The following is a 126,306-nucleotide window of genomic DNA, read 5'->3' as shown; positions in this document are numbered from 1 at the left end:
TGGTGCACGTAATCCCTGAAACTAGTCACTAAATCACGCAGGTGCTCAGTGATGAAATGTTTTACTTTTTGGTATCAATTCTTTGTCAGTTGCCTCCAGAAATGTATCTCGTGTTGGGATGTTAGTGAGGCTACCACCTTCTACTCAGCTTGCCCATAACCATAATTTTTAAAATCACTGCCTCAATCTTATCTTCCACATAAAAAATATTGTTCCAAGTATGTGAAAATGTCTGCTAAGTAGGCTAGCATACAATACCCCCAATGATGAGCATGTGAACCTGCCCTGTGGAGCAATCCATTTGCATTTGCACTCTCCCTCTCTGCCCCCTTCAATCACAAGAGCCCTAAGAAACTGTGTCAAAGATTTTTGCCCAATCCCAGCTCACTTGCCATCCAGTAACTCTTTCACAAGTTTCCCCTCTGGCAGCAAACACATAAACAGGTAAACCATATAATACAACCACCAGACTTAACATGGACACTGGTACCAGAGCCTGCAATAAACCCAGATGCCAACTTTGCTGCTACATACACCCGGGCAACATCATTACTGGCCCCAACAACATCCAACATACCATCTCAGGACTATTTAATTGCTCATCTTCTAACATTGTGTATGCCATCAAATGCCAACGGTGCCCTTCAGCTCTCTATATTGGACAAACAGGCCAAACCCTACGCCAAAGGATAAATGGACATAAATCTGACATCAGGAACCATAAGACTGAAAAACCAGTAGGAGAACACTTCAATCTCCCAGGACATTCTATACAAGATCTCAAAGCAGCTGTTTTATTACAGAGAAATTTCAGGAACAGACTGGAAAGGAAGTTGCTGAATTGGAAATCATTACCAAGCTTAAAACCATGGAAGCACCTGGGATGAATAGAGATATCGGATTCTTATCTCATTATGCATGATCAAGCTTTCTTTAGCACCTCAGCCCAGGACTAATTGCAGCCATCAGCAGCCATTAACACCCATCTACAGGTTTACCACTCCCATCAGCCCATCTCCCATTCCCACCCACCCCCCACCACCCTCTGTATATATATAGGGTCTGACACTTCTGTTTCTAGTGTATCTGAAGAAGTGTGCATGCACACGGAAGCTCATACCAAAATATAAACTTAGTTGGTCTTTAAGGTGCTACTGAAGGAATTTTTTTATTTTGCTTCGACTCAGACCAACACGGCTACCTACCTGTAAGGTAAACCATTGTTCAGAGTTGCTTGGCTGCTTAATACTCCAGCTTCTAGGTACTGTACAGGGAAGCCTTCAGAGGCAAATATACTTATGCCTGTAAACTGAACTCAGTATCTATCTAGATGTTGAAAATATCAAACCAATTTTACAAAATCAAAGCTCTTCGTGTGAAAAAGGGAGTCTTTATACAGCTCACATTAAAGAGAAATAAACAGAACTGTTCTGCAAGTTTTAGCTAAAGTGTCTACAACAGCAATTACCTACAGTTTTACCCAGCTGTATTTTTAGAATGGCCTCAAGTATTATGCAAGGCATTCTTATATGAAGGATTTGGCCAAAAAGAATCTGAGATGCCATAAGGCCGTCTGAAATGAGTCATATGTCTCTTTTCTTCAACATCCTGTTAATTAGGGAATGTGGAAACTATATTTGCCATTGCATAACAGAAAAGGGAGAATAGTGTTGTTTACAACTTTGTAACTTGAAGTGAGTTTGCAATGCTTGTTCGTTATTTACACAATGGGCACAGCCATTCGTCGCAAAGAATGAACTGCTCTATTTTTAAAGAGCGAAATATTTCACCCTGTAAACAACATTTACGGTAGTCTGCCCCTCAGTTGGCTCTCTCCTTTCTAAGCTTTAGGTGAGCTGTTGAGATCTTTTTATTCTGCTTAGCTTTCCATTTGCTCTTAAGTTTTTGACTATTTTATTCTGCTTCTTGAATGCATTGGTTTTATTGTGTCTCAGCTGTTTTTGTTGCAAGCTACTTTGGGGGCATATAAACAAATTTCTAAAAGCAAAATGTTCAAACCATTTCACATGTTATCCCAGTAACCATTACAGAAACCCTGTAGAGTAGACACTATTATGTGTATGTTGCAATGGGGCTGAAGCAATGACACAGTGGCTTGCCAAAGATCACCTATCATTTTTAAGTCAGCTGCAATGATTTTTGAACCAAGAACTTCTCAGTTTTTGTCTGCTATGTACTGGATAAAGGTAAAGGGACCCCTGACCGTTAGGTCCAGTTGTGGACGACTCTGGGGTTGCGGTGCTCATATCACTCTATAGGCCGAGGGAGTGGCCAGCATGACAAAGCCGCTTCTGGTGAACCAGAGCAGCACATGGGAACACCGTTTTTATCTACTTGCACTTTGACGTGCTTTCGAACTGCTAGGTGGGCAGGAGCTGAGACCGAGCAACGGGAACTCACCCTGTCGTGGGGATTCGAACCACCGACCTTCTGATCAGCAAACCCTAGGCTCTGTGGTTTAGACCAGTGGTCCTCAACCTTGGGCCTCCAGATGTTTTGAGACTACAATTCCCATCATCCCTGACCACTGGTCCTGCTAGCTAGGGATCATGGGAGTTGTAGGCCAAAAACATCTGGAGGCCCAAGGTTGAGGACCACTGGTTTAGACCACAGTGCCACCTGTGTCCCTTATGTACTGTGGTACCACCTCTCAAATATCATATTCAAACCCAGGCTGGTACAAAGAGGGTTGAAGGTGAGTAAGAAGTTATCTGTAGCCTCCATACTCACAAATGAGAAAAGAGAAAAGTCAAGTTAGGATGAAACAGTAGACAAACAGGAAATGGGCTTTAGAGAACAGCTGAGCCAAGAGCCTAAAGATAATGCCCAAGGTACGGTAGCTTTAAACAAAACACTTCTAAAGGCAAGTCACCACTCTCCAAGAACTTTAGTCATTTTCTTAAACAACTAAAAGACCTGCACCAAAGTGGCAACTGGCTAGTTTAAATGATTGAATTTTGCTTGTCCCCCAACTCTGACCACTGACCTCACTGCACTCTTGGCTTCTTGGCTTCCAACTTCACAAGTCCCTTCCTGTAATCCAACTCCTTGCCCCTGAGCAAGATACTTTCTTCCTCTGGCACTTCTCTCTTAGTGGTTGCTTTTCCCCTTTACTCTGTGCCTTCAAGATTACAGGTACTTATCCCTTCAGGAAAAATTCCACGTTCTACTGCTGACACAGTCACCATAAGCAGCGAGCCACAGCAACTTGTCTAAGCCAATACCTGAGAAACAACTACGCAGACAGGCGGATGGCAGCCAAGTTTCGAGTCTATTACATATAAACATTACTAATTCATGTATATGATATAGTTCCCTTTTCATCAAACCTAGCCTTGTCTACTAAGAGCAAACAAGACTATCTTCTGTAGCCATAGAGACTAACAAGATCTGTTGACACAGGGAACCAAACATGCCTGCATTTCCAGGTAACCAGCAATTCTGAAGTGATCGTGAAAATGTACATAACAGAACCAATGAGATACAGAAAAATAAAGATACCTTATTAATCTATTCTTTATAATTCTGTTTTAAGTGCTTCCTTAAAAGAATTATCAAGTTGTTTATCCTCTACTCCACCCTAGCATGAAACCCAATGTCATACCCCTTTAAGTTATGCAAATACCCAAATGAGGCCTGGTTTCCATTCAGTAATCAACATGATATCAGCACTGGCTGAGCGAGAACACAGAAAGTTGTTTTTGCACTTATGGGCAAGGAGGAGGAAATTGCACACTTGGACTGTGGCCACAAACTCCTCCCTAATCTACCTTGAAGCATGATTGCCACATGGAAGACGGATTTAAAATTTACTGCATGTTGCACACTGAAGGAAAATTATATGAAAATGATTTATAGATGATACCTAACTCAAAGTAAATTAGCAAAGATGTATAAAAGCGAAACAGGTATATGTTGGAAATGTCAAGAAGCAGAAATAACATTTTATCATATATGGTGGTCATGTGAATAACCATTCCAAAGGATGCTTTGGAAATTATTTATAATGAAATGGGAAAAAAAATGTTTACAAGGATATTCGGAAAAAACCAAACAAACCAGAAGCATTTATTTTGGGTATGGTACAGACAGAGGTACCCAGAGGGCAGAAAAAGCTATTTATGGATGCAAGAACAGCAGCTCAGATTTTGTTAGCTCAGAAATGGAAGGTGAGAGAGGTTCCAAAAGAGGAGGAATGGCAACTAAAAATGATGGACTATGCAGAGCTAGCAGGCCTAGCCAGCAAGGTAAGAGAACAAGAAGAACACGTGTATAAAGGGGAAGGGAAATTATTTGTGGAGTATTTGGAAAACAATTGTAAGCAAGTGAAAATGCTAGCAGGATTAATGTAGAGTAAGGGGGAAACTAGATGAAGGAAATATAACATGCAGTTACTTTTGGAAGTACAAGTAAAAACAAAGAGAAAAGGGGAAGTCATTGGATGTACTGTGGTATATTTAAAGGTGGAAAATGTATATTTGAAATTTTAATAAATTGTTTTAAAAAGCAGCATGAAAGCCAGATCAAAACACAAAGAGGTGATGAAGCAGCATTTCACTGATGCCAACAATCCTTACATGCACACACCTATGGCTGGATGCTCATTTTCCAGTATCTCTGAATTACTTTAAGGGTATCATTTTTCAAAACAATTACTTACAACATTTAAAATAAACAATACATGCCAAGCATCATAATAAAAAAAAATACTGTACTTGCTAATAAAATTGAGCCAGCTATGAGGGAAGCAGAGGTACAGGTCTGACATTAAGCTGTGGCTTGTCCTGCCTTTTCGTACTGCACTCTCGTTACAGGGAAGCTTCAACTGCAATTTTATGCTGATGACCACACTGCATGAAAGAATAACCTCACATTCAACTTCAAACTACTTTCTAGTTCTTGTTTGGAGGCAAGCTGCCATTTATAGAAACCCTAGTTTTCCTAATTCAGCTATCGCAGCAAACTGAAATCAGAGGAAATCTGAGCATGTGAGAGGAGCACCCAAGTCCATATACCAAACCATGGTTTGGCTTTAACATGATAAACTATGCCTAAACTGTATCAGAGCTTTCCACAGTATCATTGAGCTACTTCTCTGTGTAGCCAAGATGAAATAAGTAAGGTATTAAAATATTCTTACATGACATGTAGAAATTAACACGTGTTTTAAATCTGCTTTTAGTTTAACAGTTGGTTTTAATTATGTTTTGATTTTTTGGGGGGAAAAACCTTTAAATTTGCCTTTCATTGTTTGTTTTAGTTTATGTAAATGACTTGGAGGTTCTATTTATAATCAGTATAGAAATTTTGTTAAACAGATAAAAATAAGGATGATTTATTTCATATGACAGTTGCTGTGACAGAGGAATTATGACCACTTGCACAGACAAGTTCTGTACATCCTCTGGTACGGTATCATTTATAACCAAGACTGGGTACATGTGCAAAGATTTTCACAAGCTGACAGAATAGTTTTCTAAGGCTAAGCACTGCAATAGAACCAAATTTCAATCGCTATGGCAACCTGGCATCTAACATATATTTCCAGCCCTATGATCTATACACTGAGTCGATACAAACAAGGCATACAAAGAACCCCTCTTCAGCAGCTGCCCCAGAATGAATCACTCTTACTCTAGTCTAGATGAGAGTAAGTCTCCCAGGCAACTTCCAGTTATGCCAAAAACCTTCAGCAATGTGGATCAAGCTGGCAACACAATAAATATTCCCATTTTAAAAATGTAATTGAAAAAGCATGATAAATATTCAGTATAATAATTGAAGACATTGTTATTAGTCAAGAGATTAGAGCTGAGTTGGCCTGCTTGAAATGCCTATCTAACCTTGGTCAAATATTCCAAAAATGCCACTATCATTTTATTTCGTTATAGTTACCATATGTTAGAATGACTACTCATGAAAGATGCTTGCTGCTAAGCCCTGCAGCAGTCAGTGTTAGAAACTGAGATATAAAAGCTAGGAGCTAAATAGCACCTTAAACCTAGGTTATGGGCGCAACAACGGAATGTCTAGGCACACTTTTTAAATAACAAGAATACAAAGCTGAAAATGACTAAACTGCAACTAAAATATTATGTTCATTTTTCAAATGGTCTATTCCTTCCCCTGCCCACCACCCTAATATTCTTAAAAGGGTCTCTTCTCCAGTCTTCAGAGAGTAGCAGGAAGTAGGGAGGCGAAAAAGGGTCCTCCTTTCCTTCCACTCTGTAGTTTTAATCTGAAATTTTAGGCGCAGGACTGTGCCCAGAGCTCAGAAACTGCTCACGCTAATGAAATTCCCTGTCACAAAATGCACCTAGAACAATGGGAGTTTCAAACACTGGCAGCAGTCCTAGTCAAATCAAGCAGCGTTACACAGCTTCCCGCATTGACTACCTGCTATAACTGCAAGCCTCTCCAAAAAGGAACACAAGCAAGTCCTAAGTGGGAAAAGTGAGTGCTTAGTGGAGAGTTTCAGACCAGAATGGGTGTGTGTGGAAATTTTCACTCAAACCATGAGGTGGGCCAATAGCACAATCACCCAACTTGCCTCACACTGGGTGCAATGTTCAAAACTCTCATTTTTCTAGACACATTTTACAACAGGGAATTTCATAAATGCAAGCAGTTTCTGAACTCTGGGAGCAGTACTGCACCTAATATTTCAGATTAAAACTGCCACTGCTGAGGCTTTGAGAGGAGAAATTCCTTCCCGCTAGACTTCCAAGAGATTGCTGATAGGTTCCACCTCTCAGCTGGCCTTACAGAAAGGCAGTGTTTCTCTCTCAGCAGCCTTGGATTGGCTGCCTTTTTCCTCCCTCCATCCATCTCATTCCCATCTTGTCTTATCCACTGAAAATGGGAGGGAGCAAAGCTCTCACTGCCTTGTCTGGCTCTTTCCTCAAGAGCAGGCATCCCCAAACTGTGGCCCTCCAGATGTTTTGGCCTACAACTCCCATGATCCCTAGCTAACAGGACCAGTGGTTGGGGAAGATGGGAATTGTAGTCCAAAACATCTGGAGGGCCGAAGTTTGGGGATGCCTGCTCAAGAGAGTTGCGAAACTCTCCCCACACCCATCAGCCTTCATTGAAACTGTTGGAGGAATGGGCTTGTCTACAGAATTAACAGGAGAAATTAAACCTTGGTGGAATTTCACACATGTGGGAGATGGAAGGAGAATCTAGACAGGAGCAGTGGTTTTCTAACTTCCCATCCACAGTGCACTTGAAAACTGCTGAGCATCTTAGTGGACCACTTAATTATTTTCCTCTGTGTTTAGCAACTCTAATGCACTGTACTTTACAATGTTAAGGAATTCAAATTGTAATACAATAAAATGCAATGTATAAGAAACAAAAGAAGCAATTTGGGCACCATTTAGGGGTGAAAAGGATTTTCAATCCTGATCTGGATCTGCCAGTTGTTGTTGTTTAGTCGTGTCCGACTCTTCATGACCCCATGGACCAGAGCACATCAGGCACTCCTGTCTTCCACTGCCTCCCGCAGTTTGGTCAGACTCATGTTCGTAGCTTCCCGTTACTCAGAAGTAAATCCCAACTGAGTTCAATGGGGCTTCCTCTCAAGTAAAATGTGCATGGATCAGGGACCTGAACTTTTTTTCTTTTGAACTCTATGTTTTGTTTAGGTTTTAGCTGTCTTGTTTAATGTACTTTTAATGTATGATGTGCTTTTAATTTGAAATACTGTATACAGTAGTACCTTGGGTTACGAACACGATCCGTTCCGGATCGCGGTTCGTAACCCAAAAAGGTCGCAAACCGAACGCCATTTCTGCGCATGCGCAAAGCGCGTTTTTCATGATTTTCGCGCGCATGCCGCTTCTGCGCATGCGCGGGACACGCACGCCGGAAACACTTCCGGGTTTGCAGAGTTCGTAACCCGAACGGGTCGTAAACCAAGGTACGACTGTACTAGCCAGTTAGTTATGATGGTTTAAGTAGCACATGTTAAATTGTTATCATTGAAGGACACTTAAGTTTTAGGTTTGCGACTGGACATTCAATGTGGGTTTCTCTACCATCAGATGTATAGGCCTTTAATATGTGTTAACTGTAGTGCCAAAAAGATTTATTTTTATACTAAGAAAAATAACTCCCGTCCTGAACTCTGTTCAACAGTACTAGTTACACAGGGTATTCCCAAAGGAGTGTAACAGCCACACACATATGCATACACACACAGAGGAGTCTATTGGAAACCCACATTGCAATACAGTACATCATAAACTCCTGGCCTTTCTAGAGCGTTACAAGCATGATTGATGTTTTATGGACTGGAAGAACCATGGGAGGGCTGAGACTGCAGGGAGGGGGAGGTGGTAAGGAGGGGGGAGCTTTATCAAAGTGTATGGAAAAATTCTGGCATTCTGCAAAACACTCCTGCATTTGTGTAAGTGCACTTATGTTAATTTACATATACAATAGACAAAGATGTATCTGGCCCTGTCTCAGCAAAACAGCAACTTCAACTGTTCTCTTTATTTTGCTTCGACTCAGACCAACACGGCTACCTACCTGTAACTGTTCTCTTTAGGAGTGCAACTGTAACATCTTCCAAACTAATTCAATTTTGCAGCAAATTCCCCCAAATTATAGTCAGGATATTTATACGTCAGACTTACAGGAAGCCATTCGCAAGGGGCAAGTAACACTTCCATGCGGACAACTAGCTTGTCAGGCCTAAGGACAGCTCACAGTACAGTGGTACCTTGGTTTATGAACTTAATCCATTCCGGAAGTAGGTTCTTAAACCAAGGTGTGCTTTCCCATAGCAGCGGGGGGGGGGGGGGGGGACGGCGACGACTCAATTTACAAATGGACCACACTCAACAGGAAGCAAAACGTGTTATTCCAAGGCAAAGTTCACAATCCAAAACACCTACTACCAGGTTTGCAGCATTCTTAACCCAAGTTGTTCATAAACTAAGCTGTTCTTAAACCAAGGTACCACTGTATACTTTTATAATCTGCAAGATACTGACACTGATACTTTTTATTACCTTCACCTTTGGTAATGTTATCTTCCTGACCTTCCTTGAGGAAGAGGAACTTCATGCCAATGATATTGCCTAACAGATTTGCTTGCCTGAGCTAACAGATCCGCCCCTTATGGCTAAGTTTGTAAACATATTTCTCAAAGTTGTTTTCTTTTTCAGTGCTTTCATTTACACCTTAGTTCTCCTACAATATCACATAGTATAATAAATTCTGCTTTAACACTGCATGTTTTACAGAGTAATATAACTGGTTTATCCAAAGGCAGCAGTAGTACCTACCACACCTTAGCTCCAGGATGGAGTTGCACTGCAAGCTAACAGCCTCTCTCAAACACAAACACCACACTTAAGAGCAGCCATGTAGCTTTCATCCATAGAAGGAAACATCAGAAAACAACACTAGCAAGGTTTCCTCACTTTAGTGACAAGATGCAATCTACAACCCACTGAACTGCAAAACTCCAAATGAGTTTTGCAAATTCAAAAGAGGCTTTTCAAGTACAACTCAGACAGAGAAAAAGAGAAGTTACAAGAGCACAGCTGAAACACTGTAAAATACCCTACTATTGATTTACTTCCTACTGGAACGGTGAAAACAACTCAAAGTGAAACTGAACACAACATACAGTACTCTGTTTCCATGAGCGTACTGAAAATGTAAAGCTAGTGTCTCGGTGTTTATTACCACCATGAAATGAACAAAAGGCCAAACATGGAAAGTCTTACATTTGCACCACAACACATGTCTCAATTATGTAAATATTGACTGAGGTCATGTGTACACACAGAGGAATCATGTTACCCAGCATTTCCTGTTGAAACTTTCCCTCCCCATATGTTTTATTGCACTACACCCACCCTCCAGCATACTCTGGTCCAGTTCACTGACATGGCCTAAATTAAAAAATACAAGAGGCACCTTCCAGCACATTAAACACAAACAGTCTCTTCAGCAACCACCAACCAACCAACCAACCTTTACTGCGGTCGAAGACCAGACAGCAAAGTTAGCAACAGCAACACAGCTTCTTCAGTCTCCTCTTTGGTGGGTTTTGTTTTTCTCGCTACTGCTCTCTCACTGGAACAAAGAAGCTAGAAAGAAATTCCTGCATTCTTTCCCATTTGAAGGCAAGGAACCCCTTGGCCACCTCTTCTCTCCAGGACAATGCCTTGCCTGCCAGCACATGTTCAGGATCACATCTGCCAGACTTCCCTCTCTAAGAAAGTAAGACAAGCTAGGCAGAACTGTAGAGACCAAGCATTCCTGAGCCCACAGAATGCGAAGGAGAAAAATGAGGCCTGCAAAAACCACATGTCCTGAGCTTTGGGAGGTAGGAGTGCTGCAAGGGTCTGAAATCCAAGACTTCCTGCTTCTCTTGCAGGCATCCTTTCCTTGCCCCCCCCCCCCGCCCTAGCATCAGTGGACCATAGAGAGAGAAAGGCCACAAAGGAAATGAGAAGCAAGCTCAGGATTTGGGGTGGGAAGTTATATAAGGAGGCAGCCTAGCACATGCATAACGAAAAGGAGATGCACGGTTGTTTGCACACAACAGACAGTGGGAGAATATCGAGAGATCAGAGGAAATGATTTAATGGGATCAGGAGTGCAGAAACTGAATGCGGCGTCACACCAGGAGGCGATAAGAAGAGAAACAGGAAATCTTACACAGAACTGGGAAAGTGAGGCAACGGCCACGAGGCAGAGCAAATCTAGCCTGCCAAGGGTTACCACAACTTTAAGGCAGGAAAAAACCCCATTCCCAAGCAAGACCAAGAGGGACGCGTTGCCTCTTCGGGGTGCTGCACCCTCTTTGTTGCTCTGGCGTGCAAGGTGCAGGGAAGGGCGGAGCGAGGGGCAAGTGCTGTAAAGGGAGAGGAGGTAAAGCTAGTAGAGAAAGGGAAGGCCCCTCAACCCTGTTATGAAAAATGTACCCCAAAATGCGTTGCCTTTTAAGAAGGACAGACGCGGGTCGGAAGCTCCAAAATTTGCACTAGGTTCAGCTCCGCCGGGAAAATGACAGAGACCACACGATGCTGTCAGGAAAAACAAACTGATCCCTTTATTGCAGAATGCAAAGCTACAGCTGTAGGGTCCCTGCCTCTGGAAAGAAGGAAGGAACCCCGGGAAATGGTGAAGTCCCCCTATATACCCTCCTGTTCATGCATGGAAATCTCTGGACTAGGAGGGAGGGGGAGACAAGGGCGACGGGTGGGAGATCGGATTAGCTGGGTGCGGAGATGACTTCTCCTTTCAGATGGAGAGATGTCAATCTCTCTTCTCCTGTCGTTGATGGTGCTCCCTGTTGTTTGGCAGGAAGGGCAATCAGTCGAGATGGGTGCAGAGGTGGGGCAGTTCCTGGCGATTTCCATGGGGTGGAAGTCCGCCCGGCAGTGTTTTCCTCCAGGCCATGGAAGGGTGGGCTACGTTGAGGATGGCAATTTATTTGAATAAAGTTGTTCCAGCTAATCCCTCTATTGTCCGTGTGTCCTTGAATGGGTATAGGGTGGTAGTAGGGCAAGGTTCAGGTGGGTTGGGATCATACAGGGTTCATACAGAAAATATACCTGGAAAACATACCTAATGCAGGGATTTCTAATTAAAAGGTAGCAGTCCTGACATATACAGTTCTAAGATATAAAACAGCAATTCTAATACAGAGGCAGCGGATAGAGATTTCATGGTAAGAGAACATATAATAGGCTGTATTATTAACTTGAGTAGAAAAGTTTAACTTTGGATTTGGGCGGTTCCCCCCCCCCCTTCTTCTGGAAACATTGTTTTGTTCTGGGCGGAGGGGAGGTGGAGAGGGGAAATGTGTGAGTTTATGCTAACTGTTGTGCATATGCAGATCCTTAAGCCTTCCTTCAGGCAGGGTCGAGTCCTAGCTGGAGGGGTGGGGAGACAGGGAAGATGGCATTGAACAGGATTCTGGGTATTGCAGCTGTCAAATTCTGTCACCCCTCTCTGTTCATTAATAATGGTGTCCTGCAAACCCCCCCCCCAATATGATTTTATAACAATTTTATAACAGCCCCCTCTCTGAGGCAATATTGTTGTGTAACAACCAATCATTGCCTCACATAATCGACAGTGACGTATTCTCCATTTCCCGGGTGGTACATTGGCACAACCTAGGGGTATGTGGTGGCGGCTCAAAGGGGGGCTTGGGAGAAGCATTTTATAAGAAATGGTATATGCCTTACATTTACCGGAAGGTCCACCAATGACTGAAAAATGCAGTTTCCTTGGAGTTTGCCTTTTGTGTGTTCTCAGGTGTAAAAGTTAGCTTTCTGGTCCCACACCTCCATCATGGCACAGCAGCAACAATCCCTGGTGAATCCCCTTAGGGCTTTCATATCGACCATGTCACCTGGCACTCACCATAGCTGCCACAGGTTTGGGCATGTCATGAGAGAGATGCCTTTGCCTTGGGCTTTCTATGGGATTTTTTTATTATAGGCTCTGGTCTTGCACTGTAGTAGGGAGTTGCTCAGTTACTCTTAAAGGGAGAAAGCTACTTGCACCTTGGATACACTTGCCCAATTAGAACTGACCCAATTATAATTTATACAGCCCCATAAAAACCATTCTGAAAAGGGCACATGTCCAAATTGGTCAATTTAATTCTATAAGGAATCATTCCAGGTAAATCAAGGCATATACACCTTCTTGTATCTGCTGGTTTCATGAATCCTGAAACTGCTTCTTGGTAAAAAGAAGGCTGGCACACTACAAAGTGCCAGGTGAGATAAGGAAATGTGGTCATAAATTGATCTAAATCTCAATAATGGACTATGCAATAGCCTGATCTTTTAGAAAACATGAGTCCTCCATTGGGCGAGTCCTCCATTGGGCGTATAAGGAATAATACCACCATTGGGTGCATAAGGAATGTTACACTATACAATAACTTACTATACATAAAACATGAAAACAATTACACACAAAAATGCCCCCCCCTTTGTGGAAATAACATATACTTGTCAGACATAGGTCAAGGTTTCTGCAGAATATCACGTAACATAAAACATAATTATATATCAGTTGCACAGTCTTGAGGGCACAGTCTAAAATAAAAAAGAAATCCTTGTAACTCATTCCCCCCCCTTGTCCGTCCCATTTGACACATTTCAGCATTCCTACATAATAACACATAATGCATAAAACCTTCACATTGTTAAGTCTACACCATTTGTATATCTTGAGGCAATTGGGTGAACTTGAGATAATTCTTGCTGCTTTTGCATGTATTTCCAACCTTGGGCACAAGGGCTTTTCTTGTCTGCCTTTGAGTCACTGGGAGGAAGTTAACAGCACTTCTAAACCTTGCTGAAACATTATAGCTAAGAGATAAAATGTCCTTCATAATTCAATTACTTAGTTTCTCAAGTCTTTTATGGGAATAAATTGTTGTGGCCACTGTGATGCATTGGCAGGTTGGTAAGGTGGTGAGGGGATGGTATTAGCATTTGATTTCCTGTAAAACATCCTTTTGAAAATAGGCCTGTAGGGGGTTGGGGCCTGAAGATATAATTAGTTAAATAATAATAATAATAAAGGGGAAAATATTCTATAAAGTTCTTCTTGGGAAGCTGCAAATAATATGTGATCATAGTTAAGCATTTTATTCATTTAAATATTATTATTATCATTCATATTTAATTACTGCTGTTATTGTCTACTCAGTCTGTTTAATTTACTTCACCTAGTTTGGCTGTGGAGGACAACAATTTTGTTAATTAGGACACAATTGATAAGTTATTAACATTTTCCATGTGTGGTTCTGAATTCTCTTTGAGGTTCGCGTATCCTGTTTGAAAGGGATTATTATTACTATTATTATTTACAGGAAAGAATGACTTAGATGCTACATTCGTATGTACAGGAAGAAAAAGTAGAAATAGAAAAAAATGCATAAATGAAAACAAAATGATATTTAGATTACCACTCAAACAACAAATTTTTTTTTTTAGAAGGACTTGACACAGAAATCTCAGATTAAAAAAAAATTATTATCAAATAATATGAAGACATTATAAAGACCATACAGGTTAATATTGGACTGTAACCTAAAGATTTGAAGGTGAATGGTAAAATAATGGGAAAAAACCTTAAAAGTCATCATGTGCTATCTGATAAAAGAGAACTCTATGGGGAAAAACACAGATGGTACCTGAATAAACATCAGTAATAAGTTTTGGAGACGCAGTGAATGAAAGACCTCATTATGGTTAGATTAATTTCATAGACATAATGGAAAAACTGATTTAATAAATGAAAGCAGATTATTTGCAACCTAAAGAGAAGCATCAAAGTAAAGGAAATATATAAAACTATAGCGGGAAGTAAACTAATACAGCAGGGATTTAAGCTCGTTTTTGCAGACTGTAAGGAAAGAAATTACTGTCTTTATCTCTTCACTCCCCCCCCCCTTTTTTTTTTTTGCTGTGGGAGAAAGGAAAAAACAAACACTTGTTACTGGGGTTTAGTCTTCTTAAAGGTTCACATATCCTTTAGAAATGTTCTTCCTGGGAAAGCTGTGAGAATAATTTTTGCATGTTAGGTTGGAACTTTGCAAGGGGGGAGGTTATGCAGGAGTTAATGCTTGGGGTGAAATGCAAATGCGAGATAAGTATCTGAAGGTGCTTCCTGAATACCCATTGGAAAGGGGGAGCAGACCCTTGGTTTGCATAGTCTGGAGTTTTTTCTAAGCCCTTGACTAAAATCACAATCAGTATCCTGTTGAAAGGGGAAACAAACAACAACAAAAAGTACTCAAGCGATGAAAGTACTCAAGCGATGAACTCAAAGTGGGAGTGCTGAGATATTTACCTCTGGAAAGAATTTTGCATATTAGATTTGGAATGATGGTCCAACACTTGACCCTTTTGTTTTCTCAAGTGACCCCCTGGAGTCAAAGACACATAAGGAAATTTAAACAAATTTTCCCCTGCATGGCACAGGCCCTTCAGCATTTGGTTGCTGTTTTTGTTTTGTTTTGTTTTTAACCTCCTTTTTCTCTCTATTTTTCTCTTCAAGCTGGCATAGCCTCTGTGCATGTACAAAGTTCATGATTCAGAAATCCATTGTACCATTTGAAAGTGTTGCTGGTGTTGGCTAAATTACCATTTGAATAGAGGAAGGGAAGGGTGAATAGGTTAGATTTTACACAGAAACCCAGCAATTTACACTCCCACCAAACCAGCAACAAAAAGTGGTCAAATTAAATTATTTTTGGTCAGTTTAAATCCATTTCTATAGCTTTTGTGTCCTGAGATATTTCTGACACCTCTTACTTCCTGTTCCTTGCTGCTTAGGAAGCAGGCTTATAAATCTTAAACTTTAAATATATAAAACTTCAACATCCAGACAACCCAATATTTTCACAGACAACCCAACCCAATATTTTCACAAGAAAGCTGCAATAAAAGTTTGGTCAAATTAAACTCCTTAATGAAGTCATGGCACTAATTAGCCATGTTTACTGTACTATATAAACATCTCATACCCCAGGCAAAAGAAATCTAGATTTGCCCCCTTTATCTACAGGGATTTTGGGGTGCAGACTTTTATTCAAAATATTTCACAAATGTGGATTATTATTATTAGTGTGCTTTCCCTCTAGTCATTAGCGGAACAATGACCCGCCCCCTTATGTACGGGTAAATGACCAGTCAGAATTCATAAATTGCAAATGTTTGGTTTTTTTTTAAATAACTTCAGCCATGGGCAGACTAAAATTCCCTGCCCCCTCATATATGGGAAAATGGCTACAGGGTCACAATTCATAAGATATTTTCTGCCATTTATTTACAAGGGAAAATGGTCAAGACTTTCATATGTGCTTAAACTTTAAACCTTAATAGACAAAATGGTAAAAACTTATATAATCACTCCTTAAAAACCAACGACACTCTTGTTCTAACTCTGAAAACCAATAATCTTTCCTTGCCAGAAAGCAGAGCTGGGCTGAATTTCAACCCATCACCACATCAGACACATTGCCTTTCACATAGCTCTAAAATGGAAGTTAGAAGGGACCCTGAGGTCATTTAGTCTAACCCTCTAAGATGCAGGATTCAGAAGATTTGACTGAGAATACCAACCCTATACAGAACCCTTTAGCAGATGAGTTTTTTCCTTAAGAGACTGATATCAGGAGCCCAACAAGAACCCTTCTGTCCAACACAATCAAAGTTAAAACTAGACTCAGATAGACAATTCCTGGCTATGGAAGCTCTACTTTTGACAAACAAATCGCCTTTATAGGAATAGCTGTTCAATTTTCCTTTAGTCAATATTCCTCTAGTCACTTGGAGAAAGACTCCCCTTTGTAGCCTCTCTCAATAACAACATTTGCACACCTCATTCTCATATTTATCATGTTTAAGATTGATTGGTTCAACATTGTTTCTTTATACTAGAAATTTAAAACAAGTTGGCAGTTTTAACTATGCACACTTAAGAAGGCAGTCTATGGATGTTGTGGCCAATTTATACACAACCCCATAACATTTCTAAACATTGAGTACATCTCTTATCCACTTATAGCTGGAGTTTATGAAGTGAACATTTTCAAGTTTCGAAATATTTTCAAAGCATTGAGCAAGCATTTTCAAAGTTACAACTCTTTATTTTCCTTCATCCTGCCCTTCTTTTTACTTTTGGAGAGGAAAAAATGGCCTTCTACAGCCTCTTTAAAATAAACCTTTACACACTACGTCCACTCTTTTTAATATTTGCCATGTTTTTTTGGGTTGATCAAGCCCTTACATTAAAATTATTTAAGCAAGCTTGCATTTTGTTTTGGTTTTTTTCTTTTGTTTTTTTAGACCCTGAAACATTTCTTAAATACAATTGGAGGCGTCTATCAGAGTTCAGACGGGAAGTAAGCTCTCCTTGGGCTTATTTCTCCCCTGAAGCCTGCAGAGTTGTCTCTTTGGACAGGGGTGCACCCATTTTTGCCCTGGTCAGTCTCCGAAGGGGCACTTGCGCAAGTTCTAGCCCTGGGCAGTCTCCGACGGGGCTGTGGGGTCAGTCGGGGTTCTGGGGACTCCTTGGGAACCTGGGGCACGTCTAAGGAAAGTGGACAGACTCCGATAGGAAAGTGGACCGACTCCGATAGGAAAGTGGGCTTGGGAAGGTTTGCTAAAGGGCTCTCTAAGGGAAAATGGGGTTTGGAAAGTCTCCTTAGGAAAACGTTCTAGGAAAGTGGACACACTCCGAGGAGGACTCCTATTCCCACCCACAATTTAATAGTGCCACAGCAATCTCCCTGCCTCTTGCTCTCTAGACTCAGGTCCTACTGAACGCTTGCCTACGCAATGCCAGATCGGACCTGAGGAATGCAAAGTAGGAAAAGGGAACGGGCGCACTTGCAATCTCTGGTCATGGGTCATACCTAACAAAAGGTCGCCATGGCAGAGGGGCGTCTTCACCCGGGATAGCTAAGCGAGAGAAGGAAGAGTTGCCAAGGCTCGCTATCTGGGCAAAACTCCGACGGACAACAAGCCTTGGGGAGGAAAAGGGCAGCCGCAAAACCTCCAGCCTGGGCAGACTCCGACGGGCTTTGGGCTTTTTGGCTATGAAAAATAGGAAAGAGTTTGATTGCTGTGACAATTCCCACCCCGAAAAGCCAATTTCCCTATTGATACTCACGTCGCAGCGCGCTGCCTTCTTTTCCTGAAGCTTGATCACCTCGCGACAACAGGAGAAGAAAATCTTGGAAAACAACCCCCACGGCCGTCTGGATCCTGTTTGTTTTCCCTGTGTGGTCCCGCTAAGGATCCCAGTTAGGCCAGAACTCCAGGGACAGTCGGGGAAGGGGATCCCCCCTGCAAATGGCTGGGTGCGCTTGGGCTCCCCAACCACGGCGCCCCAAGAGTACGGCTAAACGGAGTCTCCTGCCCTGGCTCGCCATATTGTTATGAAAAATGTACCCCAAAATGCGTTGCCTTTTAAGAAGGACAGACGCGGGTCGGAAGCTCCAAAATTTGCACTAGGTTCAGCTCCGCCGGGAAAATGACAGAGACCACACGATGCTGTCAGGAAAAACAAACTGATCCCTTTATTGCAGAATGCAAAGCTACAGCTGTAGGGTCCCTGCCTCTGGAAAGAAGGAAGGAACCCCGGGAAATGGTGAAGTCCCCCTATATACCCTCCTGTTCATGCATGGAAATCTCTGGACTAGGAGGGAGGGGGAGACAAGGGCGACGGGTGGGAGATCGGATTAGCTGGGTGCGGAGATGACTTCTCCTTTCAGATGGAGAGATGTCAATCTCTCTTCTCCTGTCGTTGATGGTGCTCCCTGTTGTTTGGCAGGAAGGGCAATCAGTCGAGATGGGTGCAGAGGTGGGGCAGTTCCTGGCGATTTCCATGGGGTGGAAGTCCGCCCGGCAGTGTTTTCCTCCAGGCCATGGAAGGGTGGGCTACGTTGAGGATGGCAATTTATTTGAATAAAGTTGTTCCAGCTAATCCCTCTATTGTCCGTGTGTCCTTGAATGGGTATAGGGTGGTAGTAGGGCAAGGTTCAGGTGGGTTGGGATCATACAGGGTTCATACAGAAAATATACCTGGAAAACATACCTAATGCAGGGATTTCTAATTAAAAGGTAGCAGTCCTGACATATACAGTTCTAAGATATAAAACAGCAATTCTAATACAGAGGCAGCGGATAGAGATTTCATGGTAAGAGAACATATAATAGGCTGTATTATTAACTTGAGTAGAAAAGTTTAACTTTGGATTTGGGCGGTTCCCCCCCCCCTTCTTCTGGAAACATTGTTTTGTTCTGGGCGGAGGGGAGGTGGAGAGGGGAAATGTGTGAGTTTATGCTAACTGTTGTGCATATGCAGATCCTTAAGCCTTCCTTCAGGCAGGGTCGAGTCCTAGCTGGAGGGGTGGGGAGACAGGGAAGATGGCATTGAACAGGATTCTGGGTATTGCAGCTGTCAAATTCTGTCACCCCTCTCTGTTCATTAATAATGGTGTCCTGCAAACCCCCCCCCCAATATGATTTTATAACAATTTTATAACAACCCCTAAAGCAACAGTGAAGTTGAATAAGGTGGGGAGGAAGAGGACGGACTCAAGAGAGGAGAGAGGGAGGGGGTCGTGGGAAGAGCAAAATCCCAGAGATCTTTTTTTTTTTGCCGGGTGGGGGGAGAGCTCGAGAGACGGGTGTTTAAAGAAAGAAGGGCGAGCTTGAGCCGTGGAAGAGCGGGGGTGTGTGTGTGGAAGGGCCTGGACGTGTCCCTGGAACAAAGCAGCGCGGTTGGGAGGGAAGGGGAGCGAGGAAGATGAAGGTGTCTGTCAGCAGCCCCCCCCCCCAACTCACCGCTGCAGCACCACGAGGAGGGCGATCCCTGAGGGAACTTGGCCGAGTCGGGCGCGAGGCAGACGCTGGCGCCGAGGTGAGGGCACTCCATGGCGGCGGCGGCGGCGGCGACGAAGAAGGGCCGGGGCGCGACGTGAGGCAGGCGAGACGAAGCTCAGGCCGGACTGAGGGAGGGAGGGAGGGAAGGAAGCGCGCGACGACGGGGGCAACAGGCCGGAGCCCGTCAGAGGAGCACTCGCTCCGCCTTCTCTCTCTCTCTCTCCCTCCCTCTCCCTCGCGGGGGAGTGCCGCTACTGCGCCTGCGCCGCCCGGCACGTCAACGCCCGGGAGCCCTCGAGCCGCCCGGCCACCATTGTGGTCTTCCTCGCAAGCGGCGGCGGCGGCCCTTTCCTTCTGCCGCTTCTCACGGCGAAGTCCCAGTCTCGGAGGACCACTAGAACGCCCCAACTTTGAGAACGCCCGCCGCCACCTCACAGAGCTTTCCAGAACCGTAGTTACGGCGGGAGCGCTATGCGAAAGGAGCCCTCAGCCAAAAAAGACAAGAGTTGGGGGCGGGCGGGTAGAGCAGCTCCCCACTCTGCTTGTTGATGTTGTTTATGTGGCGCGAATGGAAACCGGAAATGAGCGGCTCTTGCCTTTGTCTCTCGGGGAGTTTGACCGCGCTCAGGCCCCGCCCCTTCCTTCCCCACCACTTGCTTCACTCAAGAATCCAGTCTCCGGGTTTTTGTTCCCAGCGCCTATTTCAGCTTCTTCTTCTTCTTTGTTTCTTCTTTGGCGATCTCTCGTAGTCGAGTAAGATTGTCTTCCCTAAACACGATTTTAACAATGGGTCCGTAAGTGACTGTGGAGGCCAATTCTGGATCCAAACGTCCAGCTCCTACTGTTCCCTCTTTCGCCGCTAGGGGGACGGAGCAGAAAACGCGCGTTGTCTTTGCTGCCAACCCTGCCGCTTTGCGCTAATCGAGATTAAGGCATCACAATCAGACCTCTCCCTTTTAAAATTATTACTAATTTCCACAATTGCTGCTAGTGGTCGCCTTATAATGATAGCTGAAAATGATTATCAACACATTTCCCACATGCAAACACATGCACAACAAAGCAACTTTTTTTAAAAATCACAATTTAAAATTAATTAAAGTTTCCAAAAGTAGAAAACAGCAGCAGAATAACTTAGCAGCTAAAACAAATCAATGAAAGGGGTTGAGCAGAAGGCACAAAAACAATTTTGTTGTTGATGATCTCCCCAGTGAGGTTGCCTGGTACCCACTTCCCCTTTACAACACACATTATTTGAACCTTGACAAATAAGACACTGATTTTATTTATTACTGCATTTGTATCCCGCCCTGTCTCTAAAGAAGTCAACCTAGTATACACACTTCTCCCTCTCAACAACACTGTGAGATAGGTTAAGCTGAGAGTGAGTGACTGGCCCAATTTGTGCTCTGGCCTCCCAGGTCCTAGTCCAGCACTCTAACCACTATGCCACACTGATTGTGCATAGTGGGGGTCAAGTACCATCTAAAAATTATAAAAGTTTTCTTTTGAAGTGATTCTGCACAAACTGCAGCTTACAGATCAAGCCCAAGGGAAGCCCCACATAGAGCTCATTGCATTCGTCAAGTCTTGAAGTAATCAATTGCAAGGGAAACCTATGTCAGGAAAATTTTGTATTTAGAGGAGATAGGTCAATTGGTTTATACAATTCTTCCTCATTGCCTAGGGAGAAATGGGACTCATCAACCTGGGAAAGTTGCCAATCTAGGAGAAGGGAAATCTGATCTGAAACCTCTGCTGCCTTTTGGGATATTTTCAGGAGAGGAAAGAAGGCTAGGGAGTAAACACTACATCAGGGATCAGCAACCTTTTTCAGCAGTGGGCTGGTCCACCGTCCCTCAGACCATGTGGGGGGGGCCAGACTATATTTGGGGGGGGGTGAACGAATTCCTATGCCCCATAAATAACGCAGAGATACATTTTAAATAAAAGCACACATTCTACTCGTGTAAAAACATGGTGATTCTTGAACCGTCCGCAGGCCGGATTTAGAAGGTGATTGGGCCAGATCCGGGCCCCGAGCCTTAGGTTGCCTCCCCCTGCACTACATGTTGGATGGCCTCTTGTCATAGCTGTCAAGTCTCCCATTTTTCGCGGGAAACCCCCAGATTTAAATCCATTTCCCGCTGGTCTCCCGAATTGAAAAATACCCTGTAAATCCCCTGGATTTGCAGCTCCTTCCGGCGCTGGCGGCCATGTCCCGGCTCCCGGCTGGCTGCTCACTCACTTGGCTTCGGAAATCCCCTCTGCGCATGCCCAGGCATGCGCAGAAGCGATTTCTGGTGCCCAGACATGCGGACACGGGCAGCCCGGCACCGGAAGTCGCTTCTGCGCATGTCTGGACGTGCGCAGAATCGATTTCCGGTGCCGCTCTGCCCATGTCCAGACATGCGTAGAAGCGACTTCCGGTGCTGCGCCGCCGCTGATCCCTTATCTTCCCTTATTTTCCTATCCGGAAGTTGACGCCTATGCCTCTTATATGCCTCCTTCCAGCAACTATTGCAACCAGGCTGCTGCCAAATGTATTGTTCTGCTTTCCTTTGGACCACATCAGTGAGACTGATGTCCGGACAGCCCAGGACCTTCATACACACTGCCCAGGCTTGAGCCCCAGGGAGGTCACTTCAATGTTGCTAACACAGTGGTTTGACTTTACCCCTGGAGGCACGCTTCATTGTCTCTTGAGAGAAATGAATGCCAACAACCTCATTGCTTATTGGTACAATCTCTTTGGGACTGTCAACGGTTTTTGGTTTGCTTTATTATTTTGATGTATTGTTTGTGCTCTAATAATACCGGTAAGTAGCAGCAGGGTTTGGGAAGATCCACGTGGCCTGGCTAGATGCTGAGTGCCTGCCAGTAGTAATGCAATTGCAGAGTTAAGTATGCTGGCCCCTGTATTTTGGACTAGCTTAACACGTGGGAGGAATTTAGATATTAGGCCAGCCAGCTAAGGGTTCAAATTACAGTCATACCTCAGGTTGCGTCCGCTTCAGGTTGCGTCTTTTCAGCTTGCAAATGCGGCAAACCCAGAAGTGTTTACTTCCAGGTTTTGCTACGCGCGGACATGCAAAAGCGCTCCGTCGCACTTTGCGTGTGCACAGAAGTGCTGCTCTGGTTGCAGAGGAACGGATCATGTCCACAACCAGAGGTACCACTGTATATAAATCTCTCAGGTAGGGTCAGACTTTGGAGCTTCAATGTAGACGCTGACCAGGAGGGTGTCATCTTCCTTTCTTCTTCATTCTTAATAAACTACATAAAGTTTGGCTTTGGGATCATGCATATATTGTTGCAGACTTGCAGGATTAGTGTAAAATCTCCCATGAACATAAGTCACTTGGTTCATGCTACATAAGGGGATGCCAGAGAAATGCAGGTTGCTCAGATCCAGAGCGCTGGTTGTTTATAAGCGGAGAGCAATGTTGATGAAGTTTGTTTTGCCCTGGAGAAAGTTAAGTATACTAGATGCTATCTCAGGTTCCCTGGTTAAATATTTGCTTAGAGTCCTAAAATCCATCTTTGTCCGAGGGCGCTGTAGGGGTCCAGCATTACTGGACAGTCTTTTTAGTGTAACTGGCCTACTGTGCAAGGCACTTTGTGTAAAAAAAAAAGAGGGGGCTTAAGAGGCCTTCCATTACAGGGATTTCCCTCCCACCCAGTTATGCTGACCTACCTGGAGAAGCTGTGACCTTTTGCATGCAAAGCAAGTGTTTTCTTTGCTACAATCCCCCCTACCTTGGGTAGCTTTTTGTGGGAAAGTGATGTATATTTAGAACCAATACAATCACAGGAGAGGAAGTGACCTTTTGAAATAACACCAAGGAGAGGACCTTCAGTTCCAGCAGCTTAATTTCGAAGCCTTTCAAGCATGGTAGCTGTGGGCATTGGTCTCCCCCCAAAAATTACATTTTCTCCCATAGTATTTCCATTGCTGAGCACCAGAGGGCGCGAGGCACATGCTCCAGAACTCATACTTTTTTTTTTTAGACAGTGGAGTGCCTTCACTTAACAACACCCGAATTCATGTGCTGTTATTTCTGCATCTTTCAGTGGTATTTCACGAAAAACGAGATGGTCTAGAAAGTCATTGAAAGCTGTTTGGTAAGTTGAAATTTCTGGCTTTGGAATACACTTTCAGATATTCTGTTCTGATAATCAGCTTTTACACAGTATTCTAAGTAGCTGGGAAGGTAAATGAAAAAGATATCATATTAATAAAGGAAGAGAGAAGACAGCCTGGGACTAAACAACTGAGGAAATCAAATCTAAGCATAAGTCAAAAGAGCCAGGTTTCACAGTTAGGGAACCAGAACACTGGTATAGCCAGGAGGCAGCTGTCCTCCCCCCCCCCAAAAAAAACAAATAAATAAAAATACTTAACTAAAAGTAGAAATAATCGGAACGTTTGAAATTGAAATGCTCACTGAGGTCACTTGGGTGATGATATGGCACATCTTAGTGACGCTTCTGGCAACCCAACTGAGCGATAGGCATGGCTTCTGTGAACTCACAAATTGCATCATCTTCTGGAAACTTCTCATGGTTTCCAGCATTTTCTCCTGAGAGTGCGCACTTGCAGGGACTGCCTAGAAACTGTTGTTGATACATTTCATTCCGAATCCGATGATGACAAGTGGGTGTCCTGCCAACATAAATCCAGGAGCCAGAGGTCTTACCTTTCCAGCAACCAGGTGGCTCAAAGGAGGGACCGCCTATCCCCAACCCTAGTGGCAGGGAACCTTTCCTCCTGAGAAGAACCCTTACTCATGAGCAGTCCTTTATTCAGGAGCAACATAGCAATTAGGCTTTCAGGCATGGATTTTGTCATTGACTTGCAGCTTGAGCTTGGACCTTTCTCCATCTGCATTCTTTTGGGCTGGGAGGGGGGCGCGTGTGGCTCAGCCTCCATCTAAATGCGCTGGGAATCTGCTGGCAATTATATTGAATCATCTGGAGGTGGCCCTAAGGAGCCCCCCCCCAATTCATAGGGTCTTCAAGGCTAGCAACAGGGGGCCCTGCCTGCTCTCACAGGTCTTGGGCCAAGAGGCATCATCCAAGCAGTCAGTTTCTGAGCATGGCATTTTTAAGAGCACCCAAAATATTTTTTTTAAAAAAAATGGTTTTTTTTACAAGAACAAATTCAAAATAATAAAAAGAAAAAACTTTTACCATATATGAGATTCTCTGAATTCCATGACTTTCCCCCATCCCCTGCATGGGTCCTTAAGATATTTTTTTCTAAAACTGCATATCATTACATTCTCCACAGTTTTTATCGCTCTAAATTATCCATATTTTTCGTTTCTTTACAAGTTGTTTTAAAGTCCAGCTAACTTTTTTTTGTTTACAATGTTCTCCTAAATAAGTTATGAATTTTTCCCATTCTTTTTTAAAGTCATTATCTTCTTGATTACTGAGTCTCCCAGTCAGTTTTGCCATTTCAGCATATTCCAGCAATTTAGCTTGCCATTCTTCCTTGGTCGGAACTGTCGGTTCTTTCCATCTTTGGGCTAGTAGCATCATTGCAGCTGTTGTCACATATTTAGTCTTTTCTGCTCTTTTGGGATATCGGAACCTATAATTCCTAATAGAAATGCTTCTGGTTTCTAAACAAATGTTATTTTAAACATTTTCTTTTCAATTCATTGTATATCGATTCCCAAAAAGACTTTGTTATCTTACATGACCACCACATATGATAAAAGGTACCCTCCCTTTCTTTGCACTTCCAACAAATATTGGTGCTTGTTCTATACATTTTTTGATACCTTAGTAGGAGTCAGATACCACCGGTACATCATTTCCATATAATTTTCTTTCAGCATACAACATGCTGTAAAGAGCACCCAAAATATTCAAGACAGAAGAATGTTGCATTCCCTTTAAAAACCACACACCAGCCATTTAGTTGGCTGAGTTCACCTATATACAAACTCGGTCACTTTCCCTCTCTCCTAAACAAAACTGTTGCCAAAATACTCTTACAGACAGTGCTATTTTTGTAGCCATGTGTCTACAGGGGCTGCCAGCATGGACCGTGTTGGTTCAATTTTTTGTTTAGCCAACTCATCAGTCAGCTCTTTCCTGTATTGTGTTTGAAACATTTGACACTGCCAGTTACAACCCCATCCTCAAATCCTCAGTCAGGTCCTGGCTGAGGCACCCAGGGGTTTGGAAAGGCCTCACTGGTCCAACCCAGCCATACCACCATTAACAGCACAGCCTTCCCCACCAAGTCCCCAGTGTTTCCAGTAATGGTGCCTCTTTTGAACATGAGCCAGCTCAGCTTGCATTCATCCTACCATGTCTGGGTTTTGTTGGGGGGAGGGTTGGCACCATTCTGAGGACCCCTTGAATCTGCAGTCCTTTCTCACATATTTGTGGGAACATGATCTAGGGCTGCTTAAGCCCACCTAATGTGGGAGTAGGGTGGGAGAATGCCTGTATGCCTGTGTCTGCATTGCTGCTCCTCTCTCTGGATCCAGGGGTGGCTGATCAAGTTGGCAGCACTTTCCAGATGGAAACACAGAATCATACAGAGTTGGAAGGGACGCTTAGTCCAAGCCCCTTCCTCAGTGAAGGGTCTGCAATGCAGAAAGGCAACTACAGTATCTCTGGTCTAGCTTCCCTTTAATTACCTCAAGTGAAGTAATTACCTCCACCTCCCAAGGCAGTCAGGCAACTTAGTGTTGGACAACTCTTGCCATTAGGACCTTTCTCCTAAAGCTCAGCCATGCAGAGACTTGTGAGATTGGGGGGGGGGAGAGAAAAATGAAGAGAGGCTGCAAAGAGAAGAGAGTGTTAGTTGTCACTAGCATGATGGGCTGCAGAAAGATCTGTGGGGTGAGGAAAGGGAGCTAGCTGGAGATCAGAATAAAAAAAACACAAATGGAGGTGCTTCCCTGTGGTTAACCTTGCAATGCTGAGTCTTCAGCTTTGCTGTAGTCATCAATAAACACTTGCTGGGCCACAATACAACTCCTTTGCCAGCAGACCAGGGGCTATTCCATGACAGCACAACAGATAAGAAACCATATTGTGCATTGGAGATCCATATGACAACAGCCCAATTGATTATGGGAGCAGCTGGATCATTATGGGAGCATTACATGAATCAAATGCTACTGAGACATTCCTCCCATGGAGTTGAAACCACTCAGTTCTCCAACATATGTTCTAAACAAGAACCTGTCTTAGCTCAATTTCCACAGAACAGCTGTACCAAAACCAATACAGTATATCCTAAACCTGCACCTCTCCTCCAGCACTTCATGGATGCAAATAGGGATGCCCTTATATACACCCCATTGCCGTGTCAAGATTTGCAGCCGGGCTCTTCCCTTCTACTCCACTGTCTGCTGCATGCTGTGTGTTCCTCCTTTACTGATTTCAAAGGGAAGTGATTGCTTGTTTTCTGCATTAAAGAAAAAGTGAAATGTCTAATTGGTTGCTGAATCTTCAATGCTGGCAACAGGATGGCAACCCCCACAGTACCTGAGGGAGAATGGCACACACAGCTCTGTCTCCCAACACCTCATTGCTGCTCCTTGCACTCCAGCAGCCATCTTACTCTGTATAATGTTAGAGCTGGCTCTTATAAAATGCTGTCACACTTCCTTACGTTATACTTGTGCAGCTGTACTGAGTGAAATAAGCAAGTGCCCATTCACCTTACACTGACGTGCTAAACACCAGGGTTCAACCCAGGGCATGGAACTGAACCCTAAATAATTCCAATGCTAGCCCCTGATGATGATGTTGCATTGTGAAATGTAAAAATATGGAGAAACAGGGATGGTGATATACCAGGATCAGAGGCAGCTAGAGACTTTTAAAGAACAGTAAAAGTGGGCTCAGTAAAACAATATCAGATAAACAGAATGGCCACAATCCAATACTTTTGAGTACATATAAGCTTATTCAAATGAATAGGTTTGAAGATTTAAGGACACTCAAACCCATTCATTTGAATAAGCTGGACTGTGGTCAGTTAGAGCAATTTATTTTACTTGCAGTGACTATGAAGAATGTGTCTTTCCTGTTCACAGAGCTCTATGTTTCTTGAACGAATGTCCATTTGTGCTCATGAGCAAGCCAGCCATATTAGGAGTCTTCCTGGCCACCTCCCATGCCTCAGCACAGTCAGGTGCCAAAATCCCTTCCTTTGAGAGTTCCAGCCGACCCACACAGCAAGCCTTTCATCGAAGCCCATTTTTAACCAAGCAACACTTCAGTAATGACAGTTGCCAGAAGCCCCAAACTTTAAATGAATAACTTGGTCTACCTTTCAGCATCCACCCATATTTTGCTCCCTGCTATAAAAAGGCAAAGGTGCCTTGGTTGTGGGGTTAGGTTTCCCTTGCTGTTTGTTTTTGAAAAGCCGTGGAAATGTCAAATGAAAGCCACATTAAGTTCTGGGTCACCATTTGTAAAGCGCCTGGTCATTCATGCAGCCCCTTTGCTCAGAATCAAAAGCTTTTTGCTTTGGCCATTTCAGTCCAAAGGCTTGGTAAGCAGGAAGACATACTGAATATAGATTTTAGCACCCAGAAGTTCACCTCACTGCCTTGACCTTATTGTTATTAAAAATAAAATTTAAAAAGTAGTAACAGATTCACCAGTTGTTGCAGGAACCCCGAGCAAGGGGATGTTGTGGTCCCACCAAGTCTCAATGTTGTAGCCACATGCTCAGTTTTGTTGTGGGAGAAACATACTGAATGGCACTGAGTGGACGCACCACTGTCCACCTTCTAAATCTATTCACCTCCCAGTCTCTAGAAGTCATATCTCCCTCCACCAAGTCTAAGGAAAGGCTGATGACCAGGAGAGAAGCTGGACACCCAACTTCCCAAATGTGTTACGTTCACTCCCCAAAACTACCTGCCTTTCCTGTGCTTGGCTGTGTCCAGTAACCTGCTGCTCAAAGCCACCTGGCCTGAATTATTAGCACCAGACTGCCATGCAACAGAATTGGGAGAGGGTTCTATTGTGGTCCTCCTGTCTGAAATGGGGCCCTACATGGCTCACATAGTCATTTGTGCAAGTCTTAGCACTGAGTATAGAAACATACTGTATTATACTAGAACTCTCTTAAATCCACAATCCACTCCATTTATCCCATCCTTTCGGACAGGGACAGACCTTTTGGTCCCAAACTAGAAACCATGTTGACCACACACCCCACCTCTGGAGAATTCGCACACACCCAAGACCCAACATTTGGCAAAATCATTACAGCACTTCCTAGCGACCCTAACTTGATACACAGAAACCCTGTGATTGGAGAGGGGTGCTAACTTTCCACTCTGCACACAGATGAGCTGCCTGGGTGTACATACCGTAGATGCACTATGTCCTAGTTGGCGAATCACCAGCTGAATCCTCAAAGAGCCTTTGAGAGAAAGGAACCATTTCAGGTCTAAGAAAGAAGACCCTCAGTCTATGTTTAAGCCAATTGGGAAGAGTTGGCACTACAGAATACCGGTAATGCAACCTCTCTCTTGGTTCTTCCTAAAACACAGAGCCAAAATGTACAAACCCAGTTTTCTTCCCACCTAATTCACTACAGTCCAGGCCAACCTGCCAACACTACCGGTACCTGCATTCAAGTGGCTGATTAGAAATGAGCCTGGCCCCGGCACGATGTTAACAGGAAGGTCAACCAAATCCAAACTCCTCCTCACCCACCACCTGCCTTTTGTCTTATCCCAAGAACAAAAAACTCAGCAGACACCAACAATAAGGAGTCCTGCATGCAGACACAGAGGGTTTTTCTGCACTGAGCAGCCCCTCCCTCCCTCCCTCCCTGCTAAAACAGGACTCTAGCTCTTGTGATTGAACAGGAACTTCCCAATGTGGTGGGTTTTCAAGGCTAAAATGTCCTCAACAAGAGCAGCAATCAACCTAGAGATGTAGCCTATGGTCGCCTAGCGAAAAAACAGACCTTGGGGGCTCATCAACACTACCCTTGTGATTTCTCAGCAGGGGTCTGAGAGGCCTTTGTTTTGTCTTACCACTTTCCCTGGGAGAACCCATAGTTTACAACGGAATCAGAACAAAACATTAATCTGCAGAAAACCTGATTGACATTTGTTCTGAGTCAGCAGGTTTTCCCAGCGAAAGTGGTGGGACAAGTCTACTTACCTTAAACGGGGAGGGCCGCAGGCTTCCTGCAGATTGGCCTATGGCAGACAGGGGTGGGTCCAGGGATTCCCCAGGGGGCAAGCTCAACCAGCCAATGGGACTTGCTTGGATCCGTCCACTGGGGAACAAATTGAGGCGAGCTCAGCATTCCTCCTCAGTTTTTCTGTTGGATCTCCCACCGCCCCTCCCCTTTTTCATATGCTTTTCTTTCATGCTAAGACCTTGCTATAGACATTGTTGGGTGCTGTATTTGGAGCAGAAATTTTTCTTTTGGCAAATTGGCACTGGCCATTTGCTTTTCACCTACCCCATAGCAACCATCACAACTCTTTGTGAGGTTAGGAACTGGGTAAGCCTTCGTTTTGGCTGGAGCCTGGAGAGGAGGTTGTAGCCTCTGCCTGCCCCTCCTTGGTTAAGGGTATCCTGTTAAAGGGATCCGCGAGGAGTTGCTTCTGTTCGATGCCCAGATGAGGGTTAGGGCCATAGAACTCTAGCAGGGACCCCTTAGGGAGAGCCCCTATTTGATGTAAGTCTTAGGGGCCGCCATGTTGTGGTTTACCCTTAGATACACTCCCTGCAGACAGACTAGAGTTGATTAAATGACTTCACCCAATGCCTATGCCAAACTGTTCACATCTGTCTCTAATAAAGTTGTGACCTATTTGAACCCAAAACCTATATTCTGCTGTCTTGTATGGTTCTTCCATCATACAGGGTCTTGGCACGCAAAAAGAAAAACTTTGGGGACTCATCCCTAGAAATCTTGGGACAAACAAGTGTGGATGAGCCCTCTTCCTCTCAGCATCCCCTGTGACATTGGTAAGAGATAACATGTCACAACAACAGCAAAAAAAAGAGCTGAAGCAATAGAAGCAGCTTTGTTATTACAGAGGAGGCTATTTATGGAGGGGCCCAGCTTCAGGGCGAGGGATAGCCAGGCACAGTGTGCGAGAAATCCAAGCAGGATCTCTCCTTTCTCTCTTACCTCACTTGCTCCCTTTTTAACCAGACGGCCAGCCTTTCCAGCACACGCAGACAGAGCAAATATAGTGATTTCACCAGCGCATCCCTATGATTTGTGTTCCATATAAAGCCCACCTTGAGCATCAGATATTCAGCTGCAAGCAACTGCCATGTCTAGGAGTGCCTGCATGACAGTGGATCTCAGGGTGGATGGAGGGGGCAGGGTGGCTGGTTGCAGTTGTCATAAGCAATGACAGCTCAAAGTACTGGTGCTGAAAGTCTCCAAGTGCGGGGAATAGAATACCTGAAAGAACACCACCTGCCTCTGTGCTGAGGTTATCATCGGAGGGGCAACTTGGGTGAGGGCCCTCTTGTTGGTAGCCCCATTTATGGAATGCTTTTCCCAAGCAGATCTGCCTGGTGCTTGCTTTGCTTTCCAGTGCCAGGCTTCCCCACTGTCCACCCCACTCGGGCTTTTTAACTGAGATTACTTTATTGCTTCCAGTTTTGTGCTTTTTATTTTATGATCCAACCTGCTGAATGGCAACTTCCATCATCCCTGGCAATGCTGGCTGGGGCTGCTGGTAAGTGGAGTCCAGTAATACAAGGCCACAGGTGTTGACCAACTTCCTACCACGGGCAGGATTGCTTATCTTCTTACTTGTTAGGCAGAAGGCTGGCCACAGCGAGAACCTTATCCAGGTCAGGGCTATCTCATGTAGCAGGTGGCGAAGGGCATCATTGGCCTCCCTGCTCCTTGGATTCCTTTGAGGTTGTACATACAGTATGTAGATTTATATACCACCCTTCACCACAAGATTTCAGGGCAGTTCACAATATTTTAGATGCTTAATTCTGCCCAGCTCTCTTGTCTGCTATAAAAGTTACTCAGTGTTTCATTATCCATTCATAGGCACATAGCCACAACATTCCCTGGGAAGGGGCAGCGGGGCACCCACAATTTTTTGCGCCGGGGCCACACATGCCACGGGTGTGTGTGTGTGCACCCAACATCAGCACCCATAGTGGCGGAGCATGCGCCCCGCGACGCTCCTCCTCTCCGCTTTCTGGGCCAGACCTGACCCAGGAGCATACCTGCCAAGTTGCTGTAGGAGAAATAAGGGACCGGGCCGGAAGTAGCAGACCGGAAGTAGCGCTGCCGCCATTTTGGAACTGGGCGGAGCATGCTCAGAAGTGACTTTTGATGCTGCTTTGCCCAGTTCCAAAATGGCCGCCGCGCCAGAAGTCGCACTGCAGCCATTTTGGAACTGGGCAGAGCAGCATCAAAAGTCGCTTCTGAGCATGCTCCACCCAGTTCCAAAATGGCCGCCACACCAGAATAAACCAGGAAAAAACAAAAAAATCCGTTTTTTCAGCTAGGAACAGCTGGAAAAACGGGAATTTCCCGGGGAATACGGGAGACTTGGCAGTTATGCCCAGGAGCGGAGCCACGGCTGCGCAAAAGGGAGAGCATGAGAGAGGCGGCGGTGGCGCTGCAACACAGCACCTGCGACTCTGCTCCTCTCCGCTCGAGGAGAGCTGAGGCCGGGCGTGAAGCATCCTTCCACCCCCTATCCTATCCTCTCCTCCACTCCACCCCGGGCCGAACCTGACCCGAGAGCAGAGCTGTGGCTGTGCGTTGGGGCCAGGCTCAAATGAGGGAGACTTTCCTCTCCCAAATGCACCTGGGCCATGCCAGGCAGGAACCATGCACACGGCCTTGGGCACCCACAGTCCCCGGACTAAGCTGTGTGGCCTTTGTCCAGGGCCGGATTTAGGTTTGATGAGGCCCGAAGCTACTGAAGGTAATGGGGCCCTTTATATGTCCAGCTGTCCTTTGTCAACAATAAATTGTTGCTGTTTTTTGTGTTGAATATATGCTATATGGTAATATATGCTATATGGTAATTTATGGACATAATGGGTATCGCATTCATCCAGTTCTTTACCAGCTGGTGGAGTACAGGGTCAGGTTTAAGGTGCTGCTTTTGACCTTTAAAGCCCTATGCGGCCTAGGACCCTTGTACCTACGGGACTGACTCTCCTGGTATGCCCCAAGGAGGACCTTACGGTCCATAAATAATAACACTTCAGAGGTCCCGGGCCTCAAGGAGATTAGATTGGCCTCAGCCAGGGCCAAGGCCTTTTCAGCACTGGCTCCGACCTGGTGGAACACTGTCGCGGGAGACCAGGGCCCTGCGGGATTTGACATCTTTCCGCAGGGCCTGCAAGACAGAGCTGTTCCGCCAGGCCTTTGGTCTGGACTCAGTCTGACCCCCGTCCCTCTTTCTTCTTTTTGGATGGAATCCCTTATATGGGATCCTGCATATACATTTTCCCTTGGCCCTTTTGCTGGCCCATGGATAGCTGGCACTGGTGAATATTTGATGTTTCCTCCCCTTATGGTCTTGATGTATGGGCCTCCAGTAAAATGAGGCTGCATTTTAAGGTGCATTTTAAGCTGTATTTTAATCAACTGGGGTTTTTGTTTTGTTTTTTTAAAACTGAATTTTGTATTTGGTGTTAGCTGCCTCCCTTGGCCAAGGAGGGCGGGTATAAATAAATATATATTATTATTATTATTATTATTATTATTATTATTATTACCATTTGCAGATGTTGCCATGCAACCAGTCCATGCAGAATGTAGGCACCCTATATATGGAAATAAGCAAACCAGTGATATTTTAGGGAGCAGTCAGAGCCCATTACTTACATCATAGACCCATTACTTACATCATTACTTACACAACACACAAACACTTTTGCTGTATGTAGGTTTTATTTTATTTGTTTCTTATCTTATATTTTGGAAATGTACATCCAGGTTTTTTTCACTTTAAATTTTTTGGGGGCCCCCAAGAGTGTGGGGCCCAAAGCTATAGCTTGTTTAGCTTATACGTAAATCCGGCACTGCCTATGCCCATGGATTGTTTTGTTTTCAGCCAATGCAAGGAGACAAGGGACAGTGCAGACTTTACAATAAACAGCCATGCAACCAAAGGGTCGTCAAGTGGGAGTCTGACCAATCTGAGCAATGGGGAACAAGCCACATGAAGGTCCCCTCAGCAAGCCCAGCTGCCTCTGGGAGCTTCAGGAGAGCAGGGTGTGATATATGGCTCTTGAGATGGCCTGCTAGGAGTGGCAGCTTTCTGCTGATAGCGTCTAGGACAAGTATCTTTGTGTCCAGAAGAAATGTTGTAAAATGATATATAGGGAAGCCTTACATACCAGAGTTGTGGAGAGAAAAGGGCTTTCATTGCAATGTGGGAGCTTGTGACCCTTGCAATATTCTGAATATACAAACAAACCTTTGTCCCAATAAGTTGACAGAGAAACCAGTTCAGTAAACATCCCCTCTCTAAAGACATGGTGCAGGGAGCTGATTGTTGTGGGAATCTGGATGTGTTCCTCAGATGGAAGCCTGAATACATGGATTGGATCTTCATATTGTTTTCCCCACAGACAGCTTTGGAGACTTGAAAAAGCCTTTTGGTCCTCTGTGGTCAGGTTGGAAAACGAAGGGCATTCCAGAGTCAAGTCAAATGGCACAGATCATGGTTTGACAAAAGAATAATTTGCAAATGAATGGTGTCAATGTTGGATTTTTTGAATAGTCAAGTTACTTTAGAGCCGGTCTAATGTAAATACTGTCTGTTTAAGAGAAACAGGTGCCGGTGTTTCTGTTAATTGCTCACAGGCGTGGGCTCTGCTTCTTGTATATAAGGCTCTGCCAGAAAGACTTTTGTATCTCTTAGTTAGATCTTTCAGTTTGATTCATCTCTAAGTAGATCACTGTCTCAGTTGTTCTCAGTTTAAGAGATTCCTCAGTTGAATCTTAGTATGAGAGTTGCTTAGTTATAAAGCTAGTTTACTGTTAATTCTTGGGTAGTTTAATGGGAGTTATGTGGGAGTTTTGTGGGAGGTTTGGAAAGTGAGTAGATAACATTGCTAAGAGAGAAAGCATTTATCTTTAGTTTAAAGTCTCTTTAGAGTCAGTTTGTTTTTCAGTTAAAGAAACCCAACCATTTGTATTTTCATCTGCATACTTTTGCAAGTGTGCAGCTAGTAAGGGGTTTAATATAAGGGAAATAATACCCTACACTCTTGGTGGTGTTTTCTTAGCCAGGTCGACTTCTGAGTGCGTATACTCTGTGTGAAGCTTACTTTAAAGGGCCACTGGAAACTGGGATATACCATTTAGGTTAAGCAAGTTTCAATACCCAGTTTTCTCCAATATTATTCTTATCATATATATTATTCTCCAATAGTCAAGCTTAAAGAAATGCAAAATGTGGCTCCCAAGTGGTTGTGGTATTCAACTAAGTTTTCCTCAGCATTAATTACGCACTTAAGTTACTGAACATGACTATTTTATTGATTTATTGATTGATTGATTGTATTTCTATACCACTCTTCATCTGAGGACCACATGGTGGTTTTAAAAAGTAAAGGGTGGTTTTCAAAAAAGTAAGAAGCAAAATAGTAAGAAGCAAAAACAACAACAACACCCCTTTAAAAGGCGATAAGTTAATAGGTCTACTCTGAATCAAACTTTGTTGCACCCCCATTAAAAGGTGTTTCTGGCATGTAGTTCTGCATACATGGCTGTAAATTTTAATTGATTGATCAGACAGATTGAGAAGCCAAACTTGGATCAATTAAAAAGGTGTGATGATTAATCAACCAGGCAGTAGATTAGAAAAAAAATGTTTTAATACAATAAATAACATGGTATAAAACTGATATCAGTGTATAGTGTGGATGAGGGTGTCTGCAAAGGGTGGAGCTCTTAATGAAAACCAAAATTCCACCGGTGGCAAGCAAAAACATGGAACCTGAGGAGAGTCCATGATGCTGTGCTTTCCTCCCCCAGACGAACGAAGTGTTTTAGGAGAGGCTAAACATCTTCTGTCCTGACCTAGCTGAACTGTGTGGCTTTGGGAATGTCACTTTGTTCCAAGGATCTGGAACCAACTTGCTAATCCTCAGGACTGTCACACCTTGACCTACCTGAGCCTCTTACGCGTGACATTTGCAAAAGGGGATGTCCTTCTCCATGCCAAAATGCAAACCTTTAAAAAGAGTTGTTTTTTCTTTGTTCAGGGTCCTTCACTTTCTGACAGGGGAGGGGGGAGAACTAAAGATCAGCTTTGCTTTCGCCGGATTTCTGCCTCAGCGCGTTTATCTATGACCGGTAACAAATTTGGGGAGTTGTTGGGCCATCAGAAGTCACCACCCTGTTTTCTGGTAACACTAATAACTGAACACGCCCAAAGTTCACATGGCTTTGTTTAGCTTTGAAACCTAAAATGTTGTGAGATTACAAACTGATGCAATTCAAGGGGCTGGTCCCCATTCTGTTGCCAGTTTTGCTGGAATCTTGTCTGTCTGATACCTACCCAGTCCCCTACTACCCGGGAACTTTCCCAAGCTGGTCCGTGTTTTTTTCTTTAGTCTGAGGCTATTTGGATTGAAGTGTCAGGAAGAAGGAAGGATTGAGTTGTGGCAGAAGGGACAAAAGGTCCTCAGGAAGTTTTTCTGAAAGTGGTCATAGAAAGGTTTCCTGCAAGTGGTTGTAGAAAGTTTCCAGAAAGTGATTGTAAGTAGAAAGACAATGGTTAAAATATGTAGCTTAGGACTCTCCCGTTGTAAATACTGTAGGCTGGTTCATTTGGGGCTAAAGTAGCCCTGTTTTCAGACATTTACTGCCTAACTGATTTATTGCTCGCTTGCTATGATGTTTGCTCAAACTTCACCCCTGTGGAAACCTCCTTTGGTGTCATCTTTAGGACTTCAGGAAGGGAGGATTGCTGCTTGCCTACAGTGTGCTTAGCCAGTTTGGTGGATTAGCTTGGCAGAAAGCTTCCTGAAAGTGAATAAACTGTAATTTGTTTGATGTTAGTCCTGAGCAAAATATGAGTTAATATGACTATGGTGCCGTGCAGTGGTTTTCAACCATTGAGCCATGGCACCCTTGGGTGCCTTGATCAGGGCCGGTGCTAGGGCTTTTTGCACCCTAGGCAAAATCACCTCCTGGTGCCCCTGCGTCCCCTCCATAGGCGGGAGGAGCGCAAGCCAAAAGGAGAGCTCAGCGCCCTCCCGCCTATGGAGGGCATGCTGTGAGCTCTTCAGTGGTGGCAGCAGCAGCAGCGCCCATAGCTGAAGGTTTCAGCTACAGGTGCTGCCACCGCCGCCGCCGCCGCCACCGCCGCTCGCTTGTTGCAGCCGCTGAGGAGCTCACAGTGTCCCCTCCATAGGCAGGAGGGCACTGAGCTCTCATTTTGGCTCGCGCTCCTCCCGCCTATGGAGGGCATGCTGTGAGCTCCTCAGTGGCGGCTGCCTCAGAAGGCTTCAGCTATGGGCGCCACCCGCTCGTTGCAGCCACTGAGGAGCTCACAGCGTCCCCTCCATAGGTGGGAGAGCGCTGAGCTCTCCTTTTGGCTCGCGCTCCATAGGACCTCCATAGGCAGGAGGAGCGTGAGCGCGCGACGTGGGAGGGCGGCGGTGGCGCGGGGTTTTTGCGCCCCCTCCATTTATGCGCTCTAGGCAACTGCCTAGTTTGCCCAAATGGACCCACTGGCCCTGGCCTTGATTGTTGGTCAGGGGTGCCGTGGGCAACATCTTCCCTTCCCTCCCTGCTCTGATGCCCTCTTGTGTCTCTGCCTCCCAAAGGCTTGCACAGCTGTTTGTGCCGCAACCCTGGCTATCAGCTCCCCAGGTGAACGATGCCTCTGGGGCTGGCCAGGGGGTGCTTCCCAGGCCCCTGTGGGGTAGTATGAAGAGGCACCTCTCTTTGGGGGCAGATCAGAGACCAGGGGCGTTAGCAGCAGCTGCCCAGGGGACTCCTGAGGAGGGAGGAGAGGAGGCTGAGGGAACACTCCACAAGGGAGGGTGTTTGAAAAGGGCTGAGAGGCTGCCAGCTCTGCAGGCAAGGGGTGACATAACTGGGCTCCTGAGCCCCACAGGGGTGCCCCAGAAAGAATGTAGTTGGTCAAGGGAGTCATGGACTCAAAAAGGTTGAATGCCTCTGGTGTAGTGGATATTATGGAACGGCTGTTCATATTGTAATTTGTATTGTAAACCTGATACATGGTTTCAGGGACAAGTTTTGTTTCTTCCTGTGAGGGAATGTTTCAGCTCTCTAATGGAGAGAGAGCTGCCTACCAGCAACTTTAACCTAAACCAGGGGTTCCCAAACTAAGGCCCAGGGGCCAGATGCGGCCCAATCACCTTCTAAATCCGGCCCGCGGACGGTCCAGGAATCAGCATGTTTTTACATGAGTAGAATGTATCCTTTTATTTAAAACGCATCTCTGGGTTATTTGTGGGGCATAGGAATTCGTTCATAATTTTTTTCAAAAATATAGTCCGGCTCCCCCATAAGGTCTGAGGGACAGTGGACCGGCCCCCTGCTGAAAAAGTTTGCTGACCCCTGACCTAAACTGTAAAATTGTAAAAATCATCTTTCTCAGTATAGGATCTTGCTTAAAATTCCCTAGGGTAACTGGGGGCTCTGGCTCCTGCTTTAAGACTATGTACATTTTTAATCGTCTGTTATGCGTTGTCTCAAGTGGGGGGGGGAGAGGAATGTTCCCGGTCCTTAATTGTAAATTGGTGGGTTGTTTTGGGGGGGGATCTGGGCTAGCCTTGCTCCCAGGCTCTCTGTGCTTCCTGAGTATAAAAGCTTTAGGACTGCCAGGGGAAACAGTGCACTTATAATGTGTATATTGTGCGATGCATTTGTTTATAATGCATTTATCTGGCTGAAGGTCAGTGTTTTGATTCCACCCTCCTTTGTAGGGTAACAGCCTCCCAAATAAATGCATTACAGAGTTCTGAAATAAATTAATTATATAGAGTTCAGGGGCTACCACAGCTCCTGCTCCCCATAAATGTTAAACAACTCTTGATTTGGGACTACTTTAAACCTGTAGCCCTACACATTTGATTTGGAGGAAGTTCCATTTAGAACAATTGGACCTAATTCTGAGTAGGAATTATATAGGACTGCAGTTTAAGAGAGAGAGAAACAGACACTGTTATGAACCCACTTTTGAGGATTGTGATAAAAAAAAGCCAGTTGTAAACATTTCAAAAAACAAAAGAACAAATAAAAACACCCCTCCTCCTGCTGCAAAATGATTTCTGTCTGAAAACTAGGCTGGAGAGGAAAGATTAGAAGAGAGGCTGGGGTGAAAAAGTCAGAGAGCAAGACATGGGTTAGATCAAACATAATCAGATGAAAATCTTCATCATTAACAGGCTTAGCCTATGATCAACTCCAATTATGGCCAACTACAATGAGAGATGGGGAGGGACTTGGGTGGCCCAGCACCAGGAGTGCATCAGTTTAGTAGAAGAAAACTGTCCTAGCACACAGGCTGTGCCACATGCAAGAGTATACAACCCAGCCAGATGGACGGGGTATAAATATTATTGGTATTAGTATTATTAGTATTCTTAAAAACAGATGATCTTGCACCTGTGGTTTGTGGGGCTTCTTTGAAATACAGTAAAGAGTTATACCTACCTTCCTCCAGATCCTTACAAGGCCTTCTTTGTCCACTCTCTCTTCTATCTTGTTTTCTGCTCATTCTGTGAGTAGCCATTGCCACCCTACTGAGTATTGTGTAACAGTGTGATCCAAACCACAGCCTGTAGCTTACATGCAGCCGCCAGGCCTTTTGGACAGACTTCTGAAACATTCAAGAAAAAAACACCTTAAGGCCTTACAAAATATTGTTGCCATGTATTGTTAACAAAAGAACATAATCTTTTTCTGCATTAAATTTGTTTAATAATTAAATCTATTAAATGTGTGTTTAATTACAAACACTTTAATTTACAGTATGGAAATTTTATTTACTGTTTTGCCCTCGGGTTCTGTGTCGAAGTACTCCTGTGGCCCACTTTGGATGAAAAGTTGGACCGCCTTGCTGTATAATGTGGTCTCCCAAGTTCTCTCTCTTCTCTCCTCAAACCCTTATAAGGAGCAGAACCCTTGGATTGTTCATTTGGTGGGGAGGACACATAAGGCAGTGGCAGGATGTATGCTTGGCATGTAGAAGGTGCCAAGTTCAACCCTCTCCCCAGTAATCTTCAGTTAGGCTCAGGCCTCATTCCAGATTTGAGGGGGGTGGTTCTTGCGCCAAGTGCCCTCAGTGAGCCTTTTCCAGAACTGACCACCTTTTTGCTTCCCACCACCAGGTAAGCACATTTGTGAGAGGGACACATGGGCACATTAACTGCATCCATAGCATGGGAACTGTGCCTAGTTTGGCCTCAGAGGTGCTGGTTTGGGGACCCGAAAAGTGAGTTTAGTGTAGGGGAAGCGGAGCCTGAAAATAAAAGACAGATCGCTGTACTTAGAATCATAGAGTTGGAAGAGACCACAAGGGCCATCCAGTCCAACCCCCAGGAAACACCATCAAAGCATTCTTGACATATGCCTGTCAAGCCTCTGCTTAAAGACCTCCAAAGAATGAGACTCCACCACACTCCTTGGCAGCAAATTCCACTGCCGAACAGCTCTTACTGTCAGGAAGTTCTTCCTAATGTTTAGGTGGAATCTTCTTTCTTGAAGTTTGAATCCATTGCTCCGTGTCCGCTTCTCTGGAGCAGAGGGTTACTTAATGAGCAAGGGCTGAGATTCTCCCCAAGAGTTGTGCCCTGCAATGTTTCATTTTCAAATAAGAACGGAATGCTTCCCAAACAGCACACTAAGTATGCTCTGCAGCTCTGAGATGTGACCAGGGAGGCAGGTCCATCACTGACATCATTTGTTTGGGGGCTGAGCTGCTGAGAAGCAAAGGCTGGCAGGGTGGAGAGCCCGTAAGTCATTAGCAGGAGTGTCTGGTGGTGGACGTGTGTGTGTCTCTCGGAAGCCAGCTTGCTTGCTCCACGGAAGGAAGGGCAGGCAGCCCTGTGTGAATTGCATAGGAATCAAAAGGCTTCCCTGGATATGTCAGCGACAACTGCAGCTGTCCTTCTCTCTCTCTTCCTAGAGGCTCACCTTTCTGCACAAGCACCTGTCAACGGTAATGCATTTCCAGCCTTCTTTCCTGTTGTCCCTGTTCTTAAAGTACTGTAGCAGTAATGCATGTGGGAGTTGGAAAGCTAAGCACTAACTGAATTGCATGTTTTGCATTTTATTACCATTTCAATCTACCTTTTGCATTCTCCGCCAGCCTGCTGAGAACAACTTTCTAGGCAGCTGATTAAGTGGACTCTAGTCTAGTCCACGAAAGCAAGTTGTGCTCTCATAAACAGTTTAGTCTTTAAGGTGCTGCGGGACTCGGTTGGTTTTTCTTCAAGAAACCAATACAGTTGCTCCTTTGGAAGTTATCAGATGTCTCAGTGGCCACACTTGATGTTCTTAAGTGCATGCAAAAGACGAATGTTTCCATTTGGTCACTGGCAGTACCCAAATACTTACAATGCATCCTTAAGAAATATTGATAATAGAGAATATATTCCTGGAGGGACTGCAGAAACCGACAGGAATGACCAACAACTCAGACCACACAAGCTGTGCTAATAATATTACACACCAGTGTTTTAAATTATTTCACAGGTATTATCATCTTTACTGCAGCCCAGTCAGGTTGGCTAGTAATAATATGCCCATTTTGCAGATGCGCTGTGAGGCTGATGCTGTGGGGAAGGGGAGCTTGCTTAAGGCCACCTCTTTATTGATTCATTCTTTATTCACTACATTTCTATGCTGCCCAAATAAATGAAGTTCTTTGGACTGTTTGCAAGATCAATGTTAAAACCATAAAATTCAAAATAGAATGGGAAATCTAAACCAGTTTAGAACAGTCACAGATAGAAACAACAAAAAACCAAAAGCAGGAGACAACAGTGGTGGCAAGGTTCCTAGAAAGCACTTGCACTAGGGTTGCCATATTTCAAAAAGTGAAAATCCATTTAGAAAAGTTGTTGAGCTTTTTCTTGTAAAAAAAATAAAATACCATATTGGCCCAAATATAAGCCGCACCTTTAAAATTGGAGGGGGTGGAGGGATAAAAAGAAGAAAATACCTGAATATAAGCCACTCCAATCCTTACTGCTCCTGGCTGCATGCGGGGGGGGGGGCACTGCATTGCTGGTACCCTTTCCCCTTCCTCACTCTCTCCCTTCCCTGCCTTGGGGGAGAGGACGGGGGGGCACTACTCATGGGGCAGACGCCGCTTTGCCGCGCTCCTGGCACGGTTTGCCCTGCGCTCCTGGATGCATAACATAAGTTTGCAAATATAAGCTACACTTTAACTTTATACAGTTGGAATTTGGGGGGAAAGTGAGGCTCATATACAGGCCCGGACGGTAGTAAAGTTTTTGGGCAAAATCTACACTTCTGACATGGGTTGCCATACATTTGTAGGGTGTATTGATTCCCTCAATGTTGCCATTATGGATTTTCCTGGACATTTCAGCAGTTTCCACCCAGACACTTTCCAACAGCCGAATCCTGGCTATGTCTGGGATATTCTGGATGTACGGTAACCCTAACTTGCACAGTGAAAAGGAACAGGTAGTGAGAGAAAGAAAGGCCCTCTGGCTGGCACCCTGGAGACAGCAGGTAAACCTGGGCTTGGTTGGTTGGTTGGTTGTGAGATTTGGATAATGGCTATCCTGTCTCACAGCTCATACCTGTTGCTCCTACAATAAATATTCCCTGTTCCTGTGATTTGTTTCAACTGGTTTTCATTCTGTATTTCTGAATGTTAATTGTTGTAACCTGCCCTGGGATCTCCTGGTGAAGGGCAGGTAATAAAGTTCACCACCACCACAACACTGTGGCTTAGAATTTAGGGCAGGGGTCAGCAAACTTTTTCAGCAGGGGGCCGGTCCACTGTCCCTTGTGGGGGGCCGGACTATATTTTGGCAAAAAATATGAACAAATTCCTATGCCCCACAAATAACCCAGAGATGCATTTTAAACAAAAGCACACATTCTAATCATGTAAAAACACCAGGCAGGCCCCACAAATAACCCAGAGATGCATTTTAAATAAAAGGACACATTCTATTCATGTAAAAACATGCTGATTCCTGGACCGTCCGGGGGCCAGATTGAGAAGGTGATTGGGCCACATCCGGCCCCCAGGCCTTAGTTTGGGGACCCCTGATTTAGGGTGATTGTACTGGAAGCTGAAAATACTGGCATAAGTAATGTGTGCAATGACAGACACTGCGGCATGTTGCCTTAGTGCCGTGTGTGTGTGCTTGTAGGCATAAGTGCTGGGGGGGGATGCATCCAACAGATATTTAACTGCTATGGGTCTGGGGAAAGTAGATAGGACAGGCATCATGACAAATCTGGAAACTGTGAGTAAGGAAATGTCATACAAAGAGCCTGTGTGGTCTAATGGTAGAGCAGAGGGGGGTCAATGTGGAGACTGGCTGTTGCTGCTGAATTACGGCTCCCATCAGCTCCAGCCAGCATGGCAAATGATTAGATGGTTGGATACAAGATCTTGAGGGCACCATGTTGTCTGCCCCTGGGAATTCAGATTCAAATTCCCACTCAGCTATGAATTCAGATTCAAATTCCCACTCAGCTACACTTGAATCAGTCTCCATCTCTCAGCTCTGGGAGGAAGACCTTTCATTGCCTACAGACAGCCACCCAATCTTAAACAACTCCTCACCCACAATAATACCACCACCAGACTTAACATGGACACTGGTACCAGAGCCTGCAATAAACCCAGATGCCAACTTTGCTGCCACATACACTCGGACAACAGCATTACTGGCCCCAACAGCATACCATCTCAGGACTATTTAATTGCTCATCTTCTAACATTGTGTATGCCATCAAATGCCAACAGTGCCCTTCAGCTCTCTATATCGGCAAACAGGCCAAACCCTATGCCAAAGGATAAATGGACATAAATCTGACATCAGGAATCACAAGACAGAGAAACCGGTAGGAGAACACTTCGATCTCCCAGGACATTCTATACAAGATCTCAAAGTAGTTGTCTTATTACAGAAAAAATTCAGAAACAGACTGGAAAGAAAGGTTGCTGAATTGCAACTTATTACCAAGCTTAAAACCACGGAGAGACCTGGTCTGAATAAGGACATTGGATTCTTATCTCATTATACCGGTACATGATAAAGCTTTCTTTAGCCATCTCACTACTTGCTTTTTCCTGCAAGACCAATTGCAGTTGTTAACAGTTTACCTCTCCTATCAGCCAATCACTCATTCCCACCACCCTTCTGAGTAATACCCCTCCCCACCCTCTGACTATACATAAGGGTCTGGTGACTTCTGTTTCAGTGTATCTGAAGAAGTGTGCATGCACACAAAAGCTCATACCTATGCCAAACTTAGTTGGTCTCTAAGGTGCTACTGGAAGGATTTTTTTTTAATTTTTTTGTTTCGACTACCTCACAAGGTTGTTGTGAGCTCAAAATGCGGGGACCACAGACGCAGTGGAGGACCTTGGGGTCTCAAATCTCAGCAGCGCCCTGTGCAGCCACCTCCTCTCGCGTTCCATTCTACATCATAGTTGCGGCACCCCCTATGGCATTCCCAAGACTCCACACCCAGGGCAACCAAACAGGTCACATTCCCGGCCTCAATCAACCTCTGCACGTACACTACCTTGAGCTGCATGGCGCATGGACAGAAACAAAATGATGAAGGCAATGGTTCAAGACCTCCCCCCTCCCCAAAGGCAGAATAGGGATGGTGATGCGTAAAACAGGGTTGCTCAGGCTACAGTCCTCCAGATGTTGTTGGACTCCCAGCTCCCACCAGCCAAAGCAGACATGGCCTGTTTTCGAGGTGGTTGGTTGGGAGATGCAGGCCAAGAGCATTTGGAGGGCAACAGGTTCCCCATGCCTGATTTACAAACCCTAGCAAGTAAGGGCCACTGCAATTCCTAATTTTTTTTTGCTGCTAGTTACACTAATTGAAGATATTTTAGTCTACGAAAAGACAGCACACACACGACCCAAAGACACACACCTACAGAAACTGAGCTGTGCTCATTTTAAACTCAAAGGCTGCTGAATAATGCTGCTGTTCAGAAAAAGAGTAAACTCTTCACAGCTTCTGTTGCTCTTACTCCTCCACACTTTGCTTAAAGAAAGAAGTTGCAGCAGCCCAAAGCACCCTCGGCTCAATGTCTGGAGCAGTTTTCACTGGAGAGAGGGATTAGAAATTTTTAAATAACAAATCAAAGAAATAAAGAAGGGCAGTAAGAGTTGTGTTAAAGCCCTTGGTGTTTAATACAAAAACCTTCTGGTTGCTCCGGCATTCCCACACATCAGTGCTGCTGTTGAAACAAGAGACAGAAGTTCTGTTGTGAAAGGAGGGGGGAGGTGGAGACACCTGTGTGTTCTTAGGAGGTTTCTGTGGGAAGCGAGAGAGGGAGGGGCACTGGCTGCTCCTTCTTCTCACGTACGCCATGCATGGCACCCACACAAGATGTTTGCTGCAAACAACCTTTAAAAGCCCAAAATATGAGAGGTTTTCAACACACACACACACACACACACACTGCAAACATACCTCAACCTTCATTCTGTTCTTGCATGAAGATGACTGCAGTGGATTTATTCATCATCATCATCATTATCATCACCACACCTTTGCTCCAAGCAGCTCACAGTGGCATACATGGTTCTCCTCCATCTTCATTTTATCCTCACAATGGATGAGGCTAGGCTGGGCTGGGCTGGGTGACAGTGACTGGCCCAAAATCACTCAGCTACATAGCTGAGTGGGGATTTGAACCCAGGACTCCAACATTCAGTTCAAAGTGTTGGTCATGATCTTTAGACATCACACTGGGTCGACATCTCCATTGAGCTATCCAACTTTCCACCAGTTTTCCCAGGACAGTCATTAAACTAACTGGGCTATAAGTTCCAGGGTCCCCCCCCCCCGATCCCTCTTTAAACATAGGTGGTACATTGGCTACATTTCCAGTCCTCAGTAATGGAGGCTGATCGAAGTACTCAATCCTACTGAAAACAGACCCACTGAAATTAATGAATCTAAGTTAATCTTGTCCATTAACTTCAATAGGACTGCTCTGTAGGGTGAGCACTGAATACTGCTAGGTAGGTGTGTGTGTGTGTGTGTGTGTGTGTGTGTGTGTGTGTGAGAGAGAGAGAGAGAGAGAGAGAGAGAGAGCGTAAGTAGCACTATATGCATTGGGATTTATTTCTGAGGAAATATTCATTTATTCATTCATTCATTCATTTAAGGTCCCCACTCTTTAGCAAAAAAAGGTTCCCAGAGCAGCTTTCAAATTAGTAAGCATAGTCCCTGCTCTCAGGTTTACAATCTTAAAAAGACATAATTCAATGGGAAAACAGATTGAGAGAGAGAAAGAATTAACCAAATTCTGGTTGAATTTCTTAGTTACTAGTTAATTACATATATATACTGATGATAGATAGATAGATAGATAGATAGATAGATAGATAGATAGATGTTATTTTATGTTGATATACTTTTATAAACGTTTAGCTATAGTACTTTATTTTGTATGTGTTCTAAGTTATATCTGTTTTATTTTCCTTCTAGGGTCCAAGTGGTCTTATATGGGTAAGTAGTGACTTTAGGTCAATACATTAAATTTTAATTCTTTATCCTATTTGTTTAATGTCAGGTTAGATCAGGCACCCCCAAACTGCGGCCCTCCAGATGTTTTGGCCTACAACTCCCATGATCCCTAGCTATAAGGAACAGTGGTCAGGGATGATGGGAATTGTAGTACAAAACATCTGGAGGGCCGAAGTTTGGGGATGCCTGGGTTAGATCTAGGGAGGTCTCATTTAGTTAATAGAAGGATCTGTTTTGTTGATCTAATGCCTACATATCTTCCATTCATCCACACAACAGGGCACATCAGGTGATAACAACATGTGATGCCATGATGTGGCACAGATATCATAGGAACATGTTGTGTCACATGAAATCAATTCTTGCTCAAAGAGGTGGGCTGAGCACTTGGCTAACTTACCAGGTCAACTGGTTGACCAAAAAAGTAAGTGAATGTAGAACTGACTGCTAGGTGACCGGCCACACAAGTATCTGAAAATGAGCTGGGATAGAAGGCAGCGGCTGGCTGGCAGCAAAGGTGTATTGTGTGGCGACAACGTTGTGCTGTTTAAATGGAACATCTTTGTGTTTACATTGGTACCTTGAGTTACAAACGCTTCAGGTTACAAACTCCCCTAACCCAGAAATAGCACATCGGGTTAAGAACTTTTCTTCAGGATGAGAACCGAAATTGTGCTCTGGTGGTGCGGCGGCAGCAGGAGGCCCCATTAGCTAAAGTGGTGCTTCAGGTTAAGAACAGTTTCAGGTTAAGAACGGACCTCCAGAATGAATTAAGTTCTTAACCAGAGGTACCACTGTAGTTCCTTGATGTTGAGTCTCAAGGACCAGGGCTTATTTTTCACCCAGAACTTTCAGGAACTCATTTCTGGCACCATTGCCATTGTAAGAAAACAAGGGTGAGTTCCAGTACCTCTTTTTCTAGAAATACAGCACCTTCAAGCACCATGCGTTAAAGCCCAGTAATGGAAATCCCAATGTGTTGTCTCAAGTGAAGAGCTGGAAAAGGTTCTCTACTGACTTTGGATGGCTGGTGTTTACTAGCTACTGGACATCCCTTGCCTGCTTTGCTGGGTAGAAACACTCTGAGACCTGGAATGTGGCTGCAAAGGAGACAGTGAAGTCTGAATTCTGCAGCTGGCTAAGGGGCTTCAAGGATATGCCATTTGCATGTGGGGTGAACTGATGCAGGTTTATACACAGGCATGATATGGCATCTATGGTCACTTCCAGACTGCCAGTATTTTGTGGGAGGGGTAGAAGGGCTTTCTGGAAATTTAGGTTTATCCGATCCTGCTGTTTGTTTGTTTGTTTGTTTTTAAACCCTCAGTGTAAGTTTTTGTGCAAGGCAAATTAGGATGAATATTCAATAACAGGAGAAGCCCTATCTGAGTGCATGGCTGTTCCTCTGTGTTATATTCGTAAATATGCAGATATTAAAAGCACACACGAACACATATGCCCGTATCATACTCTCTCTCCACAGGGAAATTGACCTTGTAAGACACACTCAGGGAAGTGGATTGTAGAAAGGTAGCCTCCAAAGTGAAATACCATGGAACCTCGGTTTATGAACACCTCGGTTTATGAATTTTCAGTTTACGAACGCCGCGGACCCATCTGGAACGGATTAATTCACTTTCCATTACAGTGGTACCTTGGTTTATGAACACAATTGGTTCCGGAAGTCTGTTCATAAACTGAAGCGTTCATAAACTGAAGTGAACTTTCCCATTGAAAGTAATGGAAAGTGGATTAATCCGTTCCAGACGGGTCCGCGGAGTACTCAACCTGAAGCGTACTTAACCCGAAGCATGGGTGTAATTGGTTCCGGAAGTCTGTTCATAAACTGAAGCGTTCATAAACTGAAGCGAACTTTCCCATTGAAAGTAATGGAAAGTGAATTAATCTGTTCCAGATGGGTCCGTGGCGTTCATAAACCGAAAATTCATAAACCGAGGTGTTCATAAACCGAAATTCCACTGTACTTTCAATGGGAAAGTTCGCTTCAGTTTATGAACGCTTCAGTTTATGAACAGACTTCCGGAACCAATTGTGTTCATAAACCGAGGTACCACTGTAGCTACATGGCACAGTTTCTCCTTAGGGGAAAACTGTCTTGGAATGATTCCCCCCCCCCAAAGGACCTTTGTGTCACATGGGAAATGAAATGTTGCAGAGTGTTTGCTGTCTCCACTACCCAGCCCCACACAGTTCATCTTTGTGTAGAGTTACTGTCTGACTTGCTGAAGCTGCTTGTTTCTCTCCTTTAAGAGTTTCCCAGTCCGACTTAAAGCATCAGCTCTCAATTCCTTTCCTTATTGCTGTAGGGCATTTCCACTTATCTGAGTCTGATAAGGGAACCTCCCCCCCCAGGTCTTGCCCTCCATGAAGGAAGTTTGCAGGAGACCTTTGCACATTTAAAACCACCCCACTGTTTCTCAAGAAGTAGACATTGTGTGTGCGTGCACACACACACAGGCACCTTAGGTATATAACATTGCTGTCGAAAGGTGTTTTGTCTGCAGGATGTGATTCCAACAGGTCAGGGCAAGGTTGTGGAGGTCCTTGGAGCAGAGGGGGCAGCAGGAGACAATTCTGTTCTGCTGGCAAGGCAAGGAGAGGAGAGGGAGTTGTTGCCATTAAGTGTTTATCTCTCCTTTTCTTTCAGGGAGCTTTTATTCTCACGACTCCACTTTTATCCTCACAACTCCACTAGTTGGCTAGGCTTAGAGAGAGAGAGGCATAAGTCACAAAGTGAGTTTTATGACTGAACAGTGATTTGAACCTAGGTTCTCCCTGCTCCTAATCCAAATAAGGACTCATCCACATCTCTGTTTGGCCTGCTACTTCCCCCTTGGAAAACCCACTCTTTACTGCTAAATTGGAACAAATGGCAATTAGGTTTTCTGCAGATTGCTGGTTGTTCTGATTCAGCAGTAAAGAGTGGGTTTTTCAAGGGAAAGCTGCAAGGCAAAACTGCTCAGACCTGTTCTTAGAAAGTGGGGGAGAAGTGGGAAACAAACCCTTTCAAGGCATGGAACGAGTGTAACTGTGGACAGGCCATAAGGCTTGTCTCAAGAAGCAATTGTCTGTGTAGTTCCCAGGGCAACATATCCCTGCCTATTCACATGCCCAAGGTTCTTTTATAACTAAATAAATAAATAAATAAATTTTCAGGTACAAATTTTCCGCTAATAAATATAAAACAATACATCCAACGACTTCCCTTCTCTTCCTCTGATGCTTCATTGTTCATTCAAAATTAACTGCATATTCTATTTCTTCCATCTAGTTTCCCCCTTTCCATCATATCTTAATCTAAATTACAGTATACTGTTATATTTTCACTTGCTTACGATAGTTTTCCAAATGGATGTTTGAGTTCAAGGTATTTCTCAAGTCTGAAGAGGCTGAAGGCTACTGGGCAAGACAGGCCAATGGTCTGACCCTGTACCATACATCTTCCTGTGTTTCGAATCTGGATTCCTTTATTGTCTCCCTGAGGTTCTTCTGATGGGGAGAGAGTGTGGCCCAAGATGTTCCCCTTTTGTGGAGGAGTATTCCAGTCTCCAATTGATTTTCACAATGACATTCTCCAGTATGATTCAACTCTTCTGCCTATCGAACTGGAAGGCTACAATGTCTCCTCCACCGAGGAGTTTATTTTGACCAATAACGGACATTCAGGTAAGGGAGGCTAACATGGACAGAGAAAACTGAACTATTACTATAATTACATAATAACAAAGAATACTATTTAGCACTTGTACAGGACTTTAGAGTGTTCTGATTGTTCCACATGTATTATCTCAATAATAATAATTTCTAATAATTTATTATCTCTCTTTTTTTTTTTTAAAGATAATATAGGCCAGCCTTATTCCCATTTTGTAGATGGGGAACTGAGGTTCAGGGATCAGCATAGATAAGATTTGGTTGGATTTACAGCCTTCACCACACTGCCTATTTATTTTGGCACATAATTTTTGGATCTACAGTAGTTTTCCCTCCTGTGTGGAGGTCAGTTCTTCTTCATGGCATCTGCGTTGGTTCTGTGCCCATAGCTCTAAAACCACAAGGTGTACAACTCTCACCAACGCACATTGAATAATAACCTCCTAGCATGTTAAATTGGGCTTGGCAACCAAGGTATAATGTTCTTCTTCCAAGTTTAGAGGGATGAGCTGCATTTAGTATTTTGTTTTATAGTCTGGATATTGGCAGCAGCCAGAATATGGAAAAATACAACTAGCAGAGACACAGGATGCTTCAAAATGTTGCTAGTTTGTTATCCCTTTAGTTTCCTCACCCCAACAATAATGCACATGATATTCAGAATTTCCTTCCTTAGTCATCTCCATCCATATGCACAAAGTAAGTTGTATCTGAACTTCCTTAATGTCTTTATAGTATTGTGAATTATTCCCTTTTGTAGCAGGTTTGATGACAAAATAACTCTCTTCCTTCAATGCACTAACATACTGTTGTAAGAATTTTGAGGTCATATATAAAAATTAAATGTTCATAACTGTATATATAAACCACATGTCTGAAACAATATAGGAAGACAGTCCTGGTACCATTTTGACTCTCCCAAACTGACCAAATGTTTCTCTGCAAAAAACCTCCTCATTGTCTCCCTCTCTCTGTGTGTTCACAAATCCTGCCTTAAGGGCACATTTAAGGTGTGAATGGGGGACGTGGGTGGCGCTGTGGGTTAAACCACTGAGCCTAGGGCTTGCCGATCAGAAAGTCGACGGTTTGGATCCCTGCGACGGGGTGAGCTCCCATTGCTCGGTCCCTGCTCCTGCCAACCTAGCAGTTCGAAAGCACCTCAAAGTGCAAGTAGATAACTAGGTACCACTCCGGCAGGAAGGTAAACGGTGTTTCCGTGAGCTGCTCTGGTTCGCCAGAAGCGGCTTTGTCATGCTGGCCACATGACCTGGAAGCTTGGAAGAGTTGGTCACGACTGGACCTAATGGTCAGGGGTCCCTTTACCTTTAAGGTATGAATAGGGCGAGCCTGTGAGTCTGTCCTGGCTCAGGAGCTAAGTATTTATCAGTTACAAAAGGACTGGCCAGATTCCCCAGTGATCCAATTCACAGGTAACTGACAGACATGGGGAAAACAAGGGACTCAGATTTATGCCTTAGATCGCCCCTTTTCTGTGATGTATGATGTACGGGGAGGGGTGGTGGTCCTGGGTTACATCCCTTCTATGATGTATTATGACACTTCTGGGGGTGGCTCTGATTGGAGGGGGGAATTTTAAAATGTCTATATAGGGGCAGGTGGGCTTTTGTTCTGGGTCTTTCTTTCCTCCTATGTGTGAGAGAAAACACCCTGTTGTAACAGTCAATAAAGACCAAGCTTACTAGCTGCTTTGCTTCTCAATATTCTCTGGTTGGTCTGTTATTTCCTCCTTCCGATGGAGAACCTACAAAGGACTATGCAAGGGCCCTTATGTACCCCATAAGGGAATAAGGTCAGATTTTGCTTATAACAATCCCAACATTAATCTTTTGAGGACTGTGATATTAGCCAGTATTAGTACTGTTGTTGTTTAGTCGTGTCCGACTCTTCGCGACCCCATGGACCAGAGCACGCCAGGCGCTAGGAGCCCTAAAAGTAGATCTCAGCTTAAGGTCTTGCCCCAAAAGGTGAGAGCAATCTGAGGTGCATCCTATCTTGGGAAGCTACATCTAAGATCAGAACTGGCAGAATTCATTTGCCTCTGTGCATATAAATTAGCATATGCAATTTTATGTAAATGTGTGTCCTGGGCCTGCACCGAGTTTTGCCCCTGCATTTAATACTGTCATGTCATGTTGTCTCCCTCTCCCATCTTCTCCTTTCATAGTAAGAATGAGTCTTTCTCAAAGCATGCACATCCGGAGCCTCCCTTCCCACTATTCTGCCGCTCAGCTCCATTTACACTGGGGAAACCGGAACAAGCAGGAAGGATCTGAACACACAATTGGCGGGAGGCATTTTGCTGCTGAAGTAAGACTTTTAGGCATTCAATTTATTGCTCCTTTCAGATATCTATTTATTAATTTATTAAACCATTTTATGCCACGTTTTGGTCCTCACAGAGGGCACCTAAGACAATTTACAATTAAAATCCAAAAACAATTGCAATTGAAAGGCAAGATTAAAATACACTAAATTTCCTGCTTTATTTTCCCTTTTCCTTATGAGGCTGGCAGAAGCAGTTTGCTAGTTGCTCCCTTTCCTTAGGTGGAAAAGCAGCTACCGGTAATATTTTTAATATACATACAATATTTTAATCACACTTATTAAGTAAAGAAAAATATATTTTGAGTTTCACAACTGTAATAATTAAAAAAAGTTTATTAGCTCGTCAAGAAGTTGCATTCTATTTCATTACCTGATATAGTTTTCCTCAGGAAAAACAACTCTCTACAAGCCCCACCTTCTCTAAGCAACACATTTACAAATCTTGTAGCACCAAATCATAACACAAACAAGCTCCAAATGAAACCAGAAAAATCTTTTCCCCCTTAAAGATTCAATACATGGTGAACTATCATATCTGTTAGCAGGGAGAAAGGCCAAGTGTAACTATTTTATTTTATTTTTTGGACTACAGCTCCCATCAGTCCCAGCCAGCATGACCAAAGATCAGGAATGATGGGAGTTGTAATCACCAATATCTGGCAAGCACCACACTGGCTACCCTGGGATGAGGGTGCTCTTAAGAACTGCTGATTGATCCAGATATCCTATTAAGTTTCACAATCCTAGTTCATATATTTATTCTACAGAACTGCCTGGGGGGACCTATCTGAATTCACAGCACCACAATCCATTCCATGCAAGGGTCAAACTAGGCTTTATTTCACGTGGGTCAAAGACTCAGTTTGGCATGCACACCCATTCATTTGTGCACACACAGAGAGGGGGGGGCTGGGAACCTCAATGGCACCCTTCTGGAGGCTTCACCTGGGGCAAAAAGCTTAGCTAGCCCCCCTCCCCCCAAGCTATGGCAATGTTCTGTGGATGCCACAAGGAATTGCTATTATGTTCAGTTCCTTCAGTTCACAACCATAAAGCTGTTTCAGGTCTTGCACTAATTATAAGTCTAGCAGGACATGTGGATGCCTGCCATGAAGTATAATTCAAGGTCAATTACAAGGGACGGAGAGCGCAAGGCTGCAGCAATACATTTTGGTTCCTGTGGCAGAAAACCCTAATGGCGTGACGTTGGCACTCTACCCCATCCTATATTTCTTGCTGTTTACAGGGGGCATCCAAGTTGCCCAAGAAGCTGTCCCACATAAGCGACCTCATCAAAATACCATATTCTTGGTGGACTGTACTCATCAGACGGATTTCCCCCGTCTTCCATTCTGCCACTTCTGTAGTTAATGCTGTAATTCTGATGGTCTGTTACAGAGATAGGGGACCTTTTCTGACTGGTGGGCCAGATCTTACTCTCCCCACCCCAGCGGGTCAGATTTGACAAGCAGGCAAGGCTGTCCACATGTCAATCACCAGGCATCACAGTGATGTCACGAGATGCTGTGCTAGTCCTTTGCAAGCAGCTCCACGCTGCTCGGTAAACCTTTGAAAATCAGTTTTTGGAGGTTCAAAGAGCGACTCTGGCAGGGAGAAGTGGTTTACATTGAATAGCAGCCACTTTCCCCTCCTTGAGCAAGGCACACTCCTACCACGCCATCAGCTGAAGGGGAAGGGAGCACATCTGGTTTCTGCAAAGGAATAATCTGTTGTTCGTTGTTCTTTAGAAGCCCCATGTCTACCTGCCCCACTACCTGCTAAATGGGGAAGCCTGGTGGGCCAAGTGAAGCCCCCAGGCCCCAAACTCTGCACCTGTGTTCTATTATAACTAGGCCAGGCTTGGGGTGTGTAAAATCCAGCATGCTGGTGCAATCAGGCACATAAATATATAGTCATTTTTCCTAATCTGGCAATTTATACTGCAGTGAGGCATCCAGTAAATCAGATGATCTTTTGCAAGCTTTGTAAATTTGTTAAACCCAGGGGCGGAGCTACCTGCCCCAGCCCCTGGAGCGGTGCGGGGGCGGGGCTTGCCGCCTGCAGCATGGGAAGGTGCCGTTTGCTGCCTGTGCGGCAAGCGTCCCTAGCTGCCTGCCACCTGTGCGGAGAGCATTGGGGGGGCCCGATGCTAGCCGCCCATGGCAGCATTGTCCCTAGCGACCCGCACGGCGAGCGTGGGGTGGAGTTGGGGGGCACAGCGATGTCGCCCACCCTCACAGCTGACACCCGGTGCGCACCACCTCCCTCGCACTGGCCTTCCTAAGACTTCAAATGCTGTTTGTCATTTTATTCGATGTAGCTCCACATCGTACATTACAACTCTGACAAATATCTGGACGTGAAATCAGCAATGGACAAATCAGATGGACTGGCAGTCTTGGCAATCCTGATTGAGGTAAGGGGCTCTTTCCCTCAAAAGTGTCCAAAAATTGAAGTCCACCCAGAGGTTTAATATTGTTGTTGTTGTTTAGTCGTTTAGTCATGTCCGACTCTTCGTGGCCCCATGGACCAGAGCACGCCAGGCACTCCTGTCTTGCACTGCCTCCCGCAGTTTGGTCATATAATTAGGGTCTTATCTGGCTCTGGGCAGTTGATGACTCTCTCCAGGTTCCAGGCTTGTCCCTCTAGACCAGAGCTGGAGAAGCTTTGGCCCTCCAACTGTTGTTGGACTCCAGCTCCCATCAGCCCCTGCCACACTTGCCAATGCTCAGTGATAGCAGAAGTTGTAGCCCATCAACATCTGGAGGACCACATGTTCCCCACCCTTGCTCTAAGGTAAAAGGTAAAGGGACCCCTGACCATTAGGTCCAGTCGTGACCGACTGGGGTTGCGCGCTCATCTCGCATTATTGGCCAAGGGAGCCGGCGTATAGCTTCCAGGTCATGTGGCCAGCATGACAAAGCCGCTTCTGGCAAACCAGAGCAGCACACGGAAACGCCGTTTACCTTCCCGCTGTAGCGGTTCCTATTTATCTACTTGCATTTTGATGTGCTTTCGAACTGCTAGGTTGGCAGGAGCTGGGACCAAGCAACGGGAGCTCACCCCGTCACAGGGATTCGAACCGCCAACCTTCTGATCAGCAAGCCCTAGGCTCAGTGGTTTAACCACAGCGCCACCTAGGTCCCTTGCTCTAGACACAGGGAAAAGGAGTGAGACAAGGCTCTTTTGATTGCCTGCCCTTGTGGGTGAAGGATTGCTGCCCCGTTAAAAGCTTTTTCATACATGTTACATTGCAAACAACATTATCTCCCTCCCCCCAGTATGCTTTGGTCACCAAATATGTTTGGGCTTGCTTTTCCAGTGCTATTTTGCTAATGGTTTAGTGAACTATAATCATGGCTATTAAGTATTTTAGAATGTGGTTAAAGAAATCGCTCATCTCATCACCAGATGCCATTATTCTAATGAGAGCAGCTCTGGGGTTATTGAAACACAAATGTATTTGTGCCCTGAAAAGAAATGACCTCAGCCCACTAAATCTGTGGCTAGGCTTATATCGCCAACAAATGATGGCGTAAACTGAAACAACAAGGTCAGACCAAAACATCCACATGGTCTTCCCTACTGAGTAAACATGGGGAAACAATCCACCCAAAGCTCTCCTGTGCAAGTTCCATTGAAGTGGATGGGAGCTCTGCTACTGTGCTCTTGTGCAGGAGAGCTTCCTGCTGGATTTTGCCCCATGGTGGGCTCTCCTATTCCATTACCATTAAGGGTGCCTAATAAAGACCTGCAGGTGCTTGCTGAACCTAAAACTACGCAGAATTACAATTACTTAGAAAAAAAAATCTTCTCCGTTTTTGTTACAGACAGGCCCATTCAATCCATCGTTCGAAAAGATCTTCAGCCATTTTCAGAATGTGAAATACAAAGGTAGGAAAGAGGATTTCAACTGGAATTTCACAGTCCTAAGCAGTCAAATCAGAAGACTTTGTCAATTTAGGATGTGGAGGTTAATTCTTTAGAGGTCAGTGTGAGGTTGGTTTGCTGTTTGTGGTACTAAATTGTTTATAAGCAAGTGATAACCCAAAGCAGCAGAAACAAAATACATTCTGCTTGTTTTAGGCATCAAGACCATTGTCTTGCACCCACCCTGGTGTCTGCCTCCCTGTCATCTCCCCACCCCTGACCAAGACGAGTTAGCTAACCTGTGGTTGAGCATGTGTCATGATGACAATACTGGATTACTTTTGTTGCTCAGCAAAGTATATGTTTTGCAGCAGCCAGCCACACTGATTGGCTGTCACAGCTGTGACCTTTAGAGCAGAGCACTTTGCTTCCCTAGCTAGATGCACAGCATCAGGGGGACTGATAGGTGAAAGTGCTCATTGCATGCACAAATGAAACCTCCCAATCTGGAATAATGGAAAAGAGGGCAAAGTAAAAAAATTAAGAAAACATTGCATCCAACAATATGCTGAGAGTTGGGCTGGCAAGAATATATAGCTAATAAAAAAGGGTGATCTCTTTCAGATCAGGAAACCTTCATCCCGGGTTTCAACATCCAAGATTTGCTCCCAGACAGACTGGATGAATATTACCGCTATGAAGGATCCCTGACCACACCTCCTTGCTACCCAAGTGTTCTTTGGACGGTTTTTCGAAAGCCAGTACAAATTTCAGAGGAACAGGCAAGGGTCTATAAAACATATGTTCTCAGTTAAAGTTAGTAATCTTGCCAGTAATTGTGCATGAAGTGTATACCTGGATTATGAGTTTCCCACCTACTTACACCTTTATGGATGCTGCTGTTGTACACAGGCTAGACTCCCATCTACTGTCTTAGCTTTACCGTGTTGGATTCAAACTGAAGATTAAGACTGAACTTCCGCAAACAAACTAGTGTTTGAGACGTGGGAAACACAGACAGGGCCAATTCATTTGACCCAGAGTGAAAAATGGAAATGAAATTGTTCTGTCATCAGTGTGTCCAGGGCTGTGCAAGCCACCAGTGGACAATATGTGAGTTGCAACCCAAGAGATCCTGGAGCACATTTCAGAAACTTGGCCAAGACCTGAATGTGTGCTGAATGTAGCCGTAGTGAAATGGTTGCCCACACATTCCATCACAGGCCTGGTATCCTCTGCAAAACCAGACCAAACCACCTGAAGGATAAGCAATAATGTACTAAATTGCAACCCAGGCAATGCACTCAGCAGTGGCGCAGCATAAGGGGGGGCCATTGCCCCAAGCACGAGGTGCCCCTTCTCCTTAGGGCTGCCCTTGGGCTAGCCAAGAGGTGGGGAAGGGCACAGCTGCGAGCAGGCTACTGCTCCACTACTGGGTCAGGCCTGACTCGGAGCGGAAGCAGCCGCCGCTTTCCCCCACTTAGCTGGCATCTGGCAGGTGAGTGCAGCCCCCACCTGGCTAACTGGAAGGGTGCACACCTCTCCTATTGCCTCCCCTTCATGGTGCCCTCCAAACCTTGCCCCCCTCCCGGGCATGCGCACACCGGGCTCTGCCGCTGGCACTCAACCACAATAGAACATCTACCTTTTATCTGGGTTGACATTTTTTTTAAAAAAAACCTCTCAAGACTGAATATAAGCGCCATATGTGGCTGTTTGAAACAGCCCTAATCAAACATACTAAGAGAGCAAATTCTCCTTAATTGTGGGGGTATCCAGGTCTCTTAAAGGGGGGGGGCAAGTGCCTCTGGCTTAGTCAAGTCTGCTGTTGCAGCTGCTTTACAGAACATAAGAAGAGCCTGCTGGATCAGGCCAATGGGCCATTTAGTTCAGCATCCTGTTCTCATTGTGGCCACCCAGATGCCTGTGGGAAACCCTCCAGCAGGATCCGAGCACAAGAGCGCTCTCCCTTCCTGAGGTTTCCGGCTTTCCACAGTGGCATATTTTCCATCTGGAAATCATACCGCCATTTCCACATTTTCCTTCTGTTACACAGTTTGCATGTTAAGAGAACAGGTGGAGTCCCTGCAGACTGGAGGCGGGCAATTATTGTCCCCATCTTCAAAAGGGGGGGGAAGTAGACCCAGGAAACTACCAACTGGTGAACTTGGCATCGATACCAGAGAAGGTCCTAGAACAGATAATTCAACAGTTCATCTGTGAGCACTTAGAAAAGGATGCTGTGATTACCAAGACCCAGGATAGGTTTCTCAAAAGTAAGTCATGTCAGACAAACCATTTCTTTTCTGATGGAATTACAAACTTGATGAATCAGGGGAATGCTGTGGACATAGTGTATCTTGATTTCAGTAAGGCTTTTGACAAACTTCCCCATGATATTCTTGCAAGGAAGCTGCTAAAATGCGGGTTGAACGAGTTAACTGTTTGGTGGATTTGTAGCTGGTTGGTGGACTGAACCCAAAGAGTACTCATTAATGGTTCCTCATCATCCTGGAAAAAAGTGACAAGTGGGATGCTGCAGGGTTCTGCCCTGAACCCGTTGTTGTTCAACGTCTTTATAAATTACTTAGATGAAGGAACTGAGGGGATGCTCATCCAATTTGCAGATGACACTAAACCAGGAGGGGTAGCTAATGCCACAGAAGACAGAATCAGCATTCAAAGTGACCTTAACAGATTGGAGAACAGTCACTTGAATTTTGACTAGTACTGTAAGAGTCAATACATTTCAGCTACAGAAACATTAAAGCTAGATACTGGGAGAAATGTCTCAACTGTAATAAGGACTGGTGATGGACGGAAAACATGCTTTTCCATTCCTGCCGCTCTGATATCATTAAAACGGTTGTGCTTTGCTCATAGCTGCTGGCCCTGGAAAGCACTCTGTACTGCACACAGCCAAGTGACCCTGCCCCTCTTGAAATGGTGGACAACTATAGGAGAGTCCAGGAGTTTGATGAAAGGCTGGTTTCTGTGTCCTTCCGGCAAGGTAAGCAACAGCAGATTCAAATTTCAAATTTATGCAGAGTTTAGAGTTTTATAAATTGCACCAGAGGCACTTGCAAGCCAAGAACAGTTCACTGGGTGTGCAGCATTCCCCCTCAGCATGATATGAAACCAGGTGTCATTAAATACAGTTTTGTTTGTTTATCTTGTCTTCTGTTGGGGCAGCCCGACTTTATTTCCTAAAAGCCTAAAGTTGCAACAAGTACCAGCAAGTGGATGTGCTGAACCAAAGGTGAGGTGGTTCAGGAGCTTTGCTGGCACCAGCTGAATCCTCAAGATAACCTTGGGCGTGTGGTGGAGATCATGGCCACCTGTGGGCTGCTCTGCTGTATAAAAAGCATTTGTGTCACTGGCTGGGTGCGGACAAGCCATCTCCTTGTTGTGGAGTTTGTCCCACAGAGTCCTGGAAACAGGGGGTGTGAGTTTGCTTTTCCTTGTGGTGTGGACAGCTTTTTTGGGGGGGAACCTGAGTATCTGGGCCCCTGTGAGCCCTCCTCTGGCTCTCAGGATATAACAGTGGACAAGGGTATTTTGCTGTCTCACAATCTGCATCTAAAAGGTACCACAACTTTGCATTGCAGGAAGACACATTCTGGGGAGTTTCAAAGGATCTGATGAAGCCATTCAGGAGATTGAGTTTGACACGTAATAAAAAGACTCATAACGCTGGATTGATTTTAAAAAAACCCACCGTCATGAGTGGAAAAATTAGCCATCTGACCGAAGTGAAATGTGAGACAAAAATAATTGGCTGAAGATTATTATATGGTTCTAAAATATTGGCAAATCAATGCAACAATGACCTCTGTCAAAAAGAAAAAAAGGGGGGAGCCTTGTATTTTACTGTGGATCAGTAATGTGGTTTTTTTTTTTACTATCACAGGGCTTTTCTGCAAACTGAACTGCAAACTTTGTTGCTTTACAGCAAAGAAATGCAGCCTTATGCATGTTTACTCTCATAAAAGCCACTGTTTTGAAAGGAGCTTATTCAGTTAATTCTGCATAGAATTGCAGCTGTAGTTGGTTATTTTTTCCTGCAACTCTATAAATAACTCAGGAGGGATTCTCCACTAGATTTCTAAAGAGGTCTGAAATTGTAGTGCTCTAAAATCATATGGGGAAACCCCAAACTTTATTTATTATTTATATAGCACTGACAGGGTAAGCAGCAGTTAAATGCTCCAATAAAGCATTTGCATGGAGCATGAACCAAGCTGCTGGCGGAAGACTTCACGGGGAAGGTGGACCAGAGAGCACCTTCAGAGACACACGGCTGCCTTTAAGCCTATGCTGTGCTGGGCATGCTGGACCTCTTTGTCTGCCCATTTGCTATTCAACTAGGGCATGTAACATATGAACTAAGCTGTAGAAATACTGTAAAAATAACCTCTGTAGCACTACCCACCCCTGACCCTCCCAAAGACAGGAAAGAAGAAGAAAGAGATAAGGGGAGATTTCCTTTTGCAACCCATGAAATTTCACGGGCCTTCAAACTTGTATATCATGAAAGCTACATTTCATTTATCCTTTGCATTTAAGTAGACCAACCAAGCACTATGGTATCCATAAAAGGTTGTGGGTGTTTTTTTAAGTGCTTTGCTCAAAATTGTTAATTTATTTGAAAGTTCATATCTGGGATGCAGAATAAATCAAGTGCATAATATGGCAACTTTGGTGGGGACATATTCAAAATCTAGGGTATCAAAATTGTGGCAAGATGTCAAGGGCCCAGGAGTGCCAGTCTCCCAACTCAAAAGAAGCAAGTCCAAATCAAGTTCTCTGCTTTATCACAAACATTTACCAACAGCTGTTTCCTCTGGGTGGACATCTGTAATAGCCTCCCCTTCATGGTGAGGAGGACGATGGCCCTGTGTGTACTCGTCAATGTCGGACATGTTTGCATCAGAAAAGGAGTGTGCTGTTCTTAGATTCTTGGCTGATACAGAGCCCATTCCCAAGCCCACAAAACACTCAGAGATGTGCTCTGATCTGTGTATACAGACTGGGAAAGCTGAGCTTAAATTTATTTGAAAAGGAAATTTAAATTTATTTGAAAAGGAAAGGCAAAAAGATGGCTAATTTTTCTGTAAACAAGGTTCTTTATTCTCTCCCTAAAGAAAGAAGCAGTGAGTGGTTCTTGAAATGATGAGCACTGAGGTGGCAAATAGATTGTCTAATTTTATTATATATTGTATTTTTCAATTGGTCACATAACAGATTTGTAATAAAGACTGCTCGAGTCTAAGCTCTGCCTTGTACAGAATCCTTCATTCAAAGGAGCAAAAAGAAAACTGAACTTAGAAAATTAGTATTCTTAGCATCTTAGTAGGCCATGTTACGAGTAAAATCTAAATTCCAGGTACTATGTGTCAAAAAGGATGTTGACAAGCTCATGCCCTCCATCATTTCTCAGAAGAATAGGGCCATGCTATTATACATGGACACTGCTGATGAAATACAGGGGAAAGGGCAGGGCTAGCTGAGCTGCCCCAGTGGACTTCGAATCAAACACGCATGGTTCAAAGTTTGAACTTCAAATTGTGCATGGTTCAAACTATAAGTTCCACCAAGTTCAAATCCAAGCATGCTCAAGTCTGAAATCTTATACACATCTTGTCGCATTCAAGTCAGTGAGAGCACACAAAGGGATCCGCAACCCTTTCAAACAGTTAAAAGTGGGAATTAAAAACCCACAGCTTTCCAAGGAATAACACTCACAATGCTGGTTCTGAGCTGCTGAATTCCTGTCTGTCATACATCAGTTAAAGGGACAATAACTCTGCTGATGGGTGGGGGGAAGAGGTGCCAGTCTATATCTCAAGGATACTTTTGCATATATATACATACACGATGATGGCACACATACATATATGCCAGAAGGGAATTAACATGGGCAATGCGCCTACAACTTAGGTACAGTGCCTGCCTCCTAAACTCAGCTGAACCCCCCCCCCACACACACGGGGTCCTGTGTCTGTTGCAGTGCCCTCACACTCAAAGCCTTGTAGCACTTTAGAAGCCTAGCACAAACCTTTTTTGCTACCTCAAAAGGGGTCTTGTGTGAGGAAGTACTTTTGTCGTGAATCTTCCAACATTCAGCTCCATTGGATGTCTCTGTGTTGCAGTATTAGCAAAGCCACACCATGCATAATCTTATACACTTCTATCATGTCCCTTTTCACTCCCATTTTCTCTAAAGTCTAAACAATTTTTTAAGCCACAAATGTTGTAACCTTTCCTCACAGTGGAGTTGCTCCAACCCTTTGATCATCCTGGCTGCCCTTTTCTGAACCTTTTGCCAGCAGTACAACATCCTTTTTTTCAGGTGAGGTGACCTGAACTCTACACAGCATTCCAAGTGAGGTTGCATCATAGATTTGTAAAACAACATAAAGGCTGAAATAATGCCTTTCCAGAGGCCACCCAGTGAGCTTCCTGGCTGTGGGATGTGAACCCAGTCTGACTCTGTATTCTATGCCATATCCTTAAATCTTTACAATTGGCCTTCCTCACTGCATTCTATACCCCATTCTCCATTTTTAAAGCATATTCAAGAAACATTCTAGAAAAGACAGGTGTCACTAATTCCACCATCACTGCATAGGCTATATCTCTAAGACATCTATTCTGAATTAATAACAATATAGCAGATCTTAATGATCATCGAAGTCTTTATCCCTATTTATTAAACTAAGAACAGTGGAACACCTCCCCACACTTGTTAGATTAATAAGTTGTATCTCTCTCTCCACAAGAGAAATTACTTTTAAAAAGCAGAGTACTGTGGTACATGGCCAAGAAAAGCATTTTCTAAAATAGATGTGCATGTCTTGAAGGTGCTACAAAAATTTTTGGGTTGGTTTTGCTGCAACCAATTACATTTTCTAGAATGTATTGTGGGAGTGAAGGAATGTTTTGTGAATCCACACATTTAGCAGTGGGCGTTTGAACAGGTACACCACCTAAAAGTATTTTAGATTAGCATTCAATAAATGCATTTGTTTTAAAGTATGTATCAATTTAGCTCTGTCGAAGGTTCTTCTGAGCTTCCTTGTGGTGAAACCCTCAAAAGACTGCAGGTGGCTCTCAGGGCAGTCAAGAGCTTTTGAGAGACATTCATTTTACACTTGTTGGATTTCTCTTTGATTTTTAACCTCTGGGGGATGCTGAAGATGCCTGCTGCAATTAACTTTCAGCCTAACAGATGGAAGATAACGGAAACTCTGAGTCTCTGGATCCAGACTCCATCTGGACAGGTAGAAATGAAAGTCCAACAAGCTGTATGTCTAAATCCACTGCCCAGAAACAAGAGGCCAACACAGTATATGCTTGCAGTGGTTTGGCTGGCAGTATTTGAACACACAGTTCAGACTTCCATTTCTCTAGTACTGGTGCTTGCTGCATGAGTATTTGTGTTTGTTGTACTGATGTGACATTGTGAAGCTTGTATTTGTCAGCACTGTCTCATTACTGCTTAGGCTCTGCATGCAGCTAGCTATTTGCCTGTTCCAATATAACTCCTTTCTGTTGATGACAGGAAATGATTTGGCATATTTATATTTTTCAGCATTTGGATTCATAGCAGGTGACCCTAGGGCAGGCATCCCCAAACTGCGGCCCTCCAGATGTTTTGGCCCACCACTCCCATGATCCCTAGCTAACAGGACCAGTGGTCGGGGAAGATGGGAATTGTAGTCCAAAACATCTGGAGGGCCGAAGTTTGGGGATGCCTGCCCTAGGGGTACCTATTTCCATTTAAATTTGTGCTGATAACATGCTTCAGCACAAGAATATATTTCTTCCAGTCACTCCTCTTGATAGTTATTGCCTGTAGTAGAGCACTCAGGATTGATCATGTATGGAGTACCTGCAAAGTATTATCAAGTCTTGACAAACAATTTCATACATGTTCATCAACTGGCTTAGAGTTTCAATTTCCTTTGTACAATTTAGAAATCTGAATATCCTGTTGTCCAAACATGAGTAACATCTGCCATTCCTAATTCTTGATCCTGGATATAAAAGTGACTTATTGGGTCATGTGCATGACTTGCAAACTGCAGTACAGTATACAGACCTGTTGAGAAGTGTGCATTGCATATTTGCAGGAAAATCACTTGCTGCCGTCACCCTGTGCTTAGATTGGAAAGTGGAATACAGTCATACCTCGGTTTAAGTACGCTTCGGTTTGAGTACTTTCAGTTTAAGTACTCTGCGGACCCGTCTGGAACGGATTAATCCACTTTCCATTACTTTCACTGGGAAAGTTCGCTTCAGGTTAAGTACGCTTCAGTTTAAGTACAGACTTCCGGAACCAATTGTGTACTTAAACTGAGGTACCACTGTATGCAACTGAGACTGCGTACACACAATATATTTAAAGCACATTCCCCACTTCTAGGACCTGTAGATTGTTAAGTGTGCTGGGAATTGTAGCTCTGGGCGATGTTAGCTACAGTTCCCAGGATTTTGAGTGTGGGTGTTTGAAGGGATGTGCTTAAAATGTATAGTATGTATGAAGCATCAGTTAGGAGGTAGGGAGAAGCACAAGGAACAGTGGAAATGTAATGTCTTTTGTAATGCTGCCTCTCTCTGCATGGAAGTAAAGTTTCAATCTCAGTTAATTAATTGCATTTGCTTGACTGCCTGCTTTGTCAATAGTGCCCTCTTCTAAGGTACCGGCTGTCAAACCCAACAATCTAACTTCTAATTAGCAACCTTTGTATTATTTAATGCTTTGTGGGCAGTCACCAGTTTAGTTTATTATCCATGGCCTTTATCAAATAATTGCTGATCATTATTATTCCTATTTTTCAAATGGGAAACTGAGGTGGGAGGCTGCCTTTGGCAGTAGAGATGGAACATACCGTCATGACCAATAGCCTTACCCTCAATGAATATGTCTAATCCTTTTTTTTTAAGCCATCCAGGTTGGCAGCTATCACTATATATTGTATGGGTGAAGTCCATAGTTTAACACTGCACTGTATGAAGTACTTACAAAAGTACTTAATTCAATATTCTCCTTTGAGGGCCTCAGTACAGGCTGCTAAGAGTGAAGGCAATTATAACATCACAACAGGTTAGGAACAAGTTATTCAATTACAATGTTTGACTCATAGCTGCCTGCTTCTCTCTCCTTCCTTTTCCCACCCTAGGTTTTGTCTCATTTGTTGTATTAGCCAGTACCTTCGGCAGTGTCTTCATTCTCGTGGTAGCCTTTTGGCTGATTCGAAGGAAGAAGAGGTAAGACGGTTACTGTCATTCCATGGGATGTTAGTTTAGAGTCATGGTTCTCTGCAGCTAGATTGTCCTGTACAATTAGCAGATGAAACCAATTTCAGTAGTCTTACTACAGACTTACTCTTGTACTGTGCCACACAAATTTTTCCCAGTGTCCCACCCCTGCCCACCCCCACTGGAGCCCACCCTGCTTTTTCTTGTGACTGATGGTCAGTGGCAGGACTTTTGTTGCAGCAGTGGTGAGTGGGCTTCTAAAATCACTGTCTGGGAGGCAACAAGGAAGCAACCTCTCCACAGCACTTCTGCTGGGGAACAGACAAAATCCCAGGCATTTAATATTAAATATTAAAAATTCCCCGGGCAGCCATGTTAGCCCCCCCCCCCAGACATCCCCCCCCCGACATCAACGACTGTGTCTCTTAAAAGTCTGGTGGTGGTGGTGTTAATTCAATTTTTATGCTGCCCTTTATCCAAAGATCCCAGGGAGATGTACAACATAGACAACATAATTTATACATCTTAATAAAAAAAAAAACCATCAGGCCCATCTTAACTACATCCAGCGCCGTGGTGCAAAGGTCCCTCTGGCGCCCCCTCCCTTCCCAAAATTTAGCCTGGAGCGGAGGGCACCATTGGGGCCGCTGCCAGCGCTCTCGCTGCTGCCCAGCGGCCGCGAGGAGCTGGGTTGGCCAGAGAGTCGCTTAGGAGAGGCATGTGACGATGGGTGAGCGAAGTGGCTCCGCGGGGCAAGCGCGGCCCCCTTTGGCCCCGGCCGAGCGAGAGCGACAGCGCCTGCCACGACAGGTCATCGCTGCCTGCTGGCTTTGTGCAGCTGCCGCCGCCTGCAGCAGGAAGGGAGGCCTGCCTGCCGGGCTCCCCTAGCGGGTGTCGGCTGGCGGTGCGGCTGGGAGAGCTCTGTCCGCGCAATAGCGTCAGCAAGGGGCCGGTAGGAGGTGGAGTCCCGCTCGCCTTCCCCGGAGCAAAGGCGCACCATGCTGCGGTTCCTGCGCAGGACCTTCGGCCAACAGTCGATGCAGCGCTACAGGCGAGCAGCCGGCAAAGGAGACAAGCGTGGCGGGGCGCCCCAGTGGCCTCGGTGGGAGTTTTGCTGGCCGTGGCCGGCACCCCGGCACCTCCACACATCCCCTACTGAGCCGTGGCCCCCGGACCTCTTCCCTGGCGCCCTCCAGCGCCCTCCAGTCCCCGGCGCCGTGGTTCCCCGCGCCACTAGCCTCTATGGCTAAGATGGGCCTGAAAACCATAATATATGGCATAGTAAGAAAATAACCATAACAGTCACCCCCACCCCACATTTAACAAGCCGTAGAGTATTTAATGGCCGGAGGCCTGGGTAAAGATGAATATTTTCACCTGGCACCTAAAGATATGTAATGGTGATGCCCTGTGAGCCTTCAGGGGACAGTATTCTACAGGTGGAGGGCCACTGCAAAAAATGCCTGTTCTTGTGTTGTCACCCTCCAAACCTCTTGGGGAGGGAGGATATAGAGAAGGGCCTCAGATGACAAATTAAAAAAATTCATTCCAGCAGCACCTTAGAGACCAAGTGTTGTCATTGGGACAAACTTAGTTGGTCTCTAAGTTTGTCATTGGGACAAACTTAGTTGGTCTCTAAGGTGCTGCTGGAAGGAATTTTTAAAATTTGTTTCAACTACATCAGACCAACACGGCTACCTACCTGTAACTAGAATCAGATGACAAATGTTAGGGACATTCCTATTCAGATACTTTAAAAAAAAAATGCTATCTTGTCCAGCATTTGCTTCATGAGATGCCTGTGAATTCTCAAAGTGTATCCAGAATTTCATGAGATGCCCATGAATTCTCAAAATGTATCCATGGGCTCTTTTTGATTTGCTAATAAACACAGTTCTAAAAGATTCTTTTGTACATTGCTGAAGCCAACCAGTCTGCTTGTTTTTTCAACGCATCTTCAGACTGCAACTCACATCTTACAATAAATAGGTTCCTAAAACAGGTTGGATGGAAGATTTGGACCTCCCATTAAGAACCTGTTCACAGGAAGGTAATCTCATGTCAGCTTTATTGTCACTTCAAATTTGGGCCATGAGTCCAAACCACCCCCTGCTCCACTATTCATAGCATCTACAATAGATTAGAACTTCTGCATTAACCATTGTATGTGTAGGAAAACTTCGCCCTTTCATTACTTCAATTCAGAGAACAATATAACAGGGCTTTAAAATAATTGCTGATATTCTTCAATTGCAGTTTCAGCTTTGACTAACCCAGTTGTTCTGCTTTTCAGCATCAAACAAACAAGGGAAGAGAACGGGGTCATCTACAAGCCAGCGATCAGCAAAGAGGAGAATATTTCCAAAGCATAAGCTTCTGTTGAGTTACCTAAGTAGCCACTCAATCACTGCTTTCCCAAACATTTGCACATCCTTAACAGCTCAGACATTACTGTTATCTCTTGCTTTATCACTCAAACCTGCTGGATTGTTTTTGCCTGAGCTCAAAAAGAGACATGTTCAGCTGTTCTCCTTTGTGCAATAGAATATGAAAGGACAGAGTTTGCTCTCAGGTAAACGTGCAACAGATATGTGCCTTAATATTCCCTCCCTCCACAAAAAATTTTTTCCCTAAAGTGTAAAGTGTATCAAACAACATATTAGAAGCTGTGCTGAACTTTGTTTATGTTATGACCTCAAATATGAGCTTTACGAGCAAGGCTAACAAAAAGTACTATAGTTTGAAGAAAGCTTTTCATGTGTATGAAAATGTGACTCCCCTCCCCCTATCAGAAAACCTGTGCTGCTAATGTTAAGGAATCACCTGTATTAGGGAGCAGATGACACGATTTGTGCCAGGTTGAAAGATCATGTCAATAATAGATTTGGAACAGTGGGAAATATTGAGAGGAAAATGAGCAAATTTGGATAGAAAACCTGCTTTGGATACAGGTTTCCCAGTGCCCGTTTTAAGCAGTTTATAGGTCAGATGTCAGGTACTTTCAAATAAAACAGGTCAAATAAAACTCAAATGCCAGCACTGAGACTATAATGAGCTCCATTAGGTTCAGGCTAAAGAAATCTTGTTTCCTCTTAGTTGTTATTGCTAGTGGCAACAGGTAGAAGCCACAAATTTGTACATAAACAAAAATACTATATATACATAATCAGTAATTTCAACTTTATATAGCAGCATCATAGCTGTCAACTTTTGGATTTGAAAATAAGGGATCAGCAGCAGCCTCACCTGTCCTGGGGAATCTATGGTATATCTAACAGTCCAGGATAGCAGCGGGAAACGGCGCTGGAATAATGGGAATTTCCAGCAAAAAAAGGGAAGGCTGACAGCTGTGGCTTGGAATAAGGGAGTTTCACGCAAAAAAAAGGGAGGGTTGACAGATATGAGCAGCATGTAATAAAAAATATTATTAAGAATTTTTGTGGCAACTCCCATTTGTCTTCAATCATTTACCGTTTTATAAATATATCAGACAAACCTATTTTCCTGAATAGAAGCCAGGCAATGTTTCCCTGTATTTCCTGAGCTCTCAGCTGACCAGGTGATGCGCATGTGATCCACAGCAAGGAATTCCGCTTTTCACCCAGAAAGGAATGCCTGGCAGCCCTTATAGTGCTTATATTACTGTGATTGCTCCCAAGGCATACTGGGGCTTGTTCTCAAACTGCGTTCTGTGGAACTCCATTGGTTCACCAGCAAAGAAAATCAGTCGTATTAATGGACAACCTTCTCAAAAACAGGTGGCCTGCCACCATCAACGCCCCCCCCATGCCAGCTGCAAGTGAGTGCTGAGTTTGTTCTACCGTGTTTCTCATATTTTAAGACACCGTCTTATATTTATTTTACTCAAGAAAATAAGCCTATGGCTTATTTTCGGGGGGGGGGATGTCTTATTTTATTTTATTTTTAATTACCTGTAAGTTGCTGCTGCTGCTGAAGCGCCGACAAAGAGCCCAGCAGCGCGCGCCGTGTGAAGCCCCGAGCCAGCGGGACCCGCTGAAGCGCCGACAAAGCGCCCAGCAGCGCCGCGCAGAGCGGCCCGAGCCGCAGCAGCAGGAGGGGGATTCAAAGTGCTACAGAGCACTGCTGGGTCCCGCTGGCTCGGGGCGCTCCACATGGCGCTGCTGGGCGCTTTGACGGCGCTTCAGCGGGGCCTGCAGCACGCATCGCATGGAGCCCCGAGCCAGTGGGACCCAGCAGCGCGCCCCGCTAAAGCGCCGACAAAGCGCCCAGCAGCGCCACGCAGAGCGCCCCGAGCCGCAGCAGGAGGAGCGGGATTCAAAGCGGTGCATGCTGTGGCACTTTGAATCCCCCCTCCTGCTGCTGCGGCTCGGGGCGCTCTGCGCGGCACTGCTGGGCACTTTGTCAGCGCTTCAGCTGAGTCCCACTGGCTCGGGGCTCCACACGGCGCGCACTGCGGGCGTTGCTGGATCCCGCTGGCTCGGGGCTCCACGCGGCGCGCGCTGCTGGGTGTTTTGGCGGGGCTGCAGCAGTTCCAGGCCCCAACACAACAGGCCTCTTCCTCTTCCTTGGCACCCTCCGGAACTGCACTACGGCTTATTTTCGGGGGATGTCTTATATTTTTTCAAGGCATGAAAACCCTGCCATGGCTTATTTTATAGGTGTGTCTTATTTTATAAGAAACACGGTAGCTGTCCGCTCTGTTCTTGCTTGAACTTCTTCTTATTTCAATGGTGGTAACCCATGAGCAAGTGTGCACATAAGATTACAGTAAGGGGGCAACTGGAATCTTTCAGTGACGACCACCATTGGCATCCTGTGTCTTCCATGAAACACGAGTGTCTTCTCAGAAACACGAGCAAAAAAGTCAGTGTGACTGCTTGGCCTCAATTCTTAATTAAATGGGGACTCGCACCTGAGGTGTTGCACCCGCACTCAGGGGCGTACCCAGGATCAAAACTGGGGGAAGGGGTGGGGCCAAGGCACAGGAGGGGAGGGGCCACAAAGTGGGAACGTGGGCGTTGCATGTATATTTCATCCGATGGAAATCCCATCTACTTTGGGCCTGTCCATAAAAATCAAATCTAGAGAGAGAGACTAAAGGTCATCAACCTTTTCCAGCCATGGGCTGGTCCACCGTCCCCCAGACCATGTGGTGGGCCAGACTATATTTTTTGGGGGGGAAATGAGCGAATTCCTATGCCCCACACATAACCCAGAGATGCATTTTAAATAAAAGCACACATTCTACTCATGTAAAAACACCAGGCAAATAACCCAGAGATGCATTTTAAACGAAAGCACACATTCTACTCATATAAAAATACGCTGATTCCCGGACTGTCCGCGGGCCGGATTGAGAGGGCAACTGGGCTGCATCCGGCCCCCAGGCCTTGGGTTGCCCACCCCTGGACTAGAGTGATGTCCACTCTTTCGAAGAACTCTTTCTTGTTGCAAGACTTTTTGTGGGTGAGCTCAGAGTTTGTTTGGACACTGGGGGAGAACCTGGAGGCCAAGAGGGAGGGTATGTCAGAAGGAAAATGGATTGATATTGATTAGCAACTTTCTATTATTTTGTAAATTGCCTGTTGCTGTTTCAGTTTTCAGTGCACTTCTTAAACCTATTTTTTAAAACATTAAGTAATGTACAGAAACAATATATTCAAATCTCCTCTAAGAAAGCAGATCCAAATTTCAGTGCACAAGAAGAACATACGCTTGTATGGAATATTAAACAAAGGTCTCGTTCATAAGCAACCGCTGCAAGACTTTTTGTACCTCATCAAGAGGGCAGCGGAACAACCTGCGTAGGAAAAAAACAAAAACCGTCGGCGTGGCAATTAATATTGACCAATATTTACCAATGAATTTTGCTCCAAACTGTCCTTGCAGCTTCGATGGGATCAAGGGGTTCAGGAATGCTTTCTAACCCAAAGCCTAAGGGAGGGGGGGGAGCAACAGGGACCGCTCAGTGCAAATGCACCGCTCTTCTTCCCGGAAGGCGTAAGGATGCCAGACCAGGCAGAGCAGCAGCGGAGAGGCGCTGCAAATGCACCCTTGGGCGCAGCTGGGCTGGGACTGGACCTCCATCAGCCGTGTGTGTGTGTGTGTGTGTGTGCACGCGCGTTTCAAGGAAAAGTCCCGCCCCTCCCCACCTTCCTCGCACAGCCGATAGCTCGATTGCTCTAGTCTAGCCTCTACCATTGCTCGGATTTCCGCCCTGCTGCCACCCAAACTCGGGCCGGGCGAGGAAGGGCTGCTCCTCTCCCCGCGCTGCCATGCTGGACTTTGCTATCTTCGCTGTCACTTTCCTGCTGGATGGGCGCAGCGCAGCTGTCTGGTGGGCGCCTTAGGGCTGGCCCTGCGACAGGAACAGCCGCGCCATGTGGAGCCGCCGCGGCTGGCAGACAAGCAGTGTGCGCCCCGCGCCTGCCCGCCAAAAGTTTGACACCAAGAGGTGCGGCGGCCTGAAGGAAAAGCTGGCCAGGGAAGGGCGGGAAAGTCCCAGTGAAGCGGGACGCCTGAAGGGACGCCGTCTTCCCATGCCGCCCTTCCCGCCACCTCTGTCCGAACCAGGTCCCTCCCTCTGCCTCAGGATTTCCCGCCCTGTTGTTAGCCAATCTAGGCTGCTGCTGCTGCTCCAAAGCGGCCGCGCCAGAGGAGTGGCTAATCCCCGCCGGGCGCTGCGCACGGGGAGCACCCAGCCTCAGCCCGTGGCTCACTTTTTTTTTGCTTTTTTTTTTTGCTTCGGGGGGCAGCGGCTCCCCTGCCCCGCGCTGGATACGCCCATGCGCCGCACTCCTGGCAGTGGTACAGTCCACCCACTAGTAAGTCAGGGGCAGCTTATACTGGTGCTTTGCTGTCTGCAGCTATGTCCTGTTATTTTCCATACACAATTCAAAGTGCTGTTTATAAAGCCCTAAGTCCCAGCATCATATTTCCCCTGTTAATATCTCCAATATTAACATAGACAGGCCAGGGTTGAAGTCAGGGGGCCTTTCAGAAATATTTTAAGACTCAGTGGTGAAGGAAGAGGAGTGTGGGGGGAGCGTACTGTTCCCAGCAGCATGATCCCGGTGGGGTCCCATTGCAGCTGCCCCACCCACGCTGGGCGCCCACACCCCCACAGGCGGCGTACCACACCCCCAGGACACCTGCCACACACCCCAGGACACCTGCCACACACCACACAGGCGGCGTACCACACCCCCAGGACGCGTGCCAGCCCCACCCCCGCCTGCTCTCTGCCCCCCCCCCCCGGTGCCGGAGCATGAAGCTCCGCCACTGTTAAGATCTACTTGTTTGTCAACAGAGGGGAAATTTTATTTCAATTAGATTTTATTTATTAAAGCAACCTGCCATGCTTGTGATGAGCCACTTCGCAAATACATTCTAAATTAAGACTCTTGGGGGTTTCAAGGCTAAAAGTTTTTAAAAGTCTCTAAAACTGGGCAAAATTGTGTGTGTGTATCTCTACAGCAGCTGAGTGTAAGACCATAATAATGTATTTGTTCAGCATTCAGCTTCCAACATCAGCCAACCAATGTACTAATAAGAATTTAAAATTAGGGAATATTTCTAGAGTTGAATAGATATCAAAAATTAAATTATTTTTAGAATGCATTTTTGCCACACACAGAAAAAGAAGCAGTAGACTAATTCACACACAACTAAGACAGAAACAACAGAAACATTACAAGCTAACATGAAGTCAGTATAGTTGTAGCCAGCTAAAGGGATTCATGTTTTGGAAAGGGAGAATAGGTAAAGGTAAAGGGCCCCTGACCATCAGGTCCAGTCGTGTCCGACTCTGGGGTTGCGGCGCTCATCTCGCTCTATAGGCCGAGGGAGCCGGCGTTTGTCCGGGTCATGTGGCCAGCATGACAAAGCTGCTTCTGGCGAACCAGAGCAGCGCACGGAAACGCCGTTTACCTTCCCGCCAGAGCGGTCCCTATTTATCTACTTGCACTTTAATGTGCTTTTGAACTGCTAGGTGGGCAGGAGCTGGGATCGAGCAACGGGAGCTCACCCCGTCACAGGGATTCGAACCGCCGACCTTCTGATCAGCAAGCCCTAGGCTCAGTGGTTTAACCCACAGCGCTACCTGGGTCCCTATGGAAAGGGAGAATAGACCAAAGTAATGTCAAAAGGAACAAAAAGAATTGCCTGAGTGAAGAAAATTAAACATCTCACTTATACACACTGCAAAATGAAATAACAGAGATCAACCGTTATGCATATACCTGCAGATAATTTTTTAACTGTAGCTACTTGCTCAACAGTAGCAAGATGTGTATTTCAAGACACATGGTCTATTTCACGGGTGTCAAACACAAGGCCCGGGGGCCAAATCCGGCCCGCCAGACCTTGTCATGTGGCCCGCCGAGCGCCCCAGCCAGCGGGACCCAGCAGTGGGACCTTGCTGCTGAAGCACCGCGCCGACAAACAGCTGGGGCCGGGGAAATGCTTTTTGCCCCTGGGTCCCTTCGCGCTCTTTTCTGGCGCTGAATCAAGGCGGCGACCCCCCCTTCCCTTTCTTTCTTCCTCTCTCTCGTTCTTATTCTTTCTTTCCCTCTCCTTCCTTCCTTCTTTATCTCTGTCTTCTCTCCCCCTTTTTTCCTTTCTTTCTTTATTCCTTCTTTCCTACTCTTCTTTCTCTCACCTCTTTCCTTCCTCTCTCCCTCCTGCTCCCTCTTTTCTTCCTTCCTTCCTTCCTTCCCAACTTTCTTCCTCTCCCTCATTCTTATTCTTTCTTTCCCTCTACTTCCTTCCTTCTTTCTCCCTTTCCGTCTTCTCTCCCTCTTTCTTTTTCTTTCCTTCTTTATTCTCTTCCTTATTTCCTACTCTTCTTTCTCTCCCCTCTTTCCTTCCTTCCTTCCTTCCTTCCTTCCTTCCTTCCTTCCTTCCTTCCTTCCTTCCTTCCTTCCTTCCTTCCTTCCTTCCTCTCTCCCTCCCTCCCTCCCTCCCTCCCTCCCACTCCCTCCCTCCTTCCTTCCTTCCTTCCTTCCTTCCTTCCTTCCTTCCTTCCTTCCTTCCTTCCTTCCTTCCTTCCTTCCTCACTCCCTCCCCTCCCTCTCCCTCTCCCTCTCCCTCTCCTCAGAAACATAGGATTCTGCTTTATACTTCTGGCCCTTAAACCCTGGAACCAGGAGAGCAGCTCCAGTGAGTCAACCTCAGCCACTCCCTTTGGTGAAGGGTGGTGGCTCACTGGCAGAACATCTGTCCTGCATGCAGAAGGACCCCAGCATCTCCAGGTACTAGTAGCTCTGCAATGGTCCTGCATGAAACCCTAGCGAGCCTCCACCACCCAGTGCAGTTACCAAAAATCATTTTTCAATAAATTGTACATTTATTGTACATTTGAATATCTACTTGCTATTATTCTGACTATGTTTCTGCTTTCAGAGCTAGTTATTACTTACATTATTACAAAAAAAAGTAATAATTGAATGCAGTGACAATAATTTATGATAATAAAGAGTGGACACATAGTCCTACAGATACAACCGGCCCTTTGAGGGTGACCAAACTGCTGATGCGGCCCCCGATGAATTTGAGTTTGACACCCCTGGTCTATTTAGTTTTTCTTTTGAAGCACTAAGGGGATGTGGCAGTCTCAAGGAGAAGCAATTTGATACCATCTAGTGGCAGACTCCTATATGGAGCAAAAAGGAAATATATTCTTATCTAAACTTTGACAAATTAGGACTAAGAATTTTGCTGAAATATCTGTTTTGTTTAGTGCATAGTGGAAGAACAAAAACTATTATGATATTTTTTTAAATGTGGCAACGCTTTGCACTTATATCTGGAAGTAAGCCCCATGTTATTGCATGTACACGCCATCTTTCCTCCACAGACATCACCCCCAAAGAACACAGTGGGGCACATTTACCTGGGATTAAGTCCCATTTAACTCAGTGAGGTTTGTCTCTGAAAACATGGAAAACCACGAGTGCCACCTTGAGCTACTTGGAGAAAAGTGGCGTATGCGAAAGATATCCCCAGCCAGGTCTGGAGCAATATAAAAACAAATAATAATAATAGTAATAATAATAATTTATTATTTATACCCTGCTCATCTGGCCGGGTTCCCCCAGCCACTCTGGGCGGCTTCCTACAAAACATTAAAATACAGAAATCCATCAAACATTAAAGGCTTCCCTAAACAGGGCTGCCTTAAGATGCCTTCTAAAGGTCTGGTAATTGTTATTCTCTTTGACCTCTGTTGGGAGGGCATTCCACAGGGTGGGTGCCACTACCGAGAAGGCCCTCTGCCTGGTTCCCTGTAACTTGGCTTCTCGTAGTGAGGGAACCGCCAAAGACCCTCGGCACTGGACCTCAGTGTCCAGGCAGAACGACGGGGGTGGAGATGCTCCTTCAGGTATACTGGACCGAGGCCGTTTAGGGCTTTAAAGGTCAGCACCAACACTTTGAATTGTGCTCGGAAACGTACTGGGAGCCAATGTAGGTCTTTCAGGACCGGTGTTATGTGGTCTCGGCGGCCGCTCCCAATCACCAGTCTAGCTGCCGCATTCTGGATTAGTTGTAGTTTCCGGGTCACCTTCAAAGGTAGCCCCACGTAGAGCGCATTACAGTAGTCCAAGCGAGAGATAACTAGAGCATGCACCACTCTGGCGAGACAGTCCGCGGGCAGGTAGGGTCTCAGCCTGCGTACCAGATGGAGCTGATAAACAGCTGCCCTGGACACAGAATTGACCTGCGCCTCCATGGACAGCTGCGAGTCCAAAATGACTCCCAGGCTGCGCACCTGGTCCTTCAAGGGCACAGTTGCCCCATTCAGGTAGATCCCGTGACACATCTAGGATAGCCTGGCGTGGGCTCCTTAGACTTTCCACACAGGCCCTTGGCAATCCCAGTGTGTGGAGGGTATGCCATGCCCCTCTACTATCCATGGGCTCCACACAATGGGGTCTCATTGGAACCATCCCTTGCAGTTTCCTACTAGCGTTTTAAATTTTCCAAAATGTTTTTTCTGTTGTTGCTCAACCACCTTGCAAACCATTTAACAGAATGGCAGAAATGTACAAATCAGCAGATTTAGTTCAGAGGAGGAATGTAAAATTTCACATTGACAACTCTGTAGGAAAATGGGCCTGTTTGACCCATTTATTATTTGAATGTAACCTATGGAGATGTATGGCTTAAAAGGCATTTATGGTGCAGTGTTGGACTAGAACCTGAGAGGCTAGGGTTCAAATCCCTGTTCAGCCATGAAACCCACTGGGTGAACTTGGGCCAGTCACGGTTCCTCAGCCTAATCCACCTTGCAGGGTTGTTGAGAGGATAAAATAGGGAGTAGCCTAACCAGGTCCACCACCTTGGGCTCCCTTGGAGAAAAGGAGGGACAGAAGTGCAGCCAATCAACTTCTGCAAACAATGTTTTATATTGTTTTATTGTTATACATGGCCCCACTTTGATATGTGGTGGTACAGAAGTTTGCTTTTCTGAATATTATTTATTCTTTTAACAAAATCTGGTTCTAACAAAGGCTGGCTAAAGAAAACTCTGCAACGAGTAGGGCAAAACTTGCCGCTTATGGGTTTAGGCCTCGCCTCACCTCGGCCAACTGACAAAGGATAGAGGGGGGGATTCGATCCAGTACATTTTAAAAGCAGAATCTCTCCAATTCACACTTTCCAAAACGTGAAACATGTCTCTCCTTCAACATTTGCACTTATCCTAATTTTCAATGCAGTTCTCCAGCCAACCACAATGCATCTTGTTAGGGGAAAGTATGCATAGAAATGGAGATATTAGTGAAAACAACATGCAAAAATGCATTCTATTAGGGGAAATGGCTTGCAGAAATGTGTATTTTAGTCCTAACTGCATATTTAAAAAATCTAATTTTAATCCAACATAACAGAGACCACTTACAATAAAAGTGTCATGTAAGCATAGCCATTTCAAGTATTTAATAGAATTGTAAAGCGTCATCTAGTTCAACCCCTGCAATGCAGAATCTTTTCCCCAATGTGGGGCTCGAACCCACAACCCTGAGATTAAGTCTCATACGCTACTGAGTGAGTTATCCCAGCTACAGTATATAGTTGTTGTTGTTGTTGTTGTTGATCTGAAGATCCTGGGGCCATTTGCAACACAAAACACAAAATACATAACAAAACAAAAACAAGCCAATAACCTCCCTCCATAAAAAGAATAAACAAAAGACGAAAATGATGACAAAAAACCTGGATAAGAAAGAGAAAGAAGAGTTGCAGCAAAGACACGGTATTGCAATTGTAAAAAAGGTACAGTACCTTGGAATATGGATGACAACAAAAAATATAAATCTGTTTAATGACAATTATGAACTGGTATGGAAAGAAATAAAGAAGGATTTAGAAATATGGAATAGGAAGAAGTTGTCGTTCCTTGGTAGAATAGCAGCAATAAAGATGAACGTATTACCCAAAATGTTATTCTTGTTTCAAACAATACCTATTATAAAGGGGACGAGACAATTCAAAGAGTGGCAAAAAGATTTACAAAGATTTGTCTGGCAGGGGAAGAAACCAAGAATAAAATATAAAATATTGGTAGATAAGACAGAAAGAGGTGGATTCTCCATGCCAGACTTGAAATTATACTTTGAAGCGTCATGTCTCTGTTGGATAAAAGATTGGATAACATTGGAGAATACGGACTTGTTGGATTTAGAAGGATTCGACAACAGAGCGGGCTGGCATTCATATCTATGGTACGATAAGAAAAAAACCCATAAAGGATTTACAAATCATGTGATAAGAAGGTCGTTATTTGAAGTATGGGAAAGAAACAAAGCCTTGTTAGAGACTAAGACTCCATGGTGGATTTCACCAATGGATGTAATCATAGTGAAGAAAGTGAATATGGAAGGGGAGAGACCAACATATGAAGAATTTTTAAGACAATCAGAACAAGGCTGGAAAGTAAAACCGTATGAAGAGGTTAAAGTATACCTGACGAGCTGGCTGCAATATCATCAAATCAATGATATATTTGTAAAAGACAAAAAAACTGGTTTTGAGGAGAGAAGGTCCAAATTCCAAATAGAGTTGCTAGGGGGCAGAATAAAACTGTTGTCCAAAATGTACAATTTGCTGTTAGAATGGTATACTAAAGATGAATTGACGAAAGAGGTAATGATAAAATGGGCTAAGGATTTTGGGCATAATATTGAATACGATGCGTGGTTGAAACTATGGAACCAAACAATAAAATTCACAGCATGTACTGCTTTGAAAGAGAATGTTTGGAAGATGATGTATAGATGGCATTTAACCCCGGTGAAATTAGCAAAAATGTATAGAATGAGTAATAGAATGTGCTGGAAATGCAATGAAAAGGAAGGGGACTTTTATCATATGTGGTGGAAATGTGAAAAGGTTAAAGGCTATTGGGAAATGATATATAATGAACTGAAAAAGATTTTTAAGTATACCTTTCCCAAGAGACCGGAAGCCTTTTTGTTAGGAATGATAGGTCAAGAGATAACCAAGGAGGATAATACCTTATTTTTGTATGCGACAACCGCGGCAAGGACATTATTGGCCCAAAAATGGAAGACCCAGGACTTACCGACAATCGGAGACTGGCAGACAAAGATGATTGAATATGCAGAATTAGCGAGACTGACTAGCAGGATTCGAAACCAGAGGGAGACAAGGTTTCTAAGGGATTGGAGTAAATTTGTGGATTATATGGAAAAGAATTGTAGAGGTTTAAAGACACTTGCAGGCTTGAAATAAATCCTACGAATTGACTTTAAAGACTAGATATAAAGGAACTGCGAGATAAGAGCGGATTAGAAAACCTATTGAGGGGAGGGAGGGAAGTCAAACTCGGCGGAGTATTTTGTAATGAGTAATGAGAATTGTTAAAAGAGTGATGTATGTATTTTGAATGTTTGTTTGTTTGTTTTGTATATTGTTTTAAATGTGTTTAATTGGAAAATTTAATAGTTATATATAAAAAATAATAACCTCCCTCCCAGAAACACATTTAAAATCCATAGAATGTTAATCAGCCGACTGCCTGGCTGAAGAGAAATATTTTTGCTGGGCGCCTAAAGATTTTGCGAGCCACTGCAGAAAAGGCCATGTTCTCAGGTTGCCATCTTCTGGACCTCTCACAGAGGCACATGAAGGGCCTCAGATGACGATCACGGGGTCCAGGTCGGTTCATATTATTGCCATGAATAAAAATAATAAATATGCCTTTCAAATATATGCTTGGACCGATATAATTTTATAAATTTTATTATGGGATCATACTTGCAGTAATGTCTGACTCCTTCCCTCTGGACACCCCCCCCCAGGTCTAGCTAATTAAATGCTGCTGGAATTGCTGTAAATACATAATTATGGGATGGGGTGCTGTGGCCATTGTCTACCTGCAAGGTTACCAATGCATGACTGAAGTAGCCAAATTCTTCCGATCCAGGAACAGGGCATAGCTGTCAAACCAACTGAAGTCCAGAACCTTTAAACACCCCTGCTCTACAAAAGGGTTTCAGCCATATACTGATGAAACCTCAGCCCCAAACTCCTAATGACCACTCCCCACAGCTTCATATAGATGTTCTGGCAGGGTTAAAAAAAAACCTGAGCATGATACTTTTAGAAAAGGGGATGAGTCTTCAAGCCTACCAGCGTGGGGATATTCCTACTGTATGCAAGCATGCCCTTTGCTGCTCCTTTGTAACACTACTCATTAAGCCCAAACTAGGTTAGCAATACATTAATAGCAGATAAGCTACTGTTGTGGAATAGAGGGTTTTCAAACCACTGACTTCTGGCAGGCAGCCTTCACCAGCTGGAAGGGGATACTTTGGTGCTGTGTTACAGAAGGGAACCAAACACATGGGATTAAGTAGTAAAGATCGCAGCTTCTCTCACACTTCGAAGTCAGTGTAAATGCTTCTCTCTAGTTCTAAGCTCAACACACAATTCTCCCTGCTCAGCCATGAAGCTGTTTAGGTCACTCTCACACTCAACCTAAACAAGATTATTGCCAAGATAAAAAATGGGAATGCCTCCAAATAATTTTAACAGAAAGAGCAGGGAAGTGGAAGCAAGACAAAATATATTGATAGGCTGCAATCAAGTACTAGCTATCCTAGTACAGAAGTCTTGCAGCAAGCATGGAAACGGCTGCCAGTTTTCCTTTCCAACTTTAGCCACTTGTCTGAAGATTCAGCGGGGCTGCATGCTCCCTAAGCAGCTTTGTATATCAGTTACCCTGAAAGGAATTTGCAAAAGGTTATCCTTTTGTTCGCCAAAAGTAACAATATTCTGCTGTATTTCAAACCAGCAGTGACTGTACTAGCAGAATCCTTATATTAATGCAATGTATCTGGAGACCATGTTTGTATCAGTCACCTTTTACAGATTTTCACATTGGAATAAATTGAAGCAGGAAGTAGTTCATTCACAGAAGACTGAAGAGAGAAGTCTGTAGCTGAGAGGCAGAGTAGACAATTTGCACATAGACAGTCACAGACTCAGTATCTTGGCATCTCCAGACAGGGATAGGGGGAAAAAGCTCTTGGGAGACGCAGTAGTAGACAAAGGATAGGGAACCTCTGACTCTCCAAATGCTGCAAGAAAACTCCCATCAGCTCCAGCAAAGAGTAAGGGTTGATGGGCATTGTAATTCAACATTTGGACAGGGATGTAGATCTAATATGTGTTACTTTTTCTGAGTGCAGTTCTGAAAATGGTGTGCGATCAGGGTTAAGCAAAGGTATGCCCTGAATTATTTGACAAAGGTTGTTCAATCAATCCATTCAGTTTCAGGAGAGTTCTTTCTTCTTTTTACTCCCATCAGCATGCATCAGGCAGAATGATAATGCACTACAGAACTTGTTTGATCACACTGTGTATTTCATAAAAAACTTAACATTTAATTATGTAATTTTATTTGAGACGCAGTTATAAAAGAGTTCACTTGAAATATTATCCCTCCCCCTTTGTCTTTTTTATTTTTTACACAGTATCAATACACAGTTAATGATTAAGTTCACAAGTTAACCACATGACAAGTTCACATTATCTGCCGGAGCTTTTCCATCTTATGCTTTTGGAGTATTGATAATATGTGCTTCACACGTGGCAGAATAATTATGTAAAAATTAGGCTCTTCTGGATCATGCTTTATTTCTCAGAATTTAGTATGTCTCATTAAAATTGTAAGTTCAAGGGAGAAACATGATATTTGGGCAGAAAAATAAACTTGTAAGGCCATAGGAACACACTACAAATTCCCCTTAAGGTAGGGAAACTTATACAAGAAGCCCTGTATTGACATGTACTGTATTTTAAAATGAAAGGCATAAGACTAGAATATGGTGACACCAGACTTACTGTTAGCCCCTTCAGTCTTTAGCCTTACAAATATTGCACTCACTCTAAATCAAGCCTTTCCATAATTACCAAACACGTTTGCACATTTATCTACTGTCTCAAGCCTCTCAAGTTGTTACAGACCAGTTGATGACAGAATTTAAAAAAGTCTAACACAACATCCATTTTGGCTAGCAGAATTAATGGACTTTATTCATTGAATTTGCAAGTAAGTGAGAAGTGGGAATGCACTTGGGACAGGTAAATACCCCATTTATTTTAAAAAAACAACACTTCTCAAAAAAGGCTAGCAAGTATTTTACAAGTATGGTACAGAGAGAACACCAAGTTCAAAAAGAGATTATATTTCATATGCCACACAGGAATCAAAGTCTAACCAGATGTATGAAACTTAAAACCAAGCATGTAAGCTATAAAATGTCAACTGGAGGAGAGACAATGCTTTGATGGATCAACAAATTTAGCTAAGCACAGATGCATGTTTTAAAATTGCACTCTCTTTTTAGAAAGTCAGTAGTAAACGACAAAAAAATTAAGAATGGAAAGAGTGTGTATGCTTTCTGCTCTGGAAAGCGTATCAAGGATTACCCTTCATGGGTGAGTTCTGTAGAGCAAGGCCAAATGTATTGTATCACGAAGAAAAGACACAGTTGGGGAATCTTAACCAACTATTAGCTAAATGGAAGAATGTTGTCTTTTGCAGGGTTAACACCCAACACAAGACTTGTTCTGGGGTAAGAAATGTTTGCATCAAGCAATGAAGGCAAAGGCAGTCCCATACCATCATAGTTTGCCTGTTTGCCTAGAGCACTCAAGGAAATAAGTTGATGTGGACAACCAGCTGATTTACAATTTAAAATGCCGTTTGACAAGGCATATTATTTGTAGAAAAATGGGCTAAATCAACCATTATGAAAAGTTTGAAGTGCAGCCATAGCACTTAATACTGCTGCAAAGGCTATAACAACATTTCCTTAAGACTAAAGTTGTTTCCATATGAAACATATTTTCAGAACTTCAGCAGGGAACAGACTATTCTGTCACTAATATTTTGACAGGTTAAAACTAAATATTAACAATATTAACAATGAGGGAAAGTGAACTGTGTGTGGCATCCTTACACCAATCTTAAAGTGAATTTCCTATGGTCTTACTCAAATTATGTACATTTTAGCACAGCTAGAAGTAAGAAAATAGCAAGATTTTTTCAAAATAAAACAGAGTAGATACCCCAATTTGCTGCTGCTTCAAGAAGCACTTTATATAAATTCAACTAGTTACAGGCTCTCTCAAAGGGAAGTTCATAGAGACTAAATGTTCGTACATAGAACCAAGATATGAAGTATGATGCCAACAAAGAGGAAACATAAGCAAAGAAAATCTGCCAAAAGGAACCACAGAACTTGTCAGTTTTGGCTTTCAGACAAACCCCCTGAGATACAGATTACAATACAAAGAAGTCAGACGTGAAAAAAGATGGACATTCATCGTGGGTGGAGTCACACTTGCCCCCCAAAAAGCACTTTGTGTTATAAAGCAAGAACCACAACACTTTAGTCCAAGCATGGGACCCACAGCAACCAGACATATTTGTGTTTTGCTGCTTAATATTCCTGCTGGATACACTCCTCTTTCCATGCATCAACCCAGATGCTGCAATCCAAGAGGTAATTAGAGCAATATTGTTAGGATTATAAACAGAGGGGCAGGAAGAGTGTGCAAAAATTCACAACTCCACAGGAATGTTTTTTTCCTAACCTGTTCAACATAAAAACCAATGTTATGTTACAGAGTGCCAGTGGCCAACCTATTCACCTTGAATGACGTAAGATATGCTTAGAATCATATTGACATTTGACCCTCTAAAACAAAGCAACGTTGTGTGCCTGTTTGGCTAGCTAATGGGACAAGTTTCACAACAGCGGCTCATGGAGCTGTGGTGTCATCAAGGTTGTGTTGAGATAGGTTTTAACTTACAAAGGTCCATGTTTGGCACATCAATAGAACTAAAGCACCTGTATTTGAAGTAACTCAACGTTTTATAAATAATTTAAATAGTGGTGAAATAGGCTGGTATGGGAGTCTCAGTTAAGTGAGAAAGGCAGCTAAGTTTATATCTGTTCTAAATGTTTGAACCAACACCAGTTGCCTCAAGATTCATGGAAGGTCATTATCAGGAGGACAGTGACTATGCTTTTTGAAAAAGGGACTAAAAGCTAGATGGGATAGTTACACGTGCTGTGTGTGCTTTTTCTATTAATATTCAACAGGCTGAAACAGGAACCTTTAGATACAGGAATAGTTGCATTTAACAGAGAACTGAGCGCCTTGCAGTTCAACTGAATACAGCAGGAAATAGAAGTGAAATTGGATTGATGTAAGAGATAACTGTAAGTGGTTCCAGTACACCTTCTGTACATAGAAATGCAACACCGTACATTCAGAAAAAAAAGTTCATTTCCATACAAACAGATCTGTGTATTTGTCAAACAAAAGTGGCAAGCCCAAATAGAAATTTAAAGTGCCTGGGGTGTTAAGCTTTCCAGCACCAGGCTACAAAACCACATTTATGTTGCAGACATATTTCTATGCCTGAGAAAAATACTAGGGCCATATTCTAGGCCACCAAGTGCAGGGCTTTCAGCCCTCCTGCCCCTTCTTATTAAGTACACAAGGCAGATTGAGAAGCCACAGTGTTGGTGGGAAGTCTATGCCTACATGCCATCTAGCCCTCCCTTTTGCCTTGACAGAGCACAAGTAAATTACACTGAGTTGAGGAGGGCAACTGGTTGAGGATATAGGAAGCACACAGAGTTCTAAGGGCCTCTTATGATGCCCATGAATAATTGTAGGCAGAATTCTATTGGCTCTATGGCGACGCTCTGAGCATGGGTGCTGTATCTATGACCATGCCCTCTGTATTCAGTGTGGGATCCAATCTTATCCCTTTATACTACAGCTGGGGGGAGGAATGCTGGGGAATGCTTACCAGAACGAAAAGAAAGAAAGCTGTGCAAAGACAAGTGCTAAGACTGTGCTCTAGCAGGCAACAGAGGGCAAATATGAGTGTGCAAAGAAAAACTTAGCAGCTTTTGAAGCAGGCAGTGAAACAAAGTAATAAAGAAGATTTAGCTCCTGCACATGTGTCTCTCAACTTCACAGCTTCCGTGTTTGAGAAGAGGGAGCCCGACTTGCTGAGAAGCAGAGCGAACCAAAATCCTTTTCTCTCTTGGTTTAGCACACTCTACATTCAAACAGAGCTCTCAGCAGCAGCCTGGTGGTAACAGCTCTGAGGCCAGATGAGCCTGTGCTTTCAGAGAAGCAGGAAAAGGGTTTTCTCTCTCTCTAGGTATGCTGCAGTCTATTATTAGGAGTTCATCAAAGCAGTGTGCATCGAAAGAAGCTGCTCTTCTTTGATCTGTTTTCCATTATTTTCACTGGCCCACCTGCACCTGCTGAACTGTTGTCATTCTAAGGAGAGACATAAGAAAAAGAAGAAGAAGATATAAGGTGTATTATTGTCGTAGAATGAACAAATCCTTTGGATTTTTTTGCCTCCCCTCCAAACAAAACTCAAATCCAATGAAAAACTAGTACATAAATCGTACACTGTATGATTGTGTACTCAAAACAAGAGGTCAAGCAGTTGCCCACACAGGGCACAGAAGAGTGCTTTGGAAAATTAGATGCTCCCCTCCCAGCTCTCACGCTGCCTTCCCAAAGCCAGCCAAGCGAGGTGCCAGGCTCTGTCAGGGTTCTAGAGTCCACATGCCTCCTTCCCAAAGCCCAGCTTCTCTCTTACCCAACTTTGGGGAGGCAGCACAAGGGCAGCGGGGGGTGTATTGGGGGGGGGAGGATGAGAGAGAGGCATCAAATGTTGGTGAGGGTCGCCAAAAAGGTATTGAGGGCCATGCATTGGACTACCCTGCTCTATACACCTCATTGCTCTACTAAGGCCTCCTCCTTTGCTTAGGCTGTGTAATTCTGCCCCATCTGGAGCATTTATTCACAACTTACAGAGTTGCAGTAGTTACCTGCCCTCAGAGGTGGAAGCCCTTTGCAGCCCTGCATGAGTCACTGTTCCATGCTTGCTGAAGTTATGCCAGGAACAGAAACTCATGCAGACACCAGGGTGGGTGGGTGTGCTCAGAACCTCTTCAGGTGTAAGACTCCACAATTTTGATTCAGCTACTCGGCATTTGGGAAATCATGGAATAATGAATACATCTGCCTCACTGTAGTGAAAAGGAGCTTTGCCAAAGAGCAGCAGCAGATTCATGTGCAAATTCTATTCCTAAAGTTCATGAAAGAGAAGGTTCAGCTTGATTATGCCTCCTGTACATGGACACTACACAGGAGACAGCCTTGCTTTCTTTATGTCACTACATTTAAATCCTGGCCTTCCTCCCTTAGCAGATTAGGGTGGAAGACAGACAAGCCAAAAAAATACACACAAAAAAGGCCTTAAAACATCATACAAATTGATTCAGAATTCACAGTGCAGCAAACTAGGAATGACTCATCAGACACATTCAAGTTTCCCCAAAGGATAGATAAGCAAGTGGGTCTTTAGCTGTCAGTACAATCAAGGTAGCACAGGAGGCAAAGGCAGTTCTATGCCAAGTGAGAAAACCTTATCCCAAATGGGACAATGCCTGAGCAGAACAAATGGGGCCTCTTTTCCCTGTAGGAGGGAATCTAGCTTATTGGGTGGTTTTTGAAAACAAACAGGAACACAATTGCATCCCTTTGCAGCACAAGACAAGTGAAACAGTTGGGGGAAATCTCTAATGGAAAATTCAAAGAGCACCACATCTGATTTTAACAGAGCACAATGCGGCAGGAAACTCTCCTGAGCAGACCTCTTTCAAAGAAATGAGAATTACTTCTGTTTTCTTGCACATGTCCCATGAGTTTCAGCAAGGCTTGTGCAGGAGCATTCCTGGAGGATGGCACAAGGGTTCAGACCTGCATGCTCTATTTTGCCACTTCTAATGCACCTAAGATCTAATGTCTTAATGGCAAGGCCTCATGAAGATGTGTGCACAAGTTCCCATTAAAAAGGCAAATGTTGTAGCACATCATTTATATTACACTGTGAGGGTGGAGACAGGAATCAGATTGTGGTGCCTGACTTGCATCTTAAAGACACAAATGCAAACTCACTGGCACTTAAGAGAGTCCTCTAAGGAAGACAAGCTGCAGCCATTTAGATGTGGAAAGCCAAAAGCTTAAACAAAATACCTGTGGGATGTCACCAGATAAGCTCTAGTACTATTGCAGGCCAGTTCCAATATTTACAAATGTTTGGCTAGGGGCCTCCTAACTGCAGACCTTGAGAAGGAACTGTGCAGAATGTTGCTTTTGAGCATATGGAAAGGAATGTAATCTTCATATTCCCACTGCCATGTGCAACATTGGCACACTACATAATTTGTTCAAAATGTGCACAAAGCAATGGTAAGAACTTCCTTTGTTTTGAGTTTGTTCTATGCTATAATGTTGTTTCCAGTTCCAAATGAAACAAAAAGCATTAGATTGATCGAGGAGTTCCTTTCTGCACAAAGTCAAGGATTCACCATGAAAGGAAGCATCTGGCTAGAGCAGGCATCCCCAAACTTCGGCCCTCCAGATGTTTTGGACTACAATTCCCATCATCCCTGACCAGTGGTCCTGTTAGCTAGGGATCATGGGAGTTGTAGGCCAAAACATCTGGAGGGCCGCAGTTTGGGGATGCCTGGGCTAGAGTGAAGATGAGCCCAACAAGGAGTAGTCTCTATCTCAGCTCCAGACTGAGGAAGATGGGAGCTTGTCACTGCTGGGTTCAGGTTCACAGGCGCCCCCAGCACCTCCCAAGCTCAGCATGTCACAGACAAGTTCCCACCTCTTTGGAGGAGAGAGGTATGCTTGAAAGAACAAAAATTTTGCTAGCTACTATTGCCTGGCAAAACTGTGGGGATGGTATTCAACTAAGTTTTTTACTCAAACCAGACCAACTGAAATTAATAAGCCTTACTTAGCCATGTTCATTAATTTGATTGAGTCGACTCACAGTAAAACATAGTTGAACACCACTCTGAATCTCAGAATTTGGTAGAAAATATAATAATTATGTGATACAAATAATGAGAAAAACCAACCATTTTTTTGTTGAGTTTTGTCATGATATCCCGTGCAAGGGTGAAGAAAGCCTAGAACCAAGAAAAAAGGGAGAGTAATCAGAAAACCCCCCACAAATTAATCATCACATCTTACACATTTAAGAGTGCAGAGCGCTTTTTTAAAAAAATGAAAAGTACAATAATTTCTTTATTGGAGTTGAAAAATCTTTGTCCCATTAAACTTTTGGTCTTATAGGAACTGGCTTCTAAAGGGGATCTTTGAGACCTCAACATGCCTCAAAGTAAAAGCACTCTTTTATGGACTCCCCTGAGCACTCCCACTTAATACTATGTTCTTGGCTCAAACAGTTCTTCTCTGGGTCTGAAAGGGTCTCTCTTATCACCTGCTACCTGATCTTTTTTTGCTGGAAATTCCTGGGATTGAACCTGGGCCCATCTGCATGCAGCAAAGCATGTGCTTTATCACATAACTGATTCCCACTTTTCCCCATGCCCATGGAAGCACTGCAAAAGAGGTACAAAGGACTCATGCTGCTTCCCCAGAGTACTCAGCAAGGTGTTAGTGGCCATACGAATAATCCCTGGCTAGCAACTCAAACTAAGATTTGAACCCCACCCCAGAAGACCACACAAGAGCATCTGTGTAAGTATAGGACTTTGTTTAATGCATCTATAACACAACATCAGAAAATATTTTAACCTCCAGGTGTATACCTAGTTGTTAGCGACTCTTACCTCTTCCACATTTATGCTCGATTTTGCACTTGTCTCCAGAAATTTGATTCCATAATCAATTGCTAACTGCAAAAGTGTTAATAAGAACTCATTAGTGTTTTAAAAAGTGGATTTTCAACATACGTCTAACTGCCAAACTATACTACAGCTTGATAAAAAGTAGGAAGCAGAATGTATGGCTAAGTCAATGCCATCTCTATCACCTCCAAGCTTACATTCTTCCACTGGAATCCAAAGGGGCCAATGTGCAAAAGGTCCCATGTAGATGATTCACAAACAGGCTCATTTTCCCTTTAGGTGGCCTCACCTCTTGGAATATCATTTGGGCACCAGCACTGGAATGGACTGAAGCATCCCGTGGGCACATAGGAGGCACCATGTCTCCCTCTGGAATGCACCTTCTGCATTTACTTGTTACCTGCTGGATTTTTTTCCCATTTTCATTGATTTTGAAAAGCTAAAATATGCCAAGATGCTAGCATACTATCCAGTATGACAAGCAACACCAAATGGTGTTTTTAACCAGTTAAGGGTTCTTAGAAATGAGTGAGGTTCTAGAACAGGCATCCCCAAACTGCGGCCCTCCAGATGTTTTGGCCTACAACTCCCATGATTATGATCCCTAGCTAACAGGACCAGTGGTCGGGGAAGATGGGCATTGTAGTCCAAAACATCTGGAGGGCCAAAGTTTGGGGATGCCTGCTCTAGAATTAAAACTGGAAATTACCTAATTGGAAAAACCTGAGTAACTGAGCCAATCTGAGGTACTGGAAAACTGTCTTCTCTTGCCCATCATCTGCAGAATTCCACCCCAATTCCTTCCACCCCAGCAATCTAACAGAGCAGCTTCCTCCCATTGAACTGGTTTCTAAGATGTTCCCTCCCTGCCCCTTTCTATCATAGCTTTACTCCATTAGCTCCAATGGAAGAGGGATGGAATGAGCGGAATTGGGGCTGGAGTGCCAAGTTACCCTCCCCAAATTACACACCACAGGAAATGTCGGTTTCCACCCTTACCCACGGTTCAATTCAGATTAAGATCTGAACTGAATGTTAAAGGCTTGCATTGGTTTTGAAGTCTACTTTAACGAGTCCTTGAAGTTAGTTTTCAAGCCTGCATTAGGCAAACCTCAATGTTTTGAGTTTTAATGCTAAAACTAAACAGAATCAAAACTGGTTCAGGACATAAGGGCTGTGACCCAGATACAACCACAGTAGAAGTGAGAACATACAACTGATTTCAACTGGCACTTTTTAAAACTGTGATAATAATAATATTATATTATATTATATTAATTATATTATTATTTATACCCCGCCCATCTGGCTGGGCTTCCCCTGCCACTCTGGGCGGCTAACTGTTGTCTATTCACAAAATAAGAATTAAAGTTAATGGCTGTCCAGTCTGCATGGTCGTGGGGCTTTCAAGGGTCTCATGTCCTGAATCTTTTGCTTGTTATCTGTGTTGCTGGGTCTTTAGTCTTGGGTATTTAAACTCTTGTGATTTAAACTTGTCTACTTGATGAACTTGATGGCTAGCATATTATGACCTACAGTCCTATTATGAATATTTCATCTCAGTAATGTTGATTCTGAGATGCTCAAGGAAAACTGCTGTCTCAAGGAACTCAAGGGTAGAAAAGAAAAAAGAAAGGTAAAGGACCCCTGGACGGTTAACTTCAGTCAAAGGCGACTATGGAGTTGTGGCACTCATCTCACTTTTCAGGCCAAGGGAGCCAGCATTTGTCCACAGACAGCTTTCTGGCCAGCATGACTAAACTGCTTCTGGTGCAACGGGACACCGTGACGAGTGCCAGAGCACATGGAAACGCCTTTTACCTTCCTGCCAGAGCGGTACCTATTTATCTACTTGCACTGGTATGCTTTCAAAATGCTAGGTTGGCAGAAGCTGGGACAGAGCAACAGAAGCTCATCCCATTGCATGGATTCAAACCGTCAACCTTCCAATCAGCAAGCCCAAGAGGCTCAGTGATTTAGACCACAGCACCACCCGCTCGCTCAGAGACCACCCCCAAATCAAAGTATTGAGAACACTTATATCCAGAGAGTTCTAGATTTACCTTTTCTCCTTTTTCTTTTGAAACTTGTCTTTTCTCATTCATATCACATTTATTACCCAGGATCATTCTTTCTACATCTGAAGATGCATGCTGAACAGAGGGAGAAACAGCAAGAACAGCCAAGTCACAAAATCTTGATATGCCAGATACATAACAAGAACTAAGCTATTCAGAGGCAACAGAAAGCACAAATTCACACATTTTTTATTACATCAGAACAAAGCTAGCCATATTTTGCTCATGAAGAATTGTCTGATTAATTCATCTCTTGAGACACCACCTCTTCCTTTAACTCTGTCCTTTAAACTTTCATTGCTTCATTTTACAGAGGAAGGACTGTGTCAAAATGCAGGGCCTCATTCTGGTGGTTAAATAAGCACCAAGTGGTTAAAAGAAAGCTTCAGCTATGTGAAAAAATAAATAAAAGTTTAGCTCAGAGCTTAACAAAATGCTCAACAAGTAGAAAGGGATCTCTAAGTGCCATTATTCAAAGATAAAAATTGAAATATTATCCAACCATGTATGCTCAAGAGTAGATAGACCATCAATATACATCTTGGTAGTCCCCTTAAATTTTTATAACCAAGTTCTTGTTTCATCTCTATTCCATCAGGTTAGAGGATACCCTCATCTAATACTGCCCAAAGAAAGCAGTCAGAATCAATTTATCCTTCTCTCCACCACTTTATGTGTGTGGATTTACCTGACATCCTGTAAGAACATTTCACTCGATTCCTACCAGTGAATCAAAGTCACTTAGCCCCCACTTCCCACTGACATGGCAGCAGCTGTCCTGATCACAGTGCAATTTAAGAGATGATGTTGGTGAAATTTCATGAAGCTACGGTAGCACTCAAAGCTGGTTGTTCCCTTGTAGACACATACCTCTTCTATGTTTCTTATCCAGTTTTTAATGTTGTCGAAGGACTTCTCATTTGTGATATCATAAACCAGCATAATACCCTACAAAAAACAGAGTAAGAACATAAGTGCTTGGCTGCTGGATTCAAGCCAGAGGGCCCATCAAGTTCAGCATCCTGTTCTCACAGTGGTCAACCAGATACTAATGGAAAAACCTACAACCAGGAAACAATTCCCAATTATATTCTGAAGCCAACACGGATGATGGGAGCAGTAATAGAAATCCCTCAGATGCCAGGCGCATTTTGTGACTGCCACGGGTCCAATTCCTACCATGTGGAGATCCTTGGATGCCAGACTGGCAACTGACATCTCCATCTAGCTGGCCCCTCCAGCTATCTTAAGCAGGTAAGCAGAAGAGCACCCGCCCTGTGGAACACCCTCCCATCAGACACCCTGACATTTAGAAAATACCTAAAGGCATCCCTGTTTAGGGAAGTTTTTAATCTGTGATATTTGATGTATTTTAATGTTTGTTGGAAGCCGCCCAGAGTGGCAGGGGAAGCCCAGCCAGATGGGCAGGGCATAAATAAATATTAATTATTGTTGTTGTTGTTGTTGTTGTTGTTGTTGTTGTTGTTGTTGTTATTGCATTTATATCCCACCTTTTCCTCCAAGGAGCACATAATTTTGTTTTATTCTGGATTGTTTTCTTTGATGTTTTATTTTGTTGTAAACTGCTTTGAGATTTTTTGTTTAAAATATAAAGTGGTATAGAAATGATGATGATAATAATAATGATAATAATAACAATAATAACAGTAATAATTTTATTAACCCCCCCAATAGTGCCTATACATTCTGTTGTGGCAACTAGGGTGTGATTTGGCAATTAGCTTATACAGGTGAAACTCGGAAAATTAGAATATCGTCGAAAAGTGCATTTATTTCAGTAACACAACTTAAAAGATGAATCCAATATATGAGATAGATGCATGGCATGCAAAGCAAGGTACAGTGGTACCTCGCAAGACGAATGTAATTCGTTCCACAGGTCAATTCGTTTTACGAAAAATTCGTCCTGCAAATCGCGGTTTCCCATAGGAATGCATTGAAACTTAATTAATGCGTTCCTATGGGCAAAAAAGCACAAAAAAGGCACCGACTCACCCGCCACAGCCGCTCCGGAAATTTTTAAGGCTCTGGCGGCGCCGCTGTTGCCACCAAGGGCTGCCTGGCAAGCCCTGCTGCTGCTCCTGCTGGATCGCCAACGATTCCGAGCTGGCGAGATACGGTGGGCAGCAGGTACGGCGGGCGGAGGGAGGCAGGGAGAGAGGGCGCGTTCCCGGGAGGCGGCGGTGCTGAGGGGGCCGATCCGGGCCGTCCGGAAGGCGAGCACCGCACGCTTTTCTCCCGCTCGCCTCGGCGGCGGCACTGAAGCAACCGATCCCGGGCCGGCCCCCTCAGCACTTCCCACGCTGACAGCTGATCTTCCTTTGCCGCCTTCCTGCGCTACATTCTATGGCCGTGCTTCGCAAGACGAAGCAGTGGCCATAGAAAACCTTGTCGTCTTGCGAGTCCCTCGCGCAACGCAAAACACTTGCGAGTTTTTCGTTGCGCGAGGCATTCATCTTGCGAGGTACCACTGTATGTCAAGCCTTTATTTGTTGTAATTTTAATTATTTGTCGTTGGGCGGGTCAATTATAAATGGAATGTAATTAATGAAATGTAATAGCAATATTTATTTTTGTATTATTGTAACTATTTGTTTTATTACTGTGGAATTTCCAAAAGAAAGAATTAGTAAAAATTAATTTTCCGAGTTTCACCTGTATATCTGAATTTTTAACACTGGATGGGTGTTGGATTAAAACACAGCTTTCCACACTGTGTGTCGCAACACATATGTGGGCTGCAGTGTGTCACACAAATGGTCCCTGTGCTCCTCCCAGGGCTGGAAAGGGGTTAGTTTGCTAGATAAAACTGAAATACTGCGTCGCAAAAATGATGCATGTCTAAAAGGTGTGTCACCAACATGAAAAGTTTGGAGAGCTCGGGAGCAAAATATAAAATCTTCTGTGAAAAAAAATACTCCCATCATGATGTTTGGAAACAGGATTTTAGAAGACAGATACAGATACAAGACAGATACAAAACAGCTCTTCTGTCAAGCAAGGCCAAATATTTATCTTCAACCGTGTATATTTGATAATAAAGTGAGATGCTGATATCTTTTTATAACAGTTGAAAAACTATGCATGAAAAAGAGCACTGACCATGGCTCCTCTGTAGTATGCAGTTGTAATGGTGCGGAATCTTTCCTGACCAGCAGTATCCCTGTAAACCAAAACAGATGTAAGAAATTTGGGGGGGGGGATTGGAGATGAATTCAGTGCTCACCCCCCATCCAATACCAATGCCCTTAATGAGGACCTTTCAATTTAAAAATAAATGAGACAATTCTACAAGTGCCTTGCAATTACATTCTACGTTGGACAAGTACAATTAAGCAAAATGTTACAGCCTCATTCTCAATACATTTGCATTCAAAGTACAAGTTATACAAGCTGTATTTACAAGCAAGGAGGTTCTAGATTAGCCTTTCCCAACCCCTTCATGTGTTACAAACTATAACCTCCATCAGCCCCAGCCATTACAACCTGCAAAACACCAGGTTGAAGGCTGATCTTGACAGTAGTTTTATAGCTAAATCCCTGACACATTTGGAAGCAAGCCCTACTTTTAATAGAAGTTACTGCCAAGTAAGCCCTTACATGTACAGTTTGGTTTTCATCCATGTGCACCATCTCCCCCAACTGTATGCATTTAATTAAATTGTAGTTTTATTAGTGCAATCTTTCCATTCCAAGTGCAGTGATCTCAGCTTCTACATTCTCTGCTAGGAAGGTGGACAAGTGGAGCTGATTTTATATTGTGTGAGGAGATCCTCTCATGCTGTCTGCTGAGTACATACAGCATGCTTCTTTAACAATCTTAGGAGGGAACTATGTCTGTCATCACTGGGAGCACCCAGATGTTACAGCCCCTGGTTGTCACATTCAAGGCACTATTTTACTGGGAGTGTGAAATTTACAAACATGATCTGAAGTCTCTAGCTCCAGAGGCAAGTTGCATGTTTAAAAAACTTACCATATCTGTAGTTTGATTTTCTTCCCATCTAGTTCTATTGTTCTGATTTTAAAATCAATTCCTGAGGGAAAGATAGATTTGTGTTAATTAGGTTTCCGCAGGTTTCTGCTGCTTTGTTCTCAAATTAGATATTGTCTATCATCGTGGTAGGCAGAGAGAACTCTGTAAATACTGAAGTTTGGAATTCTCAGTATTACTTTATTATGAAAGAGGACTTCCAGTCTCACGCTTGCTGGGCTCTGGAGAAGTGTGAGTGGAGCTTCACTTTCACAATGGGACTTTTGGGTTACAGAAGCAGCTGTAACCCAAAAGTCTTTGGTGGTAGACAGAAGTTCACTCCCACCAATGACGCTTGTTGTTAACAGGTTCCTTGCTCGGGATTATGATGACATTTTCTCTGCCCCAGATTTTCCTGGAGAGCCACAGACTCCCCCACCCCACCCTATGGTTCCTACTCTACCCACCTCTAAAGAGTAAATAGCCTGTCTGTTGCAGATATCATTCTGAAATTTAACAGGTTTCATCCCCTGAGAAGGGGTGACTGTACAGTACCTGCAAATGACATCCAAATCTGGCAGAAAACTATTTCCTTTTTTAAAAAAAAGGTAAAAGGTGCCTACAACTTGTCAGGCTTAATTCACTCTGGATGGGTTCCTCAAAATTTCATCCACTTCTGTGAAACTGGTGATTACGGTATATTGCTCTTTTAAAATTATCCATTACAGTGAATGGGAGGGGGAACAGAACTTTGTTTTTAACAGGTTTAGTTTGGTTCTGAAAAATGAGCAGAACTGGAAAGACGCAGAGTGGCTCTGAAACAGATCTGGCTGCTTCCTAAAGCTACATATGTAAGTCTAAGCAGTCTTGCTTTCTAGTCATGCAGAATCCAAAAGGCCGACATTTTACACATCATGAAGTGGCTAACCACCTCCAGAGTTAAACCTATCCCGAATCCATCCATGGAGACTATTCTCTGCCTACCCCCCCCCCTCCCCCATTAAGTGATCAACCCTTCTCAACAAACAGTTCCAAAAAATGCCCAGTGTTAAAATCAATTGTATAAATTTATCTGTCAAGGGCATGAAGAGCTTGCATTTAATCATACTGAACAGTATTAGAGATAAAATGTGTAGTATAGCAGAATGAAAATGGAATAAGCTGTGACTGACATGGCATTCATTCTGTTGCAATGGAATAAATTTCTGAGCCCTGGACTACTCCAGAAAAATCTAAAATGAGCAGTTAACTTCAAAAAATACAACTGAAGAGTTAACATCAGACAAGAGTTTTAACATGGCTTCTGCTAATAAAGATGGCATTTCACTCAAAACAGCTCACTTCTGTTGCTAAGTTCCACCTTTTCCTGTGTGTTCTTCCTCCCGCAACTACTGACTGATATGTAAAGGCTTGAACTCTTTCCCCCTTGGTCTATGTAGCTTATATCCTGCCTTTCATAAACATACCGGTACTCAAAGCAGCGACCATTGCAATCACAGTAATCAGCACAAAATGGCAACACATGTGAGAGTTTAATGATAATTAAATTAGAAAAACTGACAACCAATATAGTAGACATAGCATTGAGAGCTACTGGATGGCTGTCCTTACTTGCCCACCCCAATTATAAAGCAATTTTTAAATTGTTTTTTTATCAAAGATTTTCGGGGGTTGCAAAAGTACATAATTGTCTTTATTTTCAGATTGTAAAGTCCTTTCTACAGATTCGATGTGAGACTTTGATGCAGAAAAAGTTTGGGGGAGAAGATAGTTGGGGAGAGAGCGTGAGGTTGGGGGGGGGAGAGGGTAGTAAACTTTCACTCTTTTACATGGTATATGTGCAAGGTTTATGTGTCAGTTTCATGTCAGTAGGTTCCCTTTCTATTCATGTATTAGTTTTCATTGGTGTTGAGAGAGGTTGGAGGGCCCAGGGCATGGGTCGTTGCCTACAGTTTTGTGAGTGAGTTTTGTTTGCATGGGTGGGTTGTTGTGTCAAGTTAGCCATATTGATTCATATGCTGTCAGTGGGTTCTTGTTTATAGCAAATTTGAGAATTTTTAACCTAGAGATAAGAACTATCTGCTTAAAAAAAATCTTTCTCCTGCACACAGAAAGGATTCCATCCCATAGAAAGGACTAGTGCCTATAAGCTTATGTTTAAGCCTGGTGTGCATAGATTATATGCAACCCCTAAACTCTCTTAATCTAAATGTAATGTGCGCCAAGGCCCATAACATAGCAGTTGCAATCACTAACTAAATTCCTGTTCAAATTTGAGAAATGTACACAGGGTTCATGGGTTGTTGGTTTTTTTACAAGCACTCTCTCTCTTCACTTCATGGAAACAATGGAAAGTCTTAGAACTACAGTACTTGCAGCTTTTAATGAGTGGCTAGAATGAGCCACCCGCTGACGTTTCTTTTGTTTCCTCACTTCAGCAACAGGAAGTGGTGAGCTGCTGCACCCATCAACAGCACAGGTCTGGTGACCGACTGCTTCCTGCTGCAGAAGTTGCATGAAGCATGAAATAAAGTGTTTCTAAAGTGAACTTTACACACTGAAGAGCATGATACAGGAGGTTTCAGAGTTTAGGCAGGCAGCAGCTAGATATATTTTGCATTTCCCATCCCCACTAGTGTGAGAAAGCTTTGGTCGCTAACTCGTAAATTGTGTGCCATGGCAGTACTGCTGATATGCCATTAGGATAAAGAATAACTAAAAGGCTTGTGCAAGCCCAGGTACCTTCCCACAAAGACATCTTTTTCCTAAGTCTCTGCATGATCCAGTACTCATGTACCTCCAGTTTCTGCTCAGTCTGCCTCAGGTATCGGAAGTCTAGAAAATGCTACTGAGGAACATTATGCCCAAGCAGAGGTGGATTGAATCAAAGTAAAGAGAAAGCCACTGACAGAAGACTTAGGGCACATTTGGACCAAACACAAACAGAGCAGAATCCACAGGCAAGTTTTCCTGTGCAAGCCACAACTAAAATGAATGGGAAGCTGCAGAAGAACACAGAAGTTTCCTCCCGCATAAGCCCCATTGTAGAATTTTCCAGAGGCTTCTGTCTTGTATTAATTATGAAAGGGGCTGTGATTTAGATTTTCTGCTTCAGGTATTAAGCTGTATCAAGCCAGGCTAGTCAAGATTTAATGAGATTTTAAGACTTTTGCAATACACTGCTCAGATGTCTTTTTCTGCTAAACAAGCTCAAAGATAGATCCATCAAGATATGGGATTATCTTCCCCACTGCAGAAAGTCATTGTCTCTTCAGATGTTAAATTAGGATCTCAAGAAAAATAAGCCACTAATGACTGGTATTTCAAACGGATTATTCTAGTGTATACATCTGCACAGAAACATGACAGCCCTACTGCACTCTTCCATTTTAGGAAGGAGAATCATAAGAGTTTGCAAACCTTTTCTGGATTTGTGTACACGTAAGACTAATAATAACCAGCCAACAAGGACAATATTCCATGCACCTAAGGAACTAGGCTCTACTCTACAAAAATTATGCCACAGTAAGTTATTCATCTTTAAGGTGCCACTACAAGGCATGTTTCATATCTTATTTGTAGCCACACAGGATGGCTTTTGGTGCTAATTCTCATAGGTCTAATCCCATCTTCACCTGTGTGACGGCCCCTCTGTCAGAAAGAACTCAAGGTTAATACAGTCAAACCTTGGTTGTCAAACGCAGCCCGTTCGGCTTCTGAAATGTTTGACAACTGAGGCTTCTGAGTGGTTGCAGGAGCTTCCTGTACTCAAGCAGAAGCCGCATTGGACGTTCAGTTTCTGAAAAACATTCGAAAACCAGAACACTTACTTCCGGGTTTTTGGCATTTGGGAGCCAAAACGTTCCAAAATGAAGCCATTCGGGACCCGAGGTTTGACTGTACACACATAGACCCACTGGCTATGACATTAGTTAGCTTCAAAAAGAAACATGGTTCAAACAAACAGATTTCATTCAACAGAATTAGCTATTTGCTTTTAAAGAATAGGTAAGAAATATAGGTCTACATAGCATGTTTGTTTCTCCAAAGTATCATCTGTTGCACTCTCTGCCCCTGCCCCCCACTCGGGGGGTAGCCTCCTCAGCATACATAACTCCATACAGTAGGTCCACAGCTTATGCAGGGGCTTCGTTCCGCGAACCATTCCTAAAGTCAAAATTGTGTATAGTCAAAACCCATTGGGTTCAATGGCAGGTGGGATCACCTGTATGTTTCAGTTATACATGGGAATGATTCTCGTATGCAACCCTAAATCCTACTGAGGGATAGGGCTGGGCAATATCTGATTTTTAACATCACGATATATCACTAGCTAAACATTGTGATATTTCGATATATATCGAAATAAGGCTGGAGCTATGTAGAAGTGAATGTGGTAATGACCTGGCAACTTACTACCGTACTTACAGGTCTAACTTTAAAACTGATAAAATTTTACTTACACACATTGTTATAACTGTTTTGTTATTGTACTGTACCAATGTTAACTTAGCATATTTTTTCCTAAAATTAAAAACTGTAGAAGGAATCAGCAGCATAGATATCATACCCTCCCTTTATTTCTTCCACATCATAGGTAAGGTAACAGAATGTTCCCTAAAAATGAATTACATTACTAAACAAGAAAAAAGGCAACTCAGTGTCACACTTTTAGATACTCAAATATAATTAAACATTGAGTCTTGAGAGCCTGAGGCTGAGAAAGCTGCTTCAGTCCCAAAAGCAAACACCTGGGGAGCGGGGAAGAGAGAGACACAGAGACAATCACACACACCACCCACTGCCCCCCCCCAAACGTAGAGGGGGGGGAAAGAGTAGTATTTCACACAGAGCACGTCTTTCTTTTACAATGAAAGAAAGAGCTCAGTCCACAGTGATTGCTGGACTGGCTCTGTTAATAATCAAACTGGTAAGCTAGGAGCTGGTCCCTGCAAAAGCCAACCTGGGGATGGAGGAGAGAGAGACTGGGAGACAATCACAATCACATAAACGCAACACCCACTGCCCTCCCACAAGCAGTGCACACACAGAGATGGGGGGGGGGAGAGGAAGAAGTTCAAACGCCAGTGCAGGGTGCTTTGTTTGTTTGTTTATGTTTCTTATGGGAGAACAGGAGGAGGAACAGGAGGAGGAAAGTGGCTCCAGAAGTCCAGGCTAGTAATGGACCAGCATTCTTAAGGAACCTACCAGACGATTGGCTGCAGAGAGATTATGGGGTGGTTTTTTTGCCAAGCAGCTCTTGAGACTTGCGGTTGCTGCCATAGGCTGGGGAAACTGGAGGCGGAGTTAACACTGCATGTGGTTTCTCCATCATTTCAGCCACAGCTAATTCTTGTTATTAGCTGCCTGCAGGAGGCAGAGAGGAGCTTGGGCCGAGTTAGCAAGGGCTGCACAGGAGGAAGCATAGGCTTCCCCCAGCTTCTCCAATACTGTGCTAGATTCACAATAAATTGTCAGGTTTTTTTTTAAGGTTATCACGATTTTCTTTAAATATCAGTTTTAAACAATATATTGATATATTGCACAGGCCTACTGAGGGTGTGGGTAGGTGGGTGTTCAATTTCCATTTTGCACATTACATCTATACAAGTCTGGCCTTAAGTCTTTTATAGCCTTCCTGACTTATCTTCCATTGATATCCTATTTCAAATTCTTAGTTTTCTTATGTACAACTCCTTACCTTTTCTCTTCCCTCCTTTGTCTTGTCTACTGTTGCTCATAGGCTTATCCTACTTGCCAGTTAACCTTGATACCACTCTTTAAGTATTCTTCAAAAAGCTCCCACTTGCCTCTTGTTTTCTTTTCATCATAATTTCTTATTTTGGCCGTCAAGCTTTGCTAACTCTGCAACCGCTGATCCTTTGTCGGAATAATCATTTCTTTCCAATTCTTTGCACAAGTTATCCTTGCGGCCACAGTTGCATATAAAAATAGGTTCCTTCTTTTCTTAGGTATACCTTCCCCTAGTATTGCCAGCAAGAAGGCTTCTGATTTTTTTAGGGAAGGTGAATTTAAACATCTTTTTGAGTTCCTCATATATCATTTCCCAGAATTCTATTGCATACTTACATTGCCACCACATATGATATAGAGAACCTTCTTTATCTAAATGGTTCCAACATGTATTGGATCGTCTCTTGTACATTTTGGTAAGGTTATTTGGTGTCAGATACCATCTATATACCATTTTGAAGATGGTCTCTTGAATTGCATAGGCGGTCGAAAATTTTATCGCGCCATTCCATAATTTTAACCATGCTGAAAGTTCAATGTTATATCCGATATCTGACGCCCAGTGTATCATTGCCTCTTTTGCCGATTCATCTTTAGTTTAACATTCAAGTAGAGTTCTGTATACTTTCAATATTATTTTTTGTTATTTCCCAATATAATTTTCTCAAATTCCGATCCACCTACTACAAATCCTTTTTGTCTCTTTTAAAAAATCTCGTTTATTTGGAAATACTGTAACCAATCTGTGATGAGTCCTATCACTTCTTTTAAAAGTCTTACAGAGCTATCTTAAAATTCAAGGTGGTCTTTTTATGTTCCCCAGTTTTCCTCCATGATCAATTCTTTTTTACCACAACTGTGTCCATTGGAGATATCTAATGTGGGATCTTGTTTTATAACAATTCTCTATGTTTTGCCCAAACATTATACACACTCCTCTTGATCACCTGGTTTAAAAAACCCATATGTACTTTGATCTTATAATAATACAAATAGCTATGCCATCCAAACCTTAGGTCAAATCTTACCAAGTCTAGAGTTCCTACATCCTTTAATTCCACTCACTCCTTTATCCACACTAAGCATCATGCACCCTCATAGTAAAATCTCAAATCGGGAAGTGAGAAACCCCCTCTATTCCTCTTGTCTATAAGTATTTTATATTTGATCCTTGACTTTTTGCCTTGCCATATACAATTTGTTAAGTCCTTTCCCCATTGTTTAAAACAATTAGTGTTAGCGATCACTGGCAATGATTGAAATTTTAAAAAATCATTTTTGGCAATATGTTCATCTTAATTGCCGACACTCTTCCCATCATAGATAAATTCATGTGGTTCCATTTTTCCATATCCTTCTTTATTTCTGTCCATTTTTAAATAGTTATCTTGAATAAGACTTAAATTGTTAGATGTAAGCCAAGCTCCTAGATATTTTACTTTATTCTCTTCTTTGATTCCTAATGTTTTCACCCCTAGAATATCCTCCTTTGCCTTCTTTTCCCTGTTTTTAATGATCATCTAGTCCAACCCCCTGCAATGCAGGAATCTCAGCTAAAACAGATGGCCATCCAACCTCTGCTTAAAAACCTCCAAAGAAGGGGTGGGCAGGGTATTTTTTTGAAAATGAAAAGAAAAACCCTGAGGGGATCATGTTGACTTTACAGTCCAGGGATTAAAATGTGACATGTAGAGACATACCTGCAAATTGTTACATGTGTATATGAGCCTTTTATGAAAGTGCTGAAAGGTATAAATCAGGGGTCAGCAACCTTTTTCAGCTGTGGGCCACCGTCCCTCAGACCATGTGGTGGGCCAGACTATATTTTTTGGGGGGGGGGGATTAATAAATTCCTATGCCCCACAAATAATCCAGAGATGCATTTTAAATAAAAACACACATTCTACTCATGTAAAAACACCAGGAAGGCCCCACAAATAACCCAGAGATGTATTTTAAATAAAAGGAAAACATTCTACTCAGGTAAAAACATGCTGATTCCCGGACCATCCGCGGGATTTAGAAGGCGATTGGGCCACATCCGGCCTGTGTGCCTTAGGTTGCCTACCCCTGGTATAAATGCACCAAATCTGGACTCCAAGGATCAAGTCTAGTGCCTGGAATTTCCCCTTTTACACTTCCGTAATTAAAAATATGTTTACACTAGCCTCTAAACTCCTGAAGTCTGAGATTGCTCAGCCTCCCTTCTTTAAAGTTGAAAGAAATATTAAATCTTGCTTATGCAAAGATTACTTGTGCAAAAAACTAGAGATTTGAGGAACACAATCCTTTTGGGAGGCACATTCAAAGTATTTGTGAGGGTGGAGTACAATTGCAACGTACTAGTGTCATGCTGTACAAAGTCACAAAGGCAACTTATCCTGAACTTTAACCTTTTGCTTTCTTCTCTCAAAACATATCCATTGGAATTTTCATGGATATGCAAACAATTTCACCCAAAGCAGACAAGATAGAAGCACAAAAAGATAACTAGCATGTGATCCAATGACTGTGGCCTTTTTTAGTGCGGGGAGGAAATCCAGCATACACATCATAGCCCTATTATATTCCCAAATAATAGGGAAGGATACTGGGTTAAATACAGGTTTATTTTCTTTGATAGATATACGATACAAAAACACTTACTGTATGCCACTAATAGGCAAGAACCCTTCCAAAAGAGAAAAACTGGATAGTTTGAAGGAGGATGGTGTAAATTCCTTTACTATTCAAGGAGAGTATCACTTTAACATTTGTTACCAGCCTATTTAACAGCTTTCAATACAAAGACCAGCATAAATTTTAAGAGTAGTTCCAACAGTAACTTGGGGCTCATATACACCAACAGGAGACACAACTTAAAAGTTACCTTGTATTAGGAGCATGCCCACAATCCTGCACCTGGTCCTGGAGAGCGAGAGGGAGAACAGCATACACATGACGACCCTAAGGTCACAAGCTCCAGGCAGGACCTCCGCCGCCACCATTTGCTCCAAATATGTCAATGTCCATAGCCTCAATTAGCTTGTTTACTAGTTCCAGAAGATCCATACAATTGAACTTGTACCATCATGAGTAGACATTATAAAGGTCCGAATTCAAAAAGGATTAAAGGTGAAGTATGATAGGCTCCATAATTAAGCTTGCTGAGGATAAGGAGAAAGAGTTTGTGCACATTTTCTATTATTGTGCACTTTAGGACTCGTTAACCAGGTCAAAGCAAGTATAGCAATGCTGGCAGGTGCTTCAAGATTCTGCAGGTAGGTTTCGCCTGTGAATAACTAATTTGAGAATTTCATTTAGTCTCATATACAGATCTCATTTTGTCGAAAACGTCTCAATGACTAATTTAGGACAAAACCTCCAGAGCATGTCTCACATGTTCTGGGAGGGGCATTAACACAAATAAAATCCTAAATAACTTACTGCAATGGAGTAAGTTCCTCACAGCTCAATATGGCCAAAGCCTCATTGGATCTTTAGGTTCAGGGTCAGAAGAGGCCCTCCCCGCACCCTGAAAAGGTCCTCTACATTCAAGGTCCCATGGACTGCAAGAAGATCAAACCTATCCATTCTGAAGGAAATCAGCCCTGAGTGCTCACTGGAAGGACAGATCGTGAAGCTGAGGCTCCAATACTTTGGCCACCTCATGAGAAGAGAAGACTCCCTGGAAAAGACCCTGATGTTGGGAAAGATTGAGGGCACTAGGAGAAGGGGACGACAGAGGACGAGATGGTTGGACAGTGTTCTCGAAGCTACGAACATGAGTTTGACCAAACTGTGGGAGGCAGTGCAAGACAGGAGTGCCTGGCGTGCTATGGTCCATGGGGTCACGAAGAGTCAGACACGACTAAACGACTAAACAACAACAACAACAACATTCAAGGTGACTCAAATTGGCAATGCCTTGTTCTGTAATGTTTTGAGATAATAGGAAGATGACTGGCTATATCAAGTTCATACTTCCATTTCAAGGCATACCAAAATATGCAGGGGAGCAATAAAATATCATTTATTGTGTGCATTTAGCACCAAAGGTGTACGTACCAGCGGCAGAAGCAATCACTAGCTATGCTAATACACACAAAAGTGTGGCCATTAAGTAGAATTGCTATGATAGCAAGGTCAAATTAAACCAATCCAAGTGTAATTGTTAGTCTCAGTGTCCCTTTAAGAAATAAATTGCTAACCTAACTACTTACAGAAATAGTCTCTTCAAGCTATCAATCATGCAATTGTTACAAGCTACTATCCTAAGTCAAACAGCAAACTTCCAACAGTTAGATTATTGTTCAGGGAAATTCAGGCATGCAAATAACTTCTCATTAAGATGTATAAGGATTTCACTGTGAGAAGTCCATTGCATAAGCAGTATGGAATGCAACCATATGAAGTTCATAGGGCTAACAGGGAATTGAACAGAATTCCATTCCAGCAGAGAATGAATTTTCACTTTAAAGAAGTGCTCATTTTCAGACAGACATGTGCTGGCTGTCACTGGTCTTGGAGGCTCTCCTCCTTTAAACACAGCAGAGGTAGCTCCTCACCCCCCCCCCTTTAGTAAAGCTATGAGCAGTGACTAAACAGATCAGATTACAATATTATCAGGAGGAAGACCACCTCTCCAGCTCACAAGTCATTCTTATTTAGAGCCAGATTAAACAGAGAGCCTGGCTCATCTATCCTCTTCCAAGCAGCCCTAAAATTCCATTCAAATCAACAACAGAGCAGCACAATGTAGATGGTGATGTCAGGCGCCCATCCTGGCACCCAAGGGACCTTTCACTTGGTTGCAAGTAGCAGATAGGTGCAAAATGTGCCTGACTAATTTTGAAGATTATCCCACATGTTGGCAGAGTGCACATAAGCCCATTCCGTCTCTGCCCCACCCCCTTTTCTAGCCACCTCTGGGTCACCATGATGCGCAAGTCAATTGGACGTGCATAAATCAGTTGTTCCCTGCATTCGAATTAATAGCATTAACAAAGTTATTTATAAAGAGAATCCTAGCACACATATATGTAAAGGAGGGGGTGGGGGCTATTTGTCTAATTGGTCCATAAGCCTCAAGTTTACCTGCAACCAAGCGCAACTGTGCCCCCTCACTGTTCTCAACTGTGATTCAAGCAAGCAGGCTTAGGATTGAAACCTATAAGTTCTTCCATGCCCTGGCATTATCTAAATTTGGATAATTTAAGCCACAGTGGATAAAGTCACTTGAATATTACCAGGTAGATACAGAAGAAAACCCAAAACCTAGATAGCAAATCAGGGTATTCCCTGCCTTAGGAAGGCTATAGAAATCCTCTAGTTACCTGTTGGTTAAAGACTTACAAAATGCTTGTCTTACTAGTTAAGTGGCAGATTTTCTTCAATAGTTCATTTTGTTCTCTATACTAATTTCTCAGTTTTTAAATTTCAGTTCTGAATGCAAATGAATTACTGCTACCTTAATGTTTTGCCTCTCAAAATATGTCATCCTCAGAACTGTCCCAGTGGCATGTTGTTCCTTGCATGGCACTCACAAAGATAAAGTACTTCTCCTAATGTCACAGCACAACAAATCCAAGCCAACAAGCAGTTGTGATAAGCAGTTGTGATAAGCAGTTGTGATAAGCAGTTGTGATATGCACCACCCCACCTTTAATGTTAATCTATTCAGACAAAAGGAGAAAGGGAAGCAGAAAAGAAAATATTTCTCCCGTTTCTTTAGCAGATTTGAGAAGAATGCAGCCAGCTCACTTGTTTTCCTTCCCCAACTAGAATGTTCTAAAGTGAAAAACCAAATCACACCACAAGTGAGAATGCAAACAAATGTCAACTCAGTTAACATTAATGTATCCCAAACAAATAGCAAAACATGGCTTTAAAAGATACCCTTTAGGTTTAGGACCCAGGTGGCGTTGTGGGTTAAACCACAGAGTCTAGGGCATGCTGATCAGAAGGTCAGCAGTTCGAATCCCTGCAACCGAGTGAGCTCCCGTTGCTCGGTCCCAGCTCCTGCCCACCTAGCAGTTCGAAAGCACATCAAAGTGCAAGTAGATAAATAGGGACCGCTCCGGCGGGAAGGTAAACGGCGTTTCCGTGCGCTGCTCTGGTTTGCCAGAAGCAGCTTTGTCATGCTGGCCACATGACCGGAAGCTGTCTGCGGACAAACACTGGCTCCCTCGGCCTATAGAGCGAGATGGGCCTCTTTATCCTTACCTAGGTCGGAAACTATGTTCACAGTTTATCAAACTGCAAACCTGCTAGCATCTCTCAGGCAGACAGATATTAAAGTTCAGTTCAATTTAGACAGATGTACCGGTATATTGCAGTAATACAATGGTAAATCACTGGAGGCAAGCCTTACATTCAGAGGCTACCTTCAGCTAGAGTCAAAGCATTCCTTGTCTGCACAGAAGCCACGCAATGGAGTAATGCAAAGCAAAATCATTCCCAGGTACAGTTCCTAACTTATGTCCCTTTTTAAGGGTTGAAAGAAATGGAAGAGATGCAAATAACTGGGAGGTTGGATAGTCCTGTGTCTTCAATAGACTGTCTTCAATACTTAATACAGTGGTACCTTGGGTTACAAACACCTCGGGTTACAGGCTCCGCTAACCCAGAAGTAGTACCATACCTTGGGTTAAGAACTTTGCCCCAGGATGAGAACAGAAATTGCGTTGCGGCGGCGCAGGAGGCCCCATTAACTAAAGTGGTGCCTCAGGTTAAGAACAGTTTTAGGTTAAGGACGGACCTTTGGAATGAATTAAGTTCGTAACATTTTGTTGCAAATACTGCATATGCTTAGGAGTCTTGATGTTAGGAAAGTTATTTAACTACAGAATTCCATAGATAATGGTGAACTGGAGAATGCTATCTGCCAGTCCCCAAGAAAGAGAAGTCTGCCTGCAATTAGAGAGTTAGGGTAGGGTGTTTGCTTTGAAAACTCAGCAAGGAGCTTCAGAAACACACATTCAATCCACATCCAGCCATTAAATAACAATGTGCGCAAAATACTTATTTTGAAGAACACAAAGACACCAAGGTATGGCAGCTGCCTTTCATATGGCTCACAGTAAGTTCCTCAGAGCATATGCTATTCAGTCAGAAGTTGCACTCATTCCTAAAGTCATTAAGGGCTAATTGATATTTAAGTAAGACATTTGTTTCCATGTCAGTCAAATGAGACAGCTTCATATAAGAAAGCTCCATCTGCCAATTTTGAATTGGGATGATGCCTTCAGACATCTGTCATGTGGAGAGACAAAAGGTGCAGATGCTTCTCCCATTCAACCTAAGCCATTTCACCCAAAGACCTGTCAACACACATAAAAGGGAAGAGTTGCAGTATAAGCATAACATGGAAGCCCTTTTAAACTAGCATTTTAACATGGCTGTGGAATGGTAAGCTATTTAAGGTGAATACAATACTTTACTACAGAAAGTCAAGATAGGCCATTGCAAACAAAGTGGCCTAGCTTGCCCCTCCTCCCACTTCCATCACACCAGGCCTGGCACAGAATGTTTGGAAGCTTGGTGCAAAATGGATAAAAACTCAAAACATTTTCACTCAGAAAGAATTAATTTTAAATACAAAATATTAAAATAATATTACTGAGCAAACATTCAAATGATACTAATGTGGATTTCTATAGGATTTGATTCAATTACTAAGCAAGCAACATTCTAAGGGCTATGTTGGAAATGTATTCCTAAATGTTGCACAACATCTTCAGGAATTTGATTCAAGAGCGCAGTCTGGGAGTCTGCCAAATATCTTGTCTCTGTGACATGGTCATAAAGCCACCAAGCATCTCAAATGCCCCCATCTTCTGCACACAGCGAAAAACAGATGCATATTTGAGTATACAACCACAGCAACAATCATGAAAAATAGTTGAGAAGCTTGTTTTAATTCAGGAGTTTTCCAATTTATGAAGTCCATCAAACTCAAACTGAAAGTTCAGAATCAGCAGTTGACAGATTTTTTTCATACAATTCTGAGAGGAAAAAACTTTTCTTATTAGATATTGTGAGGGACAGGGGATATCGCGAAGTCCCTCCCCTCCTGAGTTCAAGCCCGTCCCCGAGCAAAGGGGAAAGCAGGGAGAGTTCCGATTCCAGTGGGGAAGCAGGAAGTCGTGTCCGAGGCTCAGGCAAGGTAGAGGAGCCAGGGTCCCAGGTGGGACAGGAAGGGGCAAGCAAGGGGGGAAGACCCATCCCTCCAACTCCAGAATTACGCAGGAAGAGGAGGGGCAAGAGGATGGGTCTGCCAAAGCTTTTGTGTTGGAGAAAGACGCGCCAAAAGCCATTAGGAGGTTCTGAAACCGACTGACAACATCGCTCCGTGTAAATAGCAATGACTTGAGCACTGTAAATACGCAGCACCAATAAAAGAATAAAATGCAGAGCTGCGTAGCGTCGTTACTCTGAAGTAGTCCACTCCGGCCACTGTGACAGCAACCTCCTAATCATTTTTGGGCTACTTCGGAGTTGCCGGGATGAGCGTGTCCGAGGCGGAGAAGTGGCGGCAGATCGCTGAGCAAGCCCAGCTAGAACTGCAACAGCTGTCGCTGCAGGCGCAGGGAGAATTGAAGGCAGCTAAAGAGGAGACTAAGAAGGTCCAGGACGACCGGCTACAACTTGCGGAACAGGTGAGAGAGCTCCAGGAAAAAGAGCAGCATTTAAGGGCGGTGGCGGTAGACCTCCAAAACAAGCTGGATGCAGAGAAAAACAAGGCGGGAGGGGCTCCCCAAGTCCAAGTGCTGCCAGGAAGGAGAGCAGGGACCCTTGTAAGCAAGTTCAATGGAGACCCGAAGGAGTTTCAGGGCTTTGAGACTGAGATCGTGTATGCTCTTGAGCTGCACCAGAATGAGTTCCCCGATGATGAGCACAGAGTAGCGTTTATTGTGGAACATCTCACCGGAGCAGCCAGGGAGTGGCTAAGACCATTAATCGCAACCAAGAATCCTTGCATGAAAAATGTCCAACAATTTCTAGAAGGTTTGAGGACGATGTATTCGTCCGATAGTCATTTGGACCAGACTAAGGAGGAACTGCATAATTTACGCCAAGGAAATATGACAGTTCGCGCATATTGGGCGAAATTCACCATGCTGGTGCACAGACTGGGGTGGGTTTTGGATTCGCCTCCCATGCAAGCTGCGTTTTACTTGGGTTTGAGCGAGGAGGTGAAGGATGAACTCTCGAGAGGTCCAAAGCCCAGTACTATGGATCAGCTGAGCAAAGCAGCTCTGGCGGTGGGGGTGAGGCAGGAATCCCGGTGGAACGACAAGCAAGCGACGCGCGCAAAGCGGGCTTGGTTCCCACGGTCGCAGGAGAAGCCACTCCCTCAACAACCCTTTCAGGCCACGCCTGGAGCCAGCCAGGACCAGGAGCCCATGCAGATTGATAGCGCGCGCGCGCGGGCTTTTCAAACCCCAGCGGCGCCAAGACGCAAGGAGGGAAGGGGCGGGAATTGCTTTCTCTGCAACTCACCCCAGCATCTCGTCAGAGACTGCCCACATCGCAGGGAGTGGCAAGGAAAGGCGGGAACGGTGGTGCCCTCCCCCACTGACGCAGCACCACAGCAGGGAAACGGGAAAGCCTGGCTGCAGGAGACAAGGGGCAGCAGCCAGGCACAGTCAGCAGACAACAGCCCCAGCCCGCCCACCCGCACAGCGAGGTGCAGAGCCAGCCCACCCCTCCCAGAGCAGGAGTGGTTCTAGAAGTGACGCTAACGCTCCCAAATGGCTATCCCCTGACGGTCCTCGCCTTAATTGACAGTGGGGCGTCCGCCAACTTCTTCTCGAGAAGCTTTGCAGAAGAGCACCAAATCCAGCTTTTGCAGTTGGATTTTCCTCTGCACGTAGCAACCATTGACGGCAGGGAGCTGCTGGGAGGGGCCATCACACATCAAACCCCCCCCATGAGAATGACGGTGGGAAGGCACTCAGAGACACTGGCGTTCAACGTCACCACCATCTCAGACCCCCCCATCGTCTTGGGCATGAGCTGGCTGGCGCGCCACGACCCCTCCATCAGTTGGCACCAGAGGTGCATCACGTTTGGGTCAGACTTTTGTCTGGAACATTGCATGCAGCACCAACCAGGGGAGGGGCCTCCGATAGCCACGGTGGCCACCATGCATATCAAAGGGGGTGAGGCAATACCCAAGCAGTACTGGGACCTGCAGGAGGTCTTCAGCGAAGCGGAGTCCGACCACCTACCCCCGCACAGGCCTTTTGACTGCCAGATCAACCTGGTGCCAGGGGCGACGATACCCCCAGCCAAGCTGTACGCCATGTCAGACCAGGAGCTGGAGGATCTGCGCGCTTTCATCGACAAGAACCTCAAGCGGGGGTTCATAAGGGAAAGCAAGGCAGCAGGGGGCAGCCCGGTCTTCTGGGTGGACAAGAAAGACACGCAACAGCGCCGTCTTGTGGTGGACTTTAGACGGCTGAATTCGGTGACAGAGCCCGTGGCTTTCCCCATGCCCAGAGTGGATGATCTCCTGACAGCGGCACGCAGGGGCAAGATTTTCACCAAGCTGGACCTACGGGGGGCGTACAACTTGATCAGGATCCGGGAAGGAGATGAATGGAAAACCACGATGTTCACGCCTCTGGGCTCTTTTGAATAGCTGGTGATGCCCTTCGGTTTGCAAGGGGGCTCAGCATGCTTCCAGGCCTTCATGCACCACGTCCTGGGGTCCCTCCTCTTCAGGAAATGCTTGGTCTTCCTAGATGACATCCTTATCTACTCGAATGACCCGGTGCAGCATGTGAAAGATGTCAGAGAGGTGTTGCAACGCCTGAAGGAGAACCACCTGTATGTGAAGCTGGAGAAGTGCAAGTTTCACACCAAAGAGGTGGACTTCCTGGGCTACAAGCTGTCAGACAAGGGGCTGGCGATGGACAAGGACAAGGTGCAGGCCATCCTGGACTGGCACAGCCCCAGGACGCGCAAAGATGCCCAACGCCTACTAGGCTTCGCTAACTTCTACAGGAAGTTCATCAAGAACTTCTCTCGCGTTACGGCTCCCATCACGGACTGCCTGAGAGGCAAGCAGAAGTTCAAGTGGACACCAGAGGCGCAAGCAGCGTTCGAAAGCCTCAAGAGAGTGTTCGCCTCAGACCAAAACCTGTTCCATGTGGTGCAGGACGCGCCCCTACGCATTGAGACAGATGCTTCTGAAAAAGCTGTGGGCGCAATTTTGTTGCAACTGGACGCCAACAGGGAGTGGAGACCCTGTGCCTTCTTCTCCAGGAAGCTGACACAGCCTGAACGCAACTACACAGTGTTTGATAGGGAACTTCTTGCGATCTACGCTGCGTTCCAGCACTGGCGACACTTCCTGGTGGGCGCAAAGCACCCCATCCAGGTGTGCACAGACCACAAGAACCTGGAGTTCTGGAGAACTGCCAGGGTGCTCAACCAGCGGCAGATACGGTGGGCAGAGTTCTTCTCGAACTTCAACTTCTCCATCCACTACATCCCGGGGGAGCAGAATGTCAGGGCGGATGCCCTCTCCCGCAAGCCAGAGTACATGGAGGAGGAGGCGCCACCAGCCCCAAGGCACATTTTCCCCCCGTCGGCATGGTCCTGCGGAGCAGCTGTGGTGAGCGAGGCAGAACTCACAGCACTGACGGCAGCGGATGAATTTGCCAACCGCATCTTCAGAGAACTGAGAGGGGGGAGGGAGCAGGCAAAAGACTTTGCAGAACGCAGAGGGCTGCTTTTCTACAAGGGTGCGCTGTACCTGCCCACCACCCAGCTTCGACGTACGGTCCTCAAGCAGATGCACGACAACCCTACAGCGGGGCATTTTGGAAGGGACAAAACCGCTCACCTAGTCATGAGACACTTCTGGTGGCCAGGGGTGCGGGAAGATGTTCGAGACTATGTAAGGGGCTGTACCACCTGCCAGCGGGCGAAGGTGGTCAGAGCAGCGCCACCAGGGTTGCTGGAGCCCTTAGCCACACCACACAGGCCGTGGGAAGTGGTGTCCATGGACTTCATCACAGATCTGCCTTCGTCCAGGGGTAAGACTGCAGTGTTGGTGGTGGTGGACCTTATGTCCAAAATGTGTCACTTTATACCGTGTGCCAGGGCAGTCTCGGCAGAAGAGACAGCCAAACTGTTTGTTGATCACATTTTCAGACTGCATGGATTACCTTTAAGGGTTATTTCGGATCGTGGCCGCCAATTTGTTTCCAGGTTCTGGCGGCGGCTCATGAACCTCCTGCAGGTGGAGGTCAGCTTGTCGACGGCTAGACACCCGCAGACCAACGGACAAGCGGAGAGGGTCAACGCCATTCTGCAGCAGTACCTGAGATGCTACGTCAGCCAGCGGCAAACGGACTGGGTGGATCGCTTGCCACTAGCAGAATTTGCCTACAACAATGCAGTGCACGTCTCCACAGGGGTGTCGCCCTTTAAGGCCAATTACGGGCGCGACCTCAGATCTTTCCCAGAGAGGGAGAGGGAGGAGGAGGAGGAGGAGGGCCCACAGGCTGAGGATTGGGCAGAGGAACTGGAGACGGTGCACCAGCAGCTCAGAGAACACTTGGAGAGGGCCAAGGAAGCGTACAAAAAGGGGGCAGATCGCCACAGGCGACAAGGGGAGGTCATCAGGGTGGGGGACAAGGTGTGGTTGTCCTCGGAGGGCCTTCCCACCAGAGGGAGGTGCAAAAAGCTGGCACCCAAAAGGCTGGGCCCCTTCACGGTCACGCAACAGGTAAACCCGGTGGCATACAGGCTGGCACTGCCAGAGGACATGAGGGTGCATCCAGTGTTTCATAGATCGCTGCTGTCGCCGTACAGGGAAAGCAGCAGGCTCCGAGACAGCGAACAAACCCCCGAGGGAGGGGGGGAGAGGGAAGGCAGGGAGCAACTCAATGAGGCCACGGCCATCCTGGATTCAAGGTGGGGGGTGGGGGGACTGGAGTACCTCATGGCATGGGAGGACGCTCCACCGTCCCAGAATGAATGGGTCCCAGCCACTCAGATACAGGAGGAATTCTTGGTGGAAGAATTTCACGCCCTCTTTCCCCACAGACCCAAGCCCTGGCACATGGAAAGGGAGGGGGAGGAGGAGGAGGCACGGGAGAGCAGCTCACCATGGCGCTGGGAAGCGGAGTTTGAGGAACCAGAGGATGAGGTATGGGTGTCACCGAGATCCACCCAGTCAGAGGAAGGAGCAGATTGGCAGAACGTTTTTACCCCCACCAGCTCTGACGCCACGGACTTTTTGGGATTCCCGTCCGCCCAGGCGGAAGGGGGGGGCTCGCAGGACTGGGGGGAGGTATTCACACCAACGGGCTCGGAGAGCACTGAGTTCTTAGGCTTCCAGTCGTCACCGACACATGGGGGGGGCCTGGGGAGGGGTGAAGGAGAGCTTGGGAGGGGGGTGGATGTGAGGGACAGGGGATATCGCGAAGTCCCTCCCCTCCTGAGTTCAAGCCCGTCCCCGAGCAAAGGGGAAAGCAGGGAGAGTTCCGATTCCAGTGGGGAAGCAGGAAGTCGTGTCCGAGGCTCAGGCAAGGTAGAGGAGCCAGGGTCCCAGGTGGGACAGGAAGGGGCAAGCAAGGGGGGAAGACCCATCCCTCCAACTCCAGAATTACGCAGGAAGAGGAGGGGCAAGAGGATGGGTCTGCCAAAGCTTTTGTGTTGGAGAAAGACGCGCCAAAAGCCATTAGGAGGTTCTGAAACCGACTGACAACATCGCTCCGTGTAAATAGCAATGACTTGAGCACTGTAAATACGCAGCACCAATAAAAGAATAAAATGCAGAGCTGCGTAGCGTCGTTACTCTGAAGTAGTCCACTCCGGCCACTGTGACAGATATGATGATACAATACACTACTAAAAAGTTGTTTTAAGTTTAAATTAAGTATGACACTATCATACTAAACTGGAATTTCTAAAGCAAAGTCTCTATACTACTACAGCTCTCCTTCATTTTATATTGTCTTCCAAAATACGAGGGTTTTGTGTGTGTGTACGTATTTGATAAAGTATTAGAAGCTGATGCTCCAATGCAAACATTTATCTTAATCAAACAAACTAGAGACAGACAGAATGAAACCCAGAGGCAAAAAAACTCTGTAAAAAAAATCAATCTGTTCCAGTCGTTTGACATACAAACAGCCTTTGTGGACACACTGCCAGATACTGATTTCATCTTGGATAAGAATGTAAAGTTTCATATTCAGCAAGTTTCTGCATTGAATCTGAACTCCTCCCAACGCATAAGAAAGCTAACCCACAAATTTGCTATGTTACTATTGCCAGCAGAAGAAATCCAACAATCTCTGGAGAGAACAACTCTCTCCATGAGTATTATAAAACCCAACAAACATCACATAGCAATAGATTAATTCAAGCCTATCAGAGATCAGAACTATGATACCACAGTCAAACATGTATGTCTCTATACCCTGATATATTAGCAGATGGAAAGTATGTCTCTGAACAGTGGTGGCTGCAAGGGATCACAAGCTATTGGACCCATGTTCTGCCTATGCACTTCTCAAAGACCACTTTGAAAATAGAACGGTGGGCTATTTGGGCATGTGTTCTGATTCAGAAGGTATCCTCTTATGTTCTATATATAATGCAGCAACAATATTACGGTATGTGTTTCTTCACCCTAAGATCCCAGGGCAGGTTACAACAGTCAAATACCACATTGAAAAGTTTGAAACCACTTACAATAATAAAAATAAGATGGGACCTAAAAATATACACCTCAAGTGTGAAAAAGGATAAAGAGGTGCATCTCCAGCATCTATAAGTATAATGAAGGTGCAATACACACCTTTGTTGGGAGGAAATTTTAAGGCTTAAAGGCTGCCACAGATAATGCCCTCTGCTGGGCTGCCACCACCCTGAGCCTCTGGGTGCAGAGTTGAATTCAACCAAGAGTTGAATTTTGAAGCTCAAAGCTAGAGTTTCATGCTCTTACAACCCTGCCTATTTCCCTTACACTTTATTAATCTGTAGCAATAATCTACTTTTCTATCTCTGCAAATGGCTATGTTTATCGGAAACATAACTGAGTCAAGTACTCTGTAGTCAGGATTTTACAGCTTCCTTGAGTGGAAATTATTGCCATTACGCAGTTCTCCTCTAAAGAGGAAGTGCAACTTGACAGATCATGTACAGAGGCAGCTTGCTTAAGTCATGATATAATTGCATAAAATCTCTTGAAAGTTGATCAATGGTTACCACCAAATAAGTATAATATGCAGGAGTCAATTCATACATTCAGTTGTAATTCATCAAGTACTGAGCAGTCAGGTGACTTACTTGCATGCGTACACTGTCTTTTAGGCTCCCAACAAAATTTTCTAAACAGCATACCAGTAGAGTTTGGGCATGGTCTGGCATTCAGATAAATTAAGAAAAAGAACAACAAAATCTTAAGTGAAGTTCTTCTTATCTGGAACATTTCTAAAGGCAGCCTCATGCCACATTGGCAGTGCTGCCTTTAGTGCATAGAAAACTTACAAATCTAGACATGATGGCAAATTTATCCAGGGAACCATTGACCTTCAATTAATAAATGTCTCAACTATTTTTGAAGACATTCAAAATATTTAGGTGGCATAGTCATGCTCTAAGATTATATCCCTCGGAGGAATTTTCATATACGGCACTAAAAATGCCTTATAGTTTCTTTCCTGTCTGTGCTTATAAGAATTCTATCTTACCTGAGAAAACCAGCTAAATAAACTATTTAAAATCAAATGCACATTTCAGCAATTGGAGGTGTTACTATCAAATAGCTATACAGGAAAACACAAGCACGTGTGACATGAACACATGTGCTTCAACAGAAAGACAGAACTGTACACAATAAAGGTTTCACCATGTAGGAACTCAAATTTACTTAAGCATGGTAATTAAAACTCAAGAACAATCAGTGTTCAAGAACAATCTCAAAGTGTTGGAGCGTCAAATGCCAATGTATATTCCTATCCTGACAAAACATAAACCAGCAGGGCCAGAAAACCACAGAGCCTCAGAACACAAGAAGACTCCTGCTTATGCTTGGTTCCCTACAGCTAGTTAGTGCTTAATATAACACCCAGTTTGAGCAGTTTTTCTTGTGGTTTCTTCCATTTCCTGAGCATTTTAGTACACTCAGCATTCAAAAACTTTAGTTAGCAAACAGTTACTATGGCAGTTCCCTGACAAACATAAGAACACCCTTCCCTGAATCAACTGTTTCCTCAAAGGGAGCTCAGCTGAGGAAGGCTTGTTTAGGGAGCCATTATTCACTCAATGAGTGAATGTTGTGGTAGCAGAATCTTTTTGGGAATTTCAACCTAGGAATGGGCCCATTGAAAGTAAAAACCTTTCATTTGGAGAACACAGCAGTCTGTTAGAACAGGCCCATCTATTCCAACACCCTGTTCTCACAATGGTCATCCAGATACCCATTAGGAGAAGCTGAGCACTAAAGCACTCTTTCCCTTGTGATTGCCAGCAACTGGGATTCAGAGGTATACTTCCTCCAACAGTAGCTAGTAGTCATTGGTAGCATTATCCTCCATGAATCTGTATAATCCTATTTTAAAGCCATCCAAGTTTATCACCATCATGACATATTGTGGGAGCAAACTCCAAGAAAGTGCCATAGCTTAGAGGTAGAGCACATACTCTGTATACAAAAGATCTGAAATTCAATTCCTGGCATCTCCAGGTAGAGCTGAAACGGGCTCCCACCTGAAAATCTGGAAAGCTGCTGCATGAGCTCAATGGTCTGCTTGGTATAAGGCAGCTTCCTATAAAGGACCTTGGCGGGGCTGCTTCAGAGTAGCCTATGTAGAGCCACCAGATATTCCTGGAACTACAGCCATGCTGGCTGGGGCTGTTGAGAGTTGTAGTCCAGGACCAGCGACATCTAGAGAGCACAACCTTGGGCATTCCTGATCCCAATAATGTGGTCTTGATGTCTTGCCTGCTTGTGATTTAATTGTCTACTGTTTGGCAGAACTGTTTGTAATGTTGTTTTTAAAAAGTATTTCAAAAAACACCTGTAAAATGCCCTAGCACTGAATGAGTTGCAGTTTCAAGGAAAGCTGCCTGATTCATTGAAATTAGTTTCATGCTCCGGCACCGGGGGCGGGGCTGGCATACGTTCTCGGGGCGTGGCGCCCGCCATGGCGCCCTCGGGATCACGCTGCCCGGGGCGGAGCGCCCCCTTTGCCCCTCACTTCCTATGCCCCTGCTTCTTAGCAGCTACTCAAACAGTGAAATAAAATTGTACAAGTTAAAACCAAGTCCTGCAGGTTGATCAGAGGTTCATTATGACTGTTCCTACTTCCTTATCACTTATGGTAACCTCTGGTCATGAAAATGCTCTGGCATTATAGCAGTTTTCATTGTTTAAATGCTCTGATGTATCTGCTTTAAAGCGGGGTACATACCAGCGTTTTTAATATTGTATAACCAACAAAAGAAATAATAATACCCTAATGAAAAAGTGTTACTCTATTCTCACTTTTCAAACAATAGATTACAAGCACCACTATGTCCTGTGCCTCAAACAGCTGGGCACAGTTACAGTCCAATCTCAAGTGGCCATATCCCCAGCCATGGGGATGCCCCTTGCGAATGACCTGGAGAACTTGAAAAAGATCCAATTTGTGGACAGGGCCTTTGAGAATGTGTTCCACGCCCAGGGCAACAATTGCTCTGCCATCATGGAGAATATACCGGTACATCTCAGAAGGAGGACCTCACTCCAAGGAAGAAAAAAATTATTCATTCGGTTGGACCCATTCTGGAAAGTGACCAGTGTAAAATCAGTTTTTTAAAAAGGATCCAAGCTGATTAGCTTAACATCAGTTCTAGGTAAATTGTTAAATATAAAATTTACGAAGCATAAGAATGAGTCTTTCATCAATATGGCTTCAGCAAAGGTAAGTCCTGTCTCGTTAACCTTTCAGCGTGACAAGAAGCATGTGAATGGAAGTGATCCCCATATGGATCAATAACTTTTAATAACAGGAAACCAAATGTGTAATAATAAATGTGCAACTCTCACAATGGAGGGATGCAAGGTGTAGAGTCACCAAAGGATATCTGGCAGGATCAATGCTATTTTAAAATTCATAAATGACCTACAGTGTCATTGTGTGAAGGGCTCCAAAAGGAACTCTCCAATTTTGGGAAAACGGGAAATAAAATGCCAATTGTAACTCAAGGTAAATAAGTCAAAAGTGAGTTATACTGGAGGGGGGGTGTCTGAATTTATGAATTTCACATGCATGCAGCATTAGGCTAAACTGTGACTTAATGTGAATGAGCGACTGAGGTCATTGCACTCCTCCCATGCTCCTGCTGCCATCATGATACCCAGGCTATTCCATGGTTTGGCTTAGTGTTATATACAAACCCTGAATCAATCATGGTGTGCCTCAGTCCAGACAAACCACAAGCGTAATGAAGGTTTGTTCTCAGCTTACCGCTTGCAGTTTCTCTGGGTGAGACAATCCACAAGCCCAGATTCAGATGTAATGTTAAGATGAACCATGGCTTAGTCCTAGGTAGCAGGGCAGAAGGAGAAGTACTGGGACCACAGTGTTTGCTTCAGGAACCTGCACAGTTGCTTGTTTGCACTACACTGTCATGTGCAACAACTGCAAAAAGGGCAAATTCCATGCTAGGAATCACTACAAAAAAATTTGAATATAATACTGCCAATATTGTAAAGTCTTTATACAAATATTATGATGTAACCCTACTTAGAATATTGTATACAGTCCTAGTTGCAGTACAGTGGTACCTCTAGTTGTGGACATGATCCATTTCGGGGTGCTGTTCGCACCCCGAAAAGTCCGCAACTAAAGCAGCGCTTCTGCACAAGCATGATAGAGCGCTTCTGCGCGTGCGGAGAAACCAGGAAGTATACACTTCCGGGTTTGCCGCGCTCACAAGCTGAAAAGACGCAACATGAACCTAACGCAACACGATGTATGACTGCAAATCAAAAAATACACTGTAGAGCTGGAAAAGGGCAAACAAAATTATTAAGGTGCTCAGACTATTTCCCCATAAGCACAGGTTACAATATTTGGAACTTTGTTGTTTATCAAAAAAGGGCAAGTAAGAGAAATCATAGTACAGTAGAGGTATATCAAATTATACATAGTGTGAAGAGTTTTACTTTTTTTCTCCCTCTCTCATAACACTATGTTTTCTTCATGTCCTTCTTGTGGGTTCCCCTTGGGAAGTAGATGGTGGACAATATGAACCTTTGCTTTGATCTAGCAGAACTCTACTTCTCTTTTGTTCTTAGTGCTCAGCCCTATGCTTATGGTCAGGCCAGACAGGAACTATGCCTGCCCCTGGTGTTAGGCAGGCTTTAAAAATATAATTTTTTCTCTTTGATTCCTCACACCTTATATGGGAGACAGGAAGTTTCACATTACCCACTCTGAACTATCAGAATAAGGCAGGTCCGCAAAATGTTTAACCTGCCAATCTGTCATAGCAGCCATTCAATAGGGTCTATCAAGGGCTCAGTCAACTCCCTTTTTTGGATACAGCCTGACAGCATAGCATTAAGCAGGTAGTTGAACACACTATTTAGCCAGTGAGCTACAGGCTTTTTTTTTTTAAGGAAACAAGACTCAAAACCTGGCCATATAATGTATTCTAAATCAGTCTCAGAACTGTCACCTAGATGTTACAAGTTTCTATTAGAGGTAGCCAATGTGATGTCCTCCAGATATTGTTGGACTTCAACTTCCATCAGCCCCAACTAGCATTGCCAACAATATCTGGAGGGCACCATGCTTGCTACCTGCATCAATGCGAAAGTGTTTCAAGTGTTTCAGGAGGAGAGAGCAGACAGAACAAATTAACTTGTGAAGCTGGACTTGAGCATATAAACACCTAGCAATATGGGCATCCTGCGAGATAGCACATAAAGGATAGTTGAACAGAGTAACTAGCAACCACTCATGGTATGTAACAAAAGTATCAACTAGTGGTAAAGTTCGAATCCATCACTATCTTCCCCATTTTGGCTATCAGAGTAAAAATGATTCCAGTCGTCCACTGTATCAGAGCTCCTGCACAGCTAGACAAGTTCCCGTGGCCAGTTTTGACTGCTTTTCACCTAGGTCAGATTCTCCTTCACATCATGCCACAACCGTAGACTGAGGGCACATCTTATGTCATTTCAAACGACATAATTTCTGTACAAGACTGAGTAGTTTTAGGCACTTTATAAATAATGCTAGTGGAAGTCGGTGGAAGGGTTCTCACTAGTGCAACAGCACGTTTCCCACCTCCTCTCTCCTCCCCAAAATCTGCTCAGGAGCACTCACAGAACAGCTTGCAGGAGGATCATTCCAACCTTGCGTCTTAACAGTGTGACAAATTCCTCCCTATGTCCCCAAACAAATGCCTATTCCAACCCTCCGCCCCGCCCAACAGGGGCCAAGATGACATTTGATGATGGCGACATTTCTAGGCGTGTCAAACAGTTTAAGAGATGCACTCCAAGAGTGTCAAAAGGGTGGCGGGGTCGTTGGAAAGAGCGCTTTCCAAGGCAGTGGAAAGCGGGTTAGCCTAACGGACCTGTTTCTCTCCGGGGCAGCAGAGTAGGTGTGCGTTCGTGCGCGCCTCTTCAGGGGCGGGAAGGGGCCACCTTCAGGTCCGGGGCGGCCATCTGAGAAAAGGGTCCCGTCTCAACGCTGCGGCAGCGAGAGCATCCTCGCCTAAAAGGCGCTCTCCGCCTTCCAACCACCTCTGCGCCCCCGCAGCATAAATCCCCGTAACAAAGCGGTGAAGGGGTGGCGGCAGAAGAGCGGAAAGGAAGAGAAGAAACCCGCGTCACGGGCCGGAGACTCGCGCAGGGCCCGCTCCTCTCACGCCCCCTGCTCCGGATAAACGCCTCCGCGGCCCCGCCGAAGCCGAACCCCAATTGCAACATAACGGGGACCGGGAAGGAGGCGGAATCGGAGGGCGGGAACGATGTCGCGCGAATAAACCCCCACAATTCTACAATCAAAAAACGGTCTGAGAGATAAGGCGGGGGGGAGGAGGAGGAAGGGAAATGGAAACGGAAACCGGCTCGCTCGCTGGCGGCGACGCCCGCCTAAGTGGCCCCGGAAGACCCAGCCGGCCCGCCGCAAGAGGGTCGGGCCTGCGCTCCTTGAGACGGGGAATCCGCCCCCCGCCCAGAGGCGTCTGCCTGAGGAAGCGCCCCTCAGGAGGAGGCCGAGGCCGCCGCCGCCGCCGCCCCGCCTCACCGATGGTGGAGATGAAGGTGGTGTTGAAGGCGTCCTCGCTGAAGCGGAAGAGCAGGCAGGTCTTGCCCACGCCGGAGTCGCCGATGAGAAGCAGCTTGAAGAGATAGTCGTAGGTCTTCGCCATCTTCGCTCCGACTGGCGGCCGGGAGCCGGAGGGGAGGGGGAACTAGCAGGAGGGAGGCGAACAGGAAGGGGCGGGGCGGCGGGGCCCCTCCTTCTCCCTCCCTCCAGCGTTTGCCGCCCGCGCAATGGCCTCTGGGAGTCGTGGTTTTTTCTGTTGGACTTCTTCAGTTTTTCTTGTAGGAAGCGATCGCGATCGACCCTGTCGGTCCCGTTGAAATCCCAGGCTCCAAAGCGGGAGGGAGGAGGCCTGGCCGGGATGGACGGCGGGCAGTGCTGGGGAAGGGATTGCTCCTGGTTCACACTGAAGCCATACATGTACATATTATTTAGTAATATATTGCAAAGTCAGAAATGTCAACAAACTGCTAATTGCTGAATAGTGATTGTCCAGTTATATTTTGGAGGGGGACATAATAATTAATAAAGACGTATCATTATCAATAAAAGTATATAATTCAAATAATTTTGATCTGCATTGTCATTGCACTGTTGTAGTTAGATTTGTTTCCTACAAGATATGAAATTCACCGCCTGTTACAATCTAAAAGAAAATACACTAAAAATGATGTACAGGTGGTACCAAACACTGGAAAAAATTGCCAAAATGTTTAAAAATAATTCGGGTGTATGTTGGAGATGCAAAGGAGAAAAAGGATCCATGATACATATGTGGTGGAGCTGCCCAAATATAAGTAATTATTAGAATTTGATATATGAGGAGTTGAAAAAAATATTAGAAAGTACATTCAGGAAAAAGCCGGAGATATTTTTATTAAATTTATTACCAGAAGAAATTAAAACAACAAAAAGAATATTACTCATGTTTGGAGTATAGTGGCCGTGAGAATTCTAATAGCCAGAAACTGGAAATCAGACAAAGTACCAAATATAACAGATTGGCAAACATTGATGGTAGAATATATCCAATTAGCAACAACATCAGCAAGAATAAGAGGACAAACAAGACAAAAAGCAAAGAAGGAATGCGAGATGTTTGAAGAATATTTATCAAAACATGGTATACTGAAATCTCTAATAGCAGGATTAGGCTGAATCTGGTTTATTTTTGTATGGAAATTATATTAAGCTGTTAATATATTTTTGAATGTGCGATAATCCAGGAAAAATATGAATTACAGGCTGGATAATTGGAAGAACAATTTCTTTTCTTCGTCTTTTTTTGTTTTTTAAAGTCATTTGATGACATTTTCCTTTTTTTTCTTTTGTATTTTTATTTTTATCCTTATTTCTATTCTTGTCTTTTTCATTTTTTGTGTTTCTGCAATGGGGTGTTTTTGTTGTTGTATATTGTATGGCGAAAGTTTGTATGTATGATGCTTGTAATTACATTCTTTTTAAAACAATAAAGATATTTTCTTTTTAAAAAAAGTTTCCTGTGTGACACTTTGAGTGCAAATGTATTCATTTGTTTAAAATGTTTTTTAAAAAATAATAATTAAAAAGCAAGCCCAAAAAGTGGCACTCAGAGTGGTATAAAAAGAAAAGGAGTCCCTGTCTTCAGACTTATGGTTGAAAAGACATGATAGAAGAAAAAGTGTTTGGAAGGGAGGAGAAAAAGCAAACTCAATCAACGTTTCTTACTTACATGATTCTTATAAGTGCCACTTACAAAAGAAAAATTTTGCCCAAGGAGCCAAGTAGACAGATATAATGGCTGCTGATGGAGCTGGTTTTACAGTAGGGCGGCCGGAGAGCCTCTGCAGTCCCATCCCAAAATGTGTTTGTGGGAAATGCTGTTGGGGCGGACTTTGGTAATACGACACCCTGAGCGAAGACAAAATTTGCCCTCTCCCAATATTTCTTATTTTCATAATAAATAAGTACAGTTACTTTTTAATGGATCTTCTCAGTAGCTGCCCATTTAAATACAGAATTAAACATTATTACTACATACGGTATTACTATTATAATTTTTCGACCCCTCAGCTCAACACCCTGTGCAAAGGAACTGTCCACACCACCTTAAATCTGATGCTGATGCTCTGGTATACAAATAAACTTAAGGTTGAATTCAACTAACTTTTACTTAGAGTAGTCCCACAGACACTAATTAATATAACTTAATAAATGACATTAATTTCAGTGTGTTTGAGTAAATATTATTCGAATATAACTCATTATAATTCATTTGTTTTGAGATTTTCTAAGAGACAGTACACAATTAAAATACAAAAACCCAACTTTTATAAAAGATCAGAAGGCAGTCCTATATCCAGAGGTTTTTAATGTTTGATGTTTTATTTTGTTGCCTATAGTGCCTAAGCTCCATGGAGAGGAGCATGCAATAAAAACAAATTAAAGTGAAAAATACAAAGGAGCAGGAAACAGAATGCATTTAAATTTAAGAAGATAGTGTTTTGCTTAGACCCTGGATCTTTGCCTTCTTCCAAGTTGTAAACATATAATTGAACTAACCTTTGTTCCTATTATCTTTTGCGTATGAAAATGGATCGTGGCAAATGAACTTTGTGTCAGCCAGCACATTTGCTGTGTAATGTAAGCTATTGTGCCCTCTTGCCTATTTTTCACTACATGTTATTTATCTGTGTCATTGTTCAATTTCTATAATTTTAAAACACTCTCCTTTTTTAAGTTAAGAGATAGTGGCTCAGCCTGTTCATTTTCAGAAAGCCTGTTTCTGAAAAATAAGTTATGTCAGACTAATCTGATCTCATTTTTTGACAGAATTACAAGCCTGGTAGATGAAGGGAACACTGTGGATGTAGCCTATCTTGATTTCAGCAAGGCCTTTGACAAGGTGCCCCATGATATTCTTGCAAAGAAGCTGGTAAAATGTGGGCTAGAGTCAATGCTACCATTCAGTGGATTTGTAACTGGCTGAGTGACCGAACCCAAAGGGTGCTCATCAATGGCTCCTCTTCATCCTGAAGAGAAGTGACTAGTGGAGTGCCACAGGGTTCTGTCTTGGGCCCAGTCTTATTCAACATCTTTAGCAATGACTTGGATGATGGGCTTGAGGGCACCCTGATCAAATTTGCAGATGACACCAAATTGGGAGGGGTGGTTAATACCCCAGACTCCAGAGGACAGGATCACACTTCAAAATGACCTTAACAGATTAGAGAACTGGGCCAAAGCAAACAAGATGAATTTTAACAGGGAGAAATGTAAAGTACTACACTTGGGCCAAAAAAATGAAAGGCACAAATACAGGATGGGTGACACCTGGCTTGAGAGCAGTACATGTGAAAAGGATCTAGGAGTCTTGGTAGACCACAAACTTGACATGAGCCAACAGTGTGATGCAGCAGCTAAAAAAGCCAATGCAATTCTGGACTGCATCAATAGGAGTATAGCATCTAGACAGGTGCGGTGCTAGGGCTTTTTGCGCCCTAAGCAAACACTTTCTGGCGCCCCCGGGCGCATGCGTCATGACGCAAGCACGCCACTGATGCCCCTGCATCCCCTCCATTGGTGCGGGAGGAGCGCGGGCCAAGGGGGGAGCTCGGCGCCCTCCCGTCTGTGGAGGGGACGCTTTGAGCTCCTCAGCGTCGGCGCTCTCCTCTGAACAGCTGAAAGGCAGGCGAGGCGGCCCCAGGCTCACGCTCCCCCTGCGTGCCTCCGGAGCTTCGCGCCCGGAGCGCGAGCTTGGGGCCGCCTCGTCGCGCCTCTCAGCTGTTCAGTTGAGGCGGCCCCAGGCTGCCTCTCCCTGCGTGAAGCTCCGGAGGCGCGCGGGGATCGCCGGGAGCGCGAGCCTGGGGGGGGGCTGCCTCCTCCCGCTCTCTGCTCTGCTGCAGCCTGCAAGACCCTGCTGATCATGCTGGCTGGCGGGCCCCGCTCGCCCTTCTGCCGCTGCCGCTTCTCTGCCGCTCCCCGCGCACCTCCGTAACTTCTCGCCGCGAACGCGAGCCTGGGGCAGCCTCGCCCACCTTTCAGCTGTTCAGAGGAGGCGGCCCCAGGCCCATGCTCCCCGCGCGCCTCCGGATAGCGGCCTGAGGCAGCACCAGCGGGCGGCGGGCGGCCTGGTCAGCGCCCCCTTCATTTTGGCGCCCTAGGCCGTGGCCTAGTTCGCCTAAATGGAAGCGCCGGGGCTGCATCTAGATCAAGGGAAGTAATCGTACCACTGTATTCTGCTCTGGTCAGATCTCATCTGGAGTACTGTGTCCAGTCCTGGGCACCACAGTTCAAGAAGGATTCCGACAAGCTGGAACGTGTCCAGAGGAGGGCAACCAAAATGGCCAAAGGCCTGGACACGATGCCTTATGAGGAACGGCTTAGGGAGCTGGGTATGTTTAGCCTGGAGAAGAGAAGGTTAAGGGGTGATATGATAGCCATGTTCAAATGTATAAAAGGATGTCATATAGAGGAGGGAGAAAGGTTGTTTTCTGCTGCTCCAGAGAAGCGGACATGGAGCAATGGATTCAAACTACAAGAAAGAAGATTCCACCTAAACATTAGGAAGAACTTCCTGACAGTAAGAGCTGTTCGGCCGTGGAATTTGCTGCCAAGGAGTGTGGTGGAGTCTCCTTCCTTGGAAGTCTTTAAGCAGAGGCTGGACAGCCATCTGTCAGGAAAGCTTTGATGGTGTTTCC

At 44.4% G+C, this 126,306-nt stretch overlaps 3 protein-coding genes across 5 annotated transcripts in view; 1 reads left to right on the top strand and 2 right to left on the bottom strand.

Moving 5' to 3' along the window:
• Window positions 1-19,988, bottom strand: part of USP3 (ubiquitin specific peptidase 3) — a 43,177-nt gene extending 23,189 nt beyond the window's left edge. The window contains exon 1 of one of the 3 annotated variants that reach the window (XM_035130901.2): window positions 19,377-19,988. In XM_035130901.2, the coding sequence (XP_034986792.1) occupies window positions 19,377-19,467 (91 nt within the window). In that variant the 5' untranslated portion in view covers window positions 19,468-19,988. Of the gene's footprint in view, window positions 1-3,007; window positions 10,948-19,376 lie in introns of those variants that run through there. The other 2 variants (XM_035130900.2, XM_060282616.1) reach the window with 2 other exon arrangements.
• A 20,188-nt stretch (window positions 19,989-40,176) lies between these two features.
• CA12 (carbonic anhydrase 12) lies at window positions 40,177-68,704 on the top strand. Its single transcript, XM_035131984.2, has 10 exons — window positions 40,177-40,585; window positions 46,105-46,125; window positions 49,648-49,830; window positions 52,004-52,146; window positions 54,485-54,580; window positions 55,995-56,058; window positions 56,659-56,816; window positions 58,918-59,044; window positions 65,220-65,307; window positions 67,592-68,704. The coding sequence occupies exons 1-10, from the start codon at window positions 40,510-40,512 to the stop codon at window positions 67,668-67,670; spliced, it is 1,035 nt and encodes a 344-aa protein (XP_034987875.2). The 5' UTR covers window positions 40,177-40,509; the 3' UTR covers window positions 67,671-68,704.
• A 10,557-nt stretch (window positions 68,705-79,261) lies between these two features.
• RAB8B (RAB8B, member RAS oncogene family) lies at window positions 79,262-121,792 on the bottom strand. Its single transcript, XM_035132349.2, has 8 exons — window positions 121,610-121,792; window positions 94,599-94,659; window positions 93,725-93,785; window positions 91,472-91,549; window positions 90,587-90,676; window positions 88,506-88,571; window positions 87,789-87,839; window positions 79,262-85,119 (listed from the first exon to the last, which is right to left on the bottom strand). The coding sequence occupies exons 1-8, from the start codon at window positions 121,731-121,733 to the stop codon at window positions 85,027-85,029; spliced, it is 624 nt and encodes a 207-aa protein (XP_034988240.1). The 5' UTR covers window positions 121,734-121,792; the 3' UTR covers window positions 79,262-85,026.
• Window positions 121,793-126,306: the final 4,514 nt, after the last annotated feature.

Source organism: Zootoca vivipara, chromosome 14 (assembly GCF_963506605.1).
Source record: "Zootoca vivipara chromosome 14, rZooViv1.1, whole genome shotgun sequence".
Lineage (NCBI taxonomy): Eukaryota > Metazoa > Chordata > Lepidosauria > Squamata > Lacertidae > Zootoca > Zootoca vivipara.
The sequence above is the reverse complement of the archived record's forward strand: the minus strand, read 5'-3'. Positions and strand labels throughout refer to the sequence as shown.

Bases quoted from the DNA above. Each gene is read 5' to 3' on its own strand.
- CA12 (XM_035131984.2), top strand. From the start codon at position 40,510: ATGTCAGCGACAACTGCAGCTGTCCTTCTCTCTCTCTTCCTAGAGGCT. The intron at 56,059-56,658 runs GTAGGAAAGAGG...GATCTCTTTCAG, and splicing joins TCAGAATGTGAAATACAAAG to ATCAGGAAACCTTCATCCCG. The intron at 59,045-65,219 runs GTAAGCAACAGC...TTCCCACCCTAG, and splicing joins TTCTGTGTCCTTCCGGCAAG to GTTTTGTCTCATTTGTTGTA.
- RAB8B (XM_035132349.2), bottom strand. From the start codon at position 121,733: ATGGCGAAGACCTACGACTATCTCTTCAAGCTGCTTCTCATCGGCGAC. The intron at 94,660-121,609 runs GTGAGGCGGGGC...TCTTTCCCTCAG, and splicing joins CACCTTCATCTCCACCATCG to GAATTGATTTTAAAATCAGA. The intron at 88,572-90,586 runs GTAAATCTAGAA...ACACTTTTGCAG, and splicing joins CAAAAGAAAAAGGAGAAAAG to TTAGCAATTGATTATGGAAT.